Genomic DNA, 144,179 nt, shown 5'->3' with positions numbered 1-144,179 from the left:
ACTTTCTGTAGCCCTAGGTTGTTTGAGTGATAAGCAGGAACTGTTAATTTTTAGATCTAAGTTCTCTACTTTGGAAGAGGATTTACGGCATTTCCATGCTCTTTTGACTAAAATTTTTAACTCTGCAATCTTGGCAGAACTTCGTGATAGGGTAGATCCCGAATTTAACTCGTTAAAAAATAACTTCGAAGAAAAAGTAAGAGAGTTCTCAGATATGTTGGACGCTGACATACATCTTGAGGATAGCGCTTCAAATGTAAGCACTAGGATGTCTGAGAGCTCGTCACGGATAGTTGCACAAATTAACCTACAGCTCAGAAGAGAGGAGCTCCAGATCCAAGCTGAGGCCGAAGCAAGAGCTGCTGAGGCCATCGCGAGAGCTGAGGCTGCCGTTAGAGCTGAGCCCGCACGAGCAGAGGCTGCCGCGAGAGCTGAGGCCATAAGAGTTGAGGCCGCACGAGCTGAGGCCGAAGCGAGAGCTGCTGAGGCCGCCGCGAGAGCCGAAGCTAGAGCTGCTGAGTTCGCACTCAAAGACGCTCAGTTGAGGGCTGAACAACGTAAAGAGGTAGTTTTAGCTGAATATCGTTCAGAGTTGGGCTCCCGGCGTAGCTCTAAGAAGGGATCTTCTAGGCATTCCAGAAGTGAACATCAATCTCGGTTAAATTTAGATAACCTTTTCCAGACACCTGTTCAATCCGTAAGTGGACCAGTACAATCCACATGTTTTCAAACTGTTTCAGGAGGTCTCAGGGCCGCAGCTAAGGATCTAAAGCCAAAGCCTGTGAATTTTAGCCGAACTCTTCCCCCAGAGCGTACAGGTCACGTGGCCGCTGATAGCAGTAATGCTTTGCCCCCTTCACAGTTTTCTGCGCCGCTAGTTTTTGATCGCCCAGCTACACGTAATTTGGGTGGTTGTGAGAGGCATATCGCGTCTCCTGATTTTAACGTGTGTGAGGATCGTGATCGGGCTGTGCATGTGACTGAGCCGTGAGCCCCCTCAGCCCCTTAAGGGATAGCCTATAGCTTGTCTTCTCCCGCTAAATCGAGTTCTCAACAACAGGATAGCTTTTTTGAATACCAAAGTAGTAGGACGTTTTTCGATAAGGCGGCCTTGATTGGTTACGATGGTAATAATATGCCATTTATCTTCTTCAAAAATCGTGTTACGGCCTTAATGGCAGCTTTGCCCTTTAAAGGAACTCGTTTGACTTTGTTACAAGCAGCTTGTGTTAGAACAGCTGCGCAAACGATTGCTAATTTGGTTTCCGACACTCCTGGCTTGTCAGAAGAAGACAGGATAGAAATGTCGTTAGCTCGCTTGTCCCAGCGTTTTGGGGTTCGTGGAGGTCTTTTCGCCGAACCGGAAATTAGAAAGTATCGCTATGGTAGCAAATTGACTTCGATCTTATCCAGTGATTTGAAAGAGTTTAAAGATGAATTGTCGCAATGTCTGCTTTACGCGCAAGCTTATGGTCAGCGTGATAAATTGGAAGGACGTTTTGTTTTGGATTTGGCTAAGCGACTCCCGTTTGACGCTAAGCAGCGTTATCTTGACTTTTTAGGTGATCAGTATGGTGGTAGCCTACTGATGAGCCTACTTTTCAGAGTTTGTTTGAATTTGTAGTACGGGAGGAAACGCGCAAGTCGACTGATTTTAGCATTATGCTAATGGGCGATTCTGGTGAGTCGCAGCATTTTAAAAAGTTTGGCAAAGAAAAATTGCCTTCATGTCCGGTTAGGCAGACGTCCGTAAAACCCCATGATGATGTGATGTCAGGGAGTTCGCAGTACTCGACTGCTGTTGACGCACCGCGCGGTGGTGAAGCCAGACGTAAAAACCTACCGGCATGCATTTGTTGTTCGTCACGTGGTCAAGTTGAATATCATTTTTTGTCTAACTGTAAAGAATTTTTGCGCTTGACACCTAAAGATCGGAGAGATGTTATTGTGAAAGCTGGCAAATGCTTGAATTGTTTGCGCCAGCATATGGTTAGGGACTGCGTTTATGCAAACAACTGTCGTAAGTGTGGCCCTAACAACGATAGGAAACACTATTTTCTTCTGCATGATTTTTATGTGACGTCACGTGATTCTCTGGATTCGATTGGCAAAGATGATGCTCGTGCCAGAGTTCCTGTGCGTAATGTTAAGATTGGAAATGTTAAAGCAGCTTTTAACCGCATTACTGCTGCTCGTGTTTTGAATCCAATGACTGGCAAATCGAAGTTGGAGTATTGTCAGCATGATCCTGGTTCGCAGTTGACTTTTGTTTCGAGTGATTTGGCGTGTGAACTTGGCCTTAAACTGTATGATAAAGCGTCATTTAAAATGGATAGGCTACTCTGGCTGCTCAGAAACCTACTTGTGCTAACCTTGTTAAACTCAACATCCAGTCGTTAGAGACAGATGAACTGTTTTGTGATATAACTTCGGTGGTTAACCCAGCTTGGGCTGACGATGTTAAAACTTTACCGCATAAACAGGATTTAAGTGGTTTCCGTCATTTTCATGACGTGAATATGTTTCATTTGAATGATTGTAGTACTGTAGATGTACTGATTGGCAACGACAACGCTTATTTGATGTGGGCAAAAGAAGAATAACGTGTTGGTGAAAATCGTAGTGAACCGCATGCTTTACTCACTCCTCTCGGTTAGTTGGCTTGTGGTGGTAAGTCACCCTTAGATGAAAGCGTTGCAAATGTGTGCAGAGTGCAGACGTCTTCAGAGTCGGATGTCATCTCTGGCTTTCAGCGTAAAATTGAGTCTCGTGATATGGAAATAGCAAACCTGAATAAAGTCATTCAGGATTTGACCTTGCAAAATGAAACCTGTGAATTGTCTCGCAATGACATTTTGGCTAGAGAACTTGTTGAACCGAATATTGAGTTGAAAGATGGTCGATTCGAGATACCTGTTCCGTTGAAGGAAGATATTGATCTACCTAACAATTTTGTGTTGGCGTCAGATAGAGCTGCTGCTTTAAGGAAGAAGGCTTTAAAACAACCTGAACTTTGTGATTTCCTTACTCACACCATGAAGGATCTTAAATCTAATGGCTATATTGAGCGTGCTGGTGAAGCAGAAAATGTAAAGGGATTTGAATGGTATTTACCATACTTTGTGACGTCACAATTAAAAAAACGTATTGTTTACGATGGCAAGTCTGAATTTCGAGGAACTTGTGTTAATGATGTAATGTTTTCGGGTACTGATTTGTTAAACTCTCTGGCAGATCTCTTGGCTAGATTTCAGCTTGGTAGATTTGGTTTCGTGGCCGATATGACCAAGTACTTTTTTCACATTTTGGACTCTTCAATACGTAAGCCCAATTTTATTGAACTGCTTACGTACACAGGCAGTGCCGTTCGGATCGTGAACGAACGCCCTTTGGTACCTTTGAGTGACGACCCTAGGGATTTTACTGTCATCACCCCTGCCTCACTCTTGACCCTATACTTAGACCCATACTGTGCTGTTGGGCAACCACATGATCGTGACCAACTAAGAAGGGATTATCGGTTCAATTTGTCACTTTCTCAGCAGTTTTGGAGTAAATGGATCGATTTTTACTTGCCAGGTCTTCAGGGCCGGAAAAAATGGCCGAGAATTTGGAGCCTGGTCAACTTGTAGTGGTCGGTTCTCTCCAAGACATTGGTAAACGTGGGAAGTATCAACTTGGGAGGGTGCATGAGGTAGTTCCACAAATTAGGAAAGGGAAGCCTGTGGTTCGTAGAGCTAAAGTTGCCGTCTGCAACTATGATGAGAGTACAGGGAAAGTGAAAGTAGACTACGTGTTGAGGGATATTTCGTGCCTCGCCCCCGTAAAGAACACCTAAGTGTTAAGGTTTGAGCCTGGTTTTGTCTGCGGTGGCCGACACTTGTCTGAGCCCAGAACAGTCGGTTATTATCGAAACTATTGTATGTATATAGCGTCATTTTTGCGTGTACCTATGGTACCAATTTCATGTATCGTCGTGTTTATTCTTATTGTTGTTCATTCTTTGCATGCCCTTTGTATTTGCGTATTAACTTAAACGTGAGTGATTCAAACAATTTGTGTATCGTGTATTTTATTCATTGGCTCACGATTGTCCTTAAATTCCTTGTTAGTTATGCCATGTTAGACTGTCATAACTAGGGGCCGCTATGTTACGGCCAATTTCTATACAAATCAAACGTCATATAAAACCGTTCAGGTCTACTGAATTTTACGTCATGGAATTTTTCCTAAAAAATGAGCCAAAATTGCACCATCGTTCGTAAGACTTGTGTCAAACCTGTTTAAACATGAAATATTGCATCATCACCTTTGAACACCTGTTTGAATTGCGTGACAATGTCTTTCACTATTACGTCACAGTACTGCGTACGTGAGTTTGAGATATTGATATCTATTCTGGTCATTCATTTTAAAATTGTTGCTTGAAGAGGTTGGTCGCATGTTTAACTGGTTTGCTTAGTGCTTGTCAGCTGGACGAAAATTTCCGTCTTTTATCCAAGTAATCTGTTCTGTAGTGACAAGTTTTAGTGGTGTACGGCGTTGCATCTCATTTTCGACAGCCATGTGGCTAATTTTACAGAAATACAAATTTGAATAGACGTTTCAAAGGAGTGTTTCTTTTTCGGTCATTACATGCAGACGAACGGATTCGAGAATCTTATGTTACAATTTTCCCACGAAGAGATTATGGTTTACCGCTGTGAAGAACGCCCCTTCCTTCACAATATATGCCAAACATAGCCGAGCTTTAGCAATTTGTTTTATTGACTATTACGTGTATAACACAAAGCATACATTAAAATTTTTATTAAATTTCAACTATTTAAACTTTTATCAAATTCTAACCCTGTGTTTATATTTATGCAAGTGAAGAATGTTTGAAATGTAGGCAACTGCTATAGTTGTGAAAAACGAGGGCATGCGGAAGTGGGGTCAGGCTAAGTTTTTACTGCATTAACTTTTTCACATACGGTACGATAAGCTTATAGAACAGATTATTTGTAAAGCACTTTGAAAAAAAACAACATGTATTTCTCGTATGGACAGTTTGGACACTCTCTTCTCATTCAACATGGTTTTCAGCTGCATTGTTTCAGTGCTCCTGTCAACGCGTGGCATACAAACCTTTTTACCTTGGTTTCACCCTAATGGAGATCATCAAAAGGTTTTTATTCAAATAGAATAAGGCTACAATAATGTGGCAGCTTTACAGCGAATCGTTGTAACATAATTATCGCAGTGGCGTAGCAACGCAATATGCCGCCCTTGGACTTTTGCACGAAACGCCGCCCCTACCCCTCCCCCCCCCCCTTGACACCGTCGTAAAAGCTGATTATAATTCCACACAACAGAAGAATTAAAGCAGTTTTGTTTAATTTTATTGAAAGTTCAAAATAAAACCACTTCTTAGTCAAACAGCTGAAGGATTCTTTGTCTCCTTCTTCAGTTTGATATTGTCAAGAGCTCTTGACAATATCAAACTGAAGATGCTTTAAAAGCGAAATCGATATTTGATTAAAAAAATGAGGCTGGTACACTGTTTGTTGTGTTGAGCAACAGGACTAGACTAAAGATAAGAGACAGTCAACCGCTTCAAGTGGACAGTTTGCTGGGTGGTTCACTAAAAGCAGAAAAGTTTTATTAGCTAATTAACCCATGTTCACACATGAAGATGGAGGAATCCCGTCTATCTACCATAGACAGATAGTAAAGGTGGCAGTTGACTCGATGACCTCACGGTCCATTCCTGTCTCCTCCCGAAAGTGAAATAAACTTAAAACCAATCCAAACTTAACTACCAAAACTAAATTGACTGAACAATGCTATAGCTTACAAATTAAAACCGACATTCTATCATTACCTCAACAGCATGAGTATCAATAAACCATCACAAATACCACATGGTGAGGCACAATCTAAAAAAGTTGCAAATTAGTTTATAGGCATAACTTGTTTAATTTTTGGCTTCACTTAGATCAGTGTTAACTTAGGTCGTTTAAGTCTGAGTCTCTCCGAGAATAAATTAATGTGACTGTCTTTGATGGTTTAAACTTTAAAACGTTAGGCTATCACATTTTGCCGCCCTCTAGCGACGTGCCGCCCCTGGATTTATCCACAAGATCCAATGGGTAGTTACGCCACTGAATTATCGTGGTAACTATTAGAGTCTAAATAATGTTGCCAATATCAAATGGAAAGGTAATGTAACCCCCTCATTATATTTTAACTGACTTGCAACTGAGCTGATGGTTCTTTTTAAATTGATTATTATTCGTAAAATTTAGTTCATGTTTCGTCAAGGTAAATCAGGGTAAGCTTAGGCCAGTGGTTAAAAAAACAGGCGTTGCTACAATAATATACATATATGGGAGATGTGGGACCAATGACTAGGCTTACTATATTTTTGTGACTTCAAAACGGGACGCCTCCAAAGACCAAGACCACTTACTGTAGCTGTGATTTTTTAACTTTACATTTTCCGATATTATTACATAGGCCTACATTTAAAGCCATCCCGGCTGTCTTCATTGACCGTTTTGTCATCAAGAGTTCATGCGCATATTCTCTGTCTAAATATCGGTTTCAGTTCTAAAAATAGAAAGGAATTGACGTTAACGATACAAAATAATTCGAATTTAGATTTTTTCTGTAAAGCAAAAGAAAGAATAATAAAATAGCTTGCGGTTTTCAAGTCGATAAGTAGGCTAACTCTCAATTGCACTGAATTTACCCAACACTGCGTACAAGCATTTGCGAATTTACTTATTCTCCTAATCATACTTTTCTGTAGATAACACCTTCTTCAAAAAGACGTTGTTCAATTTTACATTCCCGTAAAAGTCAGAGCAGGACCAATCAGTATTGATTTTACATGTGATAACGGCTTTCACATTCTGCTCCAGCATCCTGCTTCTGCTCTCAGACCACATGCTCTTCATGATGGAAAAAATTCTTTCAACGGGTGCGGATGTTCCGGGTAAACAAAATAAGCATTTATTGTGAAAATCTCTTGCTTCTTTGTAAAACAAGTTTACGTTTACTTCGCCTGCTTCTTCTAGCCTGCCTAAGAGAGTCAATGCTGCAGATGGGATGAAGTTGTTTTCTTTCTTTTCAAGTAAGTTTAGCTTTAGCTCTGACAGAACATGTGCCACATCTACGGCACTAGCGTTTTCCTTTTCTAATTTTAGAATAGTCTGGTAGAAGGATTTCAACTGCCCATGAACATTGAACAAATTTCAATTAGAGCTCTTGTGTTGGTTCTTCGAAGCATTTTTTGATGATTGAGTAGGACTACCTTCTTGGGAGTTGAAGTAACTTTTCAATCACTCAAACATTTCAAGTAACTTATTCTTTGCAAAGCTGGTAGCAAAGAAAGAAATCTTGTATTGCCATGTTGCAAGATACGCTGATACCCAATATCCACAAAGTCGCAAAAAATTTTCAGCTCAGTAACTCGAACGTTGTAAATGTGAAAAAATTTATAGATTTTCACAACAAGACTTTCGACGCATACAGGGAGAGTATCCACAGCATGTTGGAGGCAGTTGTGAACAATATGAGCTGCACATCCGATCCCTGTCAGACCAGTTCATTTGTAGTGTTGTTCATTCGCAATTCAAAAGTTGTACTGAAGAGAGCTAAATGCTCGAAATCCGGATATACAACAAATTCATGCTGTGTATGAATTGGAATTAAAAGCGAATTGAAGTTCATCTGGTCCTTTGTCTCCATTCATAGAATTTGAGCATACGCTGACGACGCCCCCCTCTAGACGTGTGTAAAGCACACTGTCCCGTATGCTAAGTGAAGTCAAGCGAGGAACCTGTACGGTGACCCACGGCTGTCCTAAACGGCATTAGAAATTCTCGCAAACCCGCTCGCATTCCCTGTCTGCGAGGCAATTGGACAAAGGACGCCTCAAGTCGCTTTTCCTAATGGCTAAGAAGAGCAAGAAGTCGAAAAAAAAAGGAATCAACAATCTTCGTCGTCCTTGGCCGTACAAAAGGACAACGGTAGTAGTGCAAATTGTTGTTCTTGTAATTTCTTGTTTAAGGTAACTTTCAGTGGATACGCCTCCTAGCTCTTATCGTCTTTCTCGAGGTTTGTTATATGCATTAAATTACAGTTTATACTGGTCCGCAAAGACGTTAAACTAGCGCAATGAAGTTCCACGTCGATATTGTTAACGCAAGTTTCTCCACGTGTTAATTTTATTCCTAGGCCTTTATCCATTGTTCGTTCAACCGTTTCGCCACTGTCCAAATTGTTTGCTCCACGTTGGCAGTGATTGACGTTGTTTTGCAATGCCATCGCTGTCAACGTGGAACCTTTTTCGCTATAAATACCAGTTCATTTGTAGTGTTGTTCATTCGCAATTCAAAAGTTGTAGCCTACTCAAGGTTGCCATCTGGTCAGGGCCGGATTTACCAATAGGCTAGACAGGCTGAAGCCTAGGGCCTCAACGTCCAGGGGCCTCGAAATTCGGTTTCGAAGTTGTAATTCTTTTAAAAACTTGACCAGTTTAAACCCTACCTAAAATATTTATATAGGCTATCAAGCTTTTCAGAGTAAAATTTCCATACACAATTGGTTTGACAGACTTTCTAAGCGAAATTAGAGATAAGTTTGATCAGCAAGCAAAAGCAACCTTGCCGAATATTAACTACAGAGCTGTCACTAGGAGACAAAGAAATGCACCTGACGCTTTAAGTGAACTCTCTTCAAAGGAAAGGTTTAAAATAAACTCCTTTATCCCTATGCTCGACGCGCTTGAAGCCAATTTAAGAAGAGCTAATGTGTACAGTCAGTGGCGTACGCAGGGGGGGGGCCATTGGGCCATGCCCCCCCCACCCCCCCTTAAAAATGTTTTAGTAGTTAACGACGTAGATTAAGGCATTTATTTTGTTTTGCATTGCTCTGTCAAAGCAATTACTGTAACAATGTTGTTTTATAGACTAAGCCAATACGAAATGCATGGCCCACTCCACCTACCCCACCCCAGGTATGCCAATGTAGCATAGTGTTCTGTAAGCCCATTACAGTGATTAGTGAGAGAGAAATGGATATAGTCTAAACTATAACCATACAGGGATATCATGAAGACATCTGGGATATCAATGGCCAGTGGCGTAGCCAAGGGGGGGGGGGGGGGGTTACAACCCCACTTGGCACGCGTGTGACGTCACGATATTGAGAATGATGCATTCAGTCTAAAAAAACTAGCCTAATTTTAAACAAAACTGCATTAAAAGAGCGAGTTTTGCCAATACCAAACATTCAAACATCTCAGCCAGGAATTAACAACAAGAAAACATAGAGACTTTGCTTTATTTCCGAAAAATGCCGAAGAAAACATGATCTTATACTTTTGCTATGCCACCTGACAGCACCATTTTACAGGAATATTCATACCCACATTTTTGTTGAAAATGCTCTCAGAATGCACCAAATTCAAAGTAATTTTTCAAAATTTTCTGGGGGAGGTCCCCCAGACCCCCCGCCGCTGGGTGTCGTCTTAAGCGAAAACGTCGTCGGGCCTCGTCCGCCGGTCGTCAAAACCCCCCCTTTCAAAATTCCTGGCTACGCTACTCTTAATGGCCCCCCCCCCTTGAGAAAATCCTGCGTACGCCACTGTGTACAGTGACATTGCAGAAATGTTCCTCTTTCTTGCTAATCTGAAAGCAAGTAAGGTAGAAATTGTACGAGGCGTAAAACTTTTAAAAGAAGCGTATCCGTAAGATGTAGACTCGAAACTTGCTGATGAACTTCTATCTTTTCATTTGTACGTGAGACCAACACAAAACCAAAGGCTTGCCGGTACAGAAGAGCAATTTATTTCCTTGTTTCATGGAGATCTTTATGAAATTATATGCAAGGAAAAAATTAACACTGCCTTTCCTAACGTGGAAGCAATATTAAGACTGTTTCTAAGCTTAATGGTCAGGTCACTAACCGATAGCTCAATTGGTTAGCTCGTCACTTCTGGAACGAAGAAGCTTCAAGATCAAGCGGCGCTGGTTCGACTCTCGGCGTGTGCGCTTGAGCAACGCACGTTAAAGACTGCTCTCCATTCAGCGGCACCTAGTGTATGGAATAATTCCCCGGCAACAAGACTTCAACAATCAGAAACTTCTCTCTGTCAATCTCGGTGACCGGGCCTGCGTCAGTGATTCAAAGCCTCTACAAGTATGCGAAACTGCCAGAATTAAGCTCTGCAAGAAGCTTTCCCAGTCCGCGAGCAAAAAGATTCAACCAATCAAACTGCTCAGGAGAGAGATCTTTCTCAAGGCTCAAAAGCATCAAAAATAAATTGAGATCGACAATGTCTCAAGAAAGGTTGTCCGCACTGAGCATTCTGTGCATTGAGAGTGACAAACTTAAACAGATAAATTTTGATGAACTTTTGCATGATTGTGCTTTGACCACAGCTAGAAAAAAAATTTGGTAGCCTAGTCTTACTCTATTTGATGGCTGTAACTATTTTTTATGTTCTCGTAAATAAACTTTACAATTATTGTAACGGTTGTTTGATCAAAGAAATTAAAAGCAAAATTGCCTAAACTAGATTTTTATTCTATTAATTAAAAATTTGCACCCATGAATGTGGAAAATGAAAAGAACGAAGAGTTTAATGCACTCATATTTTTAACATTAAGCAATGACATGTGATGTTGTTTAGAGAGAAATTCTGAGCTCAAAAATAGGGAGAGGCCTCACAAGTGGAATAGCCTAGGGCCTCTCATGGTCTAAATCCGGCCCTGCATCTGGTATATTTATATACCAAATTTCACAAATCTGGTATATTTTTTTTATGTTTGGTATTCGAAATTTTCGTTTGGTATATATTTGGTATATTTTGTAGCATTTGGTAGGTGATTTTATGAGTTTGGTATATTTTATAATATTGTGTCAATTGACTAGTATTTTTTTCAATGTACAAATTTGGAGTGTGTTAACCAATAAAAACTTGTTTCTTCTTTAAAAAAGTTAAGTTGAAACACTAAAATGGATGTGCCATTTGAGATTTAGCCTAATGACCATAAAGACCTACGTAAAGGTTTTCTAAAGCATGAGTGTCATTGGACTGGAGTTGCCTAACTGTAATGTTTTACAACGTATTGTTGTCTCAAGGTGTTAAAAAATTCTTCTCAGTGAGCAACATTGCAAGTGTTGTTGACTTATGACTTTTACTGTGCTGTTATGATGGAATGTAAATTTTGGTTTCAAAATGTTGAACAGTGTTGTTAATGTGTGACTAAAACTTTATTTATGTTTACTACTAATCAGGGGTGCATTCCTAAAATTTTTTTTGGGGGGGCTCTATCACTTAGCTGTGTTGTTATAGACAAAGTATGTATAAGTAATCGGTGTAGGTTAGCCAACAATGTTTACCTTTTTTAAAAGGAAACACTGTTCAGTATGTTTTTACTTCTGAACATCATGTCGAAAAACAACCCATGCTAAAACATAGTTTGAAGTACAGAAAAAGGTAGAAGCAACAAAACGTGAAAACGTGGTTGAATCCGATTTAAATTATAAGTTTGAAATTTGGCTTGGTTGCTACACTGCAATCTCCTTTGCTTTTTTTTACTGCGTAGGTCTATACTTGAAACTCGATTTGCATGAGTTAATTCCAATCTCTTAACTCAATTGTAAACTTATTTGTATGAGCCAATCCTAAGCACACTTGCAAAAACATTGACTGCAATAGGAAAGTAAGGAAATGCAATTCTTGAAATGAGCGCTTGTGGTTGCAGATTTGCTATATAAGAACCAATAAGCTGCCAATGTGACCGTTACACTAAAATCTCATTTAGTTATTAACGAACAGTTTAAAAAACTCCAATTACAGCAAAAGCATATTTCAAGTTGGTGCAATCGAGATTACACAAAACAAATAGCCTGTCTGCCAGGTCTTTGGTTTTATGAGCTAAGTTATAAGCACCACGACAGTCCTTGATTTTAGCCAGCAAACAGTTTTTGCAGAGATCTGAGTTCATTCAATGTGGGCAGCTTAGAATGCTTAACTTGAATATCCACAGCCGACCGATGAGTCTGCAACCACTTCTGAGTTGCCGCAGTGCCATTCCATATATGAGGAGGTGGTCCATTGATGCAGATGAACAACAATGCTGAAACAAGTGGTATGGTCAGCCGTGATCGTAGCGGTGTGATGACCAAGTGCATTTGTGAAAATCCACGTTCGGCTTCAGCAGAACTTATAGCAATCATGTTTAGTACTACGTTCTTGAGCAACTTTATCGTATCTGGTATATGACAAGGATTGTCAACATACAATCGGAAATAGGAGTGATGACATGAAATCTCTCCTCTATTTTTCGTAATCTGTGCTCCCCTTCTTGCCATGGAACTTCGACTGCAGCAGGCCACAATTCTGGTACAATAATTTCCAAGCTCTTCACAGAATTTTCATTGTTGGTGTCCACCATCCTGCTTCCATGTTGTCAACCAAAGCTTGAATAAACCGATTACGATCAAAAGAAGGGTAGTCTCTACGTCGAGCTTTGAACAGGTCCAATGGTGTGGGGCTTTAAAGGAGTAGTTTTTTGTACTTCCGGGACTCAAGTTAACAACTTCACCAAACGAATACTTTCCTTCTTGAATAGCTTTTTTTATTTGAAGTAGAAAATTAACAGTCCATTTGACATGACGATTAGCTGCTACGAAGTTGATATTCCCAGTCTGGAGAGTTTCTGACAAAAGTGATAATTGGCAATTGCTATCAACTTATGTTCGTGTTTTTTTGCAGTTCTGTTGTGAGAAGGCTGTTAAAGTGTTACTTGTTCAGTCGAGAAGTTGTTGTTCAGCTAGAAAAGCTGAAAAATGGAAGCTTGAACGAGCCCCCCCTGAGCCCCCCCTACATCAAGCCTTTTCGTATTTCGGGGGGCTGAGCCCCCCCGAGCCCCCCCAGGAATGCAACCCTGCTACTAATACCCTTATTGTGTTATATCGTATGTAATTATTGAATCATAATTACTTAATTCTTTTTATTACCCTGACGTTGATACTTTGACAAAGTGAAAAATTTCCTAAATTTTCGGAGCAAGTCTATTAGGCGCAAACAGTGGCGTAGACAAGGGGGGCCTTACAACTCCCCTTTGGCACGCGTATGATGCCACAATATTGAGAATGATGCTTTCAATCTCTATGTCTCTAAGACAAAGTTGCCTTTAGAATTGTAAACGAAACTGCATTAAAAGAGCAAGTTTTGCCTATACAAAACATTTAAATATCTCCGCCAGGAATTAGCAACAAGAAAACATAGAGACTTAGCTTTATTACCAAAAAATTCCGAAAAAAAACATGATCTTATACTTTTGCTATGCCACCGGACAGCACCATTTTACAGGAATATTTATACCCACATTTTTGTTAAAAATGATCTAAGAATGCACCAAATTTAAAGTAATTTTTCAAAATTTTCTGGGGGAGGTCCATACCCCCTGTCGCTGGGTCGCCCGCCAGCTGTCAAAACCCCCCTTTCAAAATTCCTGGATACGCCACTGGGCGAAGACAATTAGGTGCCTGCCAGATAGGTGCGCACACTGTGGCGTCTGGACATTTAGTGTGGCACGCGGTCATTTTGGTGCTATTCGGAGTAAAGTCTGTTTTGTTGGGTTCTTGATGATTGCATGGTGGGTTTTATGCATTAGCCACATGAGCGTAGTCTCGTCTGCATCACAGGAACCAATGCTCCAGCAACGTTTAGTTTTTTTGTTTTCTGAAACTTGATTAAATATTAAAATGCGAAATCGCTGTGGTAATCAATTCATCTTCGAGTCATATATATTAAAATTGGCCCAAACTAAAACGTTCTTTGCCCAAGTTAAAAATTAAACATAATTCAGCTAGTTGATGTGTGCAAAACGTAATTTTTGTGAAAACTTTTTTTTTTCACATCTTTTTGGTATAAACTTGGTATAACTTTTTAAGTTTGGTATATATTTGGTATATATTTTTTTACTATTTGGTATATATTGCTCTGCAGAATCTGGCAACCCTGGTTGTACTGAAGAGAGCTAAATGCTCGAAATCCGGATATACAACAAATTCATGCTGTGTATGAATTGGAATTAAAAGCGAATTGAAGTTCATCTGGTCCTTTGTCTCCATTCATAGAATTTGAGCATACGCTGACGACGCCCCCCTCTAGACGTGTGTAAACAACTATGGTGTAAAGCACACTGTCCCGTATGCTAAGTGAAGTCAAGCGAGGAACCTGTACGGTGACCCACGGCTGTCCTAAACGGCATTAGAAATTCTCGCAAACCCGCTCGCATTCCCTGTCTGCGAGGCAATTGGACAAAGGACGCCTCAAGTCGCTTTTCCTAATGGCTAAGAAGAGCAAAAAGTCGAAAAAAAAAGGAATCAACAATCTTCGTCGTCCTTGGCCGTACAAAAGGACAACGGTAGTAGTGCAAATTGTTGTTCTTGTAATTTCTTGTTTAAGGTAACTTTCAGTGGATACGCCTCCTAGCTCTTATCGTCTTTCTCGAGGTTTGTTATATGCATTAAATTACAGTTTATACTGGTCCGCAAAGACGTTAAACTAGCGCAATGAAGTTCCACGTCGATATTGTTAACGCAAGTTTCTCCACGTGTTAATTTAATTCCTAGGCCTTTATCCATTGTTCGTTCAACCGTTTCGCCACTGTCCAAATTGTTTGCTCCACGTTGGCAGTGATTGACGTTGTTTTGCAATGCCATCGCTGTCAACGTGGAACCTTTTTCGCTATAAATACCAGTTCATTTGTAGTGTTGTTCATTCGCAATTCAAAAGTTGTACTGAAGAGAGCTAAATGCTCGAAATCCGGATATACAACAAATTCATGCTGTGTATGAATTGGAATTAAAAGCGAATTGAAGTTCATCTGGTCCTTTGTCTCCATTCATAGAATTTGAGCATACGCTGACGACGACTTTGAAGAAAACATTAATTTGCCCTTTTGCTTTTGCATTACTTTGTCCATTATTTGCCCAAAATCACGCATTCACCTTCAGCAGGTAGGCTACCGGTACGCTACACAGCAACAACAATACGGTAACGAGAACATGCTAATTGGTAATGTTCGTGTATTAACCTGGCTGGCTGAACGCCCAAGCCGGACGTTTGGCTGACCGATCGGGACGCCGGGACAAGACGTTAAAAAACGGGACTGTCCCACCTAAAACGGGACGTATGGTAAGCCTACCAATGACCGTAGGCTCGATTTCGCCATCCTGTAGGCGTTTTGTTCATTAATTTGTTGTTTTGGTGTGGAGATTTCTTCTTTGTCAAGCACATCTGTTTTGGTCAACTCAGACTTGCTAGTTTGATTTTAAGAGGCAGAAGTTGTTTTTAGAGTAAAATAGTAAGTTTTTTCGGTGGCATTCATTTTTTGTTTTCGAATAGGAAGAGAACATTTTTAAATACTTTTATTAGTTCAGGCTATGCACCATGGATTGGGTGATAGAACTGCATTGGTTTCCGGTAAAAATTCACACCAGTTTTTTAACCATTGCATGAATGCCAAGATAGAGGAGATGTGGGACCTTTGACCCATGCTTGCCATCAGGTGGGTCAAAGGTTCCCCAATGTTATTTTATTGTTTTTAGCTTCAATATACCTTAAAATACCCAATACCCAATATACCCTACTTTTAAGCTGTGCAAAAATAAAAAATTCCTCGTTTACACAAGAAGTGTAGAACAATTCTTTGAAGGAAATATTAGAACATAATGTCAGTTTAAGAAAGACTGCCAAAGAAAACAATATTGATAGAAACACTTTGTGCCGTTAGTCAGAAAAGTGTTACGTCATGACACGACGACTTCGCCAAAGCAGAGTGATGAAGCTGGTTTCTATGCGCTCGTGAAAGTGTATTCCAGTGAAGAAAGATGTAAGAAGTTTGTTGGCCTGTTGCTGAATGGTCCTGATGAGGATGGACATTTTGAGATTTCTTTTTTGAAGGGGAGCGTCAAAATTAAAAGTGCTTTTGTGTTTTTTGATATTGAGGACTTTGCAAAGCGCTCAGAAATTGTGTGTATTTTTGACAAACCTACACAGGTAGCACCTAACCAGGGATATCTAGAGAAGGGGATACGAAGGCTTTTATTACTGGTCACAGCGGTAAACCATAATCTCTTCGTGGGAAAATTGTAACATAAAGTTCCCGGATCCGTTTGTCTGCATGTAGTGACCGAAAAGAAACACTCCTTGAAACGTCTATTCAATAAGTGTATTCCTGTAAAATTAGCCCGCGGCTATCGAAATCGAGATGCAACGCCTTGCACCTCTAAAAACTGTCACTACGATACAGATTACTTGGATAAAAGACGGAGAATTTGTCCAGCTAGCAAGCACCAAATAAACCAGTTAAATGTGCGACCGACTTCCAACAAACAACTTCGAGAATGAATCAGAAAAATTTGTGATAACTCAAAGGCACGCCAGCGGTTAGCGCGACGCAACATTTCATGTTTAAACAGGTTTCAACTGAAACAGGTTTAAACAGGTTTGACACAGGTCTTACGAACGATGGTGCAATTTTGGCTCATGTTTTAGGAATTTCCATGACGTAATATTCAGTAGACTTGAACGGTTTTTATATGACGTTTGACCAGGCGAACAACCGTCTGGAACAATTACGTCTGACAATAGAAGGGCTTCTATTTATCTTAAATAATCTCTGTTTATGATAAAATGACAGTTGGCACATATAGTAATTTAATAAACTTTGTTATGACAACCTGCATTGCACTATTACCACCAGGTATGGATATTCAATGAATGCTCATACTCACTTGTTAATTCAACTACGGTACCCGTATACTTGCTTTACACCTAGCCAACTGCAAAGGTTTTGTCAAAAAAAAAACAGCTAACTGGTAACCTTTCAACTGTCTTTTCAACCAAGTATTCTTTAAATATGTTCTACATAACACTTGCTAACTGTTTTGTGTAGCTGAGTGCCTACCAGCTGCACTACAAAACTTTCTGCAATTTTAAAAAGAATCGCATGTTTAACGCGGTACCAAATACCGCCCTTCTAGTGTCATGAAAATCAGCAATCGCGGTGAGCCTTCGTATCCCCTTGTTTAGATATCCCTGCACCTACCAAAAGGCTTTCTAGAGTTATGCAGTTTAACGAAGATTCATCTCGCCATGCCATTTAATGATGCATTGTAGCCTAACTTTGTTTTGACAGTGCATAAACGAACGCTTTTCTGATGCTAAACTTGAAATTTCACTTTTCGTAGCCTATTGTTTTGATTGTATTTTTTTGTGCAAATCAAAAACTTAAAACCTGAAAGTATGATGTAGTTTTCGACTCGATTGTAAGGGTGACCCACTTTTTCATTTTTGTATGATTTCAGTTTTGGAGAATAAAACTTCGAGATATTCATTTGGTTTTTGGCATGTAGGTAGATGGGTTTGCTGACAACTTTTCTGCAGATTTTGGTGATTCTGAGAGTCAAACTTTGAAAATTTTTGGCCAAAGTGTGCAAAAAGGGTCATTGGTCCCACATCTCCCCTGTATATTTTTTTTGGTGATCTGCCTAGTGATAATTTTACATAGGCCATCGTGTCTAAAAAATAAATGGAAGTTGTTCATTAGATTATAGTGTTAATCGTGGCATTCAAGGACCAGGTGTGACAATAATTGATGCAGCTGAAAAACTGAAAGCGTTTTTAGCCAAGTTGCCGGTTTGGAAACGTACGAAAGATTGGAAGCAGGTAGCAGGAAAAGCAGGTAGCACAGGAAAAGCAGGTAGAACGAAAGATTGGAAGCAGGTAATTAGGCCTACGCTAACTTTCTAATGTTAGAAGATCTTATCTTGATGGATGAAACTCAAAGAAAATGTACTCTTTTGATCTCTACGAGAGAAAATTTTTGCGCACACTTGGAAACTCTTCAAATCTCATTTCAACGTTATTTTAATTTAGAACACCTGCCGAACGAAGCTGAAACATGGATTCGAAATCCTTTTCTTTTTGACTTGAACAACAATTACTAACCTGTAAGAAAAACATCTGAAAAAAAAATCACAAAACAAAATGATGACGTCATTCATGATGCAATGCTGACGTCATATTTGAAAAGGGAATTATTTTGGCTTTGGCAACTTATTGTAACCAAAAAAGTAATACCAACAAAAAACAAGCAAAAATGATGTTATGACGTTACAATGACGTCATTGATAACATAATTTTGTTTGATTTTTATCTCGTGTATGTTGTAGTGGCAGTCGGTCCAAACTTAAAAAAATAACGTAGCCTATCTAATTACATACAAAATGCCGTGAAATGAGCTCAAAATTGATTTGGGAGGAATCTCCGATATGGGAGTGATCACAAGACCCAAAGAGTTGCGGCACCCACTAAAATTGAAGTTACATTCATCAACTACAAAAAAACAACGTGTAACACGTTTAGCCTATAGATGCTCATTTTTGCCCCTAAAGGCAGTGGCGGCTGGTGAGTTGTAGAAATATGGGTGCTGCGTGTTCGCCAAGGGAGAATCCAACAGCGTGGGTTCTAGGGATCCTCTCCTAGAAAACTTTGAAAAATTACATGTGATTTAGCGCATTCTGAGCGTATTTTCAGTTCTACATTGTGATAAAAGTTTAAGATAAAACTGGCTTATTTAAGAGTTTCGCAAATATGTAATATTTTAAAGAGAACGTTCAATGTAGCAGACGTCGAGTGGTCTGAACATCCGCCCATACCTAGTTGTAGCTGCTACAGCAACATCCCGGGTACTAGCGTGTAGTGGGGATGATCTTGATAACAATACCTTGCTCCTTTTGCGAGTATGAGTTTATTGCAAAGAAGTGAATGAACTCCCACGTCGGAACGTTGTAGCCAAATAATGCCTTGAATTTAAATAGAACGAGTTAAACTAATTCAGAACATAAAAAACTACACTACAACCATAATTAGACTAACACCGTGACTTCCAAGAAAGGAATCCGTGGCAAACTGACGGAGAAAATAAAGCACCACACAACTGGCGGACAGAAAACCATACTGAAAACTGACAAAAAAAACTGACAGACTGACTGTGTTTCACGCTGAACGATTGATTTAAAGGAGGCTTATTGCTTCAAGCAATGTAGCATGTGTCAAATACAACGCTACAACAACGTGAAATTACATATGTAAATCAAACCCTGATAAGTGGTGCAAATTCCGAGGAAACGCCCTAATTTTCAGCCAGCGTTTCAAATTCCTACCAAGCACAAATTTCACAACGGCAATTAGACAAAAGCAAATACGAAAAAAGCCGCAGGCGCTACAAGACACCCCTGCAAGAATGCAAACGGGGTGGCCGTTTGGCTTCTGATGAAACCTTCTGCAGCAAGGACATGAAGCAGGACAGGCACACAATGCGTACGGTAGTACAACATCACACAGAAATGACACACGGTAAACAACAAGACGGGTTCGGATCCCTTCCGCACGGCGCGAGGGCTAACAGTTCCTCTGTTCCCAGGGAGCGGCTGGTCGGCTCTCGATTGGATAAAGCAGAGGTCTCGTGCAGCGGACATCCGGCCAACGAGAAGGCTATTCTGTGCAACAAAAAATAATGCGGTTAATGAGAAATCGTTGTTCAAACGTAGGCTACAATGAGAAATCGTTGTTCCAGGGCGTTGTTCAAACGTAACCGCTCGACGAAGCTTTTTACCAAAACAATGAAAATACAAAGCGATCAATTTCGAGTGTTCATTATAAGCCGCCCCCCGTTTGCCGTGATCAGTGAATACTGCCATTTGGTAGGATGCCCACCTATTGATAGGGGGGGGGGGACTTAGACCAAAAGTTCTGCTCTAACCACCTGAAAATATGGAGAAACATGTAAAAACACCAACCATCTTACTTTTAACGCTTATGCGGGGTTCACACTGAGCTTGTCTAGCATTTAGCATATAGCGGGTGGGCGTGTTTTCATGTCTGGCGTGTTTCGGCTTTATGATTTGCGCTGACATGTTCACATTGGTTTCCATAGAAATAAGACGTTAAGCGTGTGGAAGCCATTGATGAGTGAGTAAGCTTGTTCATATATCCGTTGACAAACTTTCAAAGTTATAACAAAGCCCGACATTGCATTTTAATCCGCTCGGATGCTTCGTCAACAAGAAAACTTGGTATTTTTTTTTGAAAAGTAGCCTATGCAAGACTACTTGCAAATAACAATGAAGTTTTTCTTCTGGCATAGACCTAGGCTACTTTAAAAATAGTTTGTTTATTGTTCTTTACAAGTAGGCCTACTTCACTTCCTGGCTGATTAACCAACAAAACAAACTGAAGACGGTAGCCTACGGTATTTTTAATAAATTTTTCACAAAACATTTAGATGGTTGGTGCACCCATATTTCAAAGAAGGGATGACCTGGGTCCTGGGAGAACAAAATCTTGTGACATAATGGAGGAATGCTTCCATCGTTACCGTAGTTTAGAATGAGTAGTAGTAGGTACCTTAGATGATCTGCTTTCTTGACAAAACGTGTCAGCTCCGCTTTGTCGCTTCTACCCTTTTTTGGACCTCTGCTATGTTTGCCATATATTAACTTATATGGTCAGAATAAAAACAAATTGCAAGCGCAGGTTACTTTTATTTCAGCGATGTTGGAAAATACAATTGGTTGTAATTCAAGTGGCCCATTTGTGAAATTTCATTTGGAATCTTGTGTTAACTTCCCCGCTTCTCTTACAACTTTTATGGTTTGCCCTTAACCAAGACGGTCTTGCCTTAACATATCTCCGCATCACAACTGTCCAAAAAGTACAGGCTGTGGCTGACATCAGATGCTCTGCAAACATCAACAGTCATATAAGACTGGCAATATAGGCTACAGCTACACGCGTCGGGCTCTTAATTCTTTGCTCTAAAAACTACCAAACCAAGCACGGATGTACCAAAGCAAGCAACTACGGTGTACCAGTATATTGTAATAAGGCTTCGAAGTTGAGGAAAACGAAAATTGACGATAACTACAACGTAAAAAAACGAAAAATCAAGCCGCAGATGGTGTAGCTAGCATTCGTATCTACAATGGGCAAATAGGCCTAGCATAAGGCTGAGGCATATGATGAAACCAAGACCTGAACAATGAACATACACTGCAATATTGAATCCTTTGAAAAAGAACCTACACCAATCATCTTAAACTTACTCTACTCTAACGACTAGAAATATTCATACTAATGATAAGTGATATCAATCATACCAGTGGCAGTAAACGTTCTAAGTCTAAACACTGATTGAACCAAGTAACACAACGAACGATTACTATAGCAAGAAATAAGCTAATCTGGTATAAGCATGAAAATGACGGTACAGTGCATATATGTAAGTCCATAGATCATTGTGAATGCACAGTCCACACATTTGCAGACAATAAGCACTTTATCAGCCACACATATCAAAGTAAACTAGATATACAAATTCAAATAATTGCAAACAATATACAGAACAACGTATGTAATGAAACCAGGGCTGTGGAATCGGAGGAATTTTGGCGTGTCCGGAATGGAGTAATTTAAAAGGCTCACTCCGACTTGATACAAATTAAAATAACGAAAAACAAAATTTTTGTTTAGACTCTTTTTAAAAGAATATAATTTCTTGTTCGCCGTATTTGGGTCTAAAACTTCACCCGAAAACAGAAGTGCTTGTTTTTGTTAAATTTGTAAAAGTCGCTGTATCAATTTCGATCATAACTTTGATGAAATTAAATTTTACAAAAATGGAAAACGATAAAAATTATAAAAAAAATGGAAACTCTGAAGCCGGAGTTGGCTAGTTATAAAACGAGGAGTCGCATATTTTTCGCAAGACTCCACAGCCCTCCCAGACAGCCACTTTATCTGGTCCAAATCTTTACCAGATCGGGTACGATTTTGGCCAAATAGAGTGGCTGTCTGGGTTGCATATAATAGCTTCTTTACAGTGTTCAAATAATCTCAAATGAACTGAATAACGTCAGTGCAAACCATATTGTCTAAGCCAAGGCTTACTTCAAATTACTACAATACATACAATACAATTTTAGTGCCAAACTCCCCTCCAATCTTTTATCACTTTTCAAACCAGTCACATTGCAATTTGCAACAAACTGATGGCAAGCAGGGTGATCACTTGATCAAGAAGAAAAACACAATTAATTTGATTTTCACGTGCGCTCACATATCGTGACAGATTATCTAGCGTTCTAAACTAATCATTATAAGCTATACTCGTAAACGATTAAAACAAAAAAGACGATATTTATGCAACAGTTACAAAGCATAAAAAGACGTACAGTATGAGTAAAACAGAGTATGGTTAACAGTCGTTGAACATTTATAAAATAGCGAATTTCATTTGTTGGCAATGCAGCAAAGTGAGAGCATTTGCCGCAAAATATCCAGTTCATTAGACAAACAGTTACATGTATATTGTATACACACCTAAACACTTAACCGACCCAACAAAGAGAAATTTCTCAGGCTCAAGCGAGTGTGATTCAAGAAAGTTTGAAATGTTGAGAAAATAACAACCAAAAGATTTTTTACAATTACAAGCAATGCCATGTCTGGAGGCATAACCGATTAACCGACACAGTAGTTTAGAAGATATTTGTTTGAGACCATGTAAACTGGGGGAAGAGTAACAAATATCACCTGCAAACTTTATGTGATTAACACAAATATTAAAAAATCAGACAAGACAAGTTAAATCACACTTATGTGCTTTTCTGTTGAATGGTGCATACATACTAAACACTGTGTGACATGCACATATCAGAGGCGTGTTTGTCTAATTCAAAGTTTGGCGTGGTTAATCAATTGACCAAACAATGCTTCTTCATCTGTATTGTATGTAGCAGTAGACAGTGCTATCCCTATTGCTGACGAGTTTTCTTTTAACATGGAGAGCAAACATTCCTGAAAAAAAATATAAGTTATGATGCAGGCCGCATAAAAAAGAACCACAGAAAAGTACTGAAGTTCCTTGATTTATGTCAAAAACCTTCAACACTTAAATAAAAATATATAAATAACATGCTTGGTCGACCTTGGATGTAAACGTTTGTACAATATATATATATTGAAAAGCAAGCATACATCTTACATACCTAATTTGAAGATATTTAATATCAAGGACAAGAGACACAATTAGCTCGACATCTGTTATAGTTCTTACAATGCAATGCTTTTTCATGTCCTGACGTTACTTGCATTATCCGCTTATCAGACAAGACAAAAATTTTCTTTTTCTTACTTGTATTTCATTTTTGTGTGAACTTTTTGGTCTTTCTTAAATACCCCCAGCAGGACTGTCACATCATCACCTTGCATTTTCTGATTCTAGGTAATAATTACCCCTCAGTGAAGTCTTCAAAGAAATTTATGCTTTAAGACAGAAAGTCGTTACAAATTTATGCTCTCACAGTCTCACTGAACTTGTCATCCGGGTCTTTCAGTTCTACAGCTGCACATAAAATAAGCATTTGTAATTAACTTTTACTAATTTTAAGCATGAAATTTCTTAATTTTAGCAGATGAATCTCCACAATAATTAATATATTTAGTAACAAGAAGAGATTCTATTTGAATAAGGACATTCTGATGATCCTCCTTTAGGTGAAACAGGCTGTCAAGGGTTTAGATAGTAATAACTATATTTGGTAACATAACATGTATATATATATAAAGGAAAAGTTTTGTTTTGAAGGTAACCCACAGCTCGACCACAATCAGATTTTGCATTCATATAGCTCATGCGCTTACACTTAAGAGTAATTGTCATTGCAATACATATATTCAGCTTCACAGTGACATTGTTGAAACAATACTATGGGTCCACGTCTTTTAGGCGCTGACAGTTAGGCGCTGGTCAAATAGGCGCACACACTGTGGCGTCTGGATATTTAGGTGCGGAGCACTGTGGCGCCCGGTCATTTAGGTGCTATTCCTAGTAAAGTCTGCAGATTGTATCAGCTTGGCAGGTAGGGGCGTAGGTCAATGCTTTTCACACAAAATATTATATTGAACAGAAAAATATATTGTTTTGTTAATGCGTGTGCGTTGTTGGTCATGGCTTCAGTGAGTGAAGTTGCTTAAACCGGCAATGCTTTTTCACACAAAATGTTATATTCAGCAGAAAAAATATATGGGTGAAGCTGCTTAAACCGGCAATGCTTTTTCACACAAAATGTTATATTAAACAGAAAAATATATGGGTGAAGCTGCTTGAACCGGCAATGCTTTTCACACAAAATGTTATATTGAACAGAAAAATATGTCATGGCTTCCGTGAGTGAAGCTGCTTAAACCGGCAATGATTTTCACATAAAATGTTATAATGAACAAAAAAATATGTTGTTTTTTTAATGCGCATGTTCTGCATTTATTTGTTGTTAGTCCAGGTTTGCGTCGGCGAAAGCTTTATCAATAAATTATTCAAGTTTCCGAACATGTATGAGTTCACTTTTCGTTAGGTCAAATAATAACTACACTAAACACCAGTAAAAAATGTACCGTAGCCTGTATTCAAGCGGGCGGTAGGCTTGAGTGAAGAGTAACTTAGTTTTCCGTCAAAACCCCGACTAGGTTTAATAACGAGCGAAGTCTCACCATTATGCTTGCAACTTGTAGCCAAGGTGTAGCCTATATGCCCTGTAGAAATATATTCATGTGAACAGTAGTAGAGCGTCTTACGCGTTCTCGTCACATGGCCAATCCATCCCGAACAGAAGTAATTGCGAAAGATAACAGATTGAGTAAAGTTCCATCTGGCTGCAACTTGTGTTCAGGATGCATTGCAAATGTCCTGTAGAGATGTGCTAATATCAATAGTAGTAGAGCGTTTTCTCGCACCTCATCTTCACACGATCTATCCGTTTCAAGTAGAAGTAACTTAATTATTAAAGGTAACAGATTGCACAACGCTGTGCCTTTAAACCGGCAACTTCTACTCCAGAAGTACGTGTCCTGTGGAGATCAGGTGGTCTACTGCTCTAATTGCCCTGCATATAAGCCGACATTGGGTCTGAGCACTGCATGTGTGCACAGAAAAGTTTGGTAATTTTCTACTCCAGAAGTACGTGTCCTGTGGAGATCAGGTAGTCTACTGCTCGAATTGCCCTGCATATAAGCTGATGTTGGATCTGAGCACTTCATTTGCACCAAAAAGTTTGGTAAGTTTGCTACATCATAAAGCAAAGATTGATATGGCAGCTGCGACTATTCGAACTCAATAATGTTCGGAAGCTTGAATAATTTATTGATAAAGCTTTTACCAACGCAAACCTGGACTAACAACAAATAAAACAATAATAAATCAATAAAACAACAATATATTTTTCTGTTCAATATAACATTTTGTGTGAAAAGCATTGCCCTACGCTCCTACCTGCCAAGCTGATACAATCTGCAGACTTTACTAGGAATAGCACCTAAATGACCGGGCGCCACAGTGCTCCGCACCTAAATATCCAGACGCCAGAGTGTGCGCGCCTATTAGACCAGCGCCTAACTGTCAGCGCCTAAAAGACTTGCTCCCAATACTATAAAGTCACTCACTAAGTATAACCACAATCTCTACTTCATACTTTGTGAAGATTCTTCCATTAAAAGCAAGAAATTGAAAGCATTTCCAACAAAGCTGTTGTGATCTTTCTTGTGCAAGTTTTGTGAAAAATATCCATTTAAAAGACTTATCTGCACAGGACTTACACAAACAACTTTTCAATTTCTGTAATTTTAGGTATGGTATTAATTATTTTGTCCCATATCATCATTTTAGAAACTAAAATCCTCACTCACAACATAGTTGTAGTATCTGTGAGCTTACAGTAACAGTACTTATTCGAAGTGGTTATATGTAACCATGGTTGCAATCAAAAAGCATTGTTTTGTAAAAAGTGTTGCCAAGGATAGGTTTAAGCTAAGAGTTTTGCCCAAGATTTCAAAATCTCATAAATCACAAGTTTTTGTCTTCAACTACTTTAAACTTTACTAAATTATGGAAAAATTTCTTATCTGGTAACACTAGTGCTGTAAATATAGCCACGCCTTTACTTCGTATTGCTAATTTCAACCCATGTGTTTATTCATCATCAACATCCCTGATCATCAAATACGTAAATAAAGCAACACAAAGTTTGTTTAGATAGCTCCGTTGCTACCCTGTAAATAAGCATTACGTACTGTCGTACACCTGAGATTAGTATGATGACACAAAAGCAGTAAAACACACAGTGAAAAACCAAAACATTACAGTTTACAAAAATATGAACAATACATGTTTTCACACTAGAACTAGATTTCTCTTCAGCTCACTGACATCAGCAACAGCAGAAACGTTTTTTTACCATTTCAGCAACGTTTTCTAACTACCGTAAGTTGTTTTGTTATCAATCATTATTTAATATTTTTTAAGTCAGAATATAAATTAATAATTACCCGGATGGCCTATATCTTTTTTCATTTCTTTCCGTAGCTTTTTCTTCAACTTCCTAGTTCCTATCTTTGTACCTATTATGCTTTTCATCTTACAGAGCAGCAACATTTTAAGTTCTACCAGTTTTTTATTTAATTGTATGTTTTATTTTTCAATTGAAGCAATATTAACTGCAATATAAAAAAATTAATACCACTTGATCATATACCATTGACATAGCCTAGTCTATGTCATGACTTACGGTAGGTTTGTTTGTTAAAGTAGGTACCATACTAAATTTTACTTTTAAATCATAGACCTAGCCTATATCGAATACCGGTACATTGTGTTATACCGGTACGGTACTGCCCTGTATTGTAGCAGGCCAAGTCAAATATAGCCACTCGGCCTTCATAGATTTAGGGCTAATAAAACAGCATAGCCTACGTACAATACTGTAGCCTACATATTCTAATTCAGTATAATGCATCTAAACCTGAACTACGCTTTCATTTATTTGCCAATTATATACCGTATAAAGTTGTAAACTGTATTAGCCTTATTGATCTTTTTGCAATGAGGTTGTTTGGAAAAAAAAGGTTAACTTACGGTATCTTTGATTAGTTTTAAAACAAAAACAATCTGGTTTTTCTGTAAATTTGGAATTATTTGTCAACTATTTAGTCTCACTTAAGTATTCTAGTGAGATCTGATGATCTGACCCTGGTTTATGTTACAGCAATATTATAGGCCTAGTATTTTTTCCTAGGCTTTGATCTTTAAATGCCAGTACGGTATGTTAAATCAATTACATCTTGCTGCTGGCTAGAATTTGAACTGACTGCTGATAATAATGTGTTACAAAATATCTACAGAGCCAAAACTGCTGACAAACTATAGCCTAAGCGAGTACAATCAGCCGACCTCTTCCAAACCTCGACTCGAAAGTCGAACAGATCGAGTTCTCATGTCAAGCGCGAAAGGGAAAAGTTGAAATAATTCAACTTCTGTTTTCACGCTTGAAATCGAGATCTCCAAACCGGTGGCGCGATTCGGTCACGCTTCACGCTCTCAGTGTGAACACTTTTTTTTCAGTGTGAACCATCGTTTTTTTGACACGCTTTATGATTTGCGCTTATGCTTGTCAGTGTGAACCCCGCATTAAAAATAACGTTTGCCCCCTTGAACATAGGGGTTGAAAGTTTGGAATTTTATTAAATTTTTACTGTTTGTGGTACGTAAACACCATTTTTTTGATTCAGTTACAATTGTTGTGATTGCTTCACTAAAGTCTTCCATTGTCACATCAGTCTTTGATACAATATTTTCAAGGTATAGTTTCAAGTTTGTTATGTATGTGTGAAGTGGAAGCTTCTTGTGTCCTTTTTTCAGCTTAAAAATATCGCTAGTTTTGGGAATGGATAACGATGTGTCCCTGCAGGCCCGGATTTAAGGGGGGGCAGAGGGGGCATGTGCCCCGGGCCCCCCGACTTTTGAAGGGCCCCCCTACTACGTGGAAAAAATGTAACTTTGTGTTATTTTTTTCCTTTCAGCCTTTAAAGACTCTGCAAATTGGTGTGTAGTGCTGGAGTAATGCTATTGTAGACGTGGAGGTGGCTTTTCGCGCCGTAGGCGCGAAAAATTTTTTACAGGGGGGCCCCCCGATCTAAAAGTGCCCCGGGCCCCCCATCAGCTAAATCCGGCCCTGTGTCCCTGGCGTAACGTATTTCCCTGTACAATCCGTCTGTCTTGGTTCTTTCTGCTTGAATTGAATTTGCGCAATTGTCGAGTTCCATTGGTGAAGTAAACGGTCCACCTAAGGATTTGAGAGCTGCAAGATCTTTGTGGCGTCTTTGGTCTAGTGCAATATTAGCGGACATTTTGTTTTCTGATATCGTTTTCTGCAAGTTATCTTGAAGTTTTCTCCACTCTAGCTGCAATTCGGGAATAAGGATGTTTTTTTTGGTATAACTTTTGAAAGATCCAGAAGGCATGCTTTCAATTAGATCTTGGGATTTATTTTTTACTTGTGATGAAGAGGCTGCTGGTAGTTCTCTGGCCCCTCTGCGAGATAGTTCATAATTAATGAAGCCAACACTTCTCTCAGAGTCAATGTTGTGGATAGGCACTTTTTCCAGTTTTTCCTCATCCATGTGGGCTAAGGATATATTTGCCTTTGGGTTATGATTTCCGAATCCAAAAATGTTTCCTTTTTGTCTCTGGAATGCTTCAGCGATAGCTCGAAGAAGAACTTGTAACATGCTTTTAAGTTGTGCTTTGTATGTGGATGTCACTTGTGCAATACTTGCACATATTTCTGGGCTGTACTTCGTGGCATGAAAACGATCGGATGATACGAATTGGAATGCAGGGTTATCAAGATCGAATAGCTTTTCAGGATTTGTGTTGTGCAGATCCTCATAAAGTTGATGGAATGCAGGTGTTAGTTTAGAGTATGTGATAGTTTGGAACAGAGTGAGTGACAAAAAAGGTTCAACCAGATGTAAACCCAGAAGAGCTCCAATACAAAACATAACCTCTAAAAATTCGATGTCAAGGAAAGACCTAACAATGCATGCTAGCTGATTTGAAACATGACAAAATTTACGCAAAAAATCAGCTACGTCTTCCATATGATACAATACAATAGCGCAGGACAAAGTCAAACGATTAAATTTTTCATCTTTGAGGCTTACTGATAGATTTTTTCTTGGGGCAATGTGAAGGTCAAAGTCTCTGGCTTGATTCCATGGTTTGTGATCAAAATCATGATTAATTAGCCTTGTTATGCAATTAAGAGCTTGTTCAGTGACACTTCTTGCTGATGAGGTTGCATTAACAAGAAAGTTTGCATAATTTTGTCTCTTCCAATTGCGTTTCCCAAACTTGCCCAGTGCTTACTTATTTCACGATTGAACATCAAGCTTGGATGAACATTGCAGAAGACATGATCTGGTAGTTTTTTTGTTTGAAACTTTTCAGCCACTGTGTGGTCCACTTGAAAATTATGTGAAGTTTGATCAGTCAACACAAAGTCAATCTTTTCATATATATCTTTAGCCTCCACATCACTAACCACAGAGAGGATCCGTAGTGTATTCATTTTCCAGTCTGCCAAATTAGCTCTGCTTTCTGAAACAATGTACAAGGTAGGCAGTGCTCTATATTTTCCATTTATTATTATTCCCTGTACAATGAAAGAACCAGCTCCTTGTTTTTTTGATCCGTCATTAGCATGGCTGCATTATTCTCAGAAAACATAATTTCTTGAACAATGGAATCAAGAGCCATTGTTTCGATGCTTTTGCCGGTTTCCTTATAATATGTCTGTCCGGCAAAGTGTCCAAATCGAGTTGATCCGGGTCACTACCATGAAACTTCCAAGTTCTTCCAAACATCTTGTTTGCTGTTTCCACGATAACTGCCTCTGCTTGGAGCTGAGACATATGATAAACATTTTTTAGTTTGTCCAAGGTTTCATAAAATTCACTGCAAACATTTCGCAAAGTAAGTCGAAAATGCTGGTATTGCTTTGCCATAGTGTCATCAACCACATGATTAATAGCTACTTTCCTCCTCTTTGGCTTAGGCTCTTCATCATCAGTTGGGAGTGTCGTCTGAAGTGACCTCAACAGCACTAGATTGTTCAGAGTCTGAAAGCATCTCATTTAATTCAGTTAAACCTTCATTATATTCTTCCTTGATTCTTTTTTTGGAGCACCTCAATCGTTCAAGAGCATGAAGATCTTGCTTTCGCCTTTCCATTGTTTTACACCACTGTTTGTCAATGTAATCCTCACAATACATTTTTCGTTCTGAGCGTTGATCTTTCAGAAAGTCCCATTCCATACTGGTCATCGTTACTCCATGGAGAGCTTCAAGTTTTTTTCTTTGTGCGTTACTTTCACAAAATATATCAAAAACACTACTGGACCTGTCATTGAAGTCATTCACTCGTTTCTGATGCCGATTGTTTTGACGAGATTTTCTTATTCTTAAAAGATACATAAATTCATCATAAATCTTAACAACACGATTTTTAATTGCAATAGTGGAAACTGTATACAAATTGCAGAACAACCAATGTTCTTGCAACATCATTGCTATCATACCAGCAGCATCCAATTTACTTCTCTCATTTGCACCTGCTCTCTTAGGCTATAACAAGTACAACATATTTTCAAGGACTGCCTTTTCTACAGGAAGGGTTCCTGCTGGAAAGCCAGCTGCTTCAGTGTAAACAACATCACCTAATTTTTTTTTTGCTTTGGACCGAGTTTCAAAAGCAGACATTATTAGGTGTAAATAGACTGCTAACTGCCCAAAGGGTATAATAACTTAGTACACTTTCAGATTTTTGTATCTTCAATATGATAGGCCTATAGGTTTATAGTAGGCTACATCTGAAAAACAATAAAAATCAATGCTTGCTCTGGGTCTGTTTTGGTTATGGTATACTTGACTGCAATATTACAACACACCATCAAGGTGTTGGCCAAACAAAAGTTGTTTCAAAGAGCAAATTAAAACTTATCCTCACAATAAATCAAAAAATCCAAATAAGGTTAAGGGGAAGTGGCCCCTGCTCCATCCCTCTCTACACGATAGTTTGTTTTTGTTTGTTTGTTTATCTTTATCCTGCATTGCGAGAAAGCGGACTTGAGCGCTATGCATCGGTATAGGCCTTCCGACATACACCTGACCCACGCTGCAGCCGACGGCAATGTCTGTTTCCGGTTGTCTACTCCACTTATGACTTAAATTTGGTACTACCCATTACTCGAAATCGATTACTGGGTAGAGGCAATTATCGTAAAGTTTCTTGCCCAGAGAAACAACAGCAAGTGCGGGTGGCTGGAGTAGAACATGCAGACTCTCGACTGCGAGCCCAACGCGCTAGTAAAACTCTGTAGATTAAAAACTGAACCAAAATAATTATTTCATTGCAACTATTGTACTGATAGTCACCAATGGCTAGGTTGGTTTCGCCACAAGCTATAGCCTAGTCTTCTACAAGATTGTAGGCTAAGAACAGTCAGGCATTAGCCTAATATGGCCTACTACAACTTTGAATTGTATCTAAATCAGTACTCTCTTCTCAATTGGAAAGGCTTTATACTCATTGATCAGGCAATATTCCAACATAAAGTAGCCTAGTTGCCTTGCACTATCACTCATACTAACGTGTACAAACAATCAAAAGGCACAAGCTTTTATTACATAGGTCTCCAAAGCAGAACACATGTTGCCATTTACAAAAAAAATACCATTTTTAAACTTATATTCAATAAAGTGTGTCATTAAACAACTAAAATATCTTTCTACATACTGGTGAATTATCAAAAACTGCTTAAAACTACAAAGGAACAAGTTTTGCGAGATGAAATGTGCTAAGACTTGATCGTATTGTTTTATATGGCAACACTGCAAGCAAATATCCAAAATCTCAGTGGTCTTTTGTTTGTTTGTTTGTTTATCTTTATCCTGCATTGCAGGAAAGCGGACTTGAGCGCTATGCATCGGTGTACGCCTTTCGACATACACCTGACCCACGCTGCAGCCGACGGCAATGTCTGTTTCCGGTTGTCTACTCTACTTATGACTTAAATTTGGTACTACCCATTACTCGAAATCGATTACTGTGGGTAGAGGCAATTATCGTAAAGTTTCTTGCCCAGAAAAACAACAGCAAGTGCGGGTGGCTGGAGTCGAACATGCAGGCTCTCGACTGCGAGCCCAACGCGCTAACCACTCGGCCACTGCTGCCGACAGTCATCTTCAAGGGGTATGTTCAATGGGGTAAAAGATCTTCCAGAGGCATAAATTTGGGCTTGTTGGAGTTTTTATATCTCGGTCCATATTTTTAGCCCATTAGAAAACCGTTTTTCGCCAAAAAGCGTTCTAAGTCTCCCCCTACTATTGATGCACATCCCTGGAAAGGTAATTTAATACTGAATCCGATGCATGTAAAATTTAAGTGGCACGTGTTGCGGATTATAGTTCTATTTGAAGATGTTTGGAGTGGTGTTTTTTATACAAAGTCCTATTCTTTTCTTGAATATCGTAAAAATATCCTCCATCTTTGAACCATTCTGCTGGACGTTCCTCCCAAATGCCCACCTATTGATGCACATCCCTGGAAAGGTAATTTAATACTAAATCCGATGCATATAAAATTTAAGTGGCACGTGTTGCGGATTATAATTTTATTTAAGATTTTCCGAACGTATGTCAGACAGTGGCGTAGCCAGAAAAAAAATTGGGGGGGAGGCAAATATTTGATGAATTGAAGAGAACAACAAAATGTTTGATTTAAGCCATCGCCAGTTGATGCGCAGTGGCGTATTGTGGTGGATTGAGTAAGGGAAGCAATCAAAGTAGTGGGGGGTTAGAGCGGGTCGAAGGCACGCGTATTCTAGGGGGTCCAGGCAAAAATTTTTGAAAAATTACACTCAAATAATGGATTTAGCGCTTTCTGGAAACACTTTTAGGGTAATGTTTGTATGAAGTTTATTAGCAGATAAACAGCTATTAACTTATTAAAGGTAGCTCTTACACAAGAACGGGCAAAAACTGCGGCTAATATTGGAGAACATCAAAAACTCAGCTACACAAAAACTTAATGACTACACAAAAACCCAACAGAGTAAGCCATTTTAAAATTGCTTCCACAAATTAGTTCAAAGAAACGTAAATCGTGTAAATTTTGCGCCATTTACGATTTGCAAAATTTATTGGCGTCTTTCTGTGTGTCTAAAACAAGTCCTGGGGCTGTTAATAGCCAGATGTCTTGGAAAACGTTATAAATTTTTACAAATTTTATTACATTTTTAACAAAGAGCTCAACTTCGGAATCAAAACTTGGAAAATTTGGGAGGCCATGGGTGGCCCCTTCGCCCCCCCTGGCTACGCCTATGATGTCAGATCGCATTTTATGCTTCACATTTATTCATGGAAAACTTTTTTAGGCGGAAAGCGGAAAAATTATTCTGCCATAACGATGGTGGTGACCGTAGTGTTCAGGCTTGGCTGGCGGCGAATTTTTTTCCCACGAGATTTCTGTCTCTATTGCATATTTTGGTAAAAGTTTGTATTAAAACCGTGTGAATGCAACATTCTAGCTGGCACGGTTGGTTCAGTGGTTTCATTCTCTGCCTAGTGATCGTGAGAAGGGTTCGACGCCCGTCGAAGTCAAACTTTTTTTTTTCTTTAAATTAATTTTTGCGGTGCACAAGAGCTTTTCAAAAAAAGTAGGATTAGGGAAGGCTTAAATTTTATTATCATTGCAGAATTTCATTGGCAAATAGTTATTTTGCAATTTGAATAAACCAATCTCTCAAAACACTTTCGGAAAATCTTACTTTTAGAGTGACTAGAGTCAATGAGACAGAAATCTCGTTGGAAAAAAGTTTGCTGGCCGGCAGGCAGGTCCATCTTACCATTGTCCATTGTTCTGTCATTACGTTGTAAACGCTTGATTGTGCTTGTTTGGATCTTTGAAGTCTTGGGTTCGTACACTTCTGGCACATCATGGCACCACCATAGTAGTAGAGAGGGAGAGAGAGAGAAACCTTTTATTTTGTCTGTTGCGAGAAAAGTACCGGTATACGGTACAAAATATAGACAATGCAAATAACATAGCACCATAACTAGAATCTACAACAGACAGGAAGCAGCGAAAGACTATATTAGTCATCGAGTCAGCTGCTTCCCATGTTTTTAATGTGACAAATGTCAAACATCGGCATTATGTTGAAACCAAGATATGCGTTAAAACAGGATAAGCTTAAGTTCCGTAAAAAATGAAAACAAAAAGTTGTTTACTGCTGCGACAGTCAAGTGAATTCCTGTGGTTTTATTCAAATATCAAAAAAAATCATGCCCTACAAAAGTAGTAAGTTATGAGAAAAAAAACAAAACAAAAAAAACTATGCATAAACAACCACTAAAAGTAGGCCTAATCATAGTATATAACTTTAAACCTTAACAAAATCAGTCAGTTTATAGGCCGACTTGAATACAGTTAATAAGATGACAGCCGTTAATAAATAGTACTTAGCACCAGTTCGTGAGTAGTAGGCCTAGGTCTACGTAGTATCAACAATGTTCAATCCGAAAAATTTGCGATAATAACACTCGTCAATGTTGTGGCAATACAAACAGTCACAGACAAAGTTTTTTCATATAATAAATTTTAAGTTTTTTTGTGAAAGTTTTTATACTCGTAGCCCCTACTACTTCTGAAGGTAAATCATTCCATATTTTTGGGCCTAAGAATTTCAAACTGCCTTGGCTTTTTCTTGAGCTGACACTACGTAAGTGAAAGTTATTTTTTTGAGAAGCTCTCGTGCCATGACAATGTGCTTCAGTAATTTCCTTAAAGTAAGGTTCAAAGTAGCTTGGCAAGGATGCAACCTAGTTCGTACCCTGAACAGTTCGGACCCTAAGTTCGTACCCTATGAAGATCGAGAAAAAAAATTAAAAAAAGCGGAAGTCACTGATCGCAGTTTCCGCAAACATTTGAAAATTTTCCCCCTGAAAAGATCGAGAGAAAGATAGCACAAAACCGAAGTCGCTGATCGCAGTTCCGCTAACCTTTACCCAGTGTTGTACGTGTCATTGAAATAATTTGACGGCGTCAGCGCGAATTGCCTAAAAACTTTACGGCGTAAAGGACTGCGTAAGCTCTTAAAGAAATTGACGGCGTCAGCGTCAGCTAATTTCTAGCGCTATTTTTTGCCAGCGTCTTATAAAACGGAAATATTTCAACCAAGTTCAGGCTAACAATAGCTATAGTATAAATAAAGAGCAGGTATTATGTTTTGGGACTGTATTGTAATTAGCTGCTCAGCCGCTACTGAAGTCATTATTCCAACTAAAAAGTAGCGCCGCTACCGCTACTTTTACCAAAAAAGTAGCGGTAGCGGGAGAGGCGCTACTTTTTGCCCACCTCTGGCGATTTTTGACTGGATGGGCAGGAGTATGAAAAAAGGGCACTTTTGTTGCTGAAAGGCCAATTTTTTTTGTAAGTTTTAAGATAAGATATAGCGATAATGCTCATCTATCAGCTCATTATCGAGTAATGATACAAGTGTCCGCTATACAAAGAACAATGGCACGGAAGGGCATCATGCTATTTTATAATGATGTAGGCTAATATAACTTACTGTGATGGAGAATTTTGTGTCGTGAATATTATTTTGAGGCAAAAATAGAACCTTATAATTAGGCTAAAAGCGAATAGCATAAATTGTTATATTGCAAAGTGTGCAGTAGCTTACATGACCTTAAAAGGGCACCATTGCCCCCTCTTCCCTCCCCATCTACAGAAATTTGAGGGCAAGGGGGCATCCGCTCCCCTGCTCCCCCCCGCTTCCGGCGCTCCTGCACATATTGTCCTTTCCAAGTGAAAACATGCGTTCCACAGCAGCGCTGGTTGGTATTGGTGTGTTGTATTTCAAAAACAAGTTGAAAACGTTTAGTCGGAAAGGTATCACTGTTCCAAGCGTGCTGTGATAGTTTAGCACGTATAAATCTTTCAACGAGGTCCACTGCACCAACATCGCTCTTTTCAGAGGCATAGAGCTCTTGAAATAAAGTATATTCAACGTCCGCGATGCCATTCATGGATTTTTCGCTTTCTGTCTCTGATCCCTCGTTCTCAATACATGGGTGATCACCATTTGGAGAACTTCTTCCGCATGTATTCCAGGGAGCCATTCCAACCAACACAAAAGCCGGTAATTCGGATGAGTCGCGCTGGCCAGAATACATTGTGAAACGAGATTTTCCATGAAAACAAAAAATGACGCTTAGCGCTTGACGCTTAAAATCGGCAAAATAGTTGACGGCGCTATCACTTCCGTCAACTGAAAAATAAATTGACGGCGCTAGCCTCAGCGTCAACAAAAAGTTGACGCCGTGAAATGACGCCGTCAAATTGACGGCGTCAACGTACAACACTGCCTTTACCCTAATTCTAACCATAGATTAATCTATGCTCTAACCGTAACCCTCGCTGATCGCAGTTTCCGCAAACATTTTCCCGCAGTTTCCGCTAACCTTTACCCTAGCCCTAACTATAGAGCAATCTATGCTCTAACTAACCCTCGTTGATCGCAGTTTCTGCAAACATTTTTCCGCAGTTTCCGCTAACCGCAGTTTCGGCTTATCCTAACCATTGAGTAATCTATGCTCTCTAACCCTAACCCTCGCTGATCGCAGTTTCTGCAAATATTTTTCCGCAGTTTCCGCTAACTTAACCCTAACCCTTGAGTTTGTTTGCGGAAACTCCGATCAATGACTTCGGCTTTGTGCTATTAAACTGCGATCAGCGACTTCGGCTTTTTTAATTTTTTTCTCTCGTTCTTTTCAGGGTACGAACTGAGGGTCCGAACTGTTCAGGGTACAAACTAGGTTGCACCCCTTGGCAATAGCATATTTTTAAATTTAAAGACAAATTTAGAAATTTCTAATTAATACAAGTTAGTGATGGGAAGTATGTCGAGATCTTGGTACAGTACGGTAGTGAAAGTTTTGCTCTTCTGTTGCTAAAGGTTATTGTGCGAATGATTCGATTTTGCATTGTCGAAATTTTCTTGAGCAGTTTTTGTGTGCTTGAACCCCAACATAAAATGCCATATTGTATTATTGATCGTGCAATAGCATAGTACAGTGTTAACATGCTTTGTTTGTTTGTGTAGTTTCTAATTTTATAAAATATTCCAGATATTTTTGCCAATCTTCCAGATAGATCTTCAATGTGATAATTCCAACTTAGTTTGTCATCAAGAAATATGCCAAGATATTTGATGTTGTTTGTTTTTTGAATTTTTGTGTTGTTTAAGACTACATTTAGTTTTGAAGTTGACCCTCCTTTTCGTTCAAGTAACATGTAAAATGTCTTGGAGTAGTTGATACATAATTTGTTTGTTAATACATAAGTAGTCCAGTTTTAATCCGGTGATACGGTATCCCCGTTACTGAGGGTGGCCGGATTCACCTCCAAGTGCCGCAATCGCCTTCACACAAGTGCTCCACATCAATCTGTCTAACACGTCCTCTCTTGTCAGGCGGCTCAAGCGCATTTTGCTGCTTTTCTCCTCAACTTGCCTTTACCATGTTTTCTTGGGTCTTCCTTGTCGCAAATCACAATCTGGATGTTGAGATAGTGAGGATGACCCTGCGCATAATGAATAAAACACAATACAGGCCACTAGCTCAGTATATGGCCAGTTGGCCACTTTCTTAAATTGTCTTGTTACTATTTCAAAGCGCCAAAATCAGAAAGTTTATATATGATATTTTATAATATTTGATAGCAATGGCTCTTAACCTTAACTGTCAATGTTAGATGCACAGTGAAATATCATGTAAGTACAACATACGTTGATAAAAACATTAACATGGCACAATTTTGAGGGGGAGTCTGGCTTGCACTGACATTTTGCTTACAACAAATCCACCCTTGTCCACTTCACTTCCAACATACTGATCTTGTGATAGCCTACAGTCATGCATCCACTTCCTTAACTACGTGCAGATTATGATTGGATACTTGTAGCTCCAACATCAACCAGTTCAATCACCTTAAGTCCTTAATTAACATGTCATTAAATGTTTTGCCAAGACACATCCCCAGCTGTTTTTTTTTTTTCGCTGAGACTTTTTGGTCATTTGTCCGAAATGACTTGAAAAAATTTGGTCATTGTTTATTTATTTTGGTCATTTTTTCTGATGAATATATTTCCTTTCAAGTAGCTGATACAAACCAAAATTTGCACTTCCTGACTAGCTACAACATTAAGTTTCGCTGAGAAACGTTTTTTTTTTGGACATTTTGACCGAATTGACTATATATTTTTTCGGACATTTTAACCGAATTGACTATATTTTTTTTGGACATTTTGCTAAAACATCAGTCAATGACCGATAAATGTCCGAAAAAAAAAACAAAAAAAAAACAGGATTCCTGGTACTCTGGTATAATGTCGATTGACATCTGTCAAAATTTAATCTCTCAATATTTTCTCATTTAACTTCTTTGTAATTGTTATCAAAGTTTTCTTTCTCAAGTCAGGCAATTCTTGGTGGATTTTGTTTGTTAGTTTTAAATGTTTGCACATTATTTGAATGTCAATTTTATCTAAGGCTTTAGACTTACTGTAAGCCAATCCACATAAAATAAATATATTATATATATATCAATGCCCTAATTTACTCAAACAAACAAAAACTTTACCTAACCAGACTTCTTTTATTTGAGCATACTCAAAAGTTGGATAAGGAAAACCTTGATATATATATGTTAAGCATAAATAGCTGATTGTTATGTCAACTGTGACTATTTTTACTTCAAAAAATCGGGAAAAGATTACTGAAGATGGCTTCATGTACACATTTGAGAGAATGAATTCTGATAATACTAAAAAGTTTTGGCGATGTGTTAGTCGGACTGAAGGTTGTAAAGTTCGAATTCATACTGATGCTACAACCAATGAGGTACTGTTGTTGATGTGCTAATTAATTCAAGGTTTTGATAAGTACCGTATTGCACAATTTTCTTTAAAATGCATTTTTTTGTTTTGAACTTTCTTTGTACAATGTTTCTTTGTTACAATGGTAGCTTAACTCTAGATTCTAGAACGACAGCATTTTTCAAATACCTAGAACAATGTTTCTTAACCTATTTTTTGGTATGCTTTGCTGCATCAATGATTACATGTTTTGCCCTCCCCCCCCTTCGGTTTTCAACAACTGTAACACCAAAAGCTGTTTTGCTTTTGTTGATCACGGTACATATTAGTGAGGTTCTGTACTTGAAATTGTTTCCAAGCAACTTGATTTTTATGGCAAGGTTTAAATCCAGAAATTGCTTAAGTCAGATACAACTCTCAGTTTGTCCTTAGTCTTGACAGCAACTATAGTACAAAATGTTGTTTTGCAAAGTTATGTGGATCTAAATACTATTAGGGGTCTGCTACTATTGAGAGAATCCAATTTGGAAAAGCCGATTCAGAGAAATCCCCATTCGGAGACAATTGTAAAATCACAGCGGCATATGTATAATCGGGTCTGCTACTATTCGGCGAGTCCGATTCGGCGAGTCCGATTCGGCGAGTCCGATTCGGCGAGTTCCCTATTCGGCGAGAGCCCTTTTCGGCGAGTGCCCTATTCGGCGAGTTTTTGAAATTTTTGAAAGGAAATTATCGGGTACCGTAGCCTAATTATAATTGCCATTTTTACATCGTTTTAACGTCGCTAAACGTTGAAATCGTGCAGAAAGGAATAAAAAGAAAATGTTTGAACTATTAAATTAAAATTCTTCATGTCAGTTCAGTTGTTTTTATTTCTGACCATCATATAAAAAACAATGCACGTCAACATAGCAAAGGTAGAAGCGACAAAACGCGAACGTTTAAACATGCTTGAATTCGTCATGTCAGTTCAGTTGTTTTTATTTCTGATCATGATATCAAAAACAATACACGTCAACATAGCAAAGGTGTAGAAAAAAGTAGAAGCGACAAAACGCGAACGTTAAAACGTGCTTGTGACCAAAGTAAGTTATTGAGTTGAAAGAAATTTGGCAAGGTTGCAACACTTTCAGAAAAATTTAAGATATGAAGGGAAAATAAAACAAAGAAAATGTTACAAAAATAAAATAGATCATGTTTATGTCTATAAGTTAGTACTTTTGAATAGTTAAAATGATTAGTTTGGACCAACAAATGTGTGGCCTACAGCTTGGATTGAAAGGAAGTTATCGGGGTACCGTAGCCTAGTTATCCCGACCAGCAAAAATTTGTTCCAAGAACACAGTTCATTTTTACATTGTAGTAACAGAATGAAAAGGCTAAACAAATGTGTGGCCTATCGTGTTAACGTCGCTAAACGTTGAAATCGTGTAGAAAAGGGAGCTTTTGCTGACTAGGATACTTTGAAACTAAGAAACATTCACAGAAGCCCTACGCTTTGTTCCAAGAACCCATTTAGCATAACATTTCATTTGTACATTGATTCAACGTCTGAATACATTATCTTAAAAATGCAACGTATCGTAGGGCTTCTGTGAATGTTTCTCAGTTTCAACGTATCCTAGTCAGCAAAAGCACCCTTTTCTACACGATTTCAACGTTTAGCGACGTTAAAACGATAGGCTACACACTTGGCTAGCCTTTTCATTCTGTTACTACAATGTAAAAATGAACTGTTAGGCTAACTGGGTTCTTGGAACAAATTTTTGCTGGTCGGGATAACTAGGCTACAGTAGCCTACCCGATAATTTCCTTTCAATCTAAGCTGTAGGTGTGTAGGTCACACATGATCCAAACTAATCATTTTAACCATAGGCGCCTAAGCCGTGGGGACCAGGCCCCCACGCATATTTCCGCGTGGGAGCAACTTTTTATGCGGCATTGATACATAAAACAATAGATGAACTAGCGATCGGCAGCAGGAAAACATTTTTAAATGCAAACCGCAACAGCTTCGCAGTATATAATCACTATAGAGCGAGTAGCGATGCTACAATCCCACCCCAGACAAAAAAAATCTGTCATTTTTACGTTGATTTAACGTCTGCAGACGTTGAATCAATGTAAAAATGACTGATTTTGCTGCCTGTGACATAGCAAAAATCTACCATTTTGCGTCGATTCAATGTCATCAGATGTTGAATGCACCCAAAAACAACATAATTTGCTACGTTGACGCAGCGTGCGTTTAACTTAATGCGCTTGCAAACAGTGTCGCTTTCGAAAGTCGAAACCTCTGCGGAGAATTGTCGCCTCAGTGAATCGGTTGCTGTGAAAATGAACTTGAAGTCTCGGCCCGAGGTTACCACTAACCAACGTAACAAGGGCTGGTACAAACCGCACTGCCCACAGTCGCACAAGCGGCATAATCAACACAACAACGGACTCGCGCAAACTGCATGGCGCACACACGTCCGTTGCCATGGAAACCCGATAAAAGGCGGGGAATATGCGCAATTGCGCATCTTTTGTTTCATCTGCAACACGAAAACGGACGTATTACAGCGAATTGGAACTTGAAAGCTGGTCAGCCATAAGTTGCGATATTGTAGTGAAAAGGGAGCAATGTCAAGTCGAAAACTTAATCAAACGTCTCTCTGTAACTATTTTTCAAGGGCTGTTTACGGATGTCAGCAACTTTTAAATTTATTAAAGGTGACGTGCTGTTGAATTGATGTAAACATGAATGATTTTGCTTTCAACAGGTATATTTTCAAGCATATGATCTAGTTAGTATTTTTATTCCATTTACAGTATACCTTTTAGTAAACCTTTTCGTCTCTTGTTTCATGCTAATAAATCTAGTTCGTTGCTAAACTTTATGTTGTGCTTAGCTTTTAAAGAGTCGCAGTCCATCAACCGCTAGCCAACGCAGACGCATAGCATGTGTTTTGGTCGAGCTTTGTTTATAATAATTAACGGCAGGTCGAACGTAGCGATAACTCCGAGTGTGGCAATAAAAGCAATCCTAGTGTGACGACATAATTACGTCATCCATCTGCGTGACATTTCGCTGAATTTACGTTGCTGCTGATGAAACACGCTTTCGCCCCCACGGCCAAAAAAATAGTTAGGCGCCTATGATTTTAACTATTCAAAAGTACTAACTTATAGACATAAACATTATTTTTTTTCTAACATTTTCTTTGTTTTATTTTTCCTTCATATCTTAAATTTTTCTGAAGGTGATGCAACCTTGCCAAATTTGTTTCAACTCAATAGCTTACTTCGGTCACAAGCACGTTTTAACGTTCGCGTTTTGTCGCTTCTACTTTTTTCTACACCTTTGCTATGTTGACGTGAATTGTTTTTGATATCATGATCAGAAATAAAAACAACTGAACTGACATGACGAATTCAAGCACGTTTTAACGTTCGCGTTTTGTCGCTTCTACCTTTGCTATGTTGACGTGTATTGTTTTTGATATGATGGTCAAAAATAACTGAACTGACATGACGAATTCAAGCACGTTAAAACGATGTAAAAACGGCAATTGTAATTAGGCTACGGTACCCGATAATTTCCTTTTAAAAATTTCAAAAACTCGCCGAATAGGGCACTCGCCGAAAAGGGCTCTCGCCGAATAGGGAACTCGCCGAATCGGACTCGCCGAAACGGGCCATTCCGGTATAATCACAGCGGCATATGTATAGTAGGTACTGAAAGGAATTAACTTACACAATAGAGAAATGAATGAAATGAATGATCACCTAATTTAAAAGTTAGTTTTAACATTCTTGCTTTCTGTTGCATAACATTAAGATTAAGGTGTTTTATAGCCTACTTAATAATAGCATACGATAGTTACGATACAGTGATAGCCGGCCATTGTCCACCACAAAAGTTGAAAAAATATAGAGATGCTGACGACCGCATCAAGAAACTTGTTGTTCGCTTCGATGGGCATAGCAATATTCATTGCTCCACCTCAGTCGATGTGGGACTTCCTATGTGGTATCAGCCATTATTTCCAAATGGATGCATGAACTGTTATTTTTTGTTATATGACATTGATTGAATCATCTCTGGTGTTTTTGTATTGACTTGTTAAACTAGGGATTGGAATTTTCTAATAATTGAGGATTCAAATATATTCTAAGTTTGCATACAGACAGCGACGCAGGATACATGTCAATTGTATGTGAGCAAACACTTTAATTTAATAGTTCAAAAATAAACTTAATTTGCTTTTTATTTTTCTCTAAATTTCAATTCAATTCATTTTTCTTTGTCGGAATGCAAAAGAAACGATATTGTGGAATAAAATACAAAATTCTCTAAATATACAGAAGGCGTCGTTGGATTTAAAAAAAGTCTCCGAAAAAGGCTTTCTCTGAAAAAGGCTGTCTCTGAATCGGATTCTCCGAAACTAGCCATTCCGCACTATTAGTGTTTGAATATCTTAAGCTCAGACAAGTGGGCAAATAGAAAGATAATTTTGAGTTCCAGTTCTTCGAAGTCTGACTTGGCTTTGTGGTTAAACTTTCAGGGAGCAAGTCTTTTAGGCGCAGACAGTTAGGCGCCGGTCAAATAGATGCACACACTGTGGCGTCTGGATATTTAGGTGCGGAGCACTGTGGCGCCCGTTCATTCAGGTGCTATTCCTAGTGAAGTCTGCAGATTGTATCAGCTTGGCAGGTAGGGCAATGCTTTTCACACAAAATGTTATATTGAACAGAAAAATATGTCATGGCTTCCGTGCGTGAAGCTGCTTAAACCGGCAATGCTTTTCACATAAATTATTTTATTGAACAGAAAAATATATTGTATTTTAATGCACGTGTTCGTCATTTATTTGTTGTTGGTCCAGGTTTGCGTCCACGAAAGCTTTATTAATGAATTATTCAAGTTTCCAAACATGACTGAGTTCACTTTCAATGAGTCAAATAATAGCTACACTAAACAGGCCTCGAAATTCCGGCGGTCATGGCGGACATGACCTCCGGAATGACCTTGAATGTCTGCCGAAGCCGACTCATTGGTCGGTCATAAATGACCGCCGCAAAATTCTTGACAAAAATAGAGCTAATGCAGCAAAAATATATTTTAAATTTGAATTGTTACAATTGTTTGTTTAACGCGAACAAATACGGAGCTGAAACAATAATAGTACAGACAATTGCTTTAAAGATCACATTAGAGTAGCGTGATTAACGAGCTGATGGAAAAAGTAGCCATTTTTACATCATTTCAACGCCTTGCAATGTTGCCTTAAAATAAAGTTGTCTGAACTTTTCGGTAGGATATGTATTCTAATTTTAACAATGTGGATTATTGCGTTACATTGATCGTTTGTTAAAAAAGAAACGTCACAGAGAAGCAAGTCTCAGCTGGGTTCCGCACGTGCTTAGGTGAATGTGGCGACCTTATTCACGCTGATACTGATAGAAATAGAAGTTCTGCACAGAAGGGAGGGTGTTAGACTAACACTATTGAGTCACTAATGCGCATTTGTCTGGACGGTCCTGACATGGAGATTTACAACCCGCGCCGGCAGTAATCGCTTGGCACAACGATTCTATAACGCGAAAACCACGGAACAAGTGATCGTAGTTGCTTTTGTAATAAGGAAATTTGGATTGTTGTTTTCAATTGTGTTTATTGCGTCATTATACGACTGTCATTAACGCACTGATTTGTTTGCAAGCAATCTGCTCCAGTATACTTCAGGGTCGGTTAATTAAGCCATCAACCATTGCAGAGTTATTCTGTTGTAGAAAATCGTCTTCTACAAACACGACTACACAATGCTGTTAGTGTGATTTTGTGCAAAATCTACATGTAAAAAATATGTCCTGTTGAGATATTAAATGTCCGCTGAAAGGGCTAGTCTGGTAGGACATGCTTGACCGCCGGAAAAAAGTACAAATTTCGAGGCCTGCTAAACATCAGTAAAAATGTACTGTACATAGCTTATATTCAAGCGGGTGGTAGGCTTGAGTGAAGAGTAACTTAGTTTTCCGTCAAAACCCCGACTAGGTTTAATAACGAGCAAAGTCGCACCTTTATGCTTGCAACTTGTAGCCAGGGTTCACAAGCCCTATAGAAATGTATTCATGTAATAGATCCCAAGTAGAAGTAATTGCAAAAGGTAACAGATTAAGTAAGGTTCCATCTGGCTGCAACCTGTGTTCAGGATGCATAGCAAATATCCTGTGGAGTTGTGCTAATATCAAGAGACTTAGTAGAGCGTTGTCTCGCACCTCAACTCCACACGCCCATTAAAGGCCTAGTAAAGGAAATTTTCAAACGGAAATTAAGCATTAAAATGCGTAAACTGAACACTCAAGAATACATTTTTAAAAAAATTACCGAAAAAAAAAGGTTTTCAATGGCGCTGGCAAGGCCCAAAGTCCAATGTTTCATTTATTTTTTATTTTTTTCAAAATGACTAAAAAGTGGAAACACTGCTCGAGAATACGTAACAAAAGGCGAGATCTCCAGTTCCAGCAATATCAAAACTTCAAAAGTTTGGACGCGTTGCGTTTCAAGAAGTTTTGCAGGATAGTTTTACTTGTTTTTTAAGTTTCTAGGATATCTCATTGAGTAATAGTAGCAATGTTACAAGAAAGGTGAGGTACCGTACGGTAGTATAAATGTAGTAGCATTGCTAAAAATTAAATGTCCATAAAATCAATATTGCATCATAGCAAATATAATACTATGCCTGACTTTTGTTTTGTGCTTGGCTGTGACACGACAGCATTGCATAAAGTTAGTATGTTTGGGTTTCCCAAAGACAGTACGCAAAAAAGGAAATGGAATAAATTTGTCAACACCACAACTTGTCATTGAAGTGGACCAAAACCACACCACAGAATTTGTAGTCTGCATTTTCAAGAAGCAGACTTCAAAAATTTTCTTCAATTCCAAATGAGACATGCCAAAAGACTTGACTTGAAACCCGGTGCATGTCCATCAATCTTTTCTTTTCCACCAAAAACTAGTGCAACAGCTGAAAGATCACACTTGACTTCTTCCTGGCGACCAGCTTATAGAAGACGCGAAGTTAATGAAGTAATGTTGATTTTATGGTTTATTGTATTTATTTAGAATTACAGTATTAGGTTTTGATAACCTGTACGGTACCCCAGGGCCTAATTTACAACAAGGCCATTTACCTAGTGCAGCGGTTTCCAACCTGTGGGTCATGACCCCAACTGGGGTCGCCTGAAAATTTGCCTGGAGTCACCTGAGGCCTTCTGAAAAGTTTAGAATTTCATTAGTTTAGAAACTTTGCCACAAGAATTCCAAGATACAATGAAAAACGTTGTAAGTGTCGTGAATTTTGTAAGAGCTAGTGCTTTAAACAGCCGCCTATTTTTAAACGTTTGCAGTGAATTGGATATTATACATCTAGTAATGTTCTGTTATTTCACACTAGTGTGAAATGGTTGTCCAGAGGCAAAGTTTGGAAACATGTTTTTGATCTTCGTGATGAATTAACAACATTTTTTAATCAAAAATCTAAACCACAGTTTGAAGCACTTTTCGGCGACAAAAACCAACTTCACAAAATTGCTAAAATTGCTTGGTGTCAAATTCGTATGTTTACTTTGTCATTCTGTACATGTTTGCGCCAGCAGCAAAAAATAAAATTGAATGAATTGAATTCACTTTAGGCCTATAACATCGTTAAAAACAGAGTGAAATGGTTCACCAGGCATTTGATATTTAAAGTAACTTGCGTTCTTTTGGTGACTAGGGGGTCTGCTACTATTCGGTGAGTCCGATTTGGTAAGTCCGATTCGGTGAGTTCCTAACCTCTAACCCCTAACCCTAACTCCAAACCCCTAACCCTAAAACGGCAATAATAATTAGGCTACGGTACCCGATAATTTAAAAAAAAAAATTAAAAAAATCCCCCGTTAAGGGATCGGATTCACCGAATCGGACTCACCGAAACGGGCCATTCCAGACTATAGGCTACTAGGTTACCAGAAGAACGCAACCTAGTATGCTAGCCTATAGTCACCAGAAAAACGCAAGTTACTTTAATTATAACATCATTATTGATGAAAGCTAAAACCTCAATTGCTAAGGTAACAGGGATCAGTTGTCAGTAGATGTTACAGAAAATATATTTCGCACTTATTCAGTGCATCTTTAGTTCTGATGAAGAGCAGTTAAAACCTACACGTAATGTTCTAAATTAACAACACAGTGACGCAATAATGCCAAAACATGAGCGTAAATATTGAAAATAATTGTTAAATATAACCTAAACCAAGCGGCAGTAAAGTAAAGTACGTATCAAATATATAAACGGGAATTGATGAAAGAGCGGTGAGCAAAGCCTGCAAATGTAGCATCATGGTAAATTACAGCTAAGAAAAAAATAAATTATATGCGAAAACACGGCAGTCGAAGGCAGTGATAAACAAACTAAGTAGAGCGATAACTAATTAAATGTAGCGTTGTGGAAAAAAGAGCAGGCAAAGACGGCGGTGAATAACAAGGCAGTAAAATATTGAAAAAATACTACATATGTTGTGGAGAGTCAAAAAATTAAACTTGCGGCAGAATTAATTTTTGGATATTTATTTTGGCATGTATCCATTTATCTTCACAAGCATCAAGATTATCAATATTAGGTTGTTCAACAAATGTGACATTGTAGCATTGGGAAAGTTGTGGTTCAGTTCTAAGATCATGAAATACGGCAAAATGTTTTAATAACGCGGCCCTGTCATTATTAGAAGAAAAATCGAAAGTGTTCCAAGTTGCACGATGGCCTGATCAGCGGACCGAAAATTTATTAACAGTTTGTCCAACATATTGTTCATGGCAAAGTAAACATGTTGCTACATAAATCCCATAATTGCTGCAATTGAGTTCCTGTTTTAACCTAAAAAGTCTTTGTGGAGTGCTCAAAGTCGTTGTACGTGAAACCATTGACAAACAATGATGACCATGGTTACCACACAACGCACAGCGACCACAAGGGGCAGAATAACCTCTTTGTAGAACAGAAGATTGGATTGTTTTTGATAGATCTTTGTAGTTTAAGATAATTTCCAATTGTTTTTGGCCTTGTGTATGTGACCATGACATCAAGTTTAAGTTCTTTTTCTTTTTCACTCATTTTCAATAAAGATGGGAAAGCAGTAGCCCACACAGTCTTACTGTTTTTATTCTTAGGTTTTGGTGGCCTAAGTCTGTCAGTCCAAGTTGAAGCAATTCCAATCATGTCATTTGTTATCGCGATAGGGAAATCTGACCTAGTAGCTTTTTCTTTGAGTTTTGATAAGCTGGAAATTCCAAATTTGTCTAAATTTGCCAAAATTTTCAATAAGCGCTAATTTTATACTATTAGTTGTTTCGAGTCCAAATGAAAGCCAAATGATGTTGTCGATGAATCTTTTGAAAATGCATGCTTGGTTAATAACTCTACACAGAGATTGCAGAATGAAATGCATAGTTATATTAGCAAGTGAAACTGAGTTGTTATCTCCAGTTATAATACCATCAGTTTGAGTGAAAAAATGATCTTGATATTGAGTCACAACATTGTTCATACAGAAATTATTTAAATCAACAATTTTTTCAGGAAGCTGAAAAACAAAATGCGAATTTGATAGAATAAAAAAAAGGAAAATAATATTAGGTTAAAGATTCAGCACGTTTCTATGGGGTTTGTCAAATGTAACACAGCTCCTCAGATAACAAGTTAGTGTCATTGTTGATTTAAATAATTTCTGTATGAACAATATACAGGCCATCGTGCAACTTGGAACACTTTCAATTTTTCTTCTAATAATGACAGGGCCGCGTTATTAAAACATTTTGCCATATTTCATGATCTTAGAACTGAACCACAACTTTCCCAATGCTACAATGTCACATTTGTTGAACAACCTAATATTGATAATCTTGATGCTTGTGAAGATAAATGGATACATGCCAAAATAAATATATCCAAAAATTAATTCTGCCGCAAGTTTAATTTTTTGACTCTCCACAACATATGTGGTATTTTTTCAATATTTTACTGCCTTGTTATTCACCGCCGTCTTTGCCTACTCTTTTTTCCACAACGCTACATCTTTTGTTTGCCATGACGCTACATTTAATTAGTTATCGCTCTACTTAGTTTGTTTATCACTGCCTTCGACTGCCGTGTTTTCGCGTATAATTTATTTTTTTCTTAGCTGTAATTTACCATGACGCTACATTTGCAGGCTTTGCTCACCGCTCTTTCATCAATTCCCGTTTATATATTTGATACGTACTTTACTTTACTGCCGCTTGGTTTAGGTTATGTTCAACAATTATTTTCAATATTTACGCTCATGTTTTGGCATTATTGCGTCACTGTGTTGTTAATTTAAAACATTGCGTGTAGGTTTTAACTGCCCTTCATCAGAACTGAAAATGCACTGAATAAGTGCGAAATATATTTTCTGTAACATCTACTGACAACTGATCCCTGTTACCTTAGCAATTGAGATTTTAGCTTTCTAGATATGGAACAGGGATCGTTTCAGAATAAGACTAGGTCAGAAAGCGAGGCAGACTCCGACGCAGCTCAGCATCAGCCTAGAGCAGTTAGCTATCATTATTGATGCGTGGTTTATATAGCTTTGTCAATTTTTAGGTGCTGTAGGTGACTATAAATTTTTTGTGTCATATTGGAGAATTTCTGACTCTTGGTTTCCAATACGAAGAGGAAGATAGTACGGTGGTTGAAGAAGTAAGTGATGATGAAGAAAGTATGCTAGAACCTGAACCCTATCGTTTTGAGCCTGAGTACACAGAGGCAGAGATCAATCAGCTTTACCTTGCTGATGTGACTGACGTTTCTCAGCAGGAGGATCGAGTGGTACTATCGTCTGCTACTATTCGGTGAGTCCAATTCTTATCCGTTACACCATCCCTCTGCGCCAAAGTAGGCTACAAGGTGTGAAATGAAAAGTTCACTGACAGTGCAACCTCTACGACACCACAACAATGCAGTTTGTAAACACTTTGGACTTTGTGAACAATTTTGACAATTTTTGATCTAACGCTACAATCAGGGCTGGGGAGCCACTGCAAAAAAGCATAGGCTCCGGCTCCAGCTCCGGAGCTATCAAGCATTCATCCACTAGCTCCAGCTCCGGCTCCGGAGCTATAAATTTTTAAACAGCGGCTCCGGCTCCATGCTCCGGCTACATACTTTATCCGACTTATTCTTTTAAGCGGTATTTGCTTAACCGATGTTTTTACTTTACAGTGCCGGCAAAAAAAATCTTTACATTCAGTCGGCAAAAAAAAAACTTTACATGTAAAATCTGCAGAAGTTCTTGGCTTACTGTTTCCGCCAAAAGCATTGCGTCACAAAAATGCTTATAGTTACATCATTAGCTACTCTCCGGCATCACTTCGCCGTAAAGCCATTGCTCTGCGTGCGTAGTGTTGCTTTCCAGCTTCGTGAATAGTAAGGGGGGTGAAATCGCACAATATTTTTCATTTTCTCAAAGTTTCGAGGTCTTGCAAAAAAATTTTCAAAAACTAAAATGGGTTGAAAGAAGAAGCAAATGGAAGAAAAACCTCGTGCCTTGACTTTGTTAGAGAAGATAGATTCTTTGATTGCTGTAGCCAGAGATATTGGGGTCTCAAGAGAGGCAACTTATCAATTAAAAAGGTGAAATATTCTCTCATTGCAAAGATTTTGGTGATACATTGCCTCTCTGAAGACCCCAATATCTCTGGCTACAGCAATCACAGAATCTCCCTTCTTTCACAAAGTCAAGGCACGAGGTTTTTCTTCCATTTGCTTCTTCTTTCAACCCATTTTAGTTTTTGAAAAAAAATTGCAAGACCTCGAAACTTTAAGAAAATGAAAAATTTTGTGCGATTTCACCCCCCTTACTATTCACGATGCTGGAAAGCAACACTACGCACGCAGAGCAATGGCTTTACGGCGAAGTGTTGCCAGAGAGTAGCTAATGATGTAACTATAAGCGTTTTTGTGACGCAATGCTTTTGGCGAGAACAGTAAGCTAAGAACTTCTGCAGATTTTACATGTAAAATTTTTTTTGCCGACTGAATGTAAAGATTTTTTTTGCCGGCACTGTACATCAGATTGGATTTGGTTTGGGATTTCAGATTTTGATTCAAATAAACGATTGATACGTTTAAGCTGTATACTATTAACCAATTTCGTCTGTATTCAATACTGGAGCTGGAGCTGATAAATATTTTGTAGCTCCAGCTCCGGCTCCACAAGAAATGTTTAAAAAGGCTCCAGCTCCGGCTCCAGCTCCGGAGAAAATGCTTGGCTCCAACGCTCCAGGCTCCGGCTCCAGCTCCCCAGCCCTGGCTACAATTTTGATGAATTTTTGACTTTTTTTGACAAGTAAAAAAGTAATCACCCTAATTATTACCAATTTTATATCAACAGGTGTTCATGTTGTCACTGTGTGGCAATGGTTGAACAACATCAAGCTTTGTGCTACTGTGAGATAGATACAGCACAGATGAAAGACATGCTAGATGGATAATTGGACATGCATGATTACATTTACTCTGCTTGTTTGTTAATATATGGCGCTGTTGAAACAAAATAAATTGACTTGACTTGCTATTGCCTTATTTGTTTCCAAGTTATCAATTCCGTTCAGTGAAAATAAAGTAAAAAAAGATTTTTTTAGGTTAAATTAAAATAGCCTTAGTAATATGTAAGTCTGCACCGAGTGAAAAATGCACTAAACTATGAAAAGCAATTCAATGTCCTGTTAAATCTACATAAAATTGCTCATTTTGTTGGTCCAATGTGATCAGACGAGCGTGAATTTACACAGTAGCATAATGTAGAGTTGGTTGGTTGTGTAAAATCATGTGTATGCCATTTCTTTGAATGCAGTATTTGAACTAGACAAAACATTATTTCATTCTCCAAGTATAAAAACTACCGATTGTAATCATAGAAACTCTGGTTAATGAGAGAATACATACAGTTAAATCGCCCGCAGTAAGAAATATTGCTGGATGAGCTGATTGCTTGTCCTTTATGACGTAGGCTGTACAGTCGCACGCTTCGCTGCTCACGCAAATTCCCGTTTTGACAGCTCTGACAAAAGCGGGCGCGGAATGCTGATCAGACCGCAATGGGGCAAAATTTTATTGAAAATCGTTTTATGGTAGCATGTTAACCACAAAGAACATGGAAAATCGCCAAGTCAGGTTTTTCCTTTAGTATCCCTTTAACAAAACAACATATTTTTTTGTTCAATTTAACATTTTGTGTGAAAAGCATTGCCCTCCCTGCCAAGCTGATACAATCTGTAGACTTGACTAGGAATAGCACCTAAATGAACGGGCGCCACAGTGCTCCGCACCTAAATATCCAGTCGCCACACTGTCTACGCCTAAAAGACGTGGATCCAACTTCCAAGCAGAAAACTCCTCTTGTTCAAGTGATTTGATTGGTTTCCATGTTTTCATTTGCATCTAAAGATTATGAACGATAGTGTTTTCATTTAAGGCTGTTTTTTTTGTCAGAATTCGCATAAAAAATTTAATATAATCTCAATTTAATTCGGCCATTTTTTGTCATTCAAATATTTTTTTAGCTGTTTAGTTAAAGAATTGCTCATTTCATCTGGCAACACTAGTTTTGTAGATCTAGCCAAGTCTTTTTAAAAAAGCTTGGTTTTTTATATAAAATCTATTTCACCCGAGTAGGCTACTCAACAAGGACTCATTATACAAAACCTAGCTCACCGGGTATCTATCCGGGTACTTAATAAGAACTCAATAATTTCAACAAGAACCTTCTGATCCTAATCAAGGTGAAACAGCATGTAACAGTTTTTAGAAAACAATATATGTATTTTTTTATATTTAATTGTATCTTTGCTTTTTTTACTTTTTCTAAATTCGTGCGGTCACACTGAGCCGGTTTTCTGTAATTTTGCTTTGCTGAATCTTTTATAGCATCAATTTTTTTTTATTGCTTTTGAAGACTCGCAAAGCAAAAGTTCAGGAAACTTGTCACCTTTTGAAATTTTTCTTTGTGTTATATAGTTTAATCGCCCTTGCACTTGCGAGTGTTAATTGTAATTGTCTTGCGGCCTAGGAATAGCGTAATTTGTGTTTGTGTCATTTGGACCGCGGCATATAGTCGTGTATCCAGTTTAGTTAGGTTGTAACTGTTAATTATTTGAACGTTCAAAAATGCATCTTGGGCCGGTTGTTTGAGATTCTTGATATACTTAATATAAGGCACTTAAAACAAACTTTTTCAAATCAATAAGAAATGTGTGGTTGAAGACTTGCTTTATGATATTGTTCCAAGCTTGCATCATTGTTTTCAGATTGTGAAACGCATCAATCGTCACAGCCATGATTCTGATGCCATAGCTGTGGAGGCTGAAAAGGTGAAGCACCTTGTAAGACGTCGTGCCTTGGAAAGCTCAGAGCAACCTTCCCGAATGATTAATGAAGTCATCGCTTCTGTGAGTGAAGCTGGATTAGTTGGTATAAAGAAAGATAATTTAATGCGAACGATTCAAAGAAGGCGGAATAATGCTCTCGCAATGCTACCGTATTCGCGACCGCTGCCGGAATCCAGTACGCTTCAGAATTATTGGTCTAGTTCAGAGTCTGGTCAAGGTTAGTAAGCTTGCTTTCTTGACTGCTGGTCTGACCAATGCGATCATAATGTCAGTAGTGCCATTTTGAATTGTATATACTTAAAAGAATGTTTCTTTACTTAATTTTTATCAAAATTTAACTTGATCTAAAAAAATCGTACATATTTTATGGGTCTGCTACTATTCGGCTCGGAATGGCCCGTTTCGGTGAGTCCGATCCCTTAACAGGGGATTTTTTAATTTTTTTTTTTAAATTATTGGGTACCCTAGCCTAATTATCATTGCCGTTTTAGGGTTAGGGGTTAGAGGTTAGGAACTCACCGAATAGTAGCAGACCCATTCGGCTAGTTCCCTATTCAGCTACAGTCTTTTTCGGCTAGGCTATAAATTGAAATAAAATTTAGCTCAAAATGTTTGAACTATTAAATTGAAATGTATCCTACGTCACCGTCTGTATGCAAACTCAGAATGTATTAGAATCTTCAACTATTACAAAATTCCAAATCCAACCACGCCTTCTGTTTATTTAGGGAATGTTGTATTTTATTCCACAATATGGTTTCTTTTATAGTTGAAATTATCGAAGCTTTAGATGAGTGGGGTTTAGGCCTAAAGTGAATTAAATGTTTGCTCAGATAAGATTGACATGTATCCTGCGTTGGCGTCTGCATGCAAACTTAGAATATATTAGAATCCTCAACTATTACAAAATTCTAAATCCAACGACGCCTTTTGTTTATTTAGAAAATTTTGTATTTTATTCCACAATTTTGTTTCTTTTATAGTTGAAATTATCGAAGCTTTAGATGAGTGGGTTTAGACCTACCCACTGAGATCATAAATGATATTTATGACACCGGAAACATCCCTAGTGATATAGTACGTTCCATATTCATAACTTTACCAAAGAAAACCGGAGCAACAGAATGCTCACTCCACAGAACAATTAGCCTTTTGAATCGTCTAACAAAGATCTTACTCCAAATCATGATGATGAGATTGAGACCAAAACTAAAATCGCAAATTTCAACAGCACAGTTTGGATTTGTTCCAGACAAAGGGACCACAAAAAGGAATTTTTACATTAAAAATGGTAATCAGAGAGATGTATGTCCGATTCTTCTGTTTATTTAGAGAATTTTGTATTTTATTCCACAATATCGTTTCTTTTGCATTCTTGCATTTTATCCAGTGTTTACCTTTGAGTGCCTCCCCAGACGACAAAATCCGTCATTTTCACATTGATTCAACGTGACGAATTTTGTTGTCTGGGGTCGTTCAAAATAAGTGTTTTACATCAAAACAACATTTTTCATGATTAACAATAGAGGTAAGGTTAATGAGATAAAATCTCAGCGAAAACGTGTCAACGAAAAAAAGACAGTAGCCAAATAGCGTTTGACATAAAAGATGAAGTTAAAACCTACGGAATGGCCCGTTTCGGCTAGTCCGATTCGGCTATTACCCTATTCGGCTACAGCCCGATTCGGCTAGTCCGATTTGGCTAGTCCGATTGGGCTAGTTTCCTATTTGGCTACAATCTTTATCAGTTAGTTCCCTATTCGGCAATTTTTTGAAAATCCAACGATAATCCTTCTGTAATCCTACAAAATCCTTCTGTAAATCCAACGACGCCTTCTGTTTATTTAGAGAATTTTGTATTTTATTCCACAATAGGCTATCGTTTCTTTTGCATTGTTGCATTTTATCCAGTGTTTACTTTTGAGTGCCTTCCCAGACGGCAAAATCCGTCATTTTTGTTGTCTGGGTTCGTTCAAAATATGTGTTTTACATCAAAACAACATTTTTCATGATTAACAATACAGGTTAATGAGATAAACAGAAGTGTTTTGTTAGTTGTTCGAGTGTGTTATTGTTCAGAATCATAGGCGCCTAACTATTTTTTTGGCCGTGGGGGCGAAAGCGTGTTTCATCAGCAGCAACGTAAATTCAGCAAATGTCACGCAGATGGATGACGTAATTATGCCGTCACACTAGGATTGCTTTTATTGCCCCACTCGGAGTTATCGCTACGTTCGACCTACCGTTAATTATTATAAACAAAGCTCGACCACTTCGGTCATAGTGCGGGCACATTTTTCATTAAAAAAGGTTTCGTGTTTTTTTTTTTGTTAAAAGCAAAAACTTTCTTGATTTTGTCAGATGATACAATAAAGATGAAAAAAATTAGGGTGGCATTTTTTCTGTGCACTCTAATGACCTGAAATCCCCTGTCAAAATGGCCAAAATGAAATTTTGGCCCCATTCATTAACAGTAAAAAATTTACAAAAGTACTTTATGACGTAAATACTTTGTAACGAAATTACTTTGTGACGCACATACAGCAAGCTTATTGAATCATTTTAATCAGCTGTTTTTTATAATTTGTGACGTCATAGATGAATGACAGTAGGCTACCAGAGAGAACCCAAGTTAGTATAACGGTTTTTACAGGTTTACTCAGGCTGCTGGATAAAAATAACAAAGAAGTGATGCTGGAGTAAAGGGCGAAACAGCCTGTTAAAGATTTTTAATAAATTGAAGAACTCATAGTGGCTGCTTTTTATGTAGAAATAGTTTCTGGCGATGGTCTGTGAAGCAAACAGTCTGCGAGTAGCCAGAGTGTCTAATGATAACATGTGATGCACAAATAAACCACTATTGCCCATGATCATTTAAATTATGCACGCCTTTTACCACTTTACATTTCTACAATGCAGCAAGCAGAAAAGGAGCACCCAGAGATCTTGGCAGAGTTCATGAAAGGGAATTTCTGCGTAACCAAAGGTGTTGCTGGATTCACATCAATAGGTGCAGACCACGGGATTGAACAAGAAAATCGTGAACTCAAGTTTATTGGAGGCATAGTTGGAATTACACAGAATCAAAAGTCACTGGACAAATACTTTCTCATCGCACCCAAACTCTCAAATTTGCAGCATGACTTTGAGAAAAAGTACTACTCTGGTAGCAAGGCAAAGAGAACGCAACACCATGAGCTCACAGGAGGAAAACTCTCCCAAATAACGCAAAATGCTATCAAACTCAGCGTAGTATTTCACGAGCATAGAAACCCATTTGAATCCTCTGACGACGATGAAATTCACAATTTGCTCACCAAAACAGTTATGAATGAAACTGCTACCAACGACATCCTTCGGCGTGATGAGATTGGGCAACAGATTTTCGAAAGTTTCGTCACTGAACGAGTGAACGTCTTGTAGAAGGAAAACTTTCCGTGTGGGACAAAATGACCAGAAAGAAACTGTCTATATTCGAAAGTGCCAATGCAATTGCAAAAATCACAAGGTAATCAAAATTAAAGAAGAGCGAGGACTGTTGCAGCGTTTCATTGTAATATCAAGAAGTCGACCGGAGATGGACCTCAAGGAATGCATTGGAACGTATGAGTTTGGTGTAGTGCCCCGATCCCTGTTTGCTTCAGATGGATCCCTCCTGCTGGCATATGATAAGGCATTCATACTCAGTCATCTTGAGAAGCTGCTGGATACCGGTAGTAACAGACAACGGGTACAAGTTGACAGGAATGAGGTAACTGTTACTCAGCGGTCTGATAACCATTCATTCCAAGTACCTTTAAAGATGACAGACACAGCAGTTGAATATACCACTGTGGATCTACCAGATGAACTGACAACTCACCAAGTGATCATCATGTATGGGAGGGCTATGGTAAACGCAGTTACCAAAACGGAACAAATGAAAACATGCCAAGACTTTGCCGAAGCCTTTCTTCAGATAATTTGTAACATGGGTACATAGCATGACGAGATCAGGTTGGTGTTTGACCGATACATCGAAGCATCACTCAAGCAACAGATGCGGACAAAGAGGACCAAGCGAAAGTCAACATATTACCACGTGAAAGACAACACTTTAATCCAGAATATTTCCCTGAAGGACTTTCTCTCAGATAGCCGCACCAAAGGAGAACTGACCGAGTATTTAGCTGAAAAGGTTGTACATCACAGCAAGAGCTCCAACAACAGACTGAAAAAACTACTGGTGACATCGGAAACACAAACCAAGGACAATGTTAATATTCCAGACTCGCTCCTGACTCACAGCCAAGAAGAAACAGACACTTTGATTGTTCTGCGCGCTCTAACTGTTCCCAATGAAACAGAACTGGTTGTCAGTTCCCCAGACTCGGACATCTTGTTGTTGCTCATCTACATTCTACATGCATCCACACCTACCCGGGTCTAAAACTTTCCTTACGGGAAAGGGCAGATTGAATAGGGACATTTGTGTGCGAAACATATACAACAACTTGGGACCAAAGTGTGCTTCTGCACTTCTAGGTTTTCATGCTCTGATTGGTTCCGATATGACTGGGAGATTTGCTGGCAGAACCAAAGACTTGGATGCGAAGATGCGAAGGAAACGTAGATGCGAAGGAAGGTGCAGCTGCAACAAGAACAATGTTCCATGTACAGAAGTCTGTGGCTGTGGTCTCAGCTGTAAAATTAAAACTATCCAACCAGTGATAAATGAAGACTGAAAATTTGAAGATGAATTGCTTTCTTTGACATTCAATAAATATTATAAATTTCGTAGATGTCGATTGTTAACGATAACTGCCATTTAATCAGAAGGCCTAAGATTTCTTAGATCTTTCGCGTGTAATACGACTTGAAGGATCGAACATTAATTCAAGTTTCATTGTATTTATATCAGTTCATTGGCTTTCTAGTTGCGTATTCTTTGTGAAAATGCATGCATTTAAGTTAATACAGTCCTTTGTGTAAAATTACAAAATTACGTAGGTAGCTTAGCATACGTTTCGGGTGCGCGGGGGGTATTTTGAATAACATTTTAAAGTTTGGCACATGTATTGTATATCATATATAAAACCTAAATTCGATGGTCCCATTAGATTTCCTGGCCCAGAAAACACATATTCAGATATTTTATTTGTAATTGTAGCCTATATACTTGCGAAAATATTGCATAATTATTGTTGTGCCCCATTTTGGACGCCATCTTGGATTTCGTGGCCCAAAAGTGTTCAGAAAAAATGCCACCCTAATTTTTTTAAGCTTATCATGTTTTCTTTCAAAAACAAGTGAGTTTATGCTTTTAATAAAAAAACACGAAATTACAAATATGCCTACACTATTAAGCAAACACATGACATGCGTCTGCGTTAGCTAGCGGTTGATGGACTGCGACTCTTTAAGCTAAGCACAACATAAAGTTTAGCAACAAACTAGATTTATTAGCATGAAACAAGAGACGAAAAGGTTTACTAAAAGGTACACTGTAAATGGAATGACAATGTTTTGAAAATGGAATGCAAATACTAACTTGATCATACGCTTGAAAATATACCTGTGGAAAGTAAAATCATTCATGTTAACATCAATTCAGCAGCACGTCACCTTGAATCAATTTAAAAGTTGCTGACATCCGTAAGCAGCCCTTGAAAAATAGTTACGGAGAGACGTTTGATTAAGTTTTCGACTTGACATTGCTCCCTTTTCACTACAATATCGCAACTTATGACTGACCGCTGTAAAACGCCCGTTTTCGCGTTGCAGATGAAACAAAAGAATCGGATATTCCGCCTTTGATCGGGTTTCCATGGCAACGGTCGTGTGTGCGCCATTCAGTTTGCGTGAGTCCGTTACTGCGTTGATTATGCGGCGTGTGCGCAATGCGGTTTGTACCAACCCTTGTTGCGTTGGTTAGTGGTTACCTCGGGCCGAGACTTCAAGTTCATTTTCACTGCGAGCGTTTCACTGGGCACCGCGCAATTCACTGCAGTGCAGAGGATTCGACTTTCGAAAGCGACATCAAGTCTGTTTGCAAGCTCATAAAGCTAAACGCACGCTAGCAAATTATGTTTTTTTTTTTGAGGTGCATTCAACATCTGATGACATTGAATCGACAAAGAATGGTAGATTTTTGCTATGTCCCAGACAGCAAAATCAATCATATTTACATTGATTCAACGTCTGCAGACGTTAAATCAATGTAAAAATGACAAGATTTTGTTGTCTGGTGTGGGATTGAAGCATGGCTACTCGTTCTAGTGATTATTTATTGCGAAGCTGTTGCGGTTTGCATTCAAAAATGTTTTCCTGCTGCCGATCGCTAATTCATCTATTGTTTTATGTATCAATACAGCATAAAAAGTTGCCCCCACGGCTTAGGCGCCTATGTTCAAAATACATGTAAAAACTTACATACGAGTTATTAATTACGGAGATAGCATGAATTTGATGCTTTAAAACAAAGTCATATATTAATTATCATATATAGTCAAAGTGGCAAATGCGCGGACGGACAGTTTTTACGGTAATGCACGGTCCATCAATTTAGAGAATTAACCGGCGGTAAGTATTACCGGCGATTCAATTCGATAATATCAAACCTCCATCTTTACACTCTGACTACAAAAAAAAATTGGGCCTATATCACGTGAAAGTTACGAGTAATTAAGCACTGATTTCAACAACCTAATTTTTGGGCAAAATCAACTTTACGACCGGTTTTGCGAACTTTGATCTTCCGCTTTGCAAGGCAACTTGATAGTTACTTTGAACTTTAGTCCAAGGTAGAGTGGTTTCACTTTAACTTGAATAAAAAAAATGTCTACTTCTGGCTTTTTTTCCCAATTAAAATCAGTAATCAGCGCATTCGAAAAGGTTTTCCAGAATTTCGTTATTGCTTTGTGACAAGCATGTCTATGGTAAACAACTTTACCTAGCTTGCCACTTTTTTCTCAGCTATTCTCTTTTAAATACGGGCGCGCGTAGTCTTGCTCCTCCGTCAAGGGGTGGTAATTACTAAATACACGCAATTCATTATGACGCAACCGAAGGCTTTAATTTATCACATGGCTCACCCAGACAGTAAAATCCGCCATTTTTACATTGATTTAACGTCTGCAGACGTTGAATCAATGTAAAAATGACGGATTTTGCCTTCTGGGAAGGCACTCAAAGGCAAACACTGGATAAAATGCAAGAATGCAAAAGAAACGATAGCCTATTGTGGAATAAAATACAAAATTCTCTAAATAAACAGAAGGCGTCGTTGGATTTACAGAAGGATTTTGTCGGATTACAGAAGGATTATCGTTAGATTTTCAAAAAATTGCCGAATAGGGAACTGACTGATAAAGACTGTAGCGTTACATGACCCGGAATTCCTTTAGTTACTTCCTTTGTTGGACTCTCAGTTGATGTTACTTTATCATGGCAGAGGAATCGATTAGTACGCAACGCGAAGGTGAGGTTTTTCTACATGATGGCTACATGTTTCAACTAGCTCAGTATAGTGCAGACAGGCTTAAGAAATACTGGCGTTGTTCTCGACGTGATGAGAAATGCAAGGCTCGCATCCACACTTGTTCGGCAACAAATCAGGTAATAATGTGTGTTATGATGACTATATTTTGATCATTTGAGAAAATGTTGTGCCAAGAAATGTCAAGTACTTGAATTGTAATAATCGCAACCATTGTTTACCTGCATTAAGTCTCTACTGCAGTGGTTCCCAACCTTTTTGTTGTCACGGACCCCTTTAGACAAATTATTAATTCTGCGGACCCCTACCTAAATTTTGCCTGACCAAAAGTGCCATGCCGAAACTTTTTCAACGTATAAGCAAATTTAATGAGAGCGCTGTTGTTGCCTTTCCTGAACTAAACGACTGAACTGTGATTGAGTTTTTGACAATGCAACACGCATGTCATCTTCAACGTCCAGGCGATTTTGATGTTGTTTTTTGTTTGTTTGTTTGTTTATCTTTATCCTGCATTGTGGGAAAGCGGACTTGAGCGCTATGCATCGGTGTACGCCTTCCGACTTACACCTGACCCACGCTGCAGCCGACTGCAATGTCTGTTTCCGGTTGTCTACTCTACTTATGATTTAAATTTAAAAGAGCTGAGAATCCTGCCTCGCAAAGGTAATTAAGTGGTTCTGAATGGTAACAAAACAATAATCGCTTGCTTTGCCAAGAATGGGTAGGTTTGTAGTTGTGAGCACCAAAATTCTTCCACAGTTTTTGAATGAAATTCAATGCGTAATAACTCTTTTGATCTCAAATCAATTAGGTCATCTTTATTAGGTCCTCATACGCCATCATCATCTTTATTGAGATCGTCATCACTAATGTTGTTCAAGTCAAAAAGAAAAGGATTTCGAATCCATGTTTCAACTTAGTCCGGCAGGTGTTCTAAATTAATATAACGTTGAAATGAGATTTGAAGGGTTTCTAACTGTGCGCAAAATTTTTTTCTCATAGAGATCACAACAGTATCTTTTCTTTGAGTTTTATCCATCAAGATCTTCTAACATTGGAAAGTTAGCGTAATTACCTGCTTCCAATCTGTGTTTTCAAACCGGTAATTTAGCTAAAAACGCTTTCAGTTTTTCAGCTGCATCAATTATTGTCACACCTGGTCCTTGAATGCCACGATTAACATTGTTAATATGACCGAAAATATCGGCTAAGTAGGCCATGCCGTATAGAAAAGTTTTACTCCCAAACAATTTTGAGAGGGGACTTTCTTTTGCTTTCAGAAGAGTTGATACCTCATTTTTTAGCTGCTGCATTCGTTTTTAAAATTCTCCTCTAGATAACCAACGTACCTCAGAAATGATACAAAAGTACTTCGTAATCTGACCCTACTTCTTGACAGCGCTTTAAAAGTATGGTGGTTTACAGCTTTGCTATTGATGAAATTAACGACTTTCACGCAATTCGTCAGAATTTCTTTGAGACTTGCTGGTAAAGGTTTTGCTGTTAAAATTCATCAAGGTAATCACGGACCCCCAAATGCTTTCTCACGGACCCCCAAGGGGTCCGCGAACCCCAGGTTGGGAACCACTGCTCTACTGCATAAAGCCTTTACAAGTATACGAAATTACCAGGATCAAGCTCTGCAAGAAGCTTTCCTAGTCCGAGAATAAAGATTTAATCAATCAATCAATCATTGACACTGGACCTGGGAATGCACCACGTACTGGCCTACCCTAGTAATTACAACTGCTTTGATAGTGACGTTGTCACGTTTGTGCTATTACTTATTACTAGGGCCATTTGTTTTACCTAAAAAATTGAAAAATATGACTTTGTTTTTTTAAATATATGATAATATAAATTGGTTTTAGAGCAACAAATTTATGCTAATCTCCGTAATTAATAACTCGTATGTAATTTTTTACATGTATTTTGAACAATAACACACCCAAACAACTAACAAAACACTTCTGTTTCGCTTGAAAAAAATCACTACAAAAATTCTAATGTGTAATGCATGTAGGCCTACCTACATAGGCGTTGAAATAGGGTGGGCAAGTGGGCAACGCCCACCCTGCCGTGAAACGAGGGTGGGCAAAATATGTTTCCACCACCCTGTTTTCATGACACTTATGAAGTGTTCGTTACAAGTATTTCCGTTTTTCTTAAACGCTGGATTATCCAACCAACTGCAGCGCAACTTCTTGTTTTACCGCTAAGTATCCGACAGAACAAAGCAATTCCGCAACAACGCTGCATTGAAAAAAAGGCGGTATTCACTGCAATGTTTGTTGGTAGGGCAACTGCCACACGCTGGCAATTTATATTGAGAGAAAGCCACGTTTGATCTTTTCTCGGAATAGTCTTACTTTCGTAACGTCACAATCAAACTTCAGTTCCCGGTCAGCGTAAGGGAATATGAATATGACATCATAATAAACATGACAATAAAATAACCGATACAAACTAAACCGTACCCGAAACAATCGCTTTTACAAATTAAAATGCGGAAAATCCGAAGGCGCCACTTTAAAGATAACAGGTCACGAGTCGCGCGCTTTTTAGGTCGTCGTCGTGTGAGCGTCACACACACTTTTTAGGTCACAAAGGAAAACATAAAAGAAGTTTGTTTAGTTTAGCAGCGCTCATAAGATCGCAAGGTGCAAGAAAGAAAACATCCAACCTACGGTATTAAAGCGTTGCAGCGACGCTAAACGCAGTCTTTGTGAGAAACACTAACCACACTCTACGAAATTACCTTCGGCAATTGCCGAGGTGATTGTAAGGACCACAAGACTGCAATAAAAAGCTAATTTTTTTTAGACTACACCAGACTAGGATGTTGATTCAATGTTGCTGGATGTTTTATTTGGGTTACTTCCTACTTCGCCGGCGCTCAGACAGGTGCCCAGTTGGGAGAATCTTTTATAGAAATATCACCCTATTTGCATTGATTTCTACGTCAAATTATTGTAAGCATCTACTCCTTGTTGCGCCTCGCTTTCTGTTATCTCGTACAGCTGATACAGCATCTGATGATACCGATTCTGACTAGTTCATCAAACAGACTTTGTGTCGCTCGCAGTGTCCCAATTGTGCCGAAATTATGTTGGCTTATAAGCTTACGTAAATCGAGGCAATCTTCTCGCATGGAGCCTCTTGATATGTTACCTGTACCTGGTTGAGCAATTAACGTTATTTTATGATACTTCAACGTCGCTAGATGTCGAATTAATGTAAAACAAACGTAAATTTCTTATTGGGCATTGTTGTTACGCAATATAACCCGCTGGGAAAATTAAATCGATTTGTGCTGACTCGAACGTTAAATCAACCCAAAATTAACTTACTCTCCTCCTCCTCGTGAGTTTTTTAAGGTGAATTACCGTAACAGCGTGCGTATTGCGTTGCTCGGTTTATCACTACTTTTGGTATTATTACATCACAACAAATCAAACAATGCGTGCGTGATAGACTACTTTAGTATATTTTTCGCTTCTCGTTTTACATGTTTTAGTATCAAGAAAATGAAGTATCTTCTGACAGGTGTCAAACCCACAACAATGCTTGATATGAACGACTCGGTTACATGTCTTGTAATGCAAAGAAATTTATTCTCACACGAGTCAGTTCAATCATATATAGCTAAATATCGATTTCGATCAGCTAGAAGCTAGATCATCTTCAGTTAAGCTTATTCAAATAGAATCGACATGTTTTAAACCGACATGTTTTAGTACAATCTTTTCCTACGAAGTGTTCACAGCAATTGCCGAGGCAATTTCAACTTTTGCCGTTTGGCCTCGGCAACGTTTTTGCCGAAGTAAAAATATGCTAATTTCGAGGACTGAACCATTGCGAATTTGCAAACTTATACAAAACACACTCAATGAAATCTGTTTGAAAGCTCTCGCCCACCCAGAATTCCTCTTTTCTAAGAAAAAATTGACGCCTATGCCTACCTACCAAACCAGCTACTTAGTAGTAAGAGACAAAGCTCTGTACTCGAAAAGTACCCTTGGCTCTTAAGATCTCAGCACTGGCTGACCTAGTGGCCTACTGCAAGTGTTTATAATATTCAGAGACTGGATTGTGTGTTGCAAAATAATGTGTCAAGATAATGTCGCAATGCAAATTAACATCATAAAAATGTTGCTTCCAATGCTTCGTGAGACTCAGCGTGAGAACTCTCATTGCCTCCCTTATTGACAAATTATCAAATTTCAATGTCTACAGGAGCTGTTTGAACTGCATTTACAAAGTTACTCGGGTTCAATCTTTGTATTTTAAATTTAAAGTAATAATGAAGTCATATTTTATGATCTAAAACAGAAAATATAACTTTTTATGACTTTATAGAGTAGACCCCAACCCCATAGAAACGTCGTTGTTTCACTGTTAGTGTTATCGGTTTGACAACTTTCTGCATTACCAAAAAAAAATATGAATTTAATGACTTTTTATTGGCCCTACTTATTACACAGGTAGTGAACACTGGCAAGAATCAGCACAATCATGATGTTTGTGCGAAGTCGGTGGAAGTCGCAAAAGCAAAAACCGGCGTTAAAAGGCGGGCTGTTGATACAATGGAACAACCGGCGCAGATCATCAATGCGGCGATTCAAAATCTAAGCGACGCATCTTTGGGTGGTCTTCAACGCAATAATCTGAGAAAGATGATTCATAGGTCAAGGATAAGGGTTCAAGTCGCACCACCAAATCCCTTAACGTTGACGCAGTTGATACCCCATAGGTACACTACCATTGTTTCCTCTATTGGTCATGGTAAGTCATACACTTTGTTACTGCCCAAGTCTAATCCTTATAAGCAGTGTGATTGTACCAGCAATTTTTTTATCATAACTGCTATTAAATCGAACTGATTTGTGCCTTTTTTTCCTTTTCTTAATTGCGTAGCGATTTGACTTGCGATAGCCAGGCACACAATTTAGGCACTACGATCTTATCCTACAGTAGAAAAGTTTTTACTGCATGATACTGGATCAGGTCAGGAACGTATTATTGTCTTTGGTAAAGAGACAAACTTGCAATGGGTAAAAAATCCCATTGATCTACCCCACCTTTTTGTGGATGGGACATTCTCCTTGAAAATGTTGTTTTAATGTAAAACACTTATTTTGAACGAACCCAGACAACAAAATTCGTCATTTTTACATTGATTTAACGATTCTGCAGACGTTTGCAGACGTTGAATCAATGTAAAAATGACAAAGGTAAACATTGGATAAAATGCAAGAATGCAAAAGAAACGAAAATTGTGGAATAAAATACAAAATTCTCTAAATAAACAGAAGAATCGGACATACATCTCTCTGTTATCATTTTTAATGTAAAAATTCCTTTTGTGGTCCCTTTGTCTTAGTGGTTTAGAATATATTCCATAACATCGACACTGCCATAAACAGCGCCCTGCGCACAGTGACCGGATGCCTGCGTCCCACACCATTGGACAATCTCCCCATTCTCGCTGGCATCCAACCCGCTGAGCTTCGTCGCGAAGAAGCCACTCTGTCCCTCGGTCGACGCGCACTGGAGCCTAACCACCTTCTCCACCACAATATCTCTGCTCTCCCAAACGAGCACCCCGTCGTCTGAAATCAAGACACCCATTCGAGCCAGCCGCTTAACTTCTTATCAATGAAGCTGATGTACAGGACACCTCTGCGGCTACTTGGGCGGACTATAAATGGAGTTCTGAATGGAAGTCAACCGCCACCGGGTCTGCTACTATTCGGCTAGTCCGATTGGGCTAGTCCGATTGGGCTAGTCCGATTCGGCTATTACCCTATACGGCTACAGCCCGATTTGGCTGGTCCGACTTGGCTAGTCCGATTGGGCTAGTTCCCTATTTGGCTACAGTCTTTATCAGTTAGTTCCGTATGCGGCAATTTTTTGAAAATCCAACGATAATCCTTCTGTAATCCGACAAAATCCTTCTGTAAATCCAACGACGCCTTCTGTTTATTTAGAGAATTTTGTATTTTATTCCACAATAGGCTATCGTTTCTTTTGCATTCTTGCATTTTATCCAGTGTTTACTTTTGAGTGCCTTCCCAGAAGGCAAAATCCGTCATTTTTACATTGATTCAACGTCTGCAGACGTTAAATCAATGTAAAAATGGCGGATTTTACTGTCTGGGTGAGCCATGTAATAAATTAAAGCCTTCGGTTGCGTCATAATGAATTGCGTGTATTTAGTAATTACCACCCCTTGACGGAGGAGCAAGACTACGCGCGCCGGTATTTAAAAGAGAATAGCTGAGAAAAAAGTGGGAAGCTAGGTAAAGTTGTTTACCATAGACATGCTTGTCACAAAGCAATAACGAAATTCTGGAAAACCTTTTCGAATGCGCTGATTAATGATTTTAATTGGGAAAGAAAGCCAGAAGTAGACATTTCTTTATTCAAGTTAAAGTGAAACCACTCTACCTTGGACTAAAGTTCAAAGTAACTATCAAGTTGCCTTGCAAAGCGGAAGATCAAAGTTTGCAAAACCGGTCGTAAAGTTGATTTTTCCTAAAAATTAGGTCGTTAAAATCAATGCTTAATTACTCGTAACTTTCACGTGATATAGGCCCAATTTTTTTTTGTAGTTAGAGTGTAAAGATGGAGGTTTGATATTATCGAATTGAATCGCCGGTAATACTTACCGCCGGTTAATTCTCTAAATTGATGGACCGTGCAATAATCGTGCATTACCGTAAAAACTGTCCGTCCGTGCATTTGCCACTTTGACTATATATATATGATAATATATGACTTTGTTTTAGAGCATCAAATTTATGCTATCTCCGTAATTAATAACTCGTATGTAAGTTTTTACATGTATTTTGAACATAGGCGCCTAAGCCGTGGGGCCCTGGCCCCCACGCATATTTCTGCGTGAGGGCAACTTTTTATGCTGTATTGATTAGAGATGTAAAAAAAACGTTTTTTCTTTTGTTTTAAAAAAAACAAGCTCGTTTTTTTTTGTTTTTTATCGTTTTTTTTGTTTTTTATTCGTTTTTTTTTGTTTTTTTTATCCATTTTGACATTAAATGTCACAATATGCAGCAATTAGGGTAAACTCATTGCAATAGCGTCTCCTTCAACAAAGAAACAGTCTCATAACTCGAATAACTTATTTCAAATCAGACTATATGTCTGGTATATTGTTTCATTGCAATTTTGTTATCTCAAGTCTCAACATCCGAGCCATAAAGATTTCTCATCGTCTCAAATGGTAGTAACAGTGTCCTATGGTTGGCACATCTCAAGTATTGTCCGTAATTTGGTTCAGTCAGTTGTTAAATGCAGTACCACACTCGTGTACAGTTTCGAAGCCACCTGGGACTTTGGTTAATGGACATGTTAGGACTAGGTGGTCAGTGTCCTGTTTCTCTGCTTCACAAAGGCACTTTTGACCAGCACACCACACCTTTTCCAGTACAACGTCAAGAGTTGTTCCAGTTGATGTGCATTTGGTGCAAACTTGATGAAAACCACACAAGCGGTTCTCGAGTTATAAGTGAAATAACTTTAGCCACTAGATGGCTTCATAGATAAGGAGCAATAGAAAAACGGCAATATCTCAAGAACCGCTCAACATATTTGGATAATTTTTAGCTCTACTCCCATGTTTTCTGGGTGGCCTATCTGTTTATGAACATTAAAACAAGTTGTGGCTACTGCTTTTTGAGATAAAAAGAAATTAACCTCTTGTCGTTACGCACCGATAAAACCATGATGCGTATATTTAAAAAAAAAACTATTGGGTAGACTAGAGGAAAGATTGATGAAAAGTTTGGCAAAAGCAGTCTAGTGCTAAAGTCCCAACTTTTAGCCCAAATCACATTTAAATGTAGTGAAAGATGGAAACATTTTTATTTTTTTTATTTTCCCTGAATAGGTTCAATATTCCTTTATGATGTCATAGTCATGTTTGTTTTCCCTTAATCACACCATTGTGCTGTCATAGACTTGTTTAAAGAAAGAAGTATGGTTGCACTTAATCCATCCAATTTGAACTAGTTTGCAGGACTTTAAAACTTTAGCATTTTCTGTTTTTGCCAAACTTTTCGTCAATCTTTCCTCTACCCAATAAAAAAAATTAAAGTTATGCATCATGGTTTTATTGGTGCATAACGACAAGAGGTCAATTTCTTTTTATCTCAAAAAGTAGTTGGCCTAGTTCGCAAATAAAATAAGTTTTCATCTTTGATGTTTGTTTTGTATTTTTATCCTGCATTGCGGGAATATGGGTAAAAGTTTATACTTGTCAGGAAAAGTATTATGAAGCATTTATTCACTATGTGAACACTGAGCACTGAGCAGTGAGCAGTGCTGAAAAACTCCACTTTAAAGGGAAAATTTCTTCATTCAGGGTTGGTAATTACTAGCAATAGTCAACATGGGTGGTGGGTATTTGAAAGGAACATTAACCTAAACCTTTTCTGACAAATGCACTTATAGGCGAGTAAGAATTGACATAAAAATAGCCGGTCCCGGATATTTTTGATAACAACCATTTTTCTTCATAAAAAGATGGGTTACCTGTTTGACACCCCAAATCTAAAATTCGGCAAAATTTGGACATGGGGAAAGGCCTTTTTCACTAGGGCAATTATTGATCGGCGCGCCATCTAGCGGAAGAAAAATTTATGTATATTTTGTCGTGCTAATTCCCAAATTTCATGTGAAACAAGGATGATTAACATAGTGTCTAGAATTACCCTTCTGCAAAATTTGCTATTTTACGTCTATTCAACGTCTGGCAACGTTGATTCGACGCAAAATAACATATTTTGTTTGCTGAGTGCCTCATGTAACAGAAATTAGGCTCCAATGATAGTGTAAAAGGGTGTTCCCATACTTAATTCATTCAAGTGTTGGGTATGAGAAGATAAGGTCCTCATTGTACTAAGCCTTCGGCACTAAGGAGAGTAGGGTGGCAAGTTCCTTTCTCTCGGCCATCTTTCCTGCAGCAATTATGCCCACCCAATTTATTACACCCTAGGTAGAGGTGTTTTCAACAACCAGCTAAAACCGGGAGTCGAATCAGGTTTGCATAATTGGAAAGCCAACGCCTTATCCGTTGTGCCACCCCACAGTGTAGTGGTTGTAAAATTCTACAAAATGCTAATTAACTAAGATGGATTTCGGAAAATGTAATTTCGTCTGTTACAACGTATCTGACGAACATGGAAATTACGGACACATAAAATTTGGATCTTGAACTTTCACAAAGAAAAGACTTCAGAAAAAGCATAATTAAGGAGTTGGATAACAACTATAACATCATACCAGCCAAGTCATTAAATCCATGGTATCATCGCCAAAGCTGCACAAAAATACTTACCTGAAGAAATAGGTCGTTACATAGGTAGCCATTCTTACGTCGATGCAATGTCGCCAGACTTTTATTGTCAATTGGCATTTTTATACATCAGGTCACAAGATCGAGTATTCTTTTGCATGTACTATCATCCTTTGGTCTTTGTGCAAGTTATGGTCAAGTAATAAGCCAAGCGAATGATGATAATACGGATGAGGTAATGGACTCTACAAGTCATCCCGGCTCTTTCTGTCAGTGGGTAGCAGATAACTTCGATTTTAACGAAGATACTCTGACAGGGCATGAACTCATGATACAACGCATGTGATGGGCATTATAAATTGTCAAACACCAAGAATTGCAACTCGACCAGCACTAGTTATTGAAAAGCAACACGTCAGTGCAACTGAACTACTGGAATCAGGCAACTTTGGCAAGTCGTATACTGGTGCAAAGACAGGTACTTGGAAAGACGTACGAATCAAGCAACTGAACCTCTCTTCCGTGCTATTTACGCACCATGAATTGCTTGACACTCTGTGGCTGTGTTCAAACATATTCAATTCTAAGCCAGTAGGCTACAATGGCAAGGGTTTATGGCTAATGTAGTTCAAGGTGAGTTTCAGGTTTCGTCAGTATTGTTCCATCCTATGATAACGCTTAATCCCGCAACAGATGAAGCTGTTTACAATACAGTGATATTCGTTCAAGACCAAGCGAGAAAAATGAGCATACGTTGTACACCGCTAACGTTTAACCAACCCCTCTACTTCAGAGCATTCAAAATTAAACAGGACTTTTGGTATTTTCAAAAATGTTCTCTTACTCATTCATCAACTCATTCATCGGTGGTTTTCATCAACTGATGTCCTTTCTCGGAGCAGGGTGCAAACTGATGGAAAGAAGTGATTTAGATGATTTATGGAAAACTGTGTATGCATCGAAATCTTTGCCAAAAATGATGGAGAAGATTTGTAGGCTACAACGTTTCAGCAGGGCATTATTGCGATACTCGGGTAAATGTGGATAACGTCTTAATTATTGGTAACGATATTATTCGCAAAATATGTGGAAAGAAACTGAAATAGATTTCGCTAAAAAGATCTGACCAAGCAAGTATAGACTACCTTTGCCGTCATGCAAAAAGCCTTAAAATATGGAGATAAAGAGATAGCCTACACAATACACATGTCATCCACCGAAATCTTTCACAGATTACTGTCTATAGCCTGTTTGCAGGGGTCATTGGAACCGGACAAATTTTTGTATGAACTTGCCAATGTTCCACCATTCTTTACTCAGATGACGGAAGTATACCGAAATCTCAGACATCTGCATTGTTCAAATACATAATCTTGCAAAATGAGAATATTTTGTGCACTAATCCTCGATTATCTTGTATTTCGATTGTATTTGATGGCTGTGCTTTCATTCACTGACTTCGCTGGCCAAAAGTTAGGAATATGAAAAATTTGCTTGAAATGTTCATTCAATATCTTCTACGCAGGGAAAATACCAATATCAGAGTTGTTTTTGACAATAATTGTGATATTGAAACAACCAAAGGAGTAAAGCAAAAGCGCATAAAGCTGACCACATCTTGTCCCGACATAGCAATTCGCTTAGAAACACCCATCCCGGCAAATAAACCTGCGTTTTTATCACATAAACGTAACAATTTATGAACTTACTCTAGGATAATCTTATTATAGTTATGGCATTACTGTGGACAAAGCCAAAGGAGAAAGAGACGCTGATGTTGCTATCGTCCGTAAGGTTCTGGAAGAACATGAAACCTATGGTCAAGTATATGTAGGCTAACTGTGATGGTTGACGATACTGATGTACTCATCCTTCTTCTCTCATGTTGTCGCTATATGTCAGGGCATCCGTTAGTTAGCCACTGCCTGATGTTGTCATCGATAGAAACTAGGCCTTCCATACCATGAGGTGGTCTGTATAGCTGGCAATCCTTGATAATGTGGGCTGCCGTCTGCATTTCACCACACTCACAAGCAGCACTCTCTGCCAAGCCCCAGCGCAACATGTCTGCATCCTTTTGCTTTATCACGCACCATGCGGAAACAGTATTTAGGCTAAATGAATTCGTCTAACGCGAAAATTTCCATTCGTCGAGCTCAGCTTGCACTCGGAGAAAATATGTGCCGATCTTTGCTATTTTTCCACTCGTTCTCTGGATGCGATACAACATCCTTCTTTTACGAAACGGGAAAAGTAAAAGTTTTTAAAATCTTGAAAGGTCTGGACAAAGTGCAACGTAAATGTGCCGCCTTCGGAAACAAGAAAGCTTTATAAGAAAATACATTTCCAGAATTGGAGAAGAATTCTTCCAAATTCTGTACAAGCAAGTGTTTTCCATGAATACTTTGAATTTATTTCGCTACCATTACGCTGTATCCCCAAAATATATATTAGAGTGATTCAAAAAAATGTTTTTTTGGAAATTTTTACGGGCCACCCTCCCAAAAGCTTCCATTTTATACAAAAACACCTTGTGTAAAATATTTTTGAAAAGTATTAATGTTTAGGGGTGGCCCAAGGATCCCGAAAAGTTGACGTTTTGATGAAATATTGCAGATTTAAAACCGCCGTATGTTGAAAACCCTTGAAGCAAACATATCAGTGTTGGGGTTCATTTTCATCAGCATGGTGGGCACTGTTGTTTGATAAAGTCAAACAATTCAAAATTTGTATTTCATTTATTTTCGGTATGAATTTTGTAGTAATATAATCTTTCACAGTGAGGTTATATTTTGAAAGATGAATACTGTAGTTATGTCCGAAGTGAATCAGCTAATTCCACAATCCACACAAGGTTATTTTCTTTTGTTAAGCGCCCAGAAAAGGTTTGCACAAGGGCAACGCTTCTTTCTGCATGGTCATTTGTTACAGCTAATGACCTGCAGAATGCTCTGGCAATCTGGAAATCTTCGTTTTCTTCCCACTGAGTTGCTGGAAGGTGAAGAAAGGAATCTGAAATCTTCAGTTTTTGAAACAGCAACCTCGTGTTGGAACTAGCAAATGCTGGCAATGTCATATCCAAAATGTTTTCCAACGACACATTAACTTTTTTTGGTGGAACCTTTTTTCCTCAGTTTGCAATATTGCTTTTTCCATCTGGTCTTTAATGTTTGGCATGACATCATCATCAGAGTGAAAGACCTACCAACTCTTCGGACAGGTACCATAAATGGCGTGCTATCTTCTCAGTTGTCACCCCAGATATTGCATTGTTGATAGCTGCATACTCCTTTAAACGTTTCAGCACACACAAATCATTGTTAGGAGCTTTCACAGCAAGTGGAGCGTTAATCCATGCTTTACCATAAACACACGAATAGAAAATACACAAATCTCGAAGTCCTTTCTGCTCACAGAGACTCAGACGAAACTGACTGCGGAACATCCACACTTTGAATGTGTAGATGACCTTAGCCATCCAACGTGCATGATGGTTACTGGTTAGCCCCGGGGGTCGAAATCGGATTTTATTAGATGGTGGAGCTCCAAGAAACAGCAACGCCAATTCCATAACTTCCCGATAATCATCACGGGGTTATGTTTTCGTGGTCAACAATGTGTTAATGAACTCGACCAGTCCTTCCCTAACGTCCTCGATACCACTTGCTGCTACCTCATCTGTGGAGGCATCTTCAAACTTGTCTTGATCAATAAACTCCCAGGACTCCTTAAAACGTTTGAAAAGCTGGATATCTGGTGCAGATGATGATGGCATTACTTTTTTAAAAGCAGCAGCTGCAATTAATTCAAGTATGTGGTGGCGACATACCAAATATAACAGATCTCGACCCAGTAACTGTTCAATAATGACACAGGCTCCATTTATTCGACCAGTGTTTGAGCTTGTGGTATCAAAACACAGTGCCTCAACATTTTCTTCGATGCTCCATTATTTAAGCGCTTGAAAAACTGCTCGAGCTTGAGCCTCGTCTGTACCGGATGGAAGCTTTGGCACTGACAGAAGCTGCGTTTTTCCTTGAAAAGACACTAGTATGGGAAGGCGATCAACATTCTTGCTTCCTGTTAAATCCGGAAGAAGTTTTCCATCCCAATGGACAGTTAAAGGTGCATTAGGAGAAAAGTTGTTCAAGATTTCTGTTGCAAACTGCTCCCGATGGCTACGCCTGCTGCGCCTTATGCTTGATGAACTTAAGGTAAACTCTTGAATGTTGTGCCCAAGGCTTTTCGCAGCTTCACTGACTATGTACATAGCAGCTCTATCTGAAACATTGGCACGGTCAAGGCTTGATGATAAAGTAGGTGTTACAATTTCTTTTCTCTGTGGTTGTTGTGACAGCGAAGAAGCATGAGATGGCCCAGGTTTGTATTCATCATCAGAGATCGACTCATCAGTTGGTGAGCTGCTACTATCTTGAAGAATAGCCACTGCCATTGATGCAGCACTTGCAGCAGCTGCTTTATCAGCCAGTCGACGTCGCTTGCTTTTTCTCTCCAAAGAAGCTTGACGGTTCTTTTGCTTTTGTAGTAAAGTTGCATCAAGCCTACCCATACATCCACGACGTCCTTTTTGCCGCTGGGCCAAGAGAAAATTTTTATCTTGATCATTTGTCATAATGCTTAAGGCATTGGCATGAGCAACATCAAACAGATCATCTAAGCATTCTGTAAAGTTTTTCTCCTGTGTTGCATGAGTGACTGAATTCCGCTTTGAGTGCTTTAGCAATTTTTTCCAGCTGCAATGGAATTTCTCCAACTTTGTGATAGCATGTTTTTTCTGCTTCATGGGAATACTCGCCTTCATCCAAAACACAAAGATCTTTTCTATCGTTAGTGTTGCTGCCTTTCGAATGGTGTGGTTCTCTTCTCCGTGAAGATACAGGAAGTGACCCAAAGCTTGTTTGTTCGAAGGAAGTTTAGACCCTGTAATTTCCGGAACATACGAATCCAAAAGGTAGAGTTTCTTCTGATTTCTAGTTGCAACTGCCATTTTTACAGTATGATAAGTACAATACCGGCACACTACTACTAAGTAAGTTATGTGAGTAAGATTTCACAATAATCTATGAAAATACAAAATAAGTTGCAGCTTGCGAATAGTACGGTAATTTCTAAATGTGCTATATTTTACAAAACTATAGTAACCGTCACTAACTGTGCTACCTAAAGTGCCTGCTGTAAAAAAAGACTGATAGTGATAACAGACCACATGTGAGCTTATGTCACAGTAGTGAACTGGTGGCAGCAGAGAGTAAATGCAAATAAAAAAGGAGCGGGTTAGCAGTATAGCAGTCATTGACGTTTTATTTCCAGACGTTTTGTACAACATTTAGTTCATTTTAAGTTGATTGTACCAAGAGTGATAGGAACATTGACATCCGTTCCTATCATCATGCTCCTAAGTGCTGTTGTATTATGAGCATTCCAGTCATTAAATTATAATTCTTGTACCGGCACCATTGAAGCAAAATAGCATGTGCTCATACTGGTAGAGTTGAATTCTAAAATAACCACATTATCAAGAAATTTGATCAAATTGAAAATATCGGATATTTTAAAACAGCATGTTTTGAACTGTTGCTGTGCGCCAAATGACAGTGCTCACCATGCTGATGAAAATGAACCCCAACACTTATATGTTTGCATCAAGTGTTCTCAAAATATGGCCATTTTAAATCTGCGGTGTTTCGTCAAAAATTTCAAATTTTTGGGGTCCTTGGGCCACCCCTAAACATTAATATTTTTCAAAAATATTTTACACAAGGTGTTTTTGTATACAATGGAAGCTTTTGGGAGGGTGGCCCGTAAAAATTTCCAAAAAAACATTTTTTTGAATCACCCTAATATATATCGGTCGAAAGAATGCCTCCAACAAGTAGAGCATGCTACTTTTACAGCCTTCGTGTGCATCATCAAGTGTCAACATGGCGTCATTTGAAAACTGTGCTGAATTCTACTTTCTGTAGATACAAGGAAACAGCTTCTGGTCGGGTGCCAATAATGACAGATGATAATGAATGTGTAGTTGTGTACCCAAAACCTTTTTGAAAGAAATTAGGTGCAATTGCAGGAGCGCTAAGCGTTTATGCACATCTTGTGGTTGCTCCAAGAAAGGCTTTAAAATAATGCAGTATTCACTGTGCTTGTGAAGCTCAGTGTGAAAATTCATCACTTTTAGAGTGTTGGATACCTAAGAGCTGTGAGGGTAGAAGTATGTTTACTTTATTAAAAATAGTTGCATCCACGGCCTACTAGAACACGGCCAAATATGTTGCTATTTGAGGAAATTTCTAAGAGTCTGAATTGTAACAATCATAGCTGTGACAAACCTATCATCTTCCCATTTCCAAAAGTAAGTAAAATGAGCAATATTTGCATCTAGATATATTTTTGGCTTGTTTTTCCAGAGATTAGATATGTATGTTAAGCACAACTTATGCAATAATAATGTAAAATATGTAAAATTTTCCAACTACATCCTGGAGGTAGTCTCATCATACAGTCGTTAGGTTTTTTGTATAGCAGGATTTTTTGCCAATAGCCACATTTTACTTGCAAAATTAAACTTGGTGGATAACAAAACGAACTAAAATTTAAATTAGGACATCAGATGAACCGCTTACAACATAGAATCCACAAAAAAATCCTTGATATTTTAAATGGAACATGCAATTTCACCAAAAGCGACACACCAAATGATACTACCTCCAGGTTGCAGTTGGAAAATCTTACATATTTTACATTGTTATTGCATAAGTTGTGCTTAACATACCTACCTAATCTCCGGTTAAACAAGCCAAACATATGTCTAGGTGCAAATAATGTTTATTTTACTTACTTTTGGAAATGGGAAGATGATAGGTTTGTCATAGCTATAATTGTAACAATTCAGACTCTTAGAAATTTCCTCAAATAGCAACATATTTGGCCGTGTTCTAGAAGGCCGTGTTGCATCCCTAGAACGGGACCTCGAATTGTTACTGTGGTAGTTTTTGCAAGTTAAATATTTTTGCAATGAATGATTTGTGAATGAAAGTGAACGCATAATTATATTAAATGTACGCTGCCTTTTCTGTTGAAGCAAAGCAATGGTACTGAATAAACGACATTAAATGATCTCCAGATAAGCATTAATTGCTCAAATCGCTGATGTTTATCTTTTTATTATACGTTGATTATACATCTGTCAACGTTGTATCACCACTTGTTTCAGTTGCTAATGTTGTTGAAGTGTCATATAGCCTACATTGAATTACACTTTAACGAAGGCAATTATATGTTTCTCGGCAGCCGATTTGTAGCAAGAATTGACAGCGACAGACACGTGTTTCGCCCATGAGGCTGGCTCAATTCTTGCGCTGTCGCTGTCAATTCTTGAAGTGTCATATAGCCTACATTGAATTACACTTTAACGTAGGCAATTATATGTTTCTCGGCAGCCGATTGGTAGCAAGAATTGACAGCGACAGACACGTGTTTCGCCCATGAGGCTGGGCTCAATTCTTGCGCTGTCGCTGTCAATTCTTGCTACAAATCGGCTGCCGAGAAACATATTGTTGATTGGATGGTCTGAATTGCTAGCGTGGAAGCTACACCGTTATGGTTAGCGAATCGCAACTGCTCGCTGTACTAGTGAGTGCTCAGCCTTGTGCTGATAGCCGGGAAGAACGCCCCTTTCTTCACAATGTAGGCAATTATAATTGCGTGATAATAATTAAACTGTAATAAATGGCCAAATACGTCACAAATATGGGCGTCTGCAGAAAAAATGCAGGGGTGGGGGAGAAGCGGGGTCGGGAGGGCACAATTTTTGAAGCCAAATTCATCTTGTAAGCTGCAACATAGGTAAGAAAAGTTTTAAATTTAAAGTAACATTTGAGTGGTGAGGTGCAAGAATTGTGAAAAAAATTACTATGAACGTATAATGTAAGTGGTTGTTGCGCATATGGCGCAAAACTATTTAGAGAAATCAAAAACTGAAGTAAAGTTGGTTGAAAACTTGATGAAAAAGTGTTTGCCTGGAAGGCAAATGCAATTTTTGAAAATTGCACACTCGAGCAAAGTACATGTAAATCATAATCTTGGGGAAGAGGGGTAAGTGCCCCTTCCCTGCCGACACCCATGATCACAACCTTTTTAAAAAAATATTATTACACGTGAGTGTTAATTACGTGTATATGCTTACTAAGTTGCACTTTATTTAAAGCAAATATTTACAACCGCTAGATGGCGCGCTATGAAAATTTAAAATGCGGTTTTGGGGCAGTTCCCCGAGTCCGATTTTTGCCGAATTTTAGAATCGTCGGTTTGACTACCAGACAAGCATCCTGCAACCAAAAAATGGTTGTTATCAAAAATGTCCGGGTCCAATGTCACTTCTTACTCGCCTATTACTTTTGACGACTAAAAATATCAGTGATAAGATCTCTTGCATTACGTCACAAATGATCTGCAAGAAGCATCAATGACAAAGTGTCTAAGACCTTACAAGTTACAACACACGAAAAGAATACTTCTGTTTCAACATTTATAAAGCATATACATTAGGGTGGTTCAAAAAAAGTGAAATTTTGAAATTTTAAAGTCTCACCCTTTCAAAAGTTTCCATTTACTATAAAAACACCTTGTGTAAAATATTTTTGAAAAATATTAATGTTTAGGGGTAGCTCAAGGCTTCCAAAATTTGGTGGTATTTGACGAAAGGGGTCAAACTTTAAATACCTGTATTTCGTAAACCCTTAAAGCAAACATACATCTGTTTGGGTTCATTTTCATCAGGTTGGAGAGTACTATAACTTGGTAAAGTCAAACAATAGTAAATTATTCTTTTGAAAAATTGCGATTTTAAAATTTTTACAAAATGAATACAAAAACACTTAATGTGAAGTTTATGCATTTTTTAAAACATAGTGGTAGCTGAAACAGGTTGAAATTTCAGTAAAATCTGGAAATTGTTGCAATTGATGTATGTGATACACAGCACAATGCACATACAAAGTCAAGTGCCAAACAATTGATAGCCATGTTAGTAGGCCACTGAACTCCTGAATTAGAGCTACTCCTCGTTGTGTGTCGTCGTTGACAACTTTTATGGCCTGCATATTGCATAATGTCACACACTGCTTGGAAATCTTCTCGCACTTTCCAAATTTCAAGTCTTCAAGTCTCTCAAAAAGCATTTGGGGTCTTTGTGCGACGGGTCTGCTACTATTCGGTGAGTTCCTAACCTCTAACCCCTAACCCTAACTCCTAACCCCTAACCCTAAAACGGCAATGATAATTAGGCTACGGTACCCGATAATTTAAAAAAAAAAATGAAAAAATCCCCCGTTAAGGGATCGGACTCACCGAATCGGACTCACCGAAACGGGCCATTCCGTTGTGCGACAATACAACTTCCTAGAATTTTTTTAAATTCACTAGAATTCGCTTCGGAGGATCCGCATGTCCATCATTTGCCAATGCGAGAGCCATGGCTGGGTTAGTCTGTTTGTACAAAATCCCAGGGACTGCAAGAGCAGAAGGTCATTGTTGGCATCACAGGCTGAGAGAGGAGCTGTCATCCAGGCTTTGAGATAAACCCGAATGGTAAAGAAGGTAATATCTCATAACCCTTTCTGTTCTTTGGTAGTGAGCTTAAAATGGCTTCTGAACAGCCACACCTTTAACTGGGCAAGCACAAGCAGATATCGTGATCAATGCCTTAAAGGAATGGGGTATTGATAAGAGTGTTCGAGCATTGTGTTTTGACACAAGTGCTAACACAGGTAGACTTGGGGGGGGGGCACATGTTCTAATTGAACAAGAACTTGGTACCGATCTTCTGTTTCTTGCGTGTCGTCACCACATTATGGAAATTGTGATTGGAACAGTGTTCATGACCTGCATGGGACCCTCTTCTAGACCAGACATGGGACCCTCTTACTTTTCAAACAATTCCAGGCTCATTGGGAATTTCTAGATCTAGAAAACTTTGAAGATGCATCCACGGATGAATAGGTATTGAATATGTCAGTGAATCCCTTTCTGACGTCAAGGATATATCCTGAGTTTGATTGAGAGTCAGCTAGCCAAAACCACCCAAGAAATGATTACCTAGAAATACTGAAATTGTGTATGATTTTTTTTGGTGGAGTTCCTGCCAACGAAGTTAAGTTCAGGGCTCCGGGACCGGTGCACTAAGGCCATTGGATGTCGAAAGTTATCTATAGCATAAAGGTGTGGCTGTTCAGAAGCCAGTTTAAGTTCATTACCAAAGAACAGAAAGGTGTTACGAGATATAACCATCTTTACCATTTGGGTTTATCTCAAAGCCTGGATGACAGCTCCTCTCGCAGCCTGTGCTCACAACAATGACCTCTTGATTTTGCAGTCCCTGGTACACCGTAGTGCAGTACAAACACATTAACCCAGCCATTTCTAAAGCAGCAGCAGTGAAGCTCGTTGGCCACCTGTAGTATTTATCAGAAAAGTTGATTGAACTGGCCTTGTTTGACAAGAATGCGCCTGCAGCAGTGGAACGAAAAATGGTTCTCGCATTGCAAAAACAAGGGACATGCAGAATGCAGATCCTCCGAAGCGAATTCACGTGAATCTAAAAAAATTCAAGGAAGTTGTTTGGTCGACTTTGTCACACAAAGATCCCAAATGCTTTTTGAGAGAAAGAACCTTCCTGATGATTTTCTCAAAGCAGATCCAGAGACACGGAAAGGGCGAGAAGATTTTCAAGCAGCGTGTGACATTGTGCAGGCCATAAGAGTTGTCATCGACCACGCAGAACAAGGAGTAGCTCTAATTCAGGAGTTAAGTGGCCTACTAACATGTGATGAGGAACAATTTCAGTATCTGTCACAGGTTGTGCACTGTGCAGTGTGCACGAACACAGAAAAGCATAGCCTGACAGCAACAAAAAGACACTCACTGAGAAAGTATGAATGGTTCATGGCTTTCAATTGTCTGGCACATGACTTTGTATGACTGTATGTGCATTGTGTTGTGCATCACTTGTGTTGTGTTGTGCATCACATCACATCAATTGCAACAATTTCCAGATTTTACTGAAATTTCAACCTGTTTCAGCTACCACTAAATGTTAAAAAAAATGTATTGAGTGTTTTTGTATTCATTTTGTAAAAATTTTAAAATCGCAATTTTCCAAAAGTACATATTTACCATTGTTTGACATTACCAAGTAGGGGTAGGCAGTACTAGGTCATATTTTCAAAACCAGCTTGCCTGTCTTTTTTTGGGTGTATTTTAGTCCAATTAAGCCAAATGTGAAAAAAAATTTAAATTTTTTTTATTTTTGGCGGTTTGCACCCCAAAAAACAGAAACGAGCCCTAATTTCCTCTAAAAATTCATCGCTCCTTATTATTTTTCAATGAAATTGGCTGCAGACCTTCTAGAAAGTTGCTTAATGGCTCTTTTCCTACTAATTACAACCCAAGGATTCCAAATATAGCATTAGTTTTGTCCTATCTCTTATAGATTTTGAAATATTCGCAAAATGTTCCGATGGCGAGTCAATTTTTGACAATATTTTGAAAAGATATTTTCTCAGATCAACGTCGATTTTCTCAAAAACAATTGTTTTTTGCATACGAGGACCGGGAAAACATCATCAGATTATTTGTTGAAACATACAAAAGATTGTCATATGTAACACCTACAACTGAGGACGTCTCTCCTAAAGATCTGTGGCAGAAAACTGACTCTATCATGACTGATTCTGTGAGTAAAAATCTAAATATTAAACAGGAAGTTACACAACTTCTGGTATCAACTGTTCCTCCACCTAACCATCTACTGTGCAAATCCTATCCTGTTAAAGCACTTGATCGACCTAATCTATTGTTTTAGCTGCAATAGAGAACAATCTTGAGCTTAGAATAAAACTTGACGGCATCAACCCAGCTGTGAAACCATTTCTTCGTGGTAAAACAACTGTCGTTGAGTGTGCCATCAAATCCATTTTGTATCTGGTTAGTCATGAAAAATCAGCACGAAGCACTAGCCAAGCTGGTCTCTTTGATTTCATTCTACAAAGAGAAAATCAGGTCAAGCACATAGCCAGTTACCATGAACGGAGATTCACTAAACTTGGTTACTGTGTTGGATCTATCATTCAAAGCTTGCCTTATTTGAGAATGCTTCTTTATGAAACGCATTTGAGTAATCAGCATGTTGAAATAATACGATTGCTGCTGGATTCAGAGTTTCTTTTGACTGAGTTGGAAGTTCTTGCATACTTTACACACAAAGTAACACTGCCATTCCTTTATTTTGTTGAAGTATATTCACAACAAGAGCTTCTGAAAACATTTTCTCAACTATATACAGATCTTCTTGCAGGAAAACTGTCATCCATTATCCTCATATCCCACTCCTCAACCCAACATCAGCTTTGTCAAAGAAGATATGGCTAAAATTGTGCACTGAGGCTGCTGAGATATTTGGGAAACAACCTCATGCAACAGAACTCAATTTATTGACCACAGAACAATTAAGTGGGTTACCAATTAATACTTTGGAAGCTGAAAGGCACTTGGCTAGGTTTGGCAAGCGAGCAGCAGTGCCAAATTACAAAGAAGAATTTCACTGTCAAAGGAATTAGAAATAACTGTACTCTTCTCTTATCGAATTCTTTCCGTAAAGATACAAGAAAAGGCTTCAATGATGTTGTCAAAGTACTAAATTATATGGAAAACAAATGGTACAATGAACAGAAGCAGCTTCTTAATATCAGGATTGCTGAAAAAAAATCGAGAGGGGCAAGAAAAAGAGTTAGTACACACAAAAGGGTCTCCAGCTTTGCAAAGGATGGGATGGCCCTGCAACTAGTGTTGAGGACTGAGGAGCTTCACGAAATTCTCTGCTCACATCCTGACATGAAAGAGAGGATTGTACGAAATGAATTGATATACTATCGCGATACGCACATGTCTGATGTTTTGGACAATCCAACTACAGTATGTTCAATTGTTCAAGGTCAACAAGAACTTACATGAAGAGAGATTAGTCAACCTTTGTACACTTTTGGCTGGACAAGAATCTTCTTATTCTAGTGCCCTATTACCAACAAACAGAGATGCTGAGGTAGCTCTTGAATCTAATGTGGCAGAAGTTGGAACTGAATATATGGAAAGTGAAAGTACTATGTTACTGTAATCACTGAGGGTGAATGCAGCACTTGGTATATTGCTTCTTGTGAGAACAGGAATGATGGGCACATTCCAAATGTATCATCTTGTAAGAGTTAAAAAGGGTAACAATTTGACATATGGAAAAATCCTAGAAAACCAGACACTCTAGATTTGCACTCAGCTTCTATTCTGGACTGTGATGCAAATGGTGAATGGTATGTTTCAAACAAACATTTTCCCTAAGAAATCATAATACTGTACCATCAATTGTATGGTTGAGAAGGCATCACTTCAAATAGTTGAATAAAAGTCCTTGATGAACTCAATTTTTCTACAAGTATTATTAACATTATTATCAAAAAAAAAAAAAAATTATTTTGCATATACATACAACATAGTAACACTGACTCGCATGTTATTTTCACAAGAGCTATGCCTAATGACCAGTAATACTTGCAATTTGTACTTATATAAATGCTAAAAAACATGTTTAAAGGTGCAACTAGCTTACATCAGTCATACAAGTAATGAATTTTTAAGCTGGGAGATGATTATTTTTGCAAAAAGATCAAAAACTAACCCGTAATTAGTGAAAAATTGGGTTGCGGTTGAACATTTTCTCAAATATTTCTAAATCTACAAGAGATAGGACAAAACTAATGCTATATTCGGCATCTTTGGGTTGTAATCAGTAGGAATAGAGTCATCAAACAACTTTCTAGGAGGTCTACAGCTGATTTTAATAAGAAATAAAGTGATGCGGTGAATTTTAAGGGGAAATTATGGCTCGTTTCAGTTTTTTGGGGTGCAAACCGCCAAAAATGAAAAATTTTCAATTTTTTTTTCACATTTGGCTTAATTGGACTAAAATACACCCAAAAAAAGACAGGCAAGCTGGTTTTGAAGATATGACCCAAAATTCACACAGTACTGCCTACCCCTATACCAAGTTATAGTACTCTCCAACCTGATAAAAATGAACCCAAACAGATGAATGTTTGCTTTAAGGGTTTACGAAATACAGGTATTTAAAGTTTGACCCCTTTCGTCAAATACCCCCAAATTTTGGAAGCCTTGAGCTTACCCCTAAACATTAATATTTTTCAAAAATATTTTACACAAGGTGTTTTTGTAGTAAATGGAAACTTTTGAAAGGGTGAGACTTTACAATTTCAAAATTTCACTTTTTTTGAACCACCCTAATATACATCGTTGTTAAGCTATCAGTTAAAAAACATTAGTAAATTACCACAAACAAGGTAATGTGTGCTCTGAATACCGCCATCTTGTTTTTGCCAAAATTTTGTCAACCCATTGAGTGTGTAGCCTACAAGAATAACCAGTCCCGGTATACTAACATCATAGGCTAACTTCCATAAAAGGAAAAAGAAATTAACTCATCTACATTATGTCATGTATCAAATTGCATTAATTCAATGTTTGTCAGGTCTACTGCCACAAACATGCCTGAGAATGAAGAAGAAAGCGAAACAACGTAGGACCAGGCCAGTGTTTCTCGACCTTTTTTGGCCCAACGTCCCCTTTATGAACTGGCAAAATGTTACCGCCCCCCCCCCCACCAACAAAAACTAGAGCTCGACCGATATTACTTTTTCAGGCCGATACCGATATTTATGAAATTTTTAGGCCGATACCGATATGTATCGGCCGATATATATCAGCTACGAAAAGTTTTTTACCAACAAAGTTATTAAGCAACAAACCAGTCCAAGTAGCTTCTTGCGTCACAATGCACTGGGCACGGGTCGGAAAACTTCTACAATGACACTACTACTTTCTTCTGTGCAAAGTTTCACTATGATTTTTTTCTTTGGGTTTATTTTTACATGTCATGTGAGCGAAAGTTAATTTTCCCTGGGTCTTTTCTTTCTTACTGTAATAACGACTCTTGCCTAATCAATATCACTCGGAGATCAAAGCCAGACATTGTGACATAAGACTTGAAATAAGTTGCGCCGTTGCGCCTGGTTAGTGTAGAAGTACACCGGTACTCCCATCGATTCTTAGCGAAAAATTCACCTTTGTTACACTGATTCAATGTCATCAATCGTTGAAGCAACGTAAAACTAGAAAATTTTCCTGCTTGAATGGAAGCTAAGGGATAAAGTATTAACATTTTCTAGATGCGCTAGAATGGGCGGGAAATCATATTCTCGAAACAATTATTCGTGCTATGCAAGCACGTTTGAGCAACTTGTGTTTCTTCGAAAGGCATGTATGGCTGGTTTTGAGTTTGCTTTTGCTGGCCGATGTTTATCGGCGAAAAATAGCCGATACAATATATCGGCTACATCTGATATCGGCCGATATATATCGGCTGACTGATATATCGGTCGAGCTCTAACAAAAACGATTAATTACGAAAAGCAAATATAAAACAATAAATACTATTAATACCACAAAAAGTGCTCAATGCCAAGCAGAGCAAATCACATCAAATATAGACCAGTGACTTCTATTTCAATTAGAAAAGGGCCTTCTGATAATCCCCCTTTTAGGGTAAAACAGGCTGTAGGCTAAGGGTTTTAGAGACTAGTAGGCTTATATTTGATGAAAAGCAAATATATATTTGCCAGCATGAAAACAGTAGGCCTACTGGTAGTCAGTGTGAACCTTGGGCTTGGTGAGAAAGTGCCAGTTTCTTCACATCCGGTGTAAAGCCAGTGAGAAACATTCGAAGATCACCTCTTATGGATAGGCTATGTCAGATGGGGTTCGCTGTTTGGTATGTAGCAGAACAACACAGCTGAATCCCTTTTCCACCAGGTATGAGGTAGGAAATGCTACCACAAAAATACAAGCTCTGACGAAATCGTTACGCTGGGCGGTAGATGGTTTGAACCAGAATGCCTCCTAATGATCAAAACGCCCCCTTAAGCCGAGGTAATCAAAACGCCCCCCCGGGGGGCGGTACCGCCCCCGTTGAGAACCACTGGACTGGGCTATGCAAAAAACATATGCTGCTGCCAAGCACAAACACTTAGGAATTTCAGCACAACCATCAAACCATTTTTACTAGTTTAACGTTTTTCAAGAGCACTGTAATGAAACTAAACTGCAAATTGTAAAAAATTTGCAACTTTTCCAGAAAAATATGAAAAAAACCCAAAAAACAAGTGTTTTTTTTTGGCCCAACGTTTTTTTTGCATTTACATCTCTAGTGTTGATATATAAAACAATAGATGAACTAGCGATCGGCAGCAGGAAAACATTTTTTGAATGCAAACCGCAACAGCTTCGCAATAAATAATCACTAGAACGAGTAGCGATGCTACAATCCCACACCAGACAACAAAATCTGTCATTTTTACATTGATTTAAGGCAGTGGCTATTTGACCGGCTCCGGTCTTTGAATCTGAAACACTATTTGACCGGTCATGACGTCACTGCATAAGCACTTTTTTCTTTTTCTCTTTCAAAGCAAAAGACGTGAAGCGCCGAAATAAGTTCTAAATTCAACACGTTTTCTTCAACTCAGTCTGTGGCGCGTAGGTTACGTCTCCGACTGCCGTTCTAGAGGGGATGAGTTCGATACTATTCGGAAGCATTCTTTTTTTTCATTTTTTTTTATCTAAATTTTGACCCGAAGCGCATTTTTGTGGTCAATTTTTAATTTGAGTAGCCTACAGCCCATTTTTTTTATATCTTTTCAAACCGTGTTTGCCGAACGACCATAAGTGACCTTTTAAAAAAAATGGTAAAGGTAAAACCATTTTTTAAAGAAGTATTGTATATAACTAACTTGAGAGCAAAAATGTAATTGGTCGTTCGGCAAACACGGTCACTTATGACGATCGGAAAATTACCCAGAGAAATTCTCAAATTCCAGCAAATTAAAAAAACTCTAACTTTATTACTCACATTTGAAAAGACATAAAAAAATGGGCTGTAGGCTACTCAAATTAAAAATTGACCACAAAAATGCGCTTCGGGTCAAAATTAAATAAAAAAAATGAAAAGAAAAGAATGCTTCCGGATAGTATCGAACTCATCCCCTCTAGAATGGCAGTCGGAGACGTAACCTACGCGCCACAGACTGAGTTGAAGAAAACGTGTTGAATTTAGAACTTATTTCGTCGCTTCACGTCTTTTGCTTTGAAAGAGAAAAGAAAAAAGTGCTTATGTAGTGACGTCATGACCGGTCAAATAGTGTTTCAGATTCAAAGACCGGAGCCGGTCAAATAGCCACTGCCTTGATTTAACGTCTGCAGACGTTGAATCAATGTAAATATGATTGATTTTGCTGTCTGGGACATACCGTAGCAAAAATCTACCATTTTTTGTCGATTCAATGTCATCAGATGTTGAATGCACCGGTTGCACCCCCAAAAAAAAACATAATTTGCTAGCATGCGTTTAGCTTTATGAGCTTGCAAACAGACTTGATGTCGCTTTCGAAAGTCGAAACCTCTGCACTGCAGTGAATTGCGCGGTGCCCAGTGAATCGCTCGCAGTGAAAATGAACTTGAAGTCTCGGCCCGAGGTAACCACTAACCAACGCAACAAGGGCTGGTACAAACCGCATTGCGCACACGCCGCATAATCAACGCAGTAACGGACTCACGCAAACTGAATGGCGCACACACGACCGTTGCCATAGAAACCCGATCAAAGGCGGAATATGCGATTCTTTTGTTTCATCTGCAACGCGAAAACGGGCGTTTTACAGCGGTCAGTCATAAGTTGCGATATTGTAGTGAAAAGGGAGCAATGTCAAGTCGAAAACTTAATCAAACGTCTCTCCGTAACTATTTTTCAAGGGCTGCTTACGGATGTCAGCAACTTTTAAATTGATTCAAGGTGACGTGCTGCTGAATTGATGTTAACATGAATGATTTTACTTTCCACAGGTATATTTTCAAGCGTATGATCAAGTTAGTATTTGCATTCCATTTTCAAAACATTGTCATTCCATTTACAGTGTACCTTTTAGTAAACCTTTTCGTTTCTTGTTTCATGCTAATAAATCTAGTTCGTTGCTAAACTTTATGTTGTGCTTAGCTTAAAGAGTCGCAGTCCATCAACCGCTAGCTAACGCAGACACATGTCTTGTGTTTGCTTAACCGAAGTGGTCGAGTTTTGTTTATAACACTGTGCTGCGTTTGAAAATTTTTTCGCAAAGGTCAAAGATGTTTTAAGTGTTTCTGAATCAATTTTTTGCGCTGAAGTCAAAAATGCAACCAGTTTTTTTCAATCAGGTCAAGTTTTTTTTTTATCACATATTTAATTATGCTAGCTTTGGTCATTATTGTGCACAGAGAAACTAATTTCTGTGGTAGCTTAATTGGTCATGCATGTTGTCAATTTTCGCAAGATGGTATTTTTATTTGAATGTAAGGTTTTTGCAATGACAGCCATTTTAAATACTACAAAAATATACTGACACAGTTGAAATAAAGGCACTTACAACTAACCAAGAAAGCCTCCTAACACAGAATTTTGTTCAATGGCGATCAACCTAACAGTAGAAGTTAATATGTACACTATAGGCACGTAAACACTTAACATCACAATTGTGTTTTAAATGCAAAATACTTGCCAACATCAATGTGTGAAATAGAAACGAAGCGTTCAAAATAGCTTAACACAGAAAGCGTTGTTCGGAACATGATGATATTCCGACGATAAATACAATAACAATATTAATACAAGTGATTTATGCTGACAAAAATTGTCGCTTCAAAGATTTTCTTCTTTGTGTGGAATTGGGAAGATATCTTTTTAAGCACCAACAGTAATCTGCAAGCATGTTTACGTCCCAGTATCCTTGGTACCTTTCTTCCATCTGGCGAAGGTCTTCGTGGAACCTCTCTCCATGTTCTTCGCTGTAGTCACCACAGTTGTCAGGAAAGTAATCCGAATGCGAACTCAGAAAGTGCATTTTCACAGACATCCGGGCTCCAAGGGTTGAAAGCTTTCAAGCAGCTCTTTAACCTGTGCTTCGTAATCAGGGCTTCTATTCTTTCTAATCAGGGCTTCTATGCTTCTATTTTTTGGTGAGATTTAAATCTCGTGTTAGGTCATTCAGCTCAAGCTGTGTAAGAGGCTTGGGTTGGCTTGTACTTTGCTCTGCATCCCATGTGTCTTGTTCACTTGCTTCGCTCTCTGCAGATGAAGAACACTTCATTTCACTTATTTTTCCAGGTGGTTCTGGAACAGGGATACCAGGGCCATGTGATACTGGTTTCATGGCTGAAGGAACATCAGGGTACTTCACATATTGTTTGTTGTTCCAGTTTATTCCTGAAATGAAAAAGAACACTGTTACTCTTAAATCAATAAATGAAAATGCCTCCATACAGTACAAGTATCAGCATACCTTGTAAGTTGGTCATGCGAAAATAACAATCAGTGACATGGTCTTTTCCTTCTCTCCATACCATAAGAATACCAAAAGGAAAGCTCTTTATTTTCTTTAGGCTCCATAATCTCAAGCTTTCAACGAATGCTCTACAACGTATGTGCGGAGCAAATGCCTTGTCCTGATCGCCTAATTTTACTCCAAAGTACTCATAATATGCTTTCTTAACAAACTGCATAATTTTTGCTTGGCGACTATGCAGGGTGACCTTGCCACATATATAACAGAACCGGTCTGCATCATTTTTGCACTTTCTCATTGTACTGTAAAAACAAAACTTATCATTATTACACAAACGTGTCAAATATACTGACGTGGTAAAGTATTGAGTGCACATAAGTCTTTACATAGTTAATTTCCAAATAACATACAATAACTAGAAATTCAATTCAATCAAATACAATAACTGAGAAATTCAATGCAATGCAAGGAATGTGGAAAGTGGGTACATGCAAGATGTGCTAATGTCAAGAGAGCCGCAACAAGATTGGCGAAGTGTTTTGTTTGTGGGAAATGCAGTAAAGGAAGGAATGAAGTGGAAGGCCATGATGATGAGTTCTGCCATGGCATCGAAACAGTGACAGACTTCTGTTATCTGGGTGATCGGATAAATGGAAGTGGCGGATGTGAAGCAGCGGTGACAACAAGGGCAAGATTGGGCTGGGCAAAGTTCAGGGAATGTGGGGAAATGTTGTATGGCAGAAAATTCTCACTAAGGATGAAAGGGAAAGTATATCGGAGCTGTGTGCGGCCTGCAATGCTATATGGTAGCGAGACATGGATATTGAGAGAGAGTGAACTGGCAATCCTGAGAAGAATGGAAAGGTCAATGGTGAGAGCAATGTGTGGGGTGAAAACGAGAAGGGAAAAAAGAACTGAAGAATTGTTGGATATGCTAGAGATGAGAGAGACCATAGACCAAATGGCAAGGGCAGGAGTAAGATGGTATGGACATGTGATAAGGAGGGAGGAAGGAAGTTTTCTTAGAAAGGCACTAGATCTAAAGGTGGATGGGAAGAGGAAATGCGGTCGTCCAAGAAGAACGTGGAAACAACAAGTGAAGGATGAATTTAAAAAAGTCGGACTGAAGGAGGAAGATGCAAGGGACAGGGTGAAATGGAGAAAAGGGATTAAAACAATTGCTGCGAGGAAACAATCGGCCACCCCCACTAGTGGGGAACAAACCGACGATGGATTATGATGATGATGATGAACTATCATCTTAACTGCACACTAACGCAGCCTGTAAAAACCAGTTCATATGTTTAACATTTCAAGCATCGGGTGCATTCGTCATGTTCTTCTCATTGTGATGTCACTGAAGTTTCATCAAAACTAAATTCATTTGCTAAATCATTTTTATGACATCACAAATCTCAATCGCAAGACGCTGAAAGCAGCAGTTATCGAAAATTTCAAATGCAATTTGCCAAAAAACTAGACCTGATGGAAGAAAACGGATAACAGTTTTGGATTCAGCATCAAAAAGTACACTAAGAACCGTCAATACTTTAGTAACCTTAAAATTAACGCAGCACAGTGTAATAATTAACGGTAGGTCGAACGTAGCGGTAACTCCGAGTGTGGCAATAAAAGCAATTCTAGTGTGACGGCATAATTACGTCATCCATCTGCGTGACATTTGCTGAATTTACGTTGCTGCTGATGAAACACGCTTTCGTCCCCACGGCCAAAAAAATAGTTAGGCCAGGCGCCTATGATTTTGAACAATAACACACTCGAACAACTAACAAAACACGTCTGTTTATCTCATTAACCTGTATTGTTAATCATGAAAAATGTTGTTTTGATGTAAAACACATATTTTGAACGAACCCAGACAACAAAATGACGGATTTTGCCGTCTGGGAAGGCACTCAAAAGTAAACACTGGATAAAATGCAAGAATGCAAAAGAAACGATAGCCTATTGTGGAATAAAATACAAAATTCTCTAAATAAACAGAAGGCGTCGTTGGATTTACAAAAGGATTTTGTAGGATTACAGAAGGATTATCGTTGGATTTTTAAAAAATTGCCGAATAGGGAACTAACTGATAAAGACTGTAGCCAAATAGGGAACTAGCCCAATCGCACTAGCCGAATCGGGCTGTAGCTGAATAGGGTAATAGCCGAATCGGACTAGCCGAAACGGGCCATTCCGACCGCCACCGGACTCTATTTGTTCATCTCCGACGCTGATACACGCCCCATCGGTCTAACACTACCAAGACAGGCATGGGTGCGCCTCAACCGTCTCCTTACGGGCGTCAGGCTTTTCTGCTCAACCATGCACCAATTGGGAATAGCCTCTTCCTCCTCCTGTGAATGTGGTACCGAGGAACAGACCGCAGACCACATCATCAATGACTGCTCCATCTTCAAGCCACCTAACGCAGTAGAAGGTCTGCGTGTCATGGATGATGAAACCAAAGACTGGCTGCTTTCTAGTAGCCTTACGGTGTAGTCCGGGAACATCGTGAATCTTGGGTGGTAAAAGGATAGACCTTCGGCCCCAGAAGCTCACACGACGACGACGACGAGTGGTTAGATCTGAACCCCACTCATCTAAAGCTTCGATAATTTCAACTATATATAAAAGAAACGATATTGTGGAATAAAGTACAAAACTCTCTAAATAAACAGAAGGTGTCGTTGGATTTAGAATTTTGTAATAGTTGAGGATTCTAATATATTCTAAGTTCGCATACAGACGGCGACGCAGGATACATGTCAATTTTATCTGAGCAAACATTAATAGTTCAAAAATAAATTTAATTCGCTTTTTAGTTTTAAGAACTGAAATTTAATCATTGTGTCGTAAGCCAAAACACAGTTATTGCTCACTTAAGTTGGCATGCTCAATTGTTCATTGCTCATACGTAAACAATACCAGGTTTTAAGTATGAAGCAGCTAGACTACTCAGAATAAATTTTGTTTTGACGACAAATATGACAGGTTCTTGTGCTCACACACTGCTGATTAATTACGACTTCTCAATGTGTTTAATTTTATAAAGCTTCATTTTGTCATAGTCAACAATGGCTTAAACTTTTGATAGCTTTTTGTTTATTACGAACTTCTCGTTCTTGAAATGTATGTGTGAACAGGAAGAGTTCCGCTCAGCAGATTATTTTCTAATTGTGTTTAAATATTCAAGCTTCAGTGCAAAAAAGTTGTATAACCTGCAAAGCTGTAAACTAAAAGATCTAGGACAACAGTTTTGAAATTCAGTGCTTGAATTTATTTTATTAAAACTTATTAGATCTGTCGTGCCTGTTTTGCGAGATCGTTCTCTTTCCACAAAATATACCATATTGTCAAGATGCTAGAAGAGAACCAATATCCAATTGGATTGATGACATAGTGAGAACGCTAATCTGACCTATGCGCCAAAAGTTTATGAACCCCAAAACATTGAAATTTCAAAGTCGTACCATTTCAGATTGATACAGTTCTATGCAATTAGAGAATATAAATCGTACATTTTTGACTAAGTCACTGATGAGTGACCACTCACTGAATGAAACTGTCACATTCGATCAGCAAGTAATGGAAATATGGAATGAATGCAGTTAAAAGAGCTAAAACACGTTGTTAAATGAAACAGCAAGGAAATCGCAAACCCTGCTAGTTCTCGTGTAGCAATAGAAAAAATTACTTCTTGTAGAAGCACCTTCTGAACGAATAAACAAAATAGTGTTTCTGTAGAATCTCAAGCAGAGGGCCAGGTAGCAATGGATTGTTCAAACACATTTTCTACGCCCTCCATTACTCCTCTTACAATTAAAGAAGAACTTACCTTTTCAGCCGCAGGTTAGTTTAGCTGAGTAGTTTTTGTGACCTCACTTGTATTATTGGCTTTTTACCGCTGAAATCTCTTGAGTTGTACTTCGCAAGCTAAATTGTAATCAGCTATCTCGGTGGACAAATTAAGTCTCACGGAGGACACACCAGTTTTAGCGTCGATCGTCATACTTAATCACTTTATCTTGATAATTCTTCGCCATTTGAGAGCTATAGCTACGGTTTAGAAGGCTTTTTAAAATTTCAGCCAAGTCGCTCTGAAAGGTTTTCACCATACCAACAACGTGCGCTTCAAGAGTCAAAGCGCCGTGTAGCTGCTTAATACACCGCATAACTGTTTAACTTCCACCGAACGAGGTCGTGTGGCTTCATGCGTCACAATGCTCTGGGCACAAGTTGGAAAACTTCTGCACTAACGCTACTATTTTCTGCTGTACAAAGTTTCAATAGGTATTTTTTTTTAGGTTTATTTTTGCGTGTCATGTGAGCGAAAGTGAATTTTTCCTGGGCGTTTTCTTTCTTATTGTAATACCAAAACTTAACAAATTTTGCTGCATCTTGATGTAATAGCCTACTCGTACAGCCTAATCTAGTTTGGTAACCAACCTTGCCTTATCAATATTACTCGATCAAGGCCAGACATTGTGACGTAAGACTTGAACTAACTTGCGTGTGGTTAGTGTAAAAATACCAATATTCTTATCGATTCTTAGCTAAGAATTCACCTATGTTACGCTTATTCAATGTCATCAATCGTTAAAGCAACGTAAAAATCGAAAGTTTTCCTGTTTGAATGGAAGTTAAGGGTTACAGTATTTACATTTTCTAAATGCGCTGGAAATTTTGTTCTCGCAACAATTGTTCGTGCGATGCACAAATATGCCCTTTTCGGAGAATTGTTAAATCACAGCGGCATATGAATTAGCTTGCAATACAGAAAGTAGTTTCCAAACATTTTTAGCCGTGCAGCCGTTTCGCAGCATACACTACACATTCTGGGCTATAGAATCGATATTGTTTCATCCAACGTCATGTCTATGTCATTCGTCATGTCTTTCATTTTTTAAATAAGCTATTTGTTGATTTTATATGATATTTTAATTATTATATATCTCAACCAGTGTTTACTTTTGAGTGCCTTCAGCCTGTAAGTTAGTATTTTGAACAGACTGTTCAAAATATTTGTTTTACATTAAAATAACCTTTTTCACAAAAAGATGCTGTAACTCAAAGCAGTCAAAGAATTTTTGATGTCAATAAAACTTTTGAATGTAATGTAAAGCAAACCAAACGTGGTAGCCTATAGGTTTCATCGAAAGGAAATATGTTTGCAACCGCCTAATTGGTCAACTTCAACTTTGGTACAGTAGCCTAGCAAAGTTGTCATTTTTACATCATTTCAACGTCGCCAGACGCCAGAAATCGTGTACAAAAGAGAACTTTTGCTTTTTTTCATATTTCTATGCTGTTTTAAACTTTTAATAATATCTACTGTATCGTGTTTTTGTTATTCTTGCAACTTGCAAGACCTGGTGCGTTGCGTTCTGAAATGGCTTTGCCCATGGTAGGAATTCTTTCAGGGGTTTTCTTTGCATACCTTGCTTTACATGATGAGCTAACGCATCAAGAGTGTTCCCCTCAAGACCATCAACACTTTTGATAACTCACCAAGGTCGATCAACATAGCAACTGTCTTTTTGTTTAGTTTTTTTGTTTTGTTTATTTTTTTTGCTCATATAAATTGTTTAAAAAAAAAATTCACTAGTCCATTTTTTTCCTCTTTTTTTTCTAAATTTATAAAAATTTTATTAAGGTGTTGCGACCGTGCCATATTTTAAACTGATTGTCCTGCTTTGGTATCATGCACGCTATAACGTCCACGTTTTGTCGCTTCTATCTTTTTCTGGACCTCTGCTATGTTTGTCATATACATAGATACTGTTTTTTTTTTGTTGCGATGGTCAGAAATAAAAACAAACTGAATTGAACTGTTTCATGTCCAAGTAATAATAGGCTAATAATGCTTGTTCTTATATAGCGCTGTATCCATCGCAGAATGCGTTGCTCCTCAGCACTTTACAAAGCAGACAGTGTCAATGCAGCCGTATAGAGGACAGCATCCTGCATCCTACTCGTCAAAGGCATATTTTATTAGCCTATGCCATTTATTAGCCATAGATTAAAAAAAACTTCTTGCAGCGAAGGCTTGACCTTAGCAAAGGCTTAGAATAAAATTTCATTGTACACGTATCCATTTCAGTAGGCCTACCTTATCAATATAAAACTGCATTGATAAGCACATGACTTTCGGGCTATTTTTCTTGTGAGGACTGATTCACAATTGTTTTCATTGAATATTCATGTCTCCCCTACATTAAGCATAGTTCATTTCAACCCTTGCTTGTGTTGTGAAGTTACATACAACATCAACCAATTGAACTAGACAAGTGCAATTATGACATCACAATGGTAAGCAGCGCTGAAAAGAAGTAATGTGCCAATTGAAAGCTTTTGAGTAACAATTTCAAAAATATTTTCATTGTCGAATATCTCGAAAACTAGAGCCAATTCGAAAAAAATAAGTGCAAATCACCGAATCGTTTTTCTCCGAAAAACGCTGTCGCCGAATTTGATTTTCTGAAACGAGCCATTCCGATGGAACAGTTACAAGAAAGATTAATTATGATGCTAAAACCATGAAGCGGTCTTGCAAAAGGTTAAGCGTCTATCAATTATAAATAAAAACTGGTGAAGCAAATATATTTGAACAAATATTAGCAACAGTCAGGCACGGATAGCAAACCGAGGGTTTCCCACTGACTTAGTGTTAACTTAGGTTTCCCACTAGTTTAGTTTTAACTCATTACCCGACTCTTTTCAAAACTACTTTAAAAAATGCAACAAAATTCACCACTTTACTGCTCGAAACTCGACCAACCTACATTACTATTATTATCGATACACAACCACAAAACTACAACGCTCAATAAAATACTCTGGCGCAAAAATTTGGAATAACATACCAGATGAAATTCACAAATCCTTCACAACTTTTAAAAGAATGTACAAAAAGAAAATTATTGACACATATTCGGCAAATGCTAAATTACTAATCTGACTTGCAATTGTAACACAGGCTACTACGTTGGCCTACCTGAATTATTTTAATTTCTTATCACCTTGGACAGCTTCACTGTTATTTATTTATTATTATGTCTTTTTCTCAATTAGCCGATTGTAATTAAGTTATCATTGATGAGTCAAGGGGTGGCTGCTTGACTTGAAGACCTTGAATGGTCACTTCGCAGCCTCCCGCTGTTGTGATGCTTTCATCATTTTCTTGTTTTTAATTGTAATCATTTCAACAGTTTTGCTATGTACATTGTGTTTTGACTTGTTGTGCATCTTTTTTCGCAGCAGCTAATAAACATCTATCTAATCTATCTTAGCGAAGTTAGCGTCATATTGTTGTCGTGAAACGTAACATGAATGCAGGTCAATGAAAAACGATTATTATCTTCTATGGGTTGACGTTTGGTTGTGTTTGTTGAGTTTGTTTCGTGTAGCTACCCAACTACCAAATCACTTTATTTTTACATTAATTCACGTCTGCCGATGTTCATGTTCAATCATTGTAAAAAAGAACTGATTTACTGTCTAGTAGGTTATAGTTTCTTGATTTTATTGTGTCACTTTCCTTACAATGGTTAGTGTACTGTGGTGGTCAGGCGAATTGAAATTTTACGAATTTTAATGATTAGGTTAAAAAGTTTGCGATAGAAATGTAACGTTGTTGGATAAAAAGTATCTGCACAAGTGCACAAGGTTTCGTTTTTTTTTTTTATAGACAACCACTGTCGACTAATGCTGTTCTTAAATGCATAAACTGGGAGGTGCAATTTGTTCGGTATATTTATGAGTTATATTTTCATGTTTTTTGTAGATGCCATTGAAGCAAGTGACACCAACTGCATGTCTTCTGTACACGCTGCCTCTAACTGCATCCCGGAACCTTGCAGGTGCCATGTGTATTTCAGTACATATAATAAGAATATCGGATTTAACTTATATATATATTGCATTTGATAACTCCAAACAACTAATCAGATGTATTATACTTTAAGTAATTATCTCCAAATAGGTTGTGGGGATTATAATATACATTAGGGTGCTGTAAAAAAATTGAATTTCAAAAAAGTAGTTCTAAACCGGTGGTCTAGAGTGTTAGTGCATTGTATAATTATAGTGACTAATGCTTTTTGTTTCATTTTTCTATTTGGATTATGATGATTATAAACATGGATTAAAATTAAATTATACTCGGGGACACTACACTACGTTTCACTAGCCGGGTGGAATTTGTAAGCTTGCTCTGGTCTAATGTGTTGATTCTGAACACATGTATGTTAAAGAAAGTAGCCTATTGATGGATATACAGGGTCATCAATATAATTAACGTTATAACTTCAAACAACTGTATTTAACAAATGGTAGACAATTTTTGAGTGATAAACATATAATATTAATTGTCAAATAAATAAATGTGTATGGCCGAAAACGTTCATATTTTATGTTCACTTTAATGTATTGTGTTAAATGCCGTGTGGTTGCTTGGTTTTATCTGTCTATGGTTGAAGAAAGTCACCTCTTGACCAAAATTGTATAAATAAATATGTCGGAAAAACAAGTTTTACTTAATGTGTCCGCCAATTACATCGATAACAGATTCGGAGACGCTTCGAAAAGGACCTGCAAGAGTCACAATTAACTCTTTGAGGTATTTTAGCTCATTCTTTTTTCAGATTAGCCTTCATCGCTTCCAAACTTTGGCGGTGTTTAGTCGAAACCTTGCTCTCCAGGTAAGACCAGATGCCAAAGTTTAGGGGGTTCAGGTCTGGAGATGAAGGAGGCCGTTCTTCCTTGGAAATGAAGAACGGCACATTGGCTGAAAACCAGTTTTGCGTTCTCTTAGCTCCATGTAAAGGGGCAGAATCTTCTTGGAATGACCAATTACGTTTTTTTAAGTGTTTCTTTGCCCAAGGCAACAATGAACCCTCAAGAATATTATATCTGTAGTTTTCTTGGTTCAATTTCACTCCTTGGTCCACAAAAATCAAGGACTCTTTTCTGATTCGTTGACTGCGGCCCACACCATCACTGATGCCGCCCCTTGTCTTGTTCCACATAACCATCTCTTGACCAAACACGATCATTCTGACTGTTAAAATGATGCTGGACATCAAATTTCTTCCCATCGCTGAACACCAGGTTTGGCAGCGTGCCTCCTCCATCAATGCGTGAGAGTAGAATTCTGGCTCTGGAGAGACATTTCTCAATGGTATTGGCATTTAACAACTGTTTCTTCATGTGTTTGAATGGGCTTATCTTCAAATCCTTCTTGAGAACTGTGAACACGGTTCCATAGGCCACGTTCGCCTCCTTAGTCAGTTTTGCATTGGATCTCTTGTAACGTTAATTATTGATGACCCTGTAGATGAAAAAAATTGTGGCAAGCTTCTTTATTCTTATAATTCTTTTTTAGAGATTCCGGCCACAAAAGAGCGCTTAAAAACCTATTGAATAAAGATGATGAAGAAGTTGTATCTCCCATTGGAAAAGAGAAGGTAGAATTTCTTGTATTTTAATCCATGCTTATTGCTTATACAGTATATAAACGTTTTCAGCTAATACTCACTGTACAAGTGTACATATTATGGTGATACATAAATTGATTTTTTTTTAAGTCAATAGGGCACCCTCTTGTATCGTGTCAATACCTGAAAGAATAATTCTGTCAAATTTTTAGAGCAGTTGAAAGCATTTTTAAGGTTGCTACCGACTTTGAAAGCTGCACATAATACACAAATGGGTCATTCCATGTCAACTCAACAGGGTATGCAAGCTCGACCCTCTTATAGTAGGGTCAATATGCTGACCAACCCAAAAAAAATTGCAAGAAAACGTTTTTTGATGTTTTTCAATAGTTTTCGGTTCAGAGAACAACATATCAAAAGTTTTCCAAAACTCGAGCGTCACAAAGGGTCTAAATATTACGTAATTCAAGATGGCCGCCATTTTACCGAATAGGTACCAAATCCAAAAAAACACTGATTCTTAACCAATAAAAATGGCAAATTTAACTATAAACTGCATTACCCCAGTAATCTTAACAGTTAACACCAGGGGTTCCCAACCTTTTTCACACCGTGGCCCCCTTTGAAAATTTTGAAAAATCAATGGCCCCCCTAGTTTTATCAATTTTTTGAAAAAATTAAGAAACGTCATTTCAATTAAAAAACTTGTTTATACAGAAACCGGTACTTAGAATGATAAAATGATATAAATACAACACACAATAAACATGATAATACATTAGGCTAATTAGTTATTATACGTATGCAGTTAATGTGATGGTTGAGCTTGTTTTTGCTGTGACATTTTCTTAATTTCTGGTTTGGTGGTGGAAAGAGCAAGCCGCATGTCATATTGAATATCCTTGTTGAAAACCCACAGATTTGGGTAAAATGTACTAGTATTTTTATTAAATTTTAATTTATTTTTTTTGTTATATAGTGTTGGAGTGGACTTAGAGATAATAAATTAAAAAAATTATTATTTTTCAAATGTTTCCAAGGCCCCCTTGAAATAGGCTCATGGCCCCCAGGTTGGGAACCCCTGGTTAACACAGTACTCTAACGTTCACTTTTGGCGTCATCTATTACATCATCATGACGTTTTCACCTATTTGGGCTACACGAATATTTACAATTTTAAAGTATTTGGAGATATAGTAAAAAAATACGTGTGTGAAAAATTGACTTACAGAAAACTTAATTAGTTTGCCTCATCTCCGATGACATGCCAATGTCTTCATTCATAGGTTGTTTATTCACACTTTTCCATCACTTAATACGTTCAAAGAAGACTTTTATATACCAGAATTCACGAAACTGTCTTATCAGGTTGAGTTATAAATCAGTAATCAGTATCTTTTAGAATGGGTGCATTGTTAATATTTGCACAGTTGCCGTCCTGGTAAGAACCACATGCCGTTGTACACTCAAGTCCATACTTCTTACAATCGCACCTGAGTGTATTGCACCCAGTTGAACAATTACAGTGAACCATTTTTAGTAGAACGTCAGGAGCAGGGTTTTTGTCCGTCATCACTGGTAATAGCTTATCCCCTTGAATTTTCCAAACCCATTTTTCAGCGTCCATTTGAGTACTTAGGCCCATCCATGCCATCACTTGCAAGTGGCAGCGTAATGAATGGTACTTCAATGCATATTCTGTTGGCGGCAACTGCTCAGGCGTAACAAATGTGCTTGATGTCACAACTTTTTTGCAAAGATAGCCATCATGTAATAATGCGAGCGAGTCAGATGTTGTCCCATTAAATAGTGATACTAAAGCCTTACATTCAGCACTTTCTACACCTTGTTCAGAGCGTGGTGCACAAAGAATATTTGAGCATCATCGCAATACAGAGTTTCCCTTGATAACTTTTTGAAACACTGATTTTTTTTCCAACACCAAAGATTCTGGAAAATGTATCACATTCTGTAAATGCATGAACAAACAACAGGTCAGTGCAGACCTAACTCCAAAGTAAATCTTTCAGAACTCTGATGTTGTGGATAGTTGGCTTCCCATTGTCTGATCGGAAGTGCAGATCTTTACAGTCTACATCACCATAGTAAAGAAGCAGAATGAGGAGATCTGTATCCGCTCCAATGAGCGTGGTGTTTCTCAGTTTAGATGGATCCACCGTTGCTCGTACTATGTCTACATCTGCATCCCCTTCTGCTTTCACAACATAACAGTCACACTATTTTAGTCGAGTTGATATCATATCAACGAATGACTGCTTGTTGGTATCATTCGACAGGAAGTCTTGCTTCACCCAACAAATTTGGTAGATTCGGTCACATTGACTTTCTAGCAGCAAATGTCTTCCGTCTTTGGTGTGCGTTATCCTTTGTACTGGGCCCTCCATATCCATCGCAAACGACAATTGCTTTACCATACAACTCAGTTGTGAAAGATACGTAATCATCCACAATTGAACTATATGTGCAATTGTGCATCCTTCTGTCCATTTCAGTCGATGTAAGAGAGGACCCCCATCTAGGACGTAGTGCTCTGTCTTTGATGCAGTCCGAAGAACAGCACTTTCCACAGAAGCGGCATAGTTCCGTATTGCTTCCAGCAGGGCAGGTTTGTCTGGCTTGCGTAATAGATTTTGAGCTTCAAACAAAGATGGTGAATATGGGCAGAGTTCGTACTGCATCACTTATTCACTTCATCCAAGCTTAGGTCTCCAGACTGCGACGCAACCATAAACCTCTGAAACAGGAGTGATGATTCTATCAATCGCTCATCTGCAACCTTGATTGCTTTCGCTGATGCCAATGTCTTCACCTTTGTGTTCCGTCTATGCGAATACGAAAATATCAACTGGCCATCCATTTTGGCAACAATTTCCAACAGCAAAAAGGTTGTGTACATTCACGTCAGCGCCAGCGTTCATCCCAGTAATGATATTGCGCAGTGTGATCTCATCTTTAAATGGGCTATAGAGTTCGAGTGTAGTAGCCAGTTTAGTCTGTTCTACTGTGTCCCTTGAAATTCTTGCTGAAGTTTCCTCTTTGGCTGTTCACTGCTTGTATATCTCATATCACAAAACTCTTGCATAGCACAGTAGGCAGATGATACAGGAGACGACATCGTCCAGATGGTCCGCTGATGTTCCGTCATTCCACTGCCTCGTGTAAGCCCCCCAGTACTTTTCAGTGATCTCATTAGCGTCTGTTTTATCACCAAGTCGCAACCTAGTCCAGCCCACAATTAGTTACTTCGCCGAATGACGTGGTATCCTTGTACGAACATCTGAAACACATCAAGGTGTTCAATCTCTAAGACAGTAATCGTTTGGAGATATAGGTAAGCTGACTTCAGATAATTTGGGTGACCGGCGGCAGCAAATATTGGCAGAGAATCGGATACGGCATGGAGATGCATTTCCCATGATCCAGTGCGATCAGCCTCGATAAGTTCTCGGACAATTCCCAACATCCGCTGATAGTTCAACCAAAGCTTGCTAGTTTTCGAAATTTCAGACAAATCGTATTTCTTTGCGGAAACTGAACAAGCAAGCATATCCGTGCACGCTGATCTGGATAATGTGGCGACATCTATAATACCTTCCTCAGTTGTATAATTGCTCAAGTTCAAGCAGGCAAATCTCAAACTCTGGGTCACATTCAATGATCTCTGAGACAATTTGGTTGGTGAGACACTATGGTCTACTAGGAGATATCCTCAAAGCGCACGTTGCACAGCCTTTCCCTTCATCATGTGTACCACAGCATTCTCGCCATAGATTGTTTCTAGCACTTCCTTCAGTCCACTTCCCTCCATCAATGTCCCGATGGCACCAAACAGAATCATCCTGAGTGTATGGAAACTACCAAGTAACAAGACAATTTCTTTTAGTGGACTTGAGTCTTCAACTTCGTTAACAATTTCAGAAGCCTTCTAAAACAATGGCTGATCAAAAGTTATAACAGGTGGAATGTTGTGCCTTGTTGCGAGCTTACAGATGAAGTCAAGTGTGGCTAGAATACATGTTTTGTCGCCGGGGTACATATCGATCATTGGTAGGAAGAGAACAGATGATTGACCTGGATGTTCACGCCTACTGTACATTGTGTTCATCACTCCTTAATAGCTAATCTTCTATAACATTATATAATTTCACATTTGCACAGAGTAGCTATCTGTCTTGTTCAACTTCACTAAATTACAAGTTTTGTTCCATATTTTAGTGTCTCAGACCTCTAAAAAGCAGTTTTTTGGAAATATTTCTATTTCTGAAGAAAATAGATAAGACTTTACTCTTACAACAGATAGAAACTTTGCCCTTTTGCATCTTTTAAGACCAGTTTCACCTTTCTATCATAATTGGTTCAAAAGTTACGGCAATTTTATGAAATTTGACCTTTCCGTGACCTTTATCGGCCCCGGGCTCGACCAGTTTAGCGGGCAACACCCCCAAACCAGTTTTAGGCCATTTGCCAGGCTTTTGGAGGGGAATTTTTTTATAAAAAATTTTTTTTCAGTCCACCCTAGTAACAATCGCTCAGTGAAACTGCTTGCTTAGAGGCGGCTATCTCTTACAGGCATCATGACATAATAATAACGTCATAATATTAATTGTACACAAACAAAATCTATCTATATTCTATTATGATGGAAAAATAACAACATTAGACACTTATTTTATAAATTCATTGTCAACAAATTATGGATAAACAGCTATGTTGGTTCACAATTGACAGTCCAGAGAGGTATTTTACCTGCAGTAGGCCACTTTTTGTGACGTCATATTTCAGACTTTGTGATGCTCAAATCTTGGAAAACTTTTCATATGTTGTTCTATTGAGGTTAAGCCAAGGGAAAAACCAATAAAACGCTTTCTTGCAATTTTTTTTGGGTCAGCCCATATATTTCCTATTTTGACCCTACTATTAGATTTTCTTGAAATTTACACTAAAGTTTCATATTGATGTATAATGAACACAAAAAAATGTCAGCTGATTATCTCAAGACGTTTAGAAATTACAGCCCTTCAAAGTCACCAAGGTCCCTCAAAATGCGTTCGCATGTAAATTTTCCTCCATGTTTGGGTCTTTATAACTTTTAATTTAAAGCATTTACAACGCTGAAATTTGGTATTCTGAGTAAGAAGCAGTCCTAGTTTTCATATCTACCACCAAAATTGCTAATTTCAAACTAGTTTTTGATATAGAACCTTTCAAAAATTCAAATTTTTTGCATTTAAAAAAAGTTGACATGGAGTGTGACCCATTTGTGTATTATGTGCAGCTTTCAAAGTCGGTAGCAACGTTAAACATGCTTTCGATTGCCCTAAAAATTTGACAGGATTATTTTTTTCAGGTATTGACACGATACAAGAGGGTGCCCCATTGAATTAAAAAAAATTTCAGTTTATGAATCACCCTAGTACATATTTGAATCAAAACCTTGTACAGCAAGTATTGTTTTAAGTTCAGGCCGTAACCCTAACAGTCGTAGGCATTTCTCTTTGGAGCAGCGTACCGTTCATAATCATGAGAGAAATCAAGTGCTATAGTCGAAGGGGCGCCACTCCGCAATATGAACGGAGTGCTTAATGCCAAACGCAAAAGCGAATTATAGCAAATACAGTAACTACTCTCAAAAAACTTTACAGACCGTTTCACCTTCACCTTTGGTGAGATCTTCTGTAAAAATCCTGTATATATATTTTAGTTACCTGTCGTTGAAACTGCAATTGCATATAATCTTGGAGATCTTGTTTGGTCGCATGTCCCAGGACATCCTTTATGGCCTTGCATGGTGCTAAACGACCCAATGCAGCCTATTTACACAAAAATGCAAGGTAAGGCTGTCAGTGTTGCACTGGGTACATTTATTATGTGTACGACAATGCAAACAGTTGGTTTAATTAATTGACTCTGTAGATACCTTGGTCATTTTCTGTCAAAACAATCCGGCCAAATAACCTAATTTCTCAGAATTATGTTTTTTGCAACTCTTTCTAGTGGACATTTTATGCTGAACACAGTAAAAAAATATAGTTTTCTTATGGGAACAATAGCTTTTTGACAAACATATGCAGACCTGTGTATTTTAGTTATTTGATAAACCAATTACCAGTACCATTTTTTTTGGCACATACAGTAAGTTGTTGGTGTTTTTATTGGTACTTAAGATGTGAGGATATTTTGTTGAAATTGAATTTTGGTTGTCTAAACACTCCTAATAATAAACTTTATTTCACTGGCATGTTTTTGCCAGATTCATCCATTATAATTACACATACCATTTTTGGTTTGCTACTATTCGAAAAATCCGGGTGGCCTAGTGACTCTTGATGCGATTGCCTTCACTCGTATTTTCCATTTCCTTCTATCCGTCACATCTTCTTCCTTCTATCCGACTTTGTCTGCCTCATTTTCCACCGGTTTCTTCCATGTTTTTTTTTTGGACGTCCCCGTTTCCTCTTTCTATCTACCTCTTAAGTCAAAGCCTTTTGAAGAAAACTTCCTTCCCCCTTCTTAGTACATGTCCGATGTCCATACCATCTTACTTTGATTGCCCTTGCAAGTTGTTCAATAGTCTCCCTCATCTCTGGCTTATCCATCAGTTTTTCAGTCTTTTTCTCCTTCATGATTTTTGCCCCACACAGTGCTCTTTCCACTCTTCTCAGAATTGCAAGTTCACTCTCTTTATCCATGTCTCGCTGCCGTACAATATTGCAGGCCGTGCACAACTCCGATAGACTTTTCCTTTTATTTTTTTCCTTATAACATTTCCTCACATTCCCTGAACTTTGCCCAACTAGCCTTGTCCTTCTTGTCACAGCTGCTTCGCATCCACCGCTTCCATTTATATGATCACTCAAATAACATCAATTAGTCACTATTTCAATTCCATGAGAGATACTTTCTTTGCAATCCTCAACTAAACTTTTCCTTCTTCACATTTTCCACAAACAAGACATTTTGCCTGTCTTGCTGTAGCTCTCCTCGTTATTAACACATCTTGCATGAACCCACCACACCCCTTGCATTAAATATCAAATTAACAAAATTGTTTTAAAACTTTGTTTCAAAACTGTACATCTCAAAATTTATTGTTTTTATTTTACTGCGTTCAATTTCTTTTTTGCTGTGTTCAACATAGAAGTTTCATTCCAAAAGGTAGCATCAAAATTGTAAGAGATTTGGTTGCTTCTTGTTTCAATCTATCTGGTTGCATTGACTTAAATTGAATGAAATGTTGTGTTAACCAATTGTTAAAATCTGTGGTTTATAAACGATATTCTTTGTGTTTTGTAGTTGTTGGCATGGTATCAAGTAGTAAACGCCTAAACGGGTATATTTATCATACTTTTCAGTTACTTTAGTTATCAGGATAGTGATAGAAGGGCGAATACAGCGTCGTGGGCTGGAACGTTTTCATACTCATGTACTCATCATTAGGTGGTGGTTGCAAATCAGCACGAGCTTATCACGTTCAGTTTTTGGGAGATAGCCCTGAGCATGGTTGGATTCGAGAAACGAAAGTGTTTCCATTTACGGGTCATGAAGATTATGAACGAATTGTGAAAGAGATTGCCGCCAAACACAAGAACACAGGAAAAGCTCCGCGTTTGGAAATTCCTTCTAGGTTAATTAGAAATGTTTTTATATTAATATTTATTGTGTGCTTACCATTCTTGCTGATTTTTGTAAACTGTTATTTTGTTGTGCATAATTTATGTGGTTAAAGCTCTTGAGTAAGCATCCATATCAGCTTTGATTAGGATACGTTTAGTTGATAAAAACACGCTTTTCTAGCAATGTTTCTTAAGAATTTTGTTTCGCGCGCATTGGTAATTTCTGACACTATTAGTGAAGTTTAATGACCTGCAGAATGAGCAAAATGGTTGAAATCTGGTAAAAAAAAGAAATAACAATAGAATTAGAATAACAATAATTCAATTGCACTGAAGATGAAAACAGTCTAGCTTCGAAACGTTTGCCAAACATGAGTTTAGTATTTACATTTTGAGTTGTTTATTTTTTGATAAGACGCTTATGTTTTGCAAAAATTTGCATGTAAATATCAATGAGGGGGAGATGTGTAAGTAGATTGTCCTTTACTATACATTTTTTTTAATCAAAAGAAGTAATATTCCAGCAAGAATATTTGAAACAATCGGAAATAAAATCTAGTTTAGTTCAATATCTTGGTTTTGAAAGGGCGATGCCTGATGTTAACAAGGAAAGCAAAGCTGTATTGCTTGCGTTGGAAGTAACAATAAAATCTACGGAATATATAAATTTTTGCGACTGAGGTGAATGATTCCAAAGTCTCATATCTTTCCTATTGATTGTTTATTCATTGATGTTGAATCAGTTGGAATTTTTTTTACATAGCCTACGGTAGGCTAATGTAAAAAAAAGCTAATATTATCAATAACGGAATATGATTGACCAAGTTTTTATTACTTTGATCAGGTTGGAAGATGACTGGGAATCAGGTGTGGAGGAAAGTATTGAAGCACTATTATACACAGCTGAAGAACGAATAAAGAAATTTGGATATCACTTTAAACCACACCTTGGAAAAATGTTGAAAACAAAGGTGTCTCGTCTTTTATTGACAATTTGTTATTTCAACAATCCATCCTCAGTCTTCGAAATTAGTGTCGGCAAGCGGCAATTGCCGACGCAGATGCATGAATGGCGCATTACCGTCGGCAATAAAAATGCCGAAGCCACACCAGCGCTTGTAAGGACCACAAGATTACAAAAAAAACTAATTTTTTTAGACTACTCCAGACTAGGATGTTGATTCCATCTATGGCTGGATGTTTTATTTGGGTTACGTCCTACTTCGCCGGCGCTTAGACACGTGCCCAGCTGGGAGAATCTTTTATAGAAATATCACCATATTTGCTTTGATTTAACGCCAGTAGACGTCAAATTACTGTAAGCATCTACTCCTTATTGCGCCTCGCTTTCCGTTATTTAGTCCAGCTGATACAGCATCTGATGATATCGATTCTGACTAGTTCTTTATCAAACAGACGTCGTGTTGCTCGCAGTGTCCCAATTGTGCCGAAACTATGTTAGCTTATACGTAAATCGAGGATTCCTTGTGAAATGCTTTAGAAATGTTACAACTTGGAGGTTTTGTATGCTTCGGTTAGCACCACGTGCGATAAGTGCAAAGTTCATTAGTATTAAATTCTACTCATTTGATACAAAGGTTGGGGTAGCACAGTTCATGGTTAGGAAACTGCAGTTGTGCCACAGCCCACAAGCTCACTGACGTTTATGTTGAAATACGGAGGTTTTAGGAAAAACATCATTTAAGTCTGGCAGGGTTGATCTCTAAGTGGTCAAAACTGGTTTTGACCACTAAGCGGTTTAAACCTGGTTTAACCGGTGAAAACTAGGTTTAAACTGGTCAAAACCCAGAAAAATATTTTTATGTAGTGAATGGTCGGCTACCTGGGCTATGGACTTGTTAATTCCAATTGTTCAATTGAGGTGTTCTACATAAAGTAGATAGGCATATGGCATCACAACTTGTTACTTTTCCGATAATCCTTTCTTGGCTTGACGACGACGTGTACTTTGCTTCAAAGAACGAATCATGAACTATCCTGTCTTTAATTTTTAAGGCATCTTAGAATATGCATTCGCATTGTTTTATTTTAACTGGATAAAATTTGATGGCAAATGTTTTTCATAAAAAAAAAAAAAAAAAAAATTGTTGGAATAAATTCTTGTACTTCAGTTGGCTGTGCAAATTGTTCATCGTTTTACTAAGCATTTTTTGGTTCATCAGAAACTTATTTTCAGAATTTGAATTTGCTCAATAATTAAAATAACCAACTGATTGAAATATCAAAAATAAACAGAGAAATAGAATATTTTTTGTTTCAAATCCAGCATTTAGGTTATTGTTGATCAAAACAAAATATAGTTGAACATCATTACCAAACATGGAGGGTAATATTTTTAATTCAATTGAAAAGCAACTTGATTCATACACTAAAGGGGTTTTGACCAGTAATGGGTGGTCAAAACTGTCCGGTTTAAACCTGGTTTTAACCGGGCGGTTTAAACTGCCTTGGTTTAAACCGATCAACCCTGAAGTCTGGTGTTGCCAATTTTAGACGATATTTCTATTATTACTTTCATGGACATGGTTCCTGAAACCATGCTACCTTTCAGCCATGATCGCAAATGGACAAGATAGAACATCACAAAATTATTCTGTTGACTACGTTTAACCAGCATTATTGTGATTTCACTTACGGAATTGTTGTGCTGTTTCACCAACTTCCTTAGGAAATAACAAATTGTCTCATTCGAAATCGTTCCCTCTGCTTGAATACTAAAACATTCGGCTAGATCTTGTTGTAGTTTTACTTTGCTAGTTTTTTTGGTAATATTTCATCATTGACATTCTGTACTACATTTAGATTCCTGGTAAAGAATGCCAAAGTGCTCTTGAAGAGGTTATATCATCTGACAATGATATTGAAGATATTTGTGAAGAGCACCTGCCTGTTTCAGAATGTCAAGCAATGAACTTTACTAACTCGCGCACTACACAAGTTGCTGATAATGCAACACCGTCTGATGAAGCTTCATCTGAAATGCAGTGCGTTCAAGTACCCAAGTGCAATTCTTCTGTTTCAGAAGAACGATCGAGTTTTTCTCAGCTTTGCAAAGAACTTACAACTAGTGCAGTATTGACAACCACGAGAAGTGGAGCAAAAAGTTCACATGCTGGTGCTGAATTAATTGATGCAGATCATGATATTTCTACAAGCGAAGGTGATGAATGCTTAGTATCACCAGGGAAGTCACATGAACATGAGTCACAACATAATGATGTAACCACCAAGTCAGTTGCAAAAGTACAATACTCTAATTTCGCTTCAGCGTATAATTATTCTTTTGAAGACTTAACTTCAGCCATCGATGAAATCATGTCCAGTTCTGATGTTCCACGGAGGTACACAGCTGTTAGCAGAAAATATAATTTACCTTTATCGACGTTACGTGATAATACATTAAAAAGCGAATTTGTGTATGCAGAGTATATCAATGATGGAATGACGCGGAAGGAACGTTTAAGTATTTTGAGAGAACAACATGATGTTTTGCGTACCCGTTGTCACAAATTCATATCTAATCCACTTGGTACTGTTTCTGGAAGAAAACTAGAACCTCCAAATTTTTTGCAAGTTTCTGAATTTGAACCTGATATCAGACCACACACGCAACCTCAATTGACACGAAAAAATTGCAGCATCGCTGCTGAAACAAAAAAAGCTGGCAACAGATATTCTCCGGCAAGAAATCATAATTATACTTTGGAAACTATCAAGCTTGCTGTGGCGGAAGCAATAGAAACAGGGAATACTTGGCATGTGGCTCAAAAATATGGGATTCCTGAATCCACACTTCGGTTTAAGGTCGCGCGTAGCACTGTGACCCAGCAAAGGAAACAAGATTTGCAAAAATATCAAGAAAACGGATATGGCTTACCTGAAATTGACTTAAACAATGCCATTAATAAAGCTGTTGATGACGGTTGCCTTAGATATGCTGCCAGAAAGTATTGGATTTCAGTGCCAAAGCTTAGACTTGCTGTTAGTGAAAGGAGAGATATTGTCTTACCTTGTCATCCATACAGGAGTTCGGGAGTAAGGAAACAGTCTAGTTTGGATAACGATTCACCACATGACATTAAAAATGCTATGGAAGAAACAGGTGACGTTGTTCGGCTAGCAAATCCCAATCTTGAAGTCTGTAGTTTAAAGTCATCCTCAACTGGTCCATTTAGCCCAGGAGTCAGAGAAAACCTTAAGCTTCCTACTTTTTTTCAAAGTTCTCAATCAAAACCTCGTATTAGACGACGACATAAGCGATCTCATTTTGCACGAAGAAATCGTACTTTTGGTGCTGAAGCGAAGAAAGCTGGAAACATATTTACTCCAGCAAGAAATTATATCTACAGTATGGAAACTATAAGGCTTGCTGTGGCGGAAGCTGTAGAAAAAGGAAAGATTTACCCTGTAGCACGAAAATATGGGATACCTGTGACCACACTTCGAGGTAAAGTCTCGCGGCTCGCACTTTCGCAGAAAAGAAAAGAAAATCTACAGAAGAAGGAAGTACATGGTTTGTCTGAAAACGATTTGGAAAATGCCGTCAATAAAGCTATTGAGGATGGTTGTCTTGAACACGCTGCAAATAGATTTTTCATATCTGTGCCAGTTCTTAGAGATATAGTCAAAGCAAAGAAAAATATTATTTTGCCTTGCAAAAAAAATCAGACGTTGTCAGTGAAGAAACAAGTTTGTCTAGATAACAACTCAACACAGGACATCAGTGATAATGTGGAGGAAGCTGAATCAGGTGACATTGTTGGACCGGCTCCTCCCAATCCAAATGCGACATCTCTGATGTCGAAAGAATTTCTTGGTTTTCGAGATAAAACTGAAGATGCGATCTTGCAAGTTAGTCCGAATGAAGAAAATGCTGTTGTCTATGCCTTAAATATTCTGTTTTCATGGAATTGGCGATTAACTCATGACCAAATCAAGTCTTGTGTATCCCAGTATCTCAACGAGTGCACTGCTCATACACTCAAAAACGACTCTGTTTCAGATATTTGGTTGAAGTTGTTCTTGCAAAAGAATGATTTGTTGCCTTGTTTGGAGGACGAAACAGTTGAGTTAAAACCAAATCCTTTAAAAATGTTTTGTTTCTTTAATAAATTGAAACGACACATTCAGTTACTGGAAGACAATCCCGACAGTATCTATATGATTCATGAATTTGTGCTACAACCTCCGAATGAAGTTTATAAAGTGCGTGTGCTTGCTGCAGTGAATGCCGTCGGAAGAAAATATCCTCCTCTCATGGTATTCAAAGGGACCAGCCTTTGGTGCTGCAGTCCAAACTGTTATCCTGGAGCACAGTTTGCTGCATCTTCTTCAGGAAAAATGACAAATCTTATCTGGAGAGAGTGGTACACCACGTTTTGTACATCTGGCAAAGCACCACCCCAGTTACTGCTTTATGACGGCGATACCACTTCAGTCCCACTAGAGTTTGTGCGGATACTACGTGAAGCCAACACTCCTATGTTGAAGTTGCCTTATTCCACCAGTGTATCTTTTCCACTGCCGTATGCAGAAGCCATCAATAAAGTGAGTTTCGAATTTAGAAATGCTGAAAGCACCAACTCTCGTTCTGATGTAATTGAATCTGTCAGCAAGTTATGGAGAAGTTGCTTCAATCCTAAAGAAATAAAGGCTGCTTTTGAAAACAGTGGAATTTATCCTTTTGACCGTGAAAAGTTTCCATTTGAAGCATCTTGTGACAAAGCAAATAACAAAATCCAAAACAGCACAAATCCAGATCAGAATACAGGTGAGTTACGTGGCTAGTTGGGACGGCTGAAGACGATTTTTTTCTTTGATTTTCTTCTTTCTTTTCTTTGAAAAAACAAAAGAAACAAAAGTGAACTGAAACTAAACTTAAAAGAAATCAAAACGTTTTGTCTCTTGGGATGTAAATTCTTTCAATTTTATTTTTAACTGGAAACGACAACACATTTGAACCTCCAAATGCAGAAAGTTATTATTACAATTTTAACTTGGCAGCTCTCAGTCACCACATTATGTAAAGCATTATCAACTATTCAAATCAAGCTTTAACATCAAAATATTAAAAAAAAATTGTAAGCGCATATTTTCAATAATTTGATAGCCTTCGTTTCGGATTTTTTTCCTCTGAAGAATTTTTTTTGTCTCATTTCAAACTGTCATAATTTAGAGTTATTTCAATTAAAATTATCTTACATTAATCCGCCAACAAAAAGAAATACGCTCTACTTGTTTATACAAATTACTGAAGTTGCACTGTCGTCATGGGATGCTAGGTTTCTACTTTTTGTGAAAAATGTTTGCATTTCACGCAGTAAAAAGTGGCCGTGCCAACAAGCTGAAGAAGAAAGACATGCTTGCTGCATTTATGGAGCCGGATTTGACACCAAACAAGGAACTGTTTAAATTTTACTGTGAAAAGCGCCGAGGACCAGTAAGTTGTATGGTTCAGTTAACTTCATTAACTAAACGTTTCGGAGGATCTTCCATATGAGACCACTTGTGTTGTAATCTCTCTCGACTTGCCTTACTCAAACTTGTTCATGCTGTAATCCCATCTTAGCTAATACATTTTTATTCGTCCGCAACAGGCCTTGACAACGTTCGAACTGGTGGCCTGACTAAAGGCCGATGTTATTTCGATTTGGAACTCTAAGCTAAATTTTCTTTATATTCCCTTTGAGATGATAGTTTTGAGAATACAAATTGCCAAAGTGTGATCACTGAATCTCATATTAATGCAAAACTCCTAATTTTACGTCGAAAAATGACAGTTTTTTTCCAATTATTTGTGTTGCCAGACGCTTTTTAGTTTTCCAGCACAAGATTTAAAATTTAGTCCGTTATTTGAATAGTAACAATAGCACAAAAGTAACTCAAAATCACACAAAATATTCACAAAGACTATATTTATTAACTAATATTCAAACTATCAATTTACACTTAGCGATTTTGGCTACTAACAGATCGGCTTTCAGTCAAATTTTAAGCTGCACGTTCTCATAGCTTGTGTACTGTGTAGTGTGTAACTGTGTATACTGTATAATGTACTACTTTTTAGACAACAAAGTTTCTATTTTGACATCATTTCAACGACTGGCAACTTTTTTAAATTTTGGTTAGTTTCACCGCCTTAAAATTCCAATTTGCCATCCCATTTGGTATTACTATTTACAGTGCAGCCCTAAGATCTAGTAGATCTTATCGCTCACCAACCAGGGTGGGCGGTCACTTTGATTCTGGTGTGTTGTTTAAAGGTTCAACAGAGAGCTCTTCCTGTCAGTATGTACAGTGCAGAGAAGCGTGAACAGCATAATAATCATGGCATGATTTTTGTACGATGGTGTGGAGGGCCTGGTCTCCTTTGAATGAATACACATACACTAATATTGACTAATCTAAGTGTGCATTGATAGTTGGTATGACCATACCAAAGAGAAAACATAACATTCAGATGCATAGCTATAGGGCGTTGCTAATAAACGCAGTAATTTTTCTTTGGAGCACGCCTTACTGTGGAGATTGTGCACATAAGTTCAAAATTTCGAGTATGTGATAAAACATAAAATGAAATTCTTGTGCAAGTTATGCACCAAATGCCTGAACACATAGCAAAACAAGTTTAAACTGCATATAAGCATTTTATTTCTCTGTAAGTTATGCTGATACACTCAAGTTTCAAATTTTTGTTTACTTCAGTTGAAGGCTGAACACCCCAACCTCACTCGTAAGGAAGAGGAAGCTTTGATGTGGAAGGAATGGGAGACTTTATCTCTAGATAAACAACTAAAGTTTGGAGAAAAACGAAATTCTGAAACAACCACAGCAGATAAAAGACCAGAAATCTCATCTGCTCCAAAACAAAAACGTGAAAAGCAACAGAAATATATTTTTGTTCATAATCAGGTAAAAACCCTGTTCTATAGCTTTTGATGTGCAACCATATCAATTGCGTTACCCGTGTTATTGTTTTATCTTACAAGCTCTTTGCCTCTGAAGTCACTTATTAATCTTGATATTTCACTTCACTCCCGAGCAACACATGCAGTAGGCGCATATAGTTAACAGGTATGTCCAATATTCTTTCCACATATCACATAGAATTATTTTCCCATCTTTTTGTTTGACTTCTGCACAGTTTTTTTTTTCCCGACAAGATAACCTTATTTTTCGTCACATTGCATATCCTTTGGTCACCAATGGGGCCTTGCCGACTTAACATCTTGTGCGTGGCTTTGGCTTCCAGACTGTATACTACAGTATCTATAAATATCTAATATACCGAACCCAGGATTGATATGTGAACCTAACAACGCTCGATGAACGCGCAATTTATTCATTGCCGTACCTAGATCTTAACAACGGGACATGCGGCGGCCTCAAACGCAAGAAAAACAAACAATTGAGTTTTTCTACACCAATTCCTACTTTCGTCTTAACCATCGCATCCACGCCAGGCTCTTCCACTCAACCACCCACTATGGTTGTATCATATTTCTCGTCTTGCGTTTGTTGCGCTGATGAACTTGTGGCAGGCCGGATCTTTGACGGCTGTTCCATCTCTCGTTCACCAAGCAGAACGGAAGGGTTACTTGTCTTGAATGGTGAAACCGAAGACTGGATGCTCTCCGGTGACCTCTCAAAGCAGTGCTTGTAAACATAGACAGTTCATAAATGTTCAGAACGTTAGAAGACAGACTAATGTAATGATATCATGAAGTCATAAAGTTATCACAGTAACAGAAACGGGTTTAATACCAAACGTTGGCACCAACGTTCACTTCAAATTGACAACTGCCTTCGTCTGATAATACGAAGGCATCATTGCTTGCCTAAGTCATTTTTCAACTATCATTATTTTGCACCTGCTTCATCTCGTACAGCATCCTACCAAGCGCATTTTCAAGCTTCACAAAGTTAACAATAATAATCTATTTTATTATTGTAACGTCTGACATGCACTCCACTGAAAGTTCATTATTTGTCGTGATGTCTTACAACTTATTTTGCAACACCTTTTCCAAAACGTCCATGCCATGGTCCAGTGACTTCGTATCACACATAATCACAGTATGACCCTAATTTTCAACGGTTTCCAACAACATTCCAACATGTTAAGACACAAATGTGATAAGTTTCCAATCTGCCTCAATTCTTTCTGTTTTTAAAGCAAATTGCAGACTAAGCACTTGCACAAGCACAAAGCAAAGCACTTGGCAAAGCACATTTACCAAGTGTTTCTTTACGACTAGCCGCTGGTAACCTTTTACGCACATCTGTTTATTGGTTCGGTTGGTTTTGAATCTCTGTCCTCAGACTGATAAAGTCTCCGAAAGGTCATTCCTGGCAGTTTCGCATACTTGTAGTCGTAGAGGCTTTAAACCACTAACGCAGGCCCCGGTCACCGAGGTGAAGAGATTGAAGTTTCCGATTGTTGAAGTGTTGTTGTCTGAAGTATTACATGTACTAGGCGCCGCTGAATGGAGAGCAGAGCCAACTGTTTCATTCGGTAGCCACTTGAACATGACAAAATTCTGCCATAGCCACTAAAACCTCGAACCAATCATAAGTTACGTTTTCTGTGACGTGAAAAAGCGCGAGAAGCAGATGATACAAAGCAAATTACGTGATGGATTCTCCGTCAACTGCTTGGCTAAGGGGTTTGGGCTAGAAAGTAGACATGTCTATGACGTGGGTTCGATCCCCCCACCATTACTCTTTTTTCTGTAATTGCCAAATAAAGTTCAAAACAAGGATTAACTCTCGGGCTGACTGCTTGAAGAGACACAATTGAACGGTAGCGTCTTGTAACATATTGTGATTGGTTGGCAGTGTCATTGAGGTCTGGCAGTATTTCCTCTTGTTAGCTGTGGCTTCCGTTTCATTCATCGGGCTATTTACTTTCAATAAATTTTTTTTTTACAGAATTGAACATATTGTTGAATATCTGACCATTTAATGAACTGAGTAATAGTCAGTCAACAATTCAAAAACCTACTTTCGAAGCGTTGTCGAATGCACGGATTTGCGTTTTCAGATTTTTCGATGAACGGTTTTATTATTGTGTAGGCGAGTGACAAACGACGCGACAGCCGATAGCAGCCGACATCATCGGAATGACATCGGTGACATCGAGGCTGTGGACACGTGGAGGTTGGTTAGAGACGATCCAATGTCATCAGTGCTTTTGTGCAACTTTATGCTTCCCGATTGTTTTCATATCCTCGTATGAAACAATATCTCTTTTAAAATGGCGTTTGGGAATAAAACTAGCGGTTGGATCCACACCGATGCTTACCAGTAAACGAGAACCTGTTCTTGGGGTTTTATGGACTCCAGTGAACCTTTTGTCAACAAACGCAATTCTATGGAATGGAGTCATATGTCACTGTATTTGTTTCTAGTCACGCTGGCTTGCTTTTACTGAGAGAACTTGTTATTAAAATGCAGTATTTGGCAACAAAAAAACAAAAATAATTCCAGACAGCTCAATCATTCCTTATACCAAAAGTTATTGTCTGGATGAGTTGAAATTTTATAATTGCATTGCTAGCAGAACGTATCGTCAGATACGATTATTCAACCTTCATCTTGAGATGGCGCATATGATAAGGCGCTTGGTTTCCAACTATGCGATCCTGGTTCGACTCCCTGTTGTTTATTAAACATATTCACCGCTTCACTCTACTTAGAGCGTGATGAATTAGTTGCTGAAATTAGTTTGGGGAGTAGTTGCTGAAAGAAAGGCAGCCGAGAGATAGGCTAGCCACCCTACTCTGGTTAATACGGCAGGCTCAGTATATCATGAGAACCTTATCTTGTCATCCCTCGGTGCTTGGTATATCAAGTATAGGACCAGCTTATTTACAATCATGGCGGTTTCTGGTGAAGCGAGGCATGTCCTTTTCAGATAGATGGCCCTGTAGCAAACAGCGTTGGCGGTATCGGCGATCACGTGACAATTAGAATGAGACTGTTATATCTTCATTTGAACGTCACCATAAATTTATTTCATCGTGTGAACGTGACGCGTTTGAACCATTTCCATATTCTGAAAGACTGAAATAAAGAACAAGAACACGGCTACTGTGGCCTTCTCTTGTTTCTGCCTTGTCATTGCCATTTTTTAATCTTTTCTATTTGTTTATTGGTGATGTTGCGTGTCGTTTGTTTATTGGCGTGTCATGCATGATGTTGCGCTTCGTTTGTGCATTGCAAGGGTAAAAAACTCTTTTTCATCTAAAATAACAATTCTTTTCTGCTGAACTTGATAGATTTGAAATGAGATTAGAGATAGTTGTAGAATTTGTTCAAAGTTAACCTGTCTGCAACGGAAAAAAACATAATTGCAAAAAACTGTTGTTTTTTTTCTTTATATTTTCGATGTTCTGTTCCCAGTTTTACTGAAGCAAAACGCTTTTCAGTAACTACAAGGATAACAAAACAAGTTATCGAAAACAACGTTCGAAATCTTCGCGACCCAAACGTTTCGGAATGCGCAAAACACTTTGCAAATTAATATCAATTCCAATACGGTCGTCCCCGCTTATTAAGGCCACATCGGGACCGGACGATTTTGGCTTATTAAGTGGAGGACAATTTTCTACCACTCCTATACCTTCAGTAACTCCGGAATGGACCAAATTGGGCTTAATAAGCGGGTGGACCTATTAACCGTGTGCTTCGTCGTCGTCGTCGTGCAAGCCTCTTGGGCCGAGGGTCTACTCTATTCTTTTACCGCCCCAGATTCAAGATGTTTCCGGACCACACTGGAAGGCTACTACAGAGTAGCCAGTCTTTAGTTTCATCATCCATGACACGCAGACCTTCCACTTCGTTAGGTGGTTTGAAGATGGTACAATCATTGATGATGTGGTCTGCGGTCTGTTCCTCGACACCACAATCACAAAAGGAGGAAGAGGCCGATTCCCCAATCCCATTGGTGCATATGGTTGAGCGGAAAAGCCCGACGCCCGTACGAAGACAGTTGAGGCGCACTCATGCTTGTCTTTGTAGTGTCAGGCCGATGGGGCATGTGTCGGCGTCGTGGATGAACGAATGGAGTCTGGTGGTACTTGACTTCCCTTCAGAATTCCATTTATAGTCCGCCCAAGTAGCCGCAGAGATGAAGTTCATCTGCTTCGTTGATCAGAAGTTGAGCGACTGGTACGAATGGATGTCTTGATTTCAGTCGAGGGGATGCTGGTTTGGGGGAGCAGAGATCTTGTGGTGGAGAAGGTGGTTAGGCTCTAGTGCCCGTCGGCCAAAAAACAGAGTGGCTTCTTTGCGACGAAGCTCAACAGGTTGGGTGCCAACTAAAATGGAAAAATTGTCCAATGGTGTGGGACGCAGGCATCCGGTCACTGTGCGCAGGGCGCTGTTTACGGCAGTGTCGATGTTATGGCAGTGAGCACTGCGGCACCAAATAGGTGCACAGTACTCTGCTGAAGAGTAGACAAGGGCTAAGGCTGCTATACGCAAAGTGTCAGCACTCGCCTCCCAGCTGGAGCCTGCCAGGCGCTTGAGTAGTGCAGCGCGTGATGTCATTTTCTTGCGCAGTGACACCAAATGGTTGCTGTATGTGTACGATCTGTCTAGTGCCACCCCAAGATATTTTGGTTGGGGGCAGAAGTACAGAAGTTTTCCATTGTAGCTCACGATCAGCTTCCCGATTGTGTAGGTGGAAAGCTGTCGCCAATGCTTTGGTTTCGCTGAGTTTCATTCGCCAGCTCTGGAGATAAGCTGAGAGAGTTTTCATGGCCTGCCTCAAGGTGTCTTCCAGGCTATAGGCTATAACCGTGGGCTTGTAGGGTTCTGCCTAACTTTGTCCCCAGCGTAGGGTTTGGCTGTCTAATTGTCGTAAATTTTGTTTATAAAAATAAAATAAAAGGATAATTTAAAAGAATATTGAGAGACTCTAAGTCTCTAATTAAAAAAGGATAATTTAGGCTTCTGTCTAGTCTAGGGGTATGACTTCCTATAAAAAAAGCAAACGAATCAAAAAAAATTAAACATTTTTTATTAAATCAAAGTTACAAACTCGGGAAATTGAAAAAGTATGTCTAACTATGTAACTAATTTAATTTATTGCAACCGGTGTCAGAATAGGGACATTCTCCAGTCGTAAATTTAACATTTTTAGTTCTGCCCAGTCGCTATGTAAAATCTCTGTTTTATATGTGTTATCAGCATTTTCCAATTCCCCGCTTTTCTCATAATATGGTGCCTTTTTATCAGTAATAGCCTATCGTGAGAATTATTAAGCGAACCCAGTTACACAATTCTATCGCTTCAGAAATACGTTTGTGGTGAGCTAATTCTGTGAGAGTGGCATTTCTGGGAAAGCTTGGCCTAGATTCCGTGAGAACGTTTGGGTTTTGAATTTGCAGCGTTGAAATGCATTTTGCAATTCTGATAAGTTTCGGTTAAATGTTAAAATATAAATTTGTTAGTTAAAAAATGGTACATGTTACAGGCTTAACTACTGTACTGCAATCGAATGTATAAATTTTCTTGTAGCCTACCAAATTGTACGAAACTCAGCACATCAAAAACTATATGATTGTATTTATTTTTGCCATACAAGTTATATTTATGGTGAGTTTAAACTGTTTTGCGACCCACTGCAAATGGTCTCGCGACCCAAATTTGGGTCGCGACCCACTATTTGCGGACCCCTGGCTTAGGGTACAAGTGTGTATCAAATTTTACACAACAATGGACTTCTTTTCAGGATTGGCTTGTAAACTTTTGGCACATGTAAACTTTTCAGCATAAGCCACTAACACAGAGCAATTAAACAGAACAGTTGACATTGACATGTCTGTGAAAATCAAAAGTCATACACCATATGAGCGCGAAGAAAGGCATACATTTAACAATATGCACAATATTTGCATGCTAGAAGTAGCCTATACAAACACACCTACGTGAACAGGGATCTATAGTCATGACTGGTGGAAAACAGAGCAAACAAGTAACATCATGTAGATTGGGAAATCGGGCATGTTACCGTAGAATAAAAATTACTACCGGCATGTAACACTAACGATTATTTTTCAGCATTGCTCAAATACATCATCAACTCTGCTTTGTTGGTCAGAGTTGTCAACAATCTTCTTTCATTGTAGCAACTCTGAGCTTTTCTATTTCCCTCTGATTTGATTTATTGTAGTTGCTGACGCTCTTCCAGAACTACCTGTTTCCAAACAAAACTCAGGGCGCTTGTTTGCTTTGAACACTGAAGAAATGCTTCAGGTTTGATTGTTTTTGTTGCATCAAATTTTCGATGCTTAGCTCACTAGGTAGTAAAGTGAGGTCTGTCAGCACATTTTTAGAGAAAGGTGGATTGTCTGAATATATGCTCATTGCAACGTTTTGTGGATAGAGCCAGCTTTTTGCGTTATAATCCAGATAGTAGCGTCGTACTACAGTCACGAGTGTGGAATCAATTGCTTCAAAAGCTTGCAGGAGATTTGTCTGAAACAAAGTCAGGAAAGGAGCATGCAGGGCAAAAAGATTAGTCAAACCGTTTTGACAAATATGATTTCTGTGAGTGTAAGTGCGGGGAGGGTCGCTAGTCAGTCCTCACACCCGTTGGTCGACGTTTTTTTTTTGCCTTACATGGGAGAGTGGGAGCTCCCGAAGCGAAGGCAAGTCGACCCTTGCGTTCTGTCAGAAACAACTTAGGTTTGTGGTACGTAACGAAGTAAAGCAAAATTCCCAAATAACTGCTTCGTGCCACATAACACCTCAACAGTGTCTGAGGGCTGTGTTTGCCCGAGACACACAAAGGTAGAGTGCCCTGCGTTGTTCTGAACGTCGGGGGTCACATGGGGGAGGGTCGCTATTCCTCACACCCGTTGGTCGACGTTGCCTTACATGCGAGAGTGGGAGCTCCCGATGTTGGGGTTTGCTCAGCGAAGGCAAGTCGACCCTTGTGCTGTATCAGAAACAACTTAGGTTTGTGGTACGTAACTAAGTAAAGCAAAATCCTGAAAATGGATTTAGCTGCTTCGCACCACATAGGAAAAGTTTTCGTGGTGTAATTGAGTGCTAAAAAAAGATCTCATACAGCGAGGTTTAGCAAAGCTGAAGATAAGCTTACCAACACAGCAAGTGTCCTCTCACTTCGCACAAAAGTTCGTGTAACCAGAACGCGGCGCTGCAACGGCAAACATTCGACGAGTAGGTATCTAATTCCGGTTCCATACTTTGGATCTGGTTCAAGTTTAGAACCGGTTCTAAGGGATCCGTTATTCTGAAATAGACACTCTACTTGCCCATACAATTATTGATTTTTGTGCGTATCTCAACCTGTTTTTTTTTCACTTCTTCTTCGTCGTATGCTGCTGTCTTCTTCCGGACTACATCTTTGGGCATGAAGTCATCAGCACTCGTCATCCAGGCGTTCCATGTGGTGGTTGATGGATTGGGCAGTCATGGACGACATGGTCTACTGTCTGGTCTGTGGCACCACACTCGCATCCTGGTGAGGGAGCCAGGCCCCATCTGCACATGTCTGAGCGAAAGCTACCGACGCCGGTTCGTAGGCGGTTAAGCCGGACCCACGCAGGTCTTGCGAGGGACATTCCCGGAGGGTGGGGATCGACGTCGGGTAGGAAATCACGGAGTCGGGAGGTGTTAATTGTTTTGCCACTCCGTGATAACTCATTTTTCAGTTAAGCGATAAACGAAAAATGCCTAAAGCGATAAACGATAAATCAAAAAAAAGTTAAGCGATAACGATAAATTATCGCCGATAATGTCCGATAACGATAATTTTTTTTTTTTCTTGATTAGCGCTGCCCCATCCCATGCAGCACGAACTGTTTTCATCAACATAACGAAAAATCGAACATAATGTACTGTAAAGGGACAAAACTTTTTGTAAGTTATGCATGAATAGAATCGCAACAGCGGCAGTAGGTATCGAATCTTCAACCTCTTGATCCAGAATCAAACCACTGAGGTAACCGCCGTGCTTATAATGATACCTTCAGATACCAGTTGGATGCTTTTATCAATTGAGTTACACTGCCGCTTACGAGCAGTAGGCAAAATAATTAAATCAAATGAAAATACCATAAAAAATTCCAAACTTTGTATTTTGCTTTCTACGGGCTGTTTACAGCAAAGTCAGCAATAATTGAAAAAATTCCAAAAAACGCAAAATGCTTGAAAATTTATCAGTAATCTTAAGCGTTATTGGTAGTATAAACGTGCATACTGTGAAATCCATCAAGCTTGTCAAATTAGTCGTGTTTGTTTTAGAACAATAACATATAAATTATCGTAATTTACTGATAATTTCAGATAAATTTTTCTGTTTTCTTTGTGAACACCATCATTAAAGCAATGGCAGAACGCTGAGTTGTTGAGATAAGAATTACAATATAGGCACTGTATTATTAGTGGGAATAAAAATATTTGACTGAGCGTTGGCTATGTCGCATAGGTGAATCGTCGTCGTATCCAGGCTTACGCCCGGTAGTTGAAGATTTAGAGTGGACGTGAAGGCAAGGAAACCAATCTTCATGTCCACCTTCAGGCATGCCTTTAAGGTTGGTCTACACGAGAAAGTGTTCTTGCTTAGAAATTCTTGATTTAAGCTAGTGATTAAGCTCGTTTCGTCTACACTGGCAATCTCGACGAAGATTTTGCTCGCTTGAATCGCGGTCACATGAGTATCTAATCCCCAATGACGTCACGTTTTAAAAAGTTCGCGCCAAAGCATAGCAGTTCGCGCTAAAGTACAGCAGAGTAGACCAAGCAACTGACTGTTCTTTAACTAGTTGGTGTAAGCTGGTATTTGAAGTTGTTGCAGTCTTTCAGTCATAGCTTCCCAGAAGTTGTGTAAAAAATGCTGCAAAAAGCGAAGGATGCAAACCCGCAATTTACTGCTTATTGAAGCATTCAGACACCTCAGTGAGGTTGAAATGTTGGAAACAGAATTTCGTGTCAGCGTGGGTGACTGGTAACAACCAGCAAGATCATTCCTCCGCTATTTTTATTACCCGGTGTACAATGGCAATGGTTTTCTGCTGAGATCCTGTTTTGGATTTGAAATTGGAAAATATTGTGCTATCTATGGGCTATTTTGAGTACGGTCACCGCCAGTTCAGCCCGCAACATTAATAAGAATGGGTTGGGATCAAAACTTAACAAAATCCTTTAACGATACCGCCCTGCCCTGTGTGGATACTGAGCTGAGAGGAGACCTGAGATTTTGGCGGGAAAAACATTTCTAAGCAAGAGAACTCACTTAAGCACCCAGTTTTTCGCTCTGGAGCGTATTTTTTCTCGACGGCTTGCTTACTCGCCCATTTTCTTAAAAGTAAGCGGCACAAACTGCGATTAACTTAAACAAACAAGAAGTTTGGTTAGGTTAAGCCTTAAGCAAGAAAACAGTCGTCGTGTAGACGCACCTTCAAGTGTTCTGCCCTTTCGATTGTCGTTCCAGCGCTCTCACCACTCGGCTATGCAGCATGGTAGGCACTTTAACAAGCAGATTTCTAATAATCTACGTGCGTATCCAATCCAACCACGAACCAATGAGATGCTACGTTATCTGCTATTGCGACCATTCCAGCATTCAGCCAGAGAATTAATAATTACTTTGAACTTTGTTTGGTAATTACAGAAGAAAAAAGAGCTATAGCAGAGGTGGGAATCAAACCCACGTCATTGTAGTGACTACTACCGCCCTAACCCAATACGCCAAGCCAACCGATGTCAAAGCGATGATTTAATTTAGCTAGAATTTGCGTTTTTCCTTTATTCTTCCCAAACGCAATCTTGATGACGTCATGAAAAGCGTAGCTTCTGATTGGTTCGTGCTGGATTGGATATCTGCATGTTAAAGTGCCTACCATGCAGCATATGTAAATGAGAAAGGTTATACTGTATTTAGCATAATTTTACCACGCAACTCGATACGCAACTGTATGCTCATAAGCGGTGTCGAACCGGCGCCCTTTCGATTGCCGTTCCAGCGCTCTCACCACTCGGCTATGCAGCATAGGTAAATGAGAAAGGTGTATTTAGCATAATTTTACCGCGCAACTCGATGCGCCTATTGTCATGCAAACACTACTATACTACAAGATGCAAAAAGTGTGATGTCGGTTTGCATGTCAAATGCTTCAAGCAATATCATATTCTGCAATGACTTGTTTCAGTGATGGTGGCGCGAAAGACCATGTTTCCGATGTAAAAACGGCCTCGTATTGCGACACTTTCATAAACCACTTGCCAATTTCTTTCGCTTCGCTTCAAAGGAATCTGTACCGCCTGTGCGCTTACATTTTAATTGTAAAATTCACTCGCGATTGCCGATTGCAGCAAAACAACAAGAGACTTGTTGCATGCATGTCATTGCATTGCAATTTGCAAATCTAAAAATTATTGTGTTGTCAGGGCCGTCGCTGCAGGGGGCGTGCCCCTCCCATGACAACGACCTGTGCACACACACTTCAGGCACTGAAGAAGAACTGGTTTTAATTTTAGTTTCATGAACTAGGTGGCTTAAAAACGCTTAAAACGATTAGCTTAAAACGAAAAATCATGGACACAGTAGTATTGCCAACATTAACATACGGAGCAGAAACATGGTCACTCACAAAACAACAATCAAGAAAACTGGCAGCAGCACAAAGGAACATGGAAAGAATAATATTGAACTTAAATAGAAAAGACAAGATTAGAAATGAAGTCCTCAGAAACAAAACTTGTATCAAAGATGTCATAGAAACAGCAACAAACCTAAAGTGGCAATGGGCGGGACATGTAGCAAGAATGAAAGACAACAGATGGGCCAAGATAACCACAGAATGGACACCAAGATATGCAAAAAGAACTAGAAAGAGACCAAAAAGAAGATGGCGAGATGACATAGAAGAAAAGATTGGCATCACCTGGATGAGAACAGCAAAAGACAGAATGGTGTGGAAACATATGTGGAGGCTATCTGCCAGCAGTGGCATGACCGGCTGATGATGATGATGATGATGAAGTAGGTGGCTAGTAAAAATATTCCTTTTCATGTTCCTTCCACTTGTGTGTTGATCCGAAATAAAATTTATCGGCGATTAATTATCGGCGATAATCAAATATTGCCTTTGGCGATAACGATAAACGATAACTGAAAAAATAATTAAGCGATAACGATAAGCGATAAAAATTTATCGCCGATAATTATCACCGATAAATTATTGCCGATAATGCCCATCACTGCGTGCAGCGGGCACAAATGAGCGTTTTGATTTCAGTCGCTGCTGTTTACGAAAATAACCTACGTTTATTTAAAAAAATAAATTACGAAAATAGGAAAACACACTTTTACAATAATATTTTATGCCACAAAAGCACGAGTTAGCTACATGGTGCAATTTTTGTAGGCATTATTTTTACAGATCTTCCACCTAATGACAATATTTTTGACTAACATTTTTTGTACATTTCTGTAGGGGGTGTGTATCAAATTACCTTCCGTATCAAATTACCTTCCCTTCCCTTATCAGGAAAGAGATAGCAATGTAGCCTATCTCAGGAGACTGAGCGCATTATTAAAACAGCAGCAAAACTCATAAAGGATGCCATAAAAAAATCATGAACACGAAAGCAGTAGGCTACGTAGGCTAATAAGTTACGCATCCTTCAGTTGAAGATATTCTTGGCACAGAAAACCCCCATGAACCTGAATTGCTGAAAGTATTCATGAACGAATTGGTTATGGCTCCAGTTAAACAGGTACGGTAACGTTATCACAAGCCTTGTATTACTATTATAATGTAACCGTTGAGGAAGAGCAGGGGTCACCAAACTTTTTTCTCTGAGGGCCGGATTGCTGCGAGATTAACAGCTGCGGGCCGGATGCAAATTGCGAAAAGATATTCAACTATTTAGAATCTTCATTGACTTGAATTGAGCACAATAAATAACCAAGTCAGCGGTGGAATAGCAAAGTTGTGATGAAAATCGAAAGGTTGCTGGAAAAGTTATCCCCTGCTGTGATACACTACAGGGCATCGTGTTCTTGAAAAAACATTAGCCTAGGCCTACATCTTTCCAAATTTGGCCTAAGCTGTCTCCATTTGTGGTGGCCAAATGATAAACAGCAACGTCAGTCCTTTACAAAAAAGTTTGGTAACTTTTTCCTTAACAGTTGAAGCGCAGCTGTTATTTCCGCAGCACGTGGCGGGCCAGATGAAATCTGTTCGGGGGCCGGTTCCAGCCCGCGGGCTGTAGTTTGGTGACCCCTGAGGAAGAGGTATGCTGGCAGCAGCATAATGCTGCTCACCTGCTTTAGATTTTGATTAAGTGACATTATGGCATTAAGGTCAAGTATTAGCAAGTCGATGCAAAACTTTAAGGAATTGGAGAGAAATGTGCTTCCTCTTAATTTTGATATATATTGAGTCACTACTTTTACTTGAATAAGAAAGTAGCCGAAACTAATCTTAAGTTTTTGAAGAAAATACTCCATTTCAAAGATTTGAAAGATGAACTGCTGGTCGAAGATGTAGTTGGCATATGGAACCAAGCTGGTCTTCCAGTGCATAGCAAACAGAGAATTGAAGCAAAGGAGACGTGATAAAGAAGTAGGCTACAATACAGCAAGAAAAAAGGAAAGGAAACGCAGAGGTAGCCTATACAATGAGGTTAATCAAGAATAGTTACAGAACTTGTGCGATATACAGTATGTGCATGCAAGTGTTCAATTTCCGACAATTAGGTTGTTTTTTAAAAGAAACTCTCTTACAGCTGTGAGCTCGAAAACGAAGCCCAGGAGAAAGAAATCGCTTTCTTGAAAGATCAGCGAAAAGATCAAAAAATGTTTATCGGTAGCATAGATGTCAACCATGTAGAAAAGGCTTTGGAACGGGAAAATCATAAAAGGAGGTGGGAAACGAGAAGTAAAGTTGAACAATCGAACACTTCTGGCATACAATCTGCCAAAGCAGCGGCACTAGGCCTACTATGTTCGAAACAGAGAAAAAGAAATGAAGCAGTTTGGTATCTACTGTACACAGTAGCGAAAGCGACTCTGATGGGGATATGAATTGGGAAGATGATAAGGAATACGAGCCTTTGAAACCAGCTGTTGGGGGAAAAATTACAAGAAAGTAGATTTTTTTCAATAAATGGTAGAAGGTGTGTAGGCTACTTGCTGATCGTAAGATGACTTCGGTAGGCCTACGCCAGCAGTCAGATCTTATGAGGTCGGTTCTTGGAAAAGATTAAATAGCTGCATAGATGCATAAAATAGATCAATACATTTTCTTGGGTCAACTTGTTGATGATAATGGCATGAAGTACGAAGGTGTGCTTGCTGCTAAATCTTTTCCAAAATGTGTGTCGATCATTGCAGAACTTATTTTTTACGCCATCATCTAGGAGGCTTTCAGAGTTCACCTACCGTATCCCAAATATATTAAGTCATGGCTGATACGACTGCTCTCAACTCAAGAAAAAAGTCCAAAGTCAATATTCGACTGGTCAATTATTTTAATGATGAAGTTGGTCATGATATTCATACCCTTGAATGCATGTTCCGCATAAATAGCTCAGTGGTTACGCGCCGGGCTCAAGATCACACGGCGCTGGTTCGACTCTCGGGGTGTGCGCTTGAGCAACGCATTTCAGGACTGCTCTCCATTCAGCGGCACCTAGTGAATGGAATGATTTCTCGGCAACAAGACTTCAACAATCGGAAAACTTCACTCTGCCAATCTCGGTAACCGGCCCTGCGTCAAGTGCCTCTACAAGTATGCGAACAAGTACCAGGAATAACCTATCAAGGCTTTGTCAGTCCGAGGATAAAGATTCAAAACCAAACCAAACCAAACCAATGTCATTTCTTTTGTGGACGGCGCCAAAAGGGTCCTGAAGACCTGAAGCAATGCAAGATGGGGCTTTGCTTAACCAGATAGCAAGACTAGACAAGCCAAGTACTGAAACCTTAACACCAACTAATCAGTTGAACGTTCCAGTAACAAGAATAGCTGCTGTGCATTTAAAAAGCTAAGCTGGAATGGCTCTCGCAACAAAATTGATTGTCGATACTTTAGGTAAAAAGCAGAGCTGCCATTTTTATTGTATTTGTTTCTCATAGTTTGTGTTTGTGTCTTATTGTGTCTTTAGTTGTGCCATTATACTTTTGCTAACCTAGTGGTATTTGAAATAGAGAGGAGTATAGGGCAACTAGCACTTAAGCGACCAGACTTTGAGAAGTGATCTGCAATTCAGTTCAGGCAGTAGACGAAAACTTTGGCCACTTGTTGGCAACTCGTGGAGTCAACCTGTAGTTTAGGGTTTAAACTCTACATTCTCTAGTAGTAAACTGATGGAGGAGATCTGCCTGACTATCTGAGCTGCTAATATGCTGCGACGATCCCTAGTGTTTAGGCTATATTTTATTAGAACTTAAAACTTTAAATGTCGTTTTTACATCTTTACAGCTGGTTTAACCCTAGCAAGACCGGGCTTTTTTGGCACTCCAGGACTGGGGGGGGGAGAACAGCTTGTTTTTGTAATAAAATACCCTATGAAAGAACATTTTAACTAAAAACTTCTTCACTACCTCTTAGATAGCTTTTATTTGTTGCTTACATGTCCTTGCTTATAAAATAAAAACCTTTTATTTCGGTGAAATATCTCCTGCTATCTCCGTCTCGGTCAACTTTTACCCCCTTTAAACGTGTGATAAATACCTCTTAATTAAGTTATATATGTTTTATTTTTTTGCTTTCCGATTGCTAGTTTTCTTTGCTGATAGTAGCCTAATATTCCAATTTATGGTGTTGTATTCTGTTACAAAGGTACCGTATCTTATTTTAGCTTATTGTATTACAATGTTGGGCAAATTAGTGTTTTACCTCCTGGTACGTTTTTGGTTGTAGCTTTTTTTCCCAAAGATAAAAAAATAACAAAACCCATCTTTGAAAAGTTGATAAAATTATCTTTCCAACAGTAGCCTATAAAATACGTTTTATAAGAATTTTTTCTAGGTTGACCAAAAATTATACAGGGGCAAATTAGTATTTTATCCCCGGGCACGTTTTTAGTTGTAACTTTTTTCCCCAAGGTAAAACAAATGACAAAACCCAGCATTGAAAAGCTGATAAAATTATCTTTCCAACAGTATATAATACGTCTTTATAAGAATTTTTACTAGGTTGACCAAAAATTCTACAGGTCGACTATAGGACTAAGTAAGTTTCCAAAAATGGTAAGTTTATCAGATAAGTTAAGCTACCTTTTTTTTGTTAGGCAGGGCCTCCGTCCTCCGAGAGAAGTCAGCACTGGTCGGGAAACAATACAAAAAATGGAAAAATGCAACAAATTTGTATCTTGCGTTGCATGTTCGTGTTAAGCTGAAGTTAGCCTACTTTCCTCCGCACGAAAAGAACTTTGTTTAATGTGAAAATCAACAAATTAAATCACTGGGTTACACTTGCAGCAAAAAATGCCATTGTGGCTAACAATTTTGTCTAAAAAGCATTGTAAACACAAAGTCGTGGAAAAACCTAGAAGACACCTTGAACTAGGACACCAAACCCTCTCAGCGTATCCTCAGAACTGGCGACTGAAACTCAGCGAAACCAAAACTGTGGCAGCAGCTTTCCACCTACACAATCGGGAAGCTGATCGTGAGTTACGTGTTTAAAATAATGGAAGACTTTTGTCCTTTTTCCACGAACCAAGGTAGCCTATCTTTGAGTGACACTAGACAGATCGCTCACATAACGCCACCATTTGGTATCACTGCGCAACAGATTTTCATCCGCGCTGCGCTACTCTGGCAGAAAGCACCTGGCAGGCTTCAGCTGGGAGGGGGGGCGAGGGCTGACATTTTGCATATAGCAGCCTTAGCCCTTGTCTAATCTTCAGCAGAGTACTGTGCACCTGTTTTGTGCCGCGGTGCTCACTGCCACAACATCGACACTGCCATAAACAGCGCCCTGCGCACAGTGACCGGATGCCTGCGTCCCACACCATTGGGCAATCTCCACGTTCTCGCTAGCATCCAACCTGTAAGGATTCGTCGCGAAAAAGCCACTCTGTCCCTTGGTCGACAGGCACTGGAACCTAACCATCTTATCCACCACAAGATCTCTGCTCCCTCGAACGAGCACCCCATTGACAGAAATCAAGACACCCATTCGTGCCAGCCGCTCAACTTCTGATCAACGAAGCTGATGAACAAAACATATCTGCGGCTGCATAGAGGGACCATAAATGGAATTCTGAATAGAAGTCACCACTTCTTCATTCGTTCATCTCCGACGCCGACACACATCCCATCGGCCTGACACTACAAATTACTGACTCCTCAACCGTCTTCGTACGGGCGTCGGGGTTTTCCGTTCAACCAGGCACCAATGGGAAATGACCTCTTCCTGTGAATGGTGCCGAGGAACAGACCGCAATGACTGTATCATCTTCAAGGCACCTAACAGATTGGAAGATCCGCGCGTCTTGGATGATGAAACCAAAGATTGGCTACTCTCTAGTAGCCTTTCCAAGGTAGTCCGGGATCATCGTAAATCTGTGGTGGTAGCCTAAAAGAATAGACCCTCTGCCCCAGAGGCTCACACGACGACGACCGAAAGTAGAAAAAAAAACCTACCACGTGGAATTGGCTTAAACGTAGCCTAACCTATTGTGTTTGCTTTTCATAGTTTCTCAAGAAAAAATTCCATAACAGTTATAGGCTACACAAAATCAAAAATTAAGCATTTTTGTTGCAAGTAGGCTATTTATTATAGCCTAGCCTAAATTTAATAATTTCAAGTCTTTACGTTGGGCGCAATGAGACCAAACGTTATTGCTTTGCCTCTACTTACCAACGTCTAGCCTACAGCTTCAATTTCAACCAAATTTTACCGGTTGGTCCTCAAGGGTTTGAGTTATCACTCGCTGATCCGTTTCTGCCTGTAGCTTTAGGCTACATGAAATAGTTCTGAACTTAAAGTGAATTTGTCATTTTCAAGTTTCTCCGCACTAGCGGGATAGGTTGTTAAATCCCAGGTGCAAGTTGTTACAAAGTTAGCATATAAATCTATAATAATAAAGCTATTCTCAAAACGCTTTATTTTTTTTTAATAAACTATTTAACGTAAGTTATTCTTAGCTCACGTAGGTTTAAAATTCGACAAATGCAACGATTACAACTAGCGCATTTGAAAACATAATATTGATGAAAAACAAACTAGCACAAATTTCAAAAAACAGCTTGACCCCTTCCAATTTTCCAACTATTTAAATTTGGGTGAAGTTTCAACTTATTTTTATTAGGCTGCGATAGTCAAAAATTATTTTTTCATACCTTTTATCAACATAATCACTGCCAAGATGAAAAATAACATCAGTTTGTAGAAAAGTTCTTAATTTAGATATCGCAGAAAGTGTGGTCACATCTTTACGCTTTTCCAAACATTGTCATACGAATTATTCGAGCAAACCATATCCCCGGAGCAAACACAAAATTGTAGGCTATTTAACCAAAATTTTCATCTTTAACAGTTCTGCTGCTGGAAACGAGTTAGCTCGTGCAATTGTGATGTAATTTAACGTCACATGACGTCACAATGCCCCAAAAATCCTAATGTGTTGCCAGTCTGGGGGCCTGACAGGTTGCTTTGATTTTAAACGAAAAAAAACTATTTTTAACCTATTTCCCCGCCAAATTCTTAAAATTAAATAAAAGTCAAAACACCAATCTGTGTGAACAAAGCTTGAAATACAGCAATGACTTCGAGGTCTAGAAATTCTTAGACTGGGATCATGATGCCAGGCTACTAGTATATTGATCAATGCACATAGGTCATGTAAAAGAGCTTACTTTTTATGCAGCAAGGTAATTGAAATATTCTATTATTTTTTAAGGTTTAGACTAATTTACCTATTCATTTAGAGTCACTAGACTAGACTGCTTACTGGTACTAGCTAGAAGTCCTGTAGGCTATCTAACCCTAGTCGCTAAAAAAATCCAAGCAAGCATTTTCTTATGAATATATGCTATGACTATGGTATGATGTCAACAAAACTTTTGAATGTAATGTAAAGGCAAACCAAACGTGGTAGCCTATAGGTTTCATCGAAAGGAAATATGTTTGCAATCGCCTAGTTGGTTTAGTTAAACTTCGGTACGGTACAGTAGCCTAGCTACCGGCCAGCAAAAATTGTCATTTTTACATCGTTTCATCGTCGCCAGACGTTGAAATCGTGTAAAAAAGGAACTTTTGCTGACCAGGTATAAGTTGCAACTGAGAAATATTTACAAAAGCCATTCGATTTGTTCAAAGAACCGAATTAGCCTAACAGTTCGTATTTACATTGATTCAATGTTTGAATACGTTGAATCACTCGGCCTATCGTTTTTCTTTACATTGATTTCACGTCTGAACAGGTTGATTTAATGCAAAAAAAAAACTGTTTTGCTGACTGGCGCGCTTGTAAACGCCATGGTCATTTCGACGATCAATTGCAACACCGATTTGCTCTAAAATTTCAAAGTGCGTTTCAATAGTTTGGCAACCCATTTTTTCATTACCATGGCAACCAGAGAAAGAGGAGAACTATTATCACTGTTTCAAAACGCTGGCAGCTAAAGTGTGTCTACAAAGGCCGAATCTGGTCCACTTTCAACAAACAACTGAGAATGTATTGCTCAACAATGTTATGTTATTGCTTTAAGTTGTATTGTAATTTACGTTGTTGCTGATTACTTTGTTGCTGATTGCTTTCTTGCTACGTTGCCTTAAGTTCCTTTGTCGCTTTTACTGGTGTGTTTATGTTTAGTCTGATTTCAGTTTGCAGTTTGCAGTTTGCAGTTTATGTCTCACCAACTCAGTGGCCGAGTGGTTTCGCCTTCGGCTCCGGTGCTGGTAGATCTGAGATCGATTCCAGGTCGGGTCAAACCGCAGACTTTAAAAACGGTACCGATTGTGTTCTATCCTGCATAGCGCAGTGGGAATGAGTCGGGTGATAATGTGATAACATCGTAAACCTGATATACCGTAAATTAAAAATGAGCCATGTCGCTAAAAGACCTTAGCTGTTGTAGAGCGACAATAAATAAAACCATAACATTATTATTATTATTAGTTTATGTCTCAGTCTTTTAGCGGAATAAACTTCTTCATAGAGGAATTGTAGATGGTTTCACTACATTTTATTCCGCTAAAAAAAGTATGGATTTGAAAGACTTGTGCCCTAGACTCTTAGCTGCGGACCCGCAAAGTAAAGACGCTAAACGACAATGGGTGCATTGGTATAAGTCTTTTACAATTTATGTAGAGAAGCTTGGAGAAGTTTCAGCTGAAGACAAGTTGAATTTGCTTATAAATCACATAGACGCTTCAATATATGAACTGGTGTGTGAGACAACAAACTATGATGAAGCTATCGAACAGCTGAAGCGCCTTTTTGAAAAGGTTTCTAACCCCATGTTTTCTCGATTTGTTTTAAAGGGCGGGGAAACCCAAATTAACTTTTTGCGAGTTTTTTGTTTCAGCGTGATGTCATTGTGTACAACATGCGTTTTAGCAAAAAAAAAATCCAAATTTTGTTGCCCTCGTCTCGCTAAGGCCGCTTTTGTTTGATACCCGTTTGCGAGGTCTCGCGCGCATCAAGCTGTGATGCTGTTTTCTGTGACTTCACAAGGTACATACAGCTGTGGCCAAAAGTTTAAGACCAGACTTGATTTATGACCATTTTTGCATTACTTCAAAATACTGCATCATATATTGTTTCAGTTGCATCATCTTTATGCATCATCTTATATCTGATGCAGTATTTTGAAGTAATGCAAAAATCGTCATAAATCAAGTCTGGTCTTAAACTTTTGGCCACAACTACATGTACCTTGTGACGTCACAGTGAACAGCATCACAGCTTGATGCGCAACGAGACCTCGCAAACGGGTATCAAACAAAAGCGGCCTTAGCGAGACGAGGGCAACAAAATTTGGATTTTATTATTGCTAAAACGCATGTTGTACACAATGACATCACGCTGAAATAAAAAACTCGCAAAGTTAATTTGGGTTTCCCCACCCTTTAAAAACTAGGAAGCAGAAGCCAGATGAATCATTAGACGAGTACATGCAGACCCTAAAACGATTGAGCCTCTCCTGTGATTTTCGGGCCGTATCGGCAGTTGCGCATAAAGAGGAAGCTATTCGTGACGCGTTTATCGCTGGGATTTCGTCAAATAACATTAAACAACGCTTGCTAGAGGACAAAACTGCTTCGCTACAACAAACTTTTGATAAAGCTCGATCCTTAGATGATGCCCAAACGTTTTGCAATCGTTTTGAAATGACTGCGAGCCAGACTCCGTCTTCACTTGATTGTGGCGCAACAGCTTTTGAAACTCGTCCTACCTTTAAAATGGAAGATTCCTCAGATAAGGAAGAAAGCTCAGATGTTAGCGCCGCGTTGGTTGAAAAGTGTAACTATTGCGGAAATAGGCGACATAGTAGAAGATATTGCCCTGCTCGTGAAGTTATTTGTTTCAAATGTTCTAAAAAAGGTCATTTCTCAAAAGTTTGTCGTCTTTTCAAGGAAAATCGAAAACCTATTTATTCATCTGCTTCTACTCCACGAGACGTCATTATGAATATGACAACCGAATCTTTCGACACCCACGAAAAGGTCAACGTCCCTGTTACAGTTAACGGAGTTCAAGCCAATGCTCTCATTGACACTGGCTCTACCCTTTGTCACATGAGCGACCGTTTAAGAAAGCGTCTAAAACTAAATCTCGAAGAAAGTGAATGCCGCATTGGTTTAGCCGTGAAAGGATGTTCATCGCAAAGTTTAGGAACCTGTAATGTAAAAGTTGCGCTTTTTGGACAAGAGTATGATAATGTAGGAGTTACTGTTTTGAAAAATTTGCTCACCGACCTAATTATCGGACATACTTTTATGAAACAGCACAAAAGTGTGAATATTCAATTTGGAGGCCCTATGCCAACGTTACAGATTGGAGCATTAGAAGCTATTAAAACGTCTACTTCAATACAGCTTTTCAAACACTTAAGGAAGGAGTGCCATCCGATTGCTACAAAGCCTAGAAAGTATTCTCAAGCCGATAGAAGTTTCATCTCTTCAGAGGTGCAGCGACTTTATAAGGAAGGTCTAATTGAGCCGAGTCGTTCGCCATGGCGAGCACAACCTCTTGTGGTCACTCAAGACAATCACAAAAAGCGTTTGGTCATCGATTTTAGCCAAACCATAAACAAGTTCACTTGTTTGGACGCGTATCCTTTACCTCTTATGTCAGACGTAGTGAACAATGTCGCTATAGGAACAACATCTATACAACGCTAGATTTAAAAAGTCCGTACCACCAAGTAGAAGTTCCTCTGCAAGATCGAAATTACACTGCTTTCGAAGCCAATGGAAGCTTGTGGCAATGGAAGAGAACGCCGTTTGGCCTAACGAATGCTGTACCTGGTTTTCAACGGATAATGAACAACATTATCAAAGACTACGAGTGCAAAGGTACGTACGCTTATCTTGACAATATTACCATTTGCGGGAAAACCCAAGAAGAGCACGATCAAAACTTATCAAAATTTCTTGCAGTAGCTCGAGAATGCAATCTAACTTTCAATGAAGCAAAAAGTACTTATTCGGCGGATACAATCGACTTGCTTGGATATAGAATCTCTAAAGGTACTTTAAGTCCTAACCCCGAAAGAGTGGAATCTCTACTAAAAATCCCGCCTCCAGTAAGTAGCAAACAACAGCAGAGGGTTGTCGGTTTATTTGCCTATTATGCGCAATGGATCTCGTATTATTCTGATAAGATTCAGCCTCTAATTCGAAATACTACCTTTCCTCTGAACGATGCAGCCCTTAACTCTTTCGCGACTTTGAAAGCTGAATTGGCCCAAGTTACGCTTGGGGTGATAGATGAAGAAATATCATTTACAGTAGAAACTGACGCATCTGACATTGCGATTTCAGCCACTTCAAATCAGAACGGGCGACCCGTTGCTTTTTTTTCCAGGACACTCAACAAAAGTGAAAAGGTTCACTCAAGCTTAGAGAAAGAAGCGACGGCAATTATCGAAGCCATTCGAAAATGGAGTCATTTTCTAGCGGGACGCCGATTCAAACTTGTCACAGATCAAAAATCGGTGGCATTCATGTACAACAGCAACAACCATGGCAAGGTAAAAACGCAAAAATTTTAAGATGGCGACTGGAATTATCACAGTACGATTATGAAATCGTTTATCGAGCAGGGAAGTATAATACTGCTCCCGACACTTTATCTAGAGTGTATTGTGCAACTATGATGGACAATTCGTTGTATGAAATTCATGCAGCCTTATGCCCCCCTGGAGTAACTCGCATGCATCATTATGTTAAAACAAAGAATTTGCCTTATTCTATTGATGACATCCGTAAAATGACATCCTCTTGTAAAATTTGTGCTGAGTTGAAACCTAAGTTCTACAAGCCAATTGAAATTCCATTGATAAAAGCTACGCAACCTATGGAGCGCTTAAGCATCGATTTCAAAGGACCTTTACCTTCTGCTACAAGTAACAAATACATTCTGACTGTAGTAGATGAGTACTCTCGATTTCCTTTCGCCTTTCCTTGTAGTAAAGTAGACACTGAAACTGTAATTTCGTGCATGTCTAGTCTTTTTGCAATGTTTGGTAAATGTGGTTATGTGCATTCGGATAGAGGTGCATCGTTTATGTCTAAAGATTTTGTGTCTTACATGTACAGTTTGCGTATTCCTACCAGCAGAACCTCTATATACAATCCACGAGCTAATGGCCAGTGCGAAAGATATAACGACGTAATTTGGACTTCTGTAAAACTTGCTTTGAAAACTCGAGATCTCCCTATTTCTAAATGGGAGTGTGTTCTACCTGACGTTTTACATTCCATGCGCTTTTTTATTATGTACTGCAACAAACGTGACGCCACACGAGCGATTTTTTAATTTTCAGCGTCGTTCAAGTCTAGGTCTTTCCATACCTACTTGGGTTAAATGTCATCAAAAGGTTTTATTGAGACGACACGCTCGTGCTAGCAAGTATGAACCGCTTGTCGAAGAAGTAGAAATGACTCATGCAACTCCGAACTATGCGCACGTTCGTTTCGCGAACGGACGCGAAACCACAGTGTCAATTCGTGACATCGCTCCAACTGCTCGTGGTGGCTTGGACGAGTCGACTCTTAGTTTGTCTGATCCCGGCAAACTCACACAATCTGCCTGGACATGATGAGATAAACAAACCACCTTTGGAATTTCCCGAACAAATTACAACTACTAATGAGCCAGTCAATGAGGATACACCTGCCCCATCATCGGAAATTCATATACCGACTGATTCCAGCGAGCGCCCCATGCCCCGGCGCTCGTCACATTCAAGGCGACCTCCGAATAGATTTGTAAATTAATTTTATGTTGATCCCTGTGTAGGCTATAATCTTTGGAAGGGGTGAATGTTATTGCTTTAAGTTGTATTGTAATTTACGTTGTTGCTGATTGCTTTCTTGCTACGTTGCCTTAAGTTCCTTTGTCGCTTTTACTGGTGTGTTTATGTTTAGTCTGATTTCAGTTTATGTCTCAGTCTTTTAGCGGAATAAACTTCTTCATAGAGGAATTGTAGATGCTTTCACTACAAACAACACCCTTTTTCCGACTCTGAAGACACCTCTTTATAAAGTCTCTTGATGTTTTTATTTAAGTTGCGAATGAAGACTTAGCGTAAGGCTTTGTTTGTTCATTTTTGGATCCCTTCTAATCGGCTTGTTTGGTTTTGAATCTTTATCCTCGTACTGACAAAGCCTCGATGGGTTCCTGGTACTTTCGCATACTTGTAGAGGCTCTTGACACAGGGCCGGTTACCGAGATTGTCAGAGTGAAATTTCCGATTGTTAAATTATTGTTGCTGGGGAATTATTCAATCAATTAGGTGCCGCTGAATAGAGAGCAGTCCTGAAATGAGATGCTCAAGCGCACACCCCGAAAGTCGAACCAGCGCCGCTTAATCTTGAAGCTTCTTCGTTCACGAAGTCACGTTCTACCAACTTTCTTCCGTTATCTGGAATCTCTACACACCAATAAGAAGTTGTCTAATCATTTCTTTCCTGGCAACATAGCCAGGGACGGAGGAACCACGTGGGCCTGGGCCACCTACTATATTTTCTGGGTGGGCCTGGCCCACCCATTTTTGAAAGCCAAATATTTTTGAAAAGGTAGCAAAAGATTTTACCAAGATAACCTGCAGTTTTTTGTGATACCGGTATACAGAAAGTAATTTTAGCTGCAGCAAGGGTAGAGGATGCAGCAACTTTGTCTCTAAAAGAAGGCACTTAAACTAGGCTAGATGGGGATATTGATGTTAATTCTCTCGAAAACGAACTCAAGCTGTTGAAATAGATAAAACATTTACATAAATCTATCAAAACTGACACAGTTTTACCTGGAAATCCCTATGTTTAATGTTACTGCAAAAAGGTCTTTTTCGTGCCAAAGACTGGTGAAAAATTACGTAAAAAGCAGATTAACCCAAGAGCACTTGAACCATAGGATGAACAGTTGCACACATTCACAAAAACTTAATCGATCAGGTTGATCTCACTTCAATTTGCCAAGAATTTATTGCTTTCAATGATCGTATTATTAACTTTTTTAGAAAAAAATTTCAAGTGTAATACAGTAGCAGTCACCTACATAGTGACAGTTGAAGAAACCGTGTTGTTGTTTGATACCAGTAGGCCTATTATATTTGTATATTGGTGGTGAAGCTGTTGTGTATGCACATAATACTGCAGGCTGTTACTCCCGGATAACTTTGCTAACTGTAAAATATGTGTATATACCAGTACCGCACTCCTGGTATTGAAACTTTGTGGTAATTAGCTGTGCATTGTTGATGCCAGTATTATATTTGCATAATGGTGCTGCGGCTGTTACATTATGCGCACAGCCTATTGTATAATGCTGCAGATTATTTATCCCATGCAGGTGGTATTATAACTGTGTGTGTATTGTTTCTTTTTTATTTGTGTGTTCATCGCCATATTTCGTACAGCACTATAAAGCATAGAAAAATAAAACATAGTAACCTTAGCAGGTTACTGTTACATACTTTATTACACACAAAAAATATAGCATAATTAAAATGAACTCAAACGTTTTCGACACGTAGGCTACGTGTGTCTTCATCAGGAATTAAATCTGCAATATACATAAAATGAAAAATCGGAGGATAAATTTGACTTTGTACTGTAACTGTAACGACACTCTGGACTGAAAAGCACAAACTGAACAAATGATACGAGAATAATTACGAGTAAATTATGCGGTGGGAAACAGATCACATGAGGTGTAGGCTACAGGCAGTGTTGGGCGCGATAACTCATTTTTCAGTTAAGCGATAGCGATAATCGATAAACGAAAAATGCCTAAAGCGATAAACGATAAATCAAAAAAAAGTTAAGCGATAACGATAAATTATCGCCGATAATGTCCGATAACGATAATTTTTTTTTTCTTGATTAGCGCTGCCCCATCCCATGCAGCACAAACTGTTTTCATCAACATGACGAAAAATCGAACATAATATACTGTAAAGGGACAAAACTTTTTGTAAGTTATGTATGAATAGAATCGCAACAGCGGCAGTGGGTATCGAATCTTCAACCTCTTGATCCAGAATCAAACCACTGAGGTAACCGCCGTGCTTATAATTATACCTTCAGATACCAGTTGGATGCTTTTATCAATTGAGTTACACTGCCGCTTACGTGCAGTAGGCAAAATAATTAAATCAAATGAAAATACCATAAAAAAATTCAAACTTTGTATTTGCTTTCTACTTAAAGGGCTGTTTACAGCAAAGTCAGCAATAATTGAAAAAATTCCAAAAAACGCAAAATCAAACGAAATTTATATCGAAACAACAATTTCGGATTTTTCAATGTTAAAATTAGCCATTTAATGCCATAAACTCTCTGATAAACTCCCTGAGCTTCCGATCCTCGGATTCCACTGAGTGAGTTTGCAGCGCTTCCCCAGTTCTCTGGCTGAATTTTAAATGATTTTTCATTCAAATTCACTAGGCTATTATTTGTTACGTTTTTGTCTCTGTGGCCTCTCCTTATAAACCGATTTCTTATTATGTTGAATCATGGCCACCTAAAGATACGGCCTGATTTGTCACATTTTGCAGAAATTTCCAGGTTTTGCTAACTTTTTGCGAATGTTTAAATAAAGTTTTCTAAAAATTATATTTTTACGCTTTCTGTACTGTTTTCCCCAGATGACACAATAGGTTTTAACTTCCTGAGATGTTGAAAAACAAAGACAATTTGATTTTGAAGATTTTAGTCAGACTGTTAATTTTTCAATAACAGTCTGATTCAACATTTTTCAACTTACTTTTTCTCACTTTCTACTGCTTCACCAAGGTAACAAAAAGCTTTTATATCATTAGGAGACAGCAAAAAGTAAAAAAATCTCAGAAAATGTCAATCAAACACTAGCAGTAGCTGTAATCAAAATCTTCAAAATGTGACAAATCAGGCCGCATCTCCAGGTGGCCATGGTTGAATATAGTTATTTGTTAACTCTGATTTGCAAAATTACCATTCAGCATTGATAATATTGTTGCCCCACGAAAACATATGGCGTTTATTATGTGACCGGCTTTTTATCACTTGTTCATTAGGTTAACATTTTAGTGCTCTCTCACTTTGGGCAGGTGCCCCTCTCCCTATACTTTTTTCGCTCTGGTGAGAGCACTGAACTATAGGCTAGGCCTACTGTATTGTTCTTGCATCTTTTCTCGACGGTCATACATAGCTTATCTACTTCATACTTACTGCATGGCTAGTTTTTTTAAACTTTAAACAGAAACAACTTTTAACTTGCTACGCCCCTAATCTAAGCCTAGGCCATGCAATAAAATCCCACTCTCCAGAGTCTTGATCTTGAAAAGTGCGGTAAAATGCACGATGCTGCAATCAGAGTTCTCTTTCTGCTACAATGTTTACTTGAAAGCGGCCTCCTATTCGTAGGCGTAGCCAGGGGAGGGGCAAAAGAGGCCATAGCCCCTCCAAATTTTCCAAGTTTGGATTCCGAAGTTGAGCCCTTTGTTGAAAATGTAATAAAATTTGTAGAAATTTATTACGTTTTCCAAGACATCTGGCTATTAACACCTCTAAGGACTTGTTTTAGACACACAGAAAGACACCAATAAATTTTGCAAATCGCGCAAAATTTACGCGATTTGCGTTTCTTTAAACTAATTTGCGGAAGCAATTTTAGAATGGCTTACTCTGTTGGGTTTTTGTGTAGTTATTGAGTTGTTGTGTAGCTGAATTTTTGGTGTTCTCTGATTTTAGCCGCAGTTTTGCCCATTCGTGTGTAAGAGCTACCTTTAAAAAGTTAATAGCTGTTTATCTGCTAATAAATTTCATACAAATATTACTCTAAAAGTGTTTCCAGAAAGCGCTATAATCCATTATTTGAGTGTAATTTTTCAAAAAAATTTCGGGGGGGTATGCCCCCGGACCCCCCTAGAATACGCGTGCCTTAGGCACGCTCTTACTCCCTACCACTTTCATTGCTTGCCTTGCTCAACCCATCATGCTCAACTCATTGCATATCAAGTGGCGATGGCTTAAATCAAACACTTTGTTGTTCTCGTCAATTCATCAAATGTTGCTCCCCCCCCCAAATTTTGTTTGTGGCTACGCGACTGCTCGTATTGCGACACTTTCACAAACCACTTGCCAATTTCTTTCGCTTCGCTTCAAAGGAAGCTGTGCACTTGTGCGCTTCCATTTTAGTTGTAAAATTCACTCGCGATTGCCGATTGCAGCAAAATAACAAGAGAATTGTTGCATGCATTTCATTGCAATTTACAACTCTAAAAATTATTGTGTTGTCAGGGCCGTCGCTGCAGGGGGGCGTGCATCCTCCTCTGACAACTACCTGTGCACACACACTTCAGGCACTGAGGAAGAACTGGTTTCAATTTTAATTTCATTAACTAAGTGGCTATTAAAAATATCACTTTTCATTGTCCTTCCACTTGTGTGTTGATCCGAAATAAAATTTATCGGCGATTAATTATCGGCGATAATCAAATATTGCTTTTGGCGATAACGATAAACGATAAGTGAAAAAATAATTGAGCGATAACGATAAGCGATAAAAATTTATCGCCGATAATTATCGCCGATAATGCCCATCACTGGCTACAGGCATTGGACAAACAATTAGAATACACACAAAAGAAACGATGAGCCACAGGCGAATAACTGCTGGTTGAGAGATGGATTGTTACGTTTGATTCTTAAGGCTTCCATGATCTTAGTCTGAAAATCAGATCTGCCTCGAGAGATGATTTTAAATTGGCCGATGGAGACATTGTCAATGCACGTTTCACAAGAGGCGATGTGCTCTTTAATTGCACTTTTAGTTGTTTTGGTTTGGGTTTAAGTGTTCATCGGCCCTTGTCAACAAATGTCTGGTTGACATACCAATGTAGGTGTTGTTTTCTGATGAGGACACACGTAGGCCTACGTGTCGAAAACATTTGAGTTTATTTTAATTATGTTATATTTTTTTGTGTGATAAAGTATGTTAAACCCGCTAAAGTTAGGCTACTATGTTTTATTTCTCTATGGTTCAACAAAGCAAACTCTCTACCAAAGCTTTATCACTATAAAGCACTTTAACAATTTTGTAAATGTTTTGGCCAAATTGGGCCCAAAAACGGAAACTTTTCGCTTGCTGGTACGAAAGGAAATCATGAAAACTCAATGTATGAATGATATGAAGTATTTGGAATGCAGCAATGCTAAGGGGGGTCTGGGGGGCTTCGCCCCCCAGAAGTTGGATTGACTTTGACTGCTACGTCTCTGGGCCCACCTACTTTTAAAATGGTTCCTCCATCCCTGAACATAGCCAACAACTGTACCGAGTTCAAAGTAAACCTATTGAGGCAAATTTTCATTTTATTCTAAGCCTACCATATTTTTATCGGTTAAAAAGAGGATTTCCCAGCAAATAAAATACAAGTACAATTTTATATTTAAAGAATTTTTTACTTTTTTTCAATAACGAGGCTTATGCAAAAAGGGTTGTGAGATGAAACATTTAATAACCAATTGAGGCTTTTATTCACTGAAATATAGAAATACAAAACAATAAGAACTAAAGACAAACTGATAGCAATAGGTAACGTAGTAGGCATACAACACAAACTTCTACTGTAACATATAGTTTCAAACACAAGACTGCGACGCTCTGGCAAAGCAGTTGAAAGGAAAGAATGCTTGTGGTGCCAGAGGCATCGCGCTTCTTAATCAAGCAGCAGATGGCATAACTACCAAACACAAATTGCAGATGTTGTCAAGACGTAAATACCACA

At 38.6% G+C, this 144,179-nt stretch overlaps 3 protein-coding genes across 4 annotated transcripts; 2 read left to right on the top strand and 1 right to left on the bottom strand.

Moving 5' to 3' along the window:
* Positions 1-38,707: 38,707 nt before the first annotated feature.
* On the top strand, positions 38,708-118,005 carry LOC145767328 (uncharacterized). Of its 2 annotated transcripts, XM_082579129.1 has the most exons (12): positions 38,708-38,933; positions 53,271-53,568; positions 93,400-93,504; positions 97,439-97,514; positions 99,038-99,119; positions 104,812-104,941; positions 106,548-106,734; positions 107,568-107,694; positions 109,547-112,514; positions 113,065-113,183; positions 114,449-114,655; positions 116,819-118,005. In XM_082579129.1, exons 1-12 carry the CDS (start codon positions 38,763-38,765, stop codon positions 116,846-116,848), a joined length of 4,500 nt encoding a protein of 1,499 aa, XP_082435255.1. In that variant the 5' UTR covers positions 38,708-38,762; the 3' UTR covers positions 116,849-118,005. The 2 variants fall into 2 exon arrangements, with proteins under 2 accessions (XP_082435255.1, XP_082435256.1); XM_082579130.1 differs by lacking the exons at positions 38,708-38,933; positions 53,271-53,568; positions 93,400-93,504 and adding exons at positions 60,821-60,947; positions 65,313-65,613.
* LOC145765971 (uncharacterized) lies at positions 89,314-89,956 on the bottom strand. The gene is made up of 2 exons (XM_082577624.1): positions 89,647-89,956; positions 89,314-89,570 (listed from the first exon to the last, which is right to left on the bottom strand). The coding sequence occupies exons 1-2, from the start codon at positions 89,945-89,947 to the stop codon at positions 89,314-89,316; spliced, it is 558 nt and encodes a 185-aa protein (XP_082433750.1). The 5' UTR covers positions 89,948-89,956.
* Positions 118,006-134,859: 16,854 nt separating the features above from the next.
* On the top strand, positions 134,860-136,089 carry LOC145766682 (uncharacterized). The gene has a single exon (XM_082578392.1). It carries the CDS (start codon positions 134,860-134,862, stop codon positions 136,087-136,089), a length of 1,230 nt encoding a protein of 409 aa, XP_082434518.1.
* Positions 136,090-144,179: the final 8,090 nt, after the last annotated feature.

Source organism: Aplidium turbinatum, chromosome 3, assembly GCF_918807975.1.
Source record: "Aplidium turbinatum chromosome 3, kaAplTurb1.1, whole genome shotgun sequence".
NCBI classification, from domain to species: Eukaryota; Metazoa; Chordata; class Ascidiacea; order Aplousobranchia; family Polyclinidae; genus Aplidium; species Aplidium turbinatum.
Note: the sequence above shows the minus strand (reverse complement) of the source record. Positions and strands in the feature narration are given on the sequence as shown.

Excerpts from the sequence above, each read along its gene's own strand:
- LOC145767328 (XM_082579129.1), top strand. The coding sequence starts at position 38,763 with ATGTCAACTGTGACTATTTTTACTTCAAAAAATCGGGAAAAGATTACT. Across the intron at positions 53,569-93,399 it reads TAGTTCAGAGTCTGGTCAAG|AATCTCAAGCAGAGGGCCAG; the intron begins GTTAGTAAGCTT and ends GTGTTTCTGTAG. Across the intron at positions 106,735-107,567 it reads CGTTTGGAAATTCCTTCTAG|GTTGGAAGATGACTGGGAAT; the intron begins GTTAATTAGAAA and ends TACTTTGATCAG.
- LOC145765971 (XM_082577624.1), bottom strand. The coding sequence starts at position 89,947 with ATGAGAAAGTGCAAAAATGATGCAGACCGGTTCTGTTATATATGTGGC. Across the intron at positions 89,571-89,646 it reads TCGCATGACCAACTTACAAG|GAATAAACTGGAACAACAAA; the intron begins GTATGCTGATAC and ends TTTTCATTTCAG.
- LOC145766682 (XM_082578392.1), top strand. The coding sequence starts at position 134,860 with ATGCAGACCCTAAAACGATTGAGCCTCTCCTGTGATTTTCGGGCCGTA.